The 109,286-nt window shown below is 38.5% G+C and overlaps 4 protein-coding genes across 12 annotated transcripts; 2 read left to right on the forward strand and 2 right to left on the reverse strand.

Moving 5' to 3' along the window:
• Window positions 1-5,279: 5,279 nt before the first annotated feature.
• lpar1 (lysophosphatidic acid receptor 1) lies at window positions 5,280-46,968 on the forward strand. Its single transcript, XM_004538390.5, has 3 exons — window positions 5,280-5,729; window positions 28,232-28,987; window positions 42,945-46,968. Exons 2-3 carry the CDS (start codon window positions 28,249-28,251, stop codon window positions 43,265-43,267), a joined length of 1,062 nt encoding a protein of 353 aa, XP_004538447.1. The 5' UTR covers window positions 5,280-5,729; window positions 28,232-28,248; the 3' UTR covers window positions 43,268-46,968.
• Window positions 46,969-53,295: 6,327 nt separating this feature from the next.
• On the reverse strand, window positions 53,296-83,866 carry musk (muscle, skeletal, receptor tyrosine kinase). 2 transcript variants are annotated; one of them, XM_014408924.4, is made up of 17 exons: window positions 83,632-83,866; window positions 77,889-78,015; window positions 77,581-77,732; window positions 77,302-77,429; window positions 76,857-76,998; window positions 76,651-76,775; window positions 73,210-73,369; window positions 72,652-72,658; window positions 70,663-70,926; window positions 67,360-67,553; window positions 65,810-65,833; window positions 65,566-65,654; window positions 61,405-61,579; window positions 61,006-61,192; window positions 60,715-60,909; window positions 58,514-58,662; window positions 53,296-54,994 (listed from the first exon to the last, which is right to left on the reverse strand). In XM_014408924.4, exons 1-17 carry the CDS (start codon window positions 83,744-83,746, stop codon window positions 54,288-54,290), a joined length of 2,940 nt encoding a protein of 979 aa, XP_014264410.1. In that variant the 5' UTR covers window positions 83,747-83,866; the 3' UTR covers window positions 53,296-54,287. The 2 variants fall into 2 exon arrangements, with proteins under 2 accessions (XP_014264410.1, XP_014264411.2); XM_014408925.4 differs by lacking the exons at window positions 73,210-73,369; window positions 76,651-76,775; window positions 76,857-76,998; ... (2 more) ...; window positions 77,889-78,015; window positions 83,632-83,866 and having other exon boundaries at window positions 61,006-61,189; window positions 72,652-73,181.
• A 2,501-nt stretch (window positions 83,867-86,367) lies between these two features.
• rassf6 (Ras association domain family member 6) lies at window positions 86,368-99,204 on the forward strand. 7 transcript variants are annotated; one of them, XM_004538387.2, is made up of 12 exons: window positions 86,368-86,525; window positions 91,156-91,282; window positions 92,025-92,096; window positions 92,275-92,353; window positions 94,564-94,724; window positions 95,163-95,254; window positions 95,508-95,707; window positions 95,792-95,893; window positions 97,559-97,610; window positions 97,700-97,818; window positions 97,962-98,059; window positions 98,452-99,204. In XM_004538387.2, the coding sequence occupies exons 3-12, from the start codon at window positions 92,038-92,040 to the stop codon at window positions 98,525-98,527; spliced, it is 1,038 nt and encodes a 345-aa protein (XP_004538444.1). In that variant the 5' UTR covers window positions 86,368-86,525; window positions 91,156-91,282; window positions 92,025-92,037; the 3' UTR covers window positions 98,528-99,204. The 7 variants fall into 7 exon arrangements, with proteins under 7 accessions (XP_004538444.1, XP_004538443.1, XP_014264962.1 ...); XM_004538386.2 differs by having other exon boundaries at window positions 86,369-86,525; window positions 92,022-92,096; XM_014409476.2 differs by lacking the exon at window positions 91,156-91,282 and having other exon boundaries at window positions 86,369-86,525; window positions 92,022-92,096.
• A 1,139-nt stretch (window positions 99,205-100,343) lies between these two features.
• On the reverse strand, window positions 100,344-107,160 carry LOC143419487 (cystatin). Of its 2 annotated transcripts, none has more exons than XM_076886355.1 (5): window positions 107,039-107,160; window positions 106,653-106,885; window positions 103,021-103,172; window positions 102,822-102,923; window positions 100,344-102,633 (listed from the first exon to the last, which is right to left on the reverse strand). In XM_076886355.1, exons 2-5 carry the CDS (start codon window positions 106,738-106,740, stop codon window positions 102,538-102,540), a joined length of 438 nt encoding a protein of 145 aa, XP_076742470.1. In that variant the 5' UTR covers window positions 106,741-106,885; window positions 107,039-107,160; the 3' UTR covers window positions 100,344-102,537. The 2 variants fall into 2 exon arrangements, with proteins under 2 accessions (XP_076742470.1, XP_076742471.1); XM_076886356.1 differs by having other exon boundaries at window positions 106,653-106,861; window positions 107,039-107,154.
• Between the last annotated feature and the right edge of the window lie 2,126 nt (window positions 107,161-109,286).

The raw sequence follows: 109,286 nt of genomic DNA on the forward strand, positions 1-109,286 counted from the left end.
GATCTGTCATTGCTGAAATGTTTGCCGTGGATACAGTCACCCCAGTCCAACCCTCTGACCTTGCCACTGAGAAAATAGATCCAAACCTCTTCGATTTTGGGGACTCCCCCATCCCAGAGGAGTGGAAAAGTAGACTTCGGCAGAAGTTAGCTGAGAGGAGAAATGTCTTCTCAATGCATGAGTGGGATGTTGGCTTGGCTAAAGGGGTTGAACACCACATTCGTCTACATGACCCTAGACCTTTCCGGGAGAGGTCAAGGAGACTAGCCCCAGCCGACATTGATGATGTGAGGCGACACATACAGCAGCTGTTGGCTGCTGGAATTATAACAGAGTCCTGTAGCCCCTATGCCTCCCCAATTATTGTTGGGCGGAACAAGAATGGGGCTATAAGAATCTGTATTGATTACAGAACACTGAACAACCGCACTACACCTGATCAGTATACAATGCCACGCATTGATGATGCCTTGGACTCCTTGTCAGGCAGCCGATGGTTCTCAGTCCTAGATCTGCGTAGTGGCTACTATCAGATAGAAATGGCTGAGGAGGACAAGGAAAAGACGGCATTTATTTGCCCCCTGGGCTTCTATCAATCGCTGTCCCGACAGTATGCCCAAGAGGAAGTTGCGCCACAGTGATCCCTTGTGGCGCATGCCACAAGGGATCACTGGAGCACCTGCAACATTCCAACGCTTAATGGAAAAGGCTGTTGGGGACATGCACCTTCTGGAGGCCCTTGTGTACTTGGACGATATCATTGTCTTTGGCAGAATGCTTGAAGAGCATGAGCAACGCCTCTTCAAGGTGTTGGACAGACTAGAGGAGATTGGTTTGAAAGTCTCCATTGACAAATGCCAATTCTGTCGTCCTCAAGTTAAGTATGTGGGTCACATTGTATCTACCAATGGAATAGCCACCGATCCAGAGAAGGTTGAGGTGGTGAAACACTGGAAAGTGCCCACTCACTTGAAACCTCTCAAGTCTTTCCTCGGATTTTGTAGTTACTATCGGAGGTTCATAGCTAACTACTCCGCCATTATCCGTCCTTTGTCAGAACTCACCAAGGGTTATGCACCTACTTGGAAAGACCCCAAAGCCAAGAAGAGTGTAGACCCAAACCACACCTATTTTAAAGCATCCGAGCCGTTTGCGGAACGATGGACTCCAGCCTGCCAGGCTGCTTTTGAACAGATCCGTGAATGTCTGATCAATGCTCCAGTATTGGCATTCGCTGACCCCACCAAGACATACATTTTGCATGTGGACGCCAGCATGAATGGTTTAGGTGCTGTCTTGAACCAAGAACACCCTGAGGGCCTAAGGCCGGTAGCTTTCACAAGTCGAAAGCTCAAAGACTCAGAACGTAACTATCCAGTTCATCAACTGGAATTCTTGGCATTAAAGTGGGCTGTTGTGGATAAATTTCACGACTACCTGTATGGTGCCAAATTCATTGTCAGGACTGACAATAACCCCTTAACGTATGTATTGACCTCGGCTAAGCTCAGTGCTGTAGGGCATCGCTGGCTCGCTGCCCTCACCACGTATGATTTCACCATACAGTAACGCCCTGGGCGCCACAACATTGATGCTGACTTGCTGTCCCGACAGTATGCCCAAGAGGAAGTTGGAGAATGGACTTCCATCCCGCCTGCTGGCATTAAAGCTCTCTGTAAACAAGCCTGCATCAGGGAAGGAGCAGTTGTACCTGACAGATTGGTGGATCAACTTGGTGCTCCTGCCTCTGCAGTACCAGAAGCCTATGCATTTCCTGTGAATCTCAGCGTAAACATCCTTGATCAGCTGAGTCCGAAAGACATTGAAACATCACAAGATATGGACCCTACCATTGGGCCATTGAAGAAAGCCATCAAGAGCAATAAAGGGTTTGCTTGCTCTAAAACTGACTCGCCAGAGACTGTGATGCTCCTCTGTGAAAGTCGCAAATTGGAGTTGAGTGATGGATTACTCTACAGAGTAAAAGAAAAAATGTGTGGAAAGCAAAGCCTGCAGCTTGTCTTGCCAGCAAGATACAGGTCTATGGTGTTAAGGTCTCTGCATGATGAGTGTGGGCACATGGGAGCAGAGCGAACAACAGAACTGATTAAAGAGAGGTTTTACTGGCCTCGTATGGCAGCTGAGATTGAGCAGTATATTCGCACTTGTGGAAGGTGTATCTCCAGGAAGACGCTCCATCAGCGTGCCTCGCCCTTGAATCAGATAACAAGTAATGGCCCTCTAGACTTGGTCTGCATTGATTTCTTACAGATAGAGCCTGATTCTAAGGGTGTTGCAAATGTGTTAGTTGTGACAGATCACTATACACGTTATGCACAGGCATTTCCTACCAAAGATCAAAGAGCCATTACCGTTGCAAGAGTCCTGTGGGAGAAGTACTTTGTGCACTACGGTCTACCTGCACGAATACACTCTGATCAGGGCAGAGACTTTGAGAGTCGACTGATCAAGGAGCTGTTGTCCATGTTGGGGATTCGGAAGTCACGAACGTCTCCCTACCACCCGCAAGGTGATGCGCAACCGGAAAGATTCAACAGAACCCTTCTAGCAATGCTCGGTACCATGGACACTGCAAAGAAACAGTGTTGGAGCCAGCATATCACCCACCTGGTACACACGTACAATTGTACAGGGAGTGATGCGACGGGGTACTCACCTTATTATCTCATGTTCGGGAGAGAAGCTAGACTGCCCATCGACGTCTGCTTTGGAATCTCGCCAAATGGTGAAAGTGAGTCCTCCTACCAACAGTATGTTTCACGGATGAGAAAAGAGTTGCAGGACGCATACAAACTTGCATCAGATGCAGCTACAAAAAATCATCTGAAGAACAAAGCACACTATGACCAACGCGTGAGAGATCTGCCTTTGGAGAAGGGAGACAGGGTTCTCATTCAGAATGTTGGAATAAAAGGCAAGCATAAACTGCAGGATCATTGGAAATCTACACAGTATGTTGTAGTGGAGAAGTTGCCTAACCTGCCTGTTTATAAGGTAAAACCAGAACATGGACCAGGTGTACTCAAAACTCTCCATCGAGACCACCTGTTGCCCATTGGTTATATGGTCAGGATGCCTAATCCATCGGATGACACAGGACACATTAAGAGACCCGTAACCAGAGCACATCGTGCCCAGAAAAGTCAAGCAGTTAAACCGCCTGATCCAGTTGAAGAAAGTGACACAGCATCATCAGATGAAATGTTTGAAGCTGTCCATAATCCTCAAAGTTTTGGCGTGCAAGAGGTCAGGAGACAACTGGCAACGCCACATCAGACTTCGGAAGAGGATGACACTTCTGAGGAGGAACATTTTGAAGCAGCAGAAAGTCAACCAGTAGAAGAAAGTGAAAGTGAAAACTCATCTGGAGATGATACACCTACTATGCTGGAATATGATGCTCAAGAGACAAATGAGTCTATGGGAGAGCAAGAAGAAGAACGGGAAACAAGTTCACCCTTTTCAAACAGAACCCGAAGTGACAGTTCTCATAGAAGTACAAGAAATGAGAGTGAGCAGTTCTCCACATCCCGAAAATCCCTGAGGAAACCAAAACCACCCTTGAGATTGACCTATGAAAAGCCAGGTCACCCATCTTGTGAGCCTGTTACCATCATGCACCATGGTATGGTCATTCAACTAAAATTAAACCCTCCAGACATCAGTGAACCAAAGGGACGTTCTAAGAAGTTCTTAGGAAGTGAGGAAGACCATCACCCTGTAAAGCTAAAGAAAAGTCAGAGGTGTGATGAGGACATCTACACGGTTAGAAGGGGGAGGGTGTAGTCCTGTTTGCAATTTTTCGGGCTTGCAGTGTAAAGAAAAAAGTCTACTGTTATAAAAAATGAGAGAGAGGTTTCTACCCGGATGGACCCTGTTGTTTTCTCACCCCTGGCTGTTTTCTCACCCCTGGCTGTTTTCTCACCCCTGACTGTCTTCACTACCGGTGAACTAACTGCCCGTTTCTGATTGCCCCACTAACAAACTCATTGGACTCGTGAGTACTAACTGGAACTAAAGTGCACGTATTTTGTTTTATGGCTCAGTTTGAATGAAGCGGCCATCAGTTTTAGGCCTCACCGCACCCGAACTTCGAATCAGGCCTGCAACAAGCACATGTAGTCTGGACAGGTTAAAATGTGTGTGTGTGTGGGCCCACTGTTACAAATTTGGTTTAAATTGAGTAAGTGTGTAGTTTTAATCAAAGTTATTATCAAAGGTTGAAATCCATCCATTTTAAAGGTGTGAGCTGTTGTAACTGAAATAACAGTTGGCACCTAAGAAAGAGGTATTTTGTGTTGATAATCTTTTATTTATAATCCATGTAGTCACATTTACAGTATTTTTGTTTATTTGAATTCAATTCATTTTATAAAAGTAACTGTTTATTTTATTCATTTCTTTTTGTCTAAATAAATACCCGGTGAGGGATAAATTTGTGTAAAATACAGTTGTGGTGATCCTTATTAGTTAAATTAGAGGGTATCAGGTATCATTACTAGCAGCACTACGAACCCAGGCCCAGTCTCATTGTACTATATACTCTAGCTTTACCATAGCTACGTGGGACCTGGGTTACAATAGCATAAGGGGGTCAAGGCCAATACACCACTATGCATGCAGTGCAAACTGAACAACTTGTTGATTTTCTAGTATAACTCATGAAGCCCTATTTCAAATGAAATGCAGTTATTCACAGGCAATTCAGACAAATAGACATACTTCTTTTCACTAGCTAATGAATATTCACTCTACTTGTTTAGCTTTCTGGCTCACTAAAGAGGAACAACTTGTGAGAGCATACGGGCGAAAGAGAGCTTTTTTATTTTTAACTAGGTGCTAGTTTGCAAAATATAAAATTCACTTTGATCTGTCGAGATCAAGACACAAAGAAAAAGCTCCGGTTATGGTACCTTTCGGTATATATTGTTTGCACTTGGATTATAGAGGGACATTTCAAGAAACTACTTAGTCTAAGCTGTGGGAATGGAGCAGACAGTGCTATGTGACGCTATGTGACGCACTCAGCTGTATTAAAGCTGCTTGTGTATTCTGTGCACTGTATTTCAGTGTGCAGCCATCACCGTGTTTGTAACTGTGTGTCATCCTGTTCTCTAAATAAAATTGCAATGTGCATGTAGTCCTGTCTTGATAAAAGATATGACATTTCTATCAGCGTGTCGGCTTGTGTGTGTGAGTGACGTCACATGCGGACAAAGGTCCCGTCCTGTGCAGTCTGTGTGGCAGTCTGTCGGCCAGAGAGACAGAGAGGGTGAGAGAGAGAGAGAGAAGGAGAGAGCCGCGCCAGCGCAGAGAGGCACGGAGACGAAGCAGAGAGCGCAAAGGCTTCGATATCTGGGGGGGAAATTAAAACAACTTGCATTTTTGAAAAAAAAAAACAGCCAAAAAACAACAAAGCCAAAAAACAAACAAAATCGGGACATAGCGGTGGGAAAATTTGACCGATCTTTCGCTTTTTTCCCCTGCACGGACATAAAATGAAAGGGTTACCTGGCTGCATGTTGGATTTTAAATCTTACATTACACCGCTGCGGCGTTGACTTCAGAGTTGCGCAGGCAGAGTCTGTATGAGTTGTCTGTTGGAGGAATTTTAGACACTCCGGATCAAACTTGAGTTGGACATCCAGGAACCAGTCAGGGAGTAAGCTAAACCACCTACCCACTGCTCTCACTGCATGCAGGACACTGTAAGTATTTGATATCTTATCCTCACTGTTGAGAGATTTCCCCACAATTTAACATTTGTTACATAGAGGGGGTACATGTATAGGTTTATGTGGACCGCTGTCTTACTATGCACATATGCCTAAGAGTGGGCATCTTTTCATAATCAAAAGTATACCTGCCACGTAGACGTGGCGATAGAGCAGTCAGTTCAGATAAAGGCTTTGATGGTATTAGCAGATGCCTGGAGCCCCTCAGCGCACCGTTATTTCAACGGGAGACGCGCAGTTGTGCGTCTATAGAGGATGTGAGAACAGGGACGCGGCTGGAATGAAGGACTTGTTGCGCCAGAACTGGGCTCTTTATCAAACTCTGGGATTGGAACAACACTTGTAAATGGGAGTGAGAGGAAAAAAATAAATGGGCGTTGGGTGTAGGAGTTTATAAAGGCTGACATCTGTTTAGATTTTCCACGCTGATCTCGTTATAGAGAATGTGTTCTTATGATCTTATTTTAGATTTCTTTATCGAATCTCTGCGTCTTCCTCCCCCAAATCAAATCTAAACTCATTCTAACCAGCATCGGTTATTCAAGAGAAAACACTTGTGCTGTCAGTGTGAGTATTACAGATGACCAAACCACCAGCAGCATGTTGAAGCATTTCTTGTAGTGCTGGCGTCTTTCCAAAGAAAACGCCTTGACTCTGTCTTCTGCCGGCAGGCGTCAATCCACCCTACTCAAGCCCTAAAAATCAACTGTAACTGTTACAATTTTAGCAGACTTTAGTAACACCTTCGGGAAACAAAGTGATTTAGTTATTTATCGAACACAAGATAGTTAAGTTTAACTGTATGAATTTAGGGTACACAGGCTTCACCTGTTATGGCAGAGATGGATAGCTCAGAGGTCCAACTTGTAGTCTAAAAGTCAAAAGGAGCAATAATTCCAACATCTTAAGACCAACTGGGATGGAATGCTTGGGTTTTTTTTTTTTCATCTGACAGGTTCTGATCAGATGCTGTGTTGTTTGTCGGTTAGTCATAATAAGTCATGCATAACAAACTGGAGATAAATATACATGAAACAGCTCTTGTGGGGACCTTGCTGACTGTTATCGGACAAAAGCACGTCTTAAAAGCTCTGTTTCTGTTATTGGCACTGTGAAACACTCTTAATGGAAAAATCTGAATCTCCCTTGAGACCCGTGGGACTTAATTTAGAACAGGTTTGCTCAAACTTTAACTTGCCCAACAATTAAGCTGAGTTAAGATGTTCTAGATGATATAGGGTGAAATGAAGCCATTGAGTTCTGTCCTTACTTGAGTTTTCTTAGTCAAAACTCCCCATGGCAAATTTCCATTTGAAGATGAACCATTTCACATCTATACAAGAGATAAAAAGGCATAACTGAGTACTTTTATGTTTCCTGAAAGAGCTCTTTTGAGCCACACACATCTGGTTTGTCATCAATCTCCACAGACCTCAGGGATGGATTTCTGTTACCTTAGCCTGGGTCATGCATTCAAATAAACACAGTTGGCTGTGTTCTTGCTTGGAAAGTGACAAAAGACTTCACAGCTGTGTTGCTGATGTGATGCGTTTTACTGGCTCCTTTTAGTTCCTGTTATTGGCAGTTTGCTCATTATATGCCTATTCCTTCTAAAGTATTATTATTGTTTTGAAGAATGTTATACACCCACCAAAAAACCTTGAAACTTGACCAGAAAAGTTTATTAAGTTCATGACCTTCCTTTTTTTTATCAAAGTTTCCACATGCACCCAAGATATGTGATAAGACCGCAGGGTTTCTGTGTCATCAAAGTAAATTTGAACTGATTGAGAAGGCCTGCTGTAAGGGAAAAAAGGTGCTTGATACATGCTGTCACTCCCTTTTGATGTTTCCTGATTAACACTAATTTGGGACTCAAATGGTGTCTCTGTGTCTGAGTGGGTGTGTTTATTTGTGTATTCACAAGAGAGAGTGAGACCACTGCTTACCTACCACCCGCTGTCACAGGTCTCAGGGGGTCTTTGATGCTAAAGAGAGTGATAGGACCATTAGCACTCCTGAAGAGAGATTTCAAATGACTTTGGCTGCATCCACACTAATGCGTTTTTGTTTGAAAACGCATAGTTTTCTCTCCGTTTTGGCCTCCCGTCCACACTGAGACGGCATTTTCCCCAAGGAAAACGCAGCGTTTTGAAAACGCTCTCGAAAACGAATACATTTCAAAACGGAGCTGTCCCTTCACAGTGTAGACACTCGAAAGCGCAGACTTTCTTAAACGATGATGCGTTTTAGTCATGTGACGCAGTCATGTGACCAATTAAACAAAGATAGCGGAGGGCATTGTACAGCAGTTGTTTTGATTGCTCTCAATTTTGACAGCCCTAAAAAAGATTACTATCAGTTTGTACATGCTCCAGATAGCTTTTCTTCAAATTCTTTAATTCTCACTCGCATTTGCGCATGCGCAGGACTGGAACGTAAGCGTTTTCAATGTGGACGCACAACTCTGTGAAAACGACTGAAAACGCTAGTGTGGACGCAGAGCGTTTTCAGACGAAAACGCCGTTTTCAAATCCATCCGGGCTAGTGTGGACGTAGCCTTTGAAGCGACTTTAATCATGGATTCGACATTCTCGACATTTCTTACAGCCTTAAGCAACCAGAATGAAAGATTTCTCTTTAATAGTTTGTTGAATATCGATTTAGTTTTATTTACTTATTTGATGGATAGTGTGGATAAGTTAGATTTTAATCTGATCATAAAAAAAACTAAGAAACAGGAGATCAATCCAACAAGCACAGTGGTTCAATTATTGTCATATATACAAAATCTCACATTTTTTGGACATTTCTTTTCTGGGAAATTCTTCAGTAGTGTAGTGAGCCACATAGTTCTTATTTACTGAACTAGGTCAATTTGTTCACTCTTGATATAGCTTATTTAAGTCATTCTCAAGTACTTATTTAAAAAACAACAACTGTATAAATCTGCTTTTTTTCATTTAGCATCATCTTATGGTAACAAAAATAACATTTTCAAGTAGCTGCAGCACTCTGTGACACACAAACCAAATTAATTTAGTGCAACATTTTACAACTTACACAGCTACTGTAGAGTGTTGTAAAATTAAGACATAACTCGGGAAGAGAGAAAGTGAGAGATGATAGTGTCATACAACAAGCAGGAAAAAAAAACAGATAAGTGTAAAAGACTTATGATGCCATTGTATTAAAAAACAGTTGATGATGATTTAAAGTGACAGTGTTTGAGTGCTTTTGTTGAATGATACTTTGTCTATATATAGATTTAGATATATATATAGGCCACAAACATTTTTATTTACTAGTCAAGTGCACTTAAAATATGGGTAAAGCAAAGAGGCTCAGAGAAGCACCTCGGGTTCTTAGCCCTTAAAGTTGTTGTTGATAGATTTGATGGGGTTACAGAAACATACTCATCTGAAAGTCATTCCAGAGAAGTTGATTCTTTTGACTTCTGACCTCTTTTATCAAACTAAACAGAACTCCCATTGCAAAGACTTACTGTCTCCCCTGAAGATGACTGCTTTATGTTTCCCGTCATGAGCTTTGACGTCCATCAAAAGCCTGGGTTCTTGAAACATCTGTGTTGTGATTACTGGAACCCTGATTTTTCCTCCCCCTATTCTAAGGAACTGCATTCCACCCATTCTTACTCCATAGGTCCAGATTGTTTCCACATTAATGCAGCAACCTGCATGAATGTGTGAGCAGTTGCTGCAGAAAAGAAATTTCTTCAAGGGCCATTTAAACAGGGAAGTAATTCAAAATAGGCTGTTCACAGCTATAAAAAATATACAAAAGATAGAACAAATAGTTATAAATGGTTTTAGAATCACTGATACTCTCTCTGAAGTTATCTTGACTTTTACTTACATACACATGCATTCTTATTAACATGAGTTACAGATATTATGCTCCTCAGTGTCTGCACAGTCTTTGAACATTACTGTGAAGTTAATTAATCAAAATTTAAAAAATGATGCAATAAGGACCTTAAATCTAAAATGAATACAGTAGTTGTGATATATTTTATTATCAGTTACTGTCAATAACATAAACAATATCTGAAAATATCTCTCAAACTTCAGCTTGTTCTTGGTTCTGGGATCAAGTAATTATAGCTGTATATCTCATCTTCTGAAAACATTACCTTTGGCTTTTAATAGATAGACTTTGATAGAATTTGCTCATAACTACTTATTTGGAAGCAGTCGTTTGTTTTTCTCAATGTATGTAGCCATTTCTTCTGTTTATCCACAGGGAGGTTTGTTGCCATCTTCTACCTTTACAATTCATTTTTTTACCTTAGATAAATGGAAAAAAGAAATTGTGGTTTTGACAGGAAACTGACAGCTGTCAGATTAACACTACTGTGGTTGCATGGCTACAGTGATACACAATGAATGTTGTTTTGGGAAGTAAATATATTTGATGTTAATGTAGTTACTGTATATTCCAAACGAACTTCAGATAACGTCATGGCATGCTGGAAACATTCATAAATATTTAAAGAAAGCAGATTTGCACAGTTTGGTAAATCTATACACAAACTGCTCACAACTATCAGTGTGTACATATTATTATGCTGTCATCATGTAAGGTATTGTTTTTTCAATCCACAGTTTAGCTGGTGCTAACAGAAAAGAAAATGGACCCAATATTTACCCAGAAAGATTACATGAATTAGGTTAGAATACACAATCACTTGCACAAAGGGTAGATGTGTATTTACTGCAAAGTGTTTTGGATGCATACAGTACATGTTTTGGCTCTCCAAAATATGGAACAGTCATATTATGTTACCACTTTACTTACAAGTTCTTCTTTATTGAGAGGCAGGCTTTAAGGGCTTAAAAGGATAATGGTCAGTGTGACCAAAAGCCAAGTGTTCATCCATGTGATGTTTACATTGTCAGGAGCTCAACCCACAATGGTGCAGTACTGTAGGCTCGTGCTGCCAGACACTGGACCACATCAGTTAGAGATAAACACATTTAGTGGCTCTAATGCTAACATGGTTCAAGACATAGACCCTGCACTTACCACTTATTTCTCTAATGACCACTCATTAACTTCCTTGTAACAGATCATGTGTGGCTTTGAGGCAGAAGACGGTTAAAATCATCTGAAAGGTGTCCGTCATGCATGAAAGAAAGAGGAACTGAGAAACACCATAATGAGGAAATAATTTTTCAACCCAGCACAAATCATGACTCTTTCTGGGGTTCTGTATTAGTATGATTATTTGGTTCTGTACTTCACCACGCTCTTTTTGAAGTGAAACAATGACACTAACCCTTTTTTCAGATGTTACATAGCATTTTAAAGTAGTATAATTCAATGCAGTCGAAGAGTGAAATGCTCTTTTAAAACAATGCAATGAGGTCTTTAGAATATGAGGAGCCCTGCTTATTCAAGACTTTGTATGTAATCAGAAGGAGTTTAAATTGAATTTTGAATTTAACAGGGGGCCAATGAAGAGAAGCTAACATATGAGAAATATTACCTGTCTTTTTTGTTCCTGGTAGTGATACTTTGTACAAAAACTTAATGTTTCATTGTATTTCAAAGGACATATTTTGATTGAAATGACTCCCACATTACTCATAGTGTTACTGGAAGTATCTAATCAGCCAAATAGATGGCAGCAAATCAAACATGCTGACATAGTCAAGATAACCTGCTAAAGTGAGCATCAAAATTGGGAAGAAAGGTCAATGAAGTGACTTTGACTGGTAAATGGCCTGTATCCACCAATTCACACACAGGTGATGGTAAGCTACATTGTAGTCACAGCCACCCGGTGGCGCACTGACATTGGCGAGGCTGCCGGACACTGGCGCCACCGGGCCCTCTGACCACCACCAGTAGGCAACGGGTGAAGTGTCTTGCCCAAGCCGGGGCTCGAACCGGCAACCTTCCGATTACAAGGCAAACTCCCAACTCTTGAGCCACGATCTCCCCACAACGAATGTGGTTGTTGATGTCAGATGAGTTGGTCTGAACATTTCCGAAATTGCTGATTTACTGGGATTTTCCCGCACAACCGTTTCTACTGTTTACAGAAAATGACCCAAGTAAAAGAATATATCCAGTGTGTGGTAGATGACTGAGTTGATAGGAAATGAACAGAAACTCCAATAACCCTTTGTTACAACTGAGATATGAAGATACTCATTTCTGAATGCATAACACATCAAACCTTAAAGGTACCATACCAAATGTCCATCCTGTGTGCTTATAATAGGAACCAGGCCTCCAATTCAAATAAGGCTTACCAAAATTGGACAATAGACGATTGTAAAAATGTTACCTAGTGTGATAAGTCTTAATTTCCCCTGGATCATTTCGATGGTAGGGCCAGACTTTTCTCTTAAAGCCTTTTATGACCATGGTTTACCAATCTTCCAGTAGGATAACACTCCATGCCACAAAGCTCAAATCATTTCAAACAGGTTTCTTGAACATGACAATGAGTTTACTGTACTCAAATAGTTTCCACAGTCACTGGATCTCAATCCAACAGAGCACTTTTGTGATGTGGTGGAATGGGATATTCCCATTATGGATGTGCAGCTGAAAAATCTGTACCAGTTGTGTGATGCTATCATGGTACTTTGGACCAAAATCTCTGAGGAATGTTTCCAGGACCTTGTTGAATCTCAGCCATGAAGGATTAAGGCAGCTTGGAAGACAAAATGGGATCTGGTATCCAATAAAAAAGGTATCCAATGAGCATACACAGATGAAGATACAGACATATGCATACATTTATGCATATGTAAATCTAGATATATACACAAATTAATCATCATTTCAAATTATGACCACATGCACACATTTGTTTTTATTCAGTGCAGTGCATTAATGGTTTTGACAGGCCAGGTTATTAAAGTGATGAATTTGAAGAACACTTTTGAGTCAAACCCTGAAATCTCTGCAGACGACACTGACGCAATCCCATATTGCATCTGAGCTCCGGTGATGTAATTTGTGGAATCTGGCTCTAATAGTGCAATTTCATTAGAGAACATGCCTGTTAATAAAATCCAGAAAAACAAAAAAACAAAAATAAAAACAAACTGATACATATGGTAGTGACTGTTTAGGTAAAAAAAAAATGTAATCCAGTCATTGTTAAATACTTCAGTTATTATAATAAAACCACTTGTTATAAATGGTTCTTAGACTGTTTTAAATGCATTCATACAACCGTCCATCAATTATTCATCTATTTTAAGCATCTTTTTCTTTCTTTTACAGTTTCTTTTTAAAATATATCTTAAACCACTGTAAGAAGGAGGATTTTTAATAGCAGATTCCCCTTTTTATGCCTTCTAGCATAAAGATTTGCTCTACCTAAACATGTGGGACAGATGAGAAAGATCTTAAAGTTAATAATCTGAGTTACATGACAGTTCCAAAATGAAAAGCTGCATTATATGCCACCACATAGATAATAACTAGTGAGTTGGATTTTGGTTGTCACTAGACTTTCCAAAGCTATGATCCCTGTGAGAATTTATAGCCAAATTAAAACAGCTTTTATATGTTATTTATGATTCTGCTCATTATTTAGAAATAACAAATTGCTGTCAGTGGCTTTGGAAAAACCGAAAGCCACTGTGAAACCGAGCCGCCTCTCTCTATGTAATTTAGAAGTTAACTCCTTCTCCTTGTGAAATGAAACATTATTTTGTCAGTGCATCCAGGAGTAACCGTTCCCAATGTGCTTCTGTTGGTGGTGTGATGAAACGCTGCTCCTTGAATTGCCTGAAATATGATTTTTCATCTTTTAAAATGCACTATTTGTTTATTTATTTTACTGCCATAATGTTTTGGTAGAAAATTCTGTTCAATATTATGTATAGTATACTCGATATATTTAGCCTATCACTGTTTAGTGTGGTTTTTGTCACTAAAGAATATTGTGTATGTTTGAAGCTCCTACATTTTCTAAATGCATTCATATCACTACCAGAGAGCTCTTTTTGAGATAAAAAAAAGCAACAATTAAAGCAAGCCAACAATGTTGGTTATGTATTTCACTACTGAATTGCATTCTTGTTTATTTATGCAATTGTGGTGCTTGATTACACTAATAGTCCTACAAAGGTGTAGTATTCTATTCTATTCTATTCTATTCTATTCCAGTATAATGACCATTTGGGGCCATGTGTGCTGTGATGGAAGTGGTTCGAAGGGTATCATCCTCTGATGAGCTGTGAATCAGCCGGTCACGCCTGCAGTCACTCATGACTCAACACAGGCTCTCAATCCAATCCTTGTTCCGAGTTCTGTCGGTACGCAGCAACTGTTTGAGTGTATGTGCAAGTGTGTGCGTGTGTATGTGGTTTGTAATGATAAAGATAAAGTTAGAGAATGAAAGCCTATGTGGCTGAGTGTTTGTGTGCATGCTAGCTTGTAGAAGCCCTGCGTCTCTGCTTTCTGGGGTGGGAGAGATGGAAACAATGGTCACATTGTGTGGAGAGTTGGCAAAGATGGGAGGAGGGAGCTGGAGGAAAAGACGCAGGCAACAGGAGAGGAAATCTGAGAAGAAAAAGATTGCAGAAGATGAGCACAAGGGCAAAGAGGAGAGGGGGACACAGAGGTGGAAAGAGAAAAGGAAAGAGATTTGGAGGTGAGGGATGGAAGAACCGTGGGAAGTTATGAGACTTTTTGGTTTCAGTTTCATGTTTGAGTTGAACATGGATTAAACACACATTTAAAATTCCCAATAATCAAGCTGCAATCAAATATTTCCTATAGATAATCTAAAATGCATTGAAATGTAGAAAAAAATACTTTTTGAACCCATTTGAAGTACATTTCCAAACATATGGGTAGCCTTGCATAGTGATTCATACCATATACCATGATACATAGTATGAAATAAAATTCCTCCATTTTAGTCATTTTTGATCAATATGTAGTTGTTACATCCTGTGAGGCTGTGGGAGTGTGTGGGGTGTTTGCCCGCTCTCCCCGCCTCTTCCTCTCTTGCCACTCCTACCCCCTCTGTCTCTCTCACTCTCCTCTCTCCCCAGGACACAGCTGCTTTTGATTAGCCTCGTTTGCCACCTGACTCCAGTCAGCAATCACCTCTGAGGCTATTTAAACTGGGGATGAGTGGTGAGCAGGGTGGTTTTTTTTTTCCCCCTCTGTGGTGCGACATGGTTTTTGTGCTAGGTTTTGGACAGACAGCCGCCTTCTGACTAGTGAGTAGATGGGCTTGTGGGCCCTGAGAGTGTCTCCCTGTGTTAAGGAGTAGGGTAGGAAGTGTGGGAAGTGCCTCCCATTTTTGTTTAGTAGTCTACTTGTCTTTTGTTGCTGCGAGTGTTTCCTTTGTTTCTTTGGCATTATTGGTAAAACGGTGTTGCCAGCTCTTTAAGTTAATGTCGTTTGTAATAAACCTATATCATTTGTAATAAAACTATATTAATACAGAACAACTCTGTCTGTTTTCCTTTTCATTCTGTTTCTGGACTCATTTGTTACTGGTCCCCTCACTCGCATGCCTAGATCCCTTCGGGGGGAACGTAACAATGTGGGGGCTCGTCCGGGATCTGAATGGAAGGAACAGCAATTGAGTTTTAGGGAGTTGTTTGCCGGTGGCCTGTTTAGTTGTATGGTATCTGCTGCGCTCTCTCTCCAGTTAGCAAAGGGGAGTGTCTAGCTGAGCGTAAGCTCCTCTTTCAGGCACTCATTTTTTATTTTGCCTTTATTATTTTCGGAGTAATCCCGGGTGGGGATTAGTTCCCTGTCGGGGGTAGGCTTGTCGGTGCTTTGTGCACTTGATGCTTAGCCTTTAAAGTTGCCTTGAGCCTGGTACACTCCAGAAGCTAACTAGGCTGAAATTTTAGTAGGTAGGTCTGGGGAGAGGGTCGGTGGTATTTTTATTTATTGGTTAACCTGCGGCCACACATTTCCCACCTGAGTTTTGGAGGTGGTGTTTCTTTGTTGTTATTGTTAGCCTCAGGTAGTTTTTGTTTTAGATTTAATGGCTACCTTTGATATTGCTGTGTTTAAGGAAAACCCCTCGCTTGGGATAGTGGCCTTGCCAGTGTCTGCCAGTCCACTTGAGCATGGTGTAGCATCTCAGCCTGTTCCGCAGGTGGCAGCTCAAGCTGTAGGTCCATTGGTGTCTACACCTGTTGCTCAGGGGCTGCCTGAGGACAAAGCCATGACATTGCCTCGCTTCGAACCTCTCTCCATTGAATCAAGTGTAGGCTGGAAGCAGGATGCTAAGCTCCGTGTACGCCTGGCTCGTCTCCAGTTGGAAAAGGAGGATCGTGAGAGGGAGTTCCAGCTAAAGGAGTTGGAGCTTAGGCGTTTAGACGCAGAGCTTGCCAGAGCCAGGGAGGTCGAATTGAAAAAGGTGGAGGTGGAGGCGGAGACAGCTGTTAAGTTGCGACAGCTGGAACTCCGGCAGGCTTCTCTTCCTCTGACTGCCTCCATTCGTCAGGCAGACACACCATTTGATGTAGGGAAAAATAGTCGTCTGGTTCCGGTGTTCCATGACACTGAGGTCGACAGCTACTTCGAGTCGTTTGAACGAATAGCCACGGCCTTGCACTGGCCACGGGATTCGTGGGCCATTTTGCTCCAATGTAAGCTGGTAGGTAAGGCTCAAGAAGTTTGTTCCTCATTGTCAGCTGAGGACAGCTTGGACTATGACAAGCTGAAAATTGCTATCCTGCTGGCTTATGAGCTGGTCCCAGAAGCCTATAGGCAGCGTTTCCGGGGGTTGAAAAGGGGACAGGGTCAGTCTTATCTTGATTTCGCCAGGGGAAAAAGGTGTTCTTTTTGATCGGTGGTGTGCCTGCAAAGCCACTGACCTGGCTTCGATCCGGGAACTAATGCTCATAGAGGAATTTAAGAACTGCATTGCTGAGCGCATCGCAGTATATATTAATGAACAGAAGGTTTCCTCGCTACAGCAGGCTGCGACGCTGGCTGATGAGTTCGCGCTCGTCCATAAAACCAGTGTCAGTAGGTATGACCGGCGCGATGCCACAGTGAAGGCTAGCAAGGTGCCAGTTGCACCGCACCCAAAGAGTGAGGTATTTGGGTTTCGTCCCAAGGCAGACCGAAAGTGTTTTTTCTGTTTTTAAGTCTGGCCACTTGATCGCAGATTGTGACGCTTATAAACGGAAACAGTCTCGACTTCACGTAAACCAAAAGGGGTCAGGCTGATTAAAACCATGCCTCCTGTCAGTAGGCCCCCCTCCCCTGAGACCCCGGATGAGTGTTTTAAGCCCTTCATTTTTAAGGGGACAGTTTCGCTTTCTGGTAAGACCGAGGATAAGCGTGAAGTGACCATTCTGCGTGATACTGGTGGTTCACAGTCCCTCATACTAGCTAGTGTGCTTGAATTTAATGAGAAGTCTGACTGTGACTCTAGCATCATCGTAAGAGGTGTTGGGATGAGTTTTGTGCCTGCTCCCCTCCATCGTATTTGGGTACAGAGTGAGCTGGTGAGTGGTTCCTTCTCAGTGGGTGTGCGGCCTTCTTTCCCAATTAATGGGGTGGATTTTATAATGGGAAATGGTATCGTGGGCACTTGTGAAGGCTCAGAAAGAAGACCCTTCATTAGTTAAGTGTTTTACCGCTGCAGCTCAGGATAAGGGTGGTGAGGGGAGCAAGAAGCAGACATTTTTCGTTTGGGAAGGTTTATTGATGCGCAAGTGGACCCCAAGGCCTGGAGAAGACTGGAGCGCAGTGCGGCAGATGGTGGTTCCGACAAGTCTGCGGCGGCATGTGCTACAGTTAGCACATGATCATGCATGGTCAGGTCATTTGGGTGTCACTAAAATGTATGACCGTATACTGCAGCATTTCTTTTGGCCGGCAATGAAAGCAGATGTAGTGCAGTTTTGTAACACCTGTCACACTTGCCAGCTTGTGGGTAAACCGAACCAGACGGTGCCCCCCGCCCCTCTACGTCCTATCCCTGCTGTCGGTGAACCATTTGAGCATATCCTGGTAGACTGTGTTGGCCCCTTTCCAAAGACGCGGGCAGGGAATCAGTTCTTGTTAACCATAATGTGTGTGTCCACTCGATTCCCCGAGGCAATTCCGCTGTGGAGAATCACTACAGCAAGCATTACCAAAGCACTAGTCAAATTCTTTACCACCTCTGGCCTCCCGAAAACTGTGCAGACAGATCAGGGTACCAATTTCATGTCCAGGGATTTTAAACAGACTTTACAGTCCTTTGGAGTTTCTCATTCTGTGTGTAGTGCTTATCACCGAGAGTCACAAGGTGCACTTGAGCGGTGGCATCAAACTCTTAAAGCAATGTTGAGTAAATATTGCCATGACACAGGAAAAAGCTGGGATGAAGGGGTCCCTTTTGTATTGTTCGCTATACGTGATGCGAAGCAGGAGTCTTTGGGGTTCAGCCCAGCTACCCTGGTGTTTGGACATGATGTGCGGGGTCCACTAAAGGTGCTGAAGGAGAGTTTTCTCAGCGGTTGTGTGCCTAAAACTAATGTGGTGGAGTTTATAAAAACATGCAAGGACAGGTGCCAACGGGCTACTTTGTTAGCAAAAGAGGCTCTCTGTGTATCCTAGGCAAACATGAAAAAAACTATTTGATCAAAAAGCAGTGGAAAGACAGTTCCAGCCTGGGGACAAAGTTCTTGTGTTGCTGCCTGTGCCTACTTCTGCCCTCATGGCTCGTTTCTCAGGCCCCTATGTGATAGTGAAAAAAGTGTCTGACACCAACTATATTCTCAACACCCCAGAACACAGAAGGAAGACTCGCCTATGCCATGTTAACATGTTGAAACCATACCATACCAGAGACACCAGCATGACAGAATCACCAGACACTGCTGGGACAGCTGTCCCTGGTTCAGTCCCTGTTACCCTGCCAAGTGTAGAAGTTAAGGGTGATGATGATCTGGGTACCCTTTCTGAGGGACAGCAATGTGGGCGGTTGTCAAATTCTGGTTTTTTTTTTTTGTTTTTTTTTTAGCTAAGGCCGAGGCCAACCTGTCTCACCTTCCTCAGTCCCAGTGTAAAGATGTACTTGACTTGTTGCACTCCTACCCGTCTCTCTTTAGTGACGTACCCTCACGTACCAATGTTTGTGAGCATGACAGTGATGTTGGAGACGCAGCCCCAATCAAGCAGCATGCATACCGTTGCCCCATCGCCAAACGTGAGGTGATGAAAAAGGAAGTTGAGTACTTAGTAGAAAACGGCTTGGCACAACCTAGTTGTAGCCCCTGGAGCTCCCCATGTCTACTAACGCCTAAGTCTGATGGCACACCCCGTTTCTGCACAGATTATCGGAAGGTAAACGCTGTAACGGTCTGACTCTTTTCCGCTTCCTCGTATGGAAGACTGCATCGACAGCATCGGCCCTGCCAAATTCATCACCAAACTTGATCTCCTTAAAGGCTACTGGCAGGTGCCTCTCACTTCCAGAGCTTCAGATATTTCTGCATTTGTCACCCCTGACCACTTCATGCAATACACAGTAATGGCCTTTGGCATGAAAAATGCCCCAGCTACCTTTCAACGTCTGATGCAGTTGGTGTTGGGAGATGTGCCCCAGTGCAATGTGTATCTAGATGATGTAGTGCTATACACAGACACGTGGGCAGATCATATGTCCCTTCTGAGGACAGTGTTTCAGCGGCTAGCCGAGGCCTCGTTGACCCTCAATCTCTCTAAGTGTGAGTTTGGTAAGGCGACTGTCACTTACCTAGGTAAGCAGGTGGGGTTTGGACAGGTCCGCCCAGTGGAGGCGAAGATTGCTGCAATCCTGGACTACCCGAGTCCAACCACCAGACAGGAACTAAGGCGTTTCCTAGGTATGACCGGATATTACCGGTGTTTCTGTAAGAACTTTTCTGTGGTCGTGACTCCGCTGACCAAACTGTGTAGCCCAAAGGTGCCTTTTGAATGGTCAGTGGAGTGCCAGCATGCCTTTGAGTCGGCAAAATCTCTCCTGTGCAGCACCCCTGTGTTGGCGGCTCCTAACTTCTCTTGACCCTTTATGCTAGAGGTCGATGCCAGTGCCGCCGGAGCAGTTCTACTGCAGGATGATGAGGAGGGTGTGTGCCATCCGGTCTGTTATTTCTCTGCGAAGTTCAAACACCATCAGCTGAACTACTCTACCATAGAGAAGGAAGCCTTAGCTCTGCTTCTAGCTCTGCAGCATTTCGAAGTGTATGTGGGCTCCAGTGCTTCCCCGGTGACCGTCTTCACAGATCACAATCCCCTGGTTTTTCTGAACTGGATGTACAACCACAACCAGCGACTGATGCGCTGGGCACTCCTGGCCCAGGATTATAATCTGGTGATCATACACAAGAAAGGTACTGACAATATAGTGGCTGATGCACTCTCACGCAGCTCGCGATAAGGTGTTGTTGTTGTTGTTTTGGTAGAGCTTTAATGTAAGGGAGGGGGGGGGAATGTTACATCCTGTGAGGCTGTGGGAGTGTGTGGGTGGAGTGTTTGCCCGCTCTCTCACTCTCCTCTCTCCCCAGGACACAGCTGCTTTTGATTAGCCTCGTTTGCCACCTGACTCCAGTCAGCAATCACCTCTGAGGCTATTTAAACTGGGGATGAGCTGTGAGCAGGGTGGTTTTTTCCCTCTGTGGCGCTACACGGTTTTTGTGCTAGGTTTTGAACAGACAGCCGCCTTTTGACTAGTGAGTAGATGGGCTTGTGGGCCCTGAGAGTGTCTCTCCGTGGTGAGGAGTAGAGTAGGAAGTGTGGGAAGTGCCTCCCATTTTTGTTTCTTGTCTTTTGTTGCTGCGAGTGTTTCCTTTGTTTCTTTGGCATTATTGGTAAAACGGCGTTGCCAGCTCTTTAAGTTAATGTCGTTTGTAATAAACCTATATCATTTGTAATAAAACCATATTAATACAGAACAACTCTGTCTGTTTTCCTTTTCATTCTGTTTCTGGACTCATTTGTTACTGGTCCCCTCACTCGCATGCCTAGACCCCTTCGGGGGGAACGTAACAGTAGTTTATAAAATGCAACCTACAAACTGTGGAAAACGGCTAGTTAGCTTAGCAGTAGAATAGGTGCAAAGTAAGGGTCAACAGCAACTCACTCAGACTATGTGAAGTCTCTTTATATTGCAAGTGTATATAATATTTTAATAGCTGACATTGTTAATGTTAGAAACTGGAAAAGAGGGAAGGTGTTCACTTACTACTGTGAGGTACGCATTAAATAAACATATAGAGAAGAGCCTTAGCTCATGAACCCCTTGCAAGCTTTCAAAGAAGACATTTTTTTTATCACTTTCATATGTTTCCTGTGTCTCATAAATCATTCACATCAAAGTACAATTTGAAAAATGCTCCACAGGATTCATTTTATGTACCAAAAATAGTTAGACATTTTTTTAATCATGATTTCACCCCAGCTGTGTGCTAAATGACTCCCTTTTCTCTTTCTGATAATTTAAGCTTCTCTGCAATCATTCTTACATGTTTCGTGACTTTTTATGAAAATCTTTTTCTCAAAGTTAAAAACCTCAGAGCCAGGAGCTCACTCTGGAGTACAACACTGATAAACTGCAGGGATCCTGTTTGGAACATTAGCTTTTTTTAGTGTGTGACCTCACATATAAACAAGCTTCAAATGGTCATATTTCTGTCTGAATTCCAAAGCTAGAAGATGTATCATTTTCTCCATAAAAAGAAAAGAGAAGTTTCACGGTGAAATGCTACATCAATGAGACTCATTCAAGAAAGAGACAATTTGTAGACTACAATACTTCATATACAGCCTTTTATTGCACATGTGAGTTATAGATCACTATGGGTTAAACAATGTATGATACATAAAAATTTTCTTCTCTTTCATGAGTTCCATGAAGGCTATATGTTGCTTAGCATGGAATCCCAGATCAGTGATTGGTCTCAACGTGTGTCTTTCTTAAAGGTATTTCTCTCAGGGGTGCATTTCAATAACAGCAGCCAGAAGGCTGGATGATGCATTTTCAATAGAGTGGGAACAGACTCTACTGTTAAGTGTTTAGTGGACTTCTTGTCTGGCAGTGACTGAAGTTGGTTTATCGCGGCACTTGTCAGAACAGTGGTTAAAAAAGTGCAAAATACATTCACAAGCAACATTTGTTTTGGAGCCAATTAAAAACAACAACAACAACAAAGCAAAAAAGAAAAACCCCAACAAAAAGTATCAAATTTGCTCAGCTGATGAGCATGAGGCAGTGATGCATAAGAACTCAACTTACAGTGGATAGCTCTTCACATAATCCAATCATAATATGCTCATCTATGAACTCGCAGCCACTTCAGTTCAATAATGATCAGCACAATAAACCAAGTATAACACAAACAAATGGGTAGTAAAAGGATGAGAAACAAGATGATTTTTGCATATTTGTTATTTGACAAGCTGATATATGCATAGGTTTCAGGCAAGTATTTCTCTCAGAAAATATCAGAGTGAACCACGTGTGGTCGGAGAGGACATGTAAAATTTCCATTTTCTGATACAAGAAAAAATTCTTACTTTAGAAAATGAGTAAGTTCTTCAGATGATGCAGCTCAGATGGAGTTTAGCATTAGGACTGCATTATTATTCTGCTGTATAAATCTCAAATCTGTGTGTCACAGGTGAAGACAGCACAAAGCAGCAATATTTAGAATCAGATCCTGACCAGTCTGCTGTTATTAAACTTAGAATTTTGTAAGTGGACGCTTTTTTCTGTGCGTGCTATGTGAAGTTTTTTATTAAAGTCAAAGGAAAGAATTTGACACAGCCAGCTGTTTGCAACAAGCTAGACTAGACACTAAAATAACAAGTATTGAGGAGCTCAGATATGGAGGATTGCATCTAAACATGAAGTGCAAAGTGCAAATGACTTTATGTATTTTTTTGGTAACAATGGTAACAACCTGATAACAACCTTCATTTAATTTACATTTTCCTGCAAATGTAAATATAAAAGGCCAGTAGAAAAATCGCTAAATTGACAAAATCTTCTCTTTTATCTTGACAGAAAAGAGCCGTGTTAGCACAAACTGTTAAAGAAAATCAACACCCAAGAATTATTTCTTTATAGTCCTCATGCTTAGTGTAGTTCAAAAGCAAAAGCAGAGGCCGAGCGCTTGATGTGTCTGCCAGGAAACTGTGGTTTGCTTCCTGTTTGGAAGCTTTGACTTTTTGAACTTTGTTTTGCTTGGTTTTCACTTGCTGATTTGTTTGATTTGAACTCACTTTTTTCACTTCAGACACTAAAAGCTACTTAGATTTAGTAAAAGATTGTGGTTTGAGCTCACAGCATTAAGTCAACACATTGAAATATGGCATTTGCCTAGTGTATCTGACAGATGTAACAGATCTGCGTGACTATTACCTAAACCTGGTCCACAGCCACTCGTGTGAAAAGACGCCCTGTGTGTAATTTGGAGAAAATGACAGATTTAATGTCCTTGCAATGAGAATGGGCTGGATAAACAATTTACTATGTAGCACATGCTGACATAGCAGTCCTGATTCAGTGCTTTTCTACTAATACCATAAAGTGTGTTAACAGATTTAAATGCCATGAGCCCGTTTCTATTACAGCTAACCTAAAGCAAAGTGTTGAAGATTTCCATAAATCTTTTAATAGTAATAAAAAAAGTCTATGGTCCTTTGTTTACCTCATTTCAAGCTATAGCTTCCATTGTATGTGGTACTGAATGCATATTCTAGGAACCGTGTAGTTTTGTGATTGAGCATTAGTATCTCAATTTTTCAAAGGTGAAAAATTATCTCACCCTGCAAGGCTGCATCATTTATTGTCAATTTAGCACTTTGTTGTAGCGTGAATAAGTAATGGTGAAGAACAACTAGCCCCTATGCATGTGTCAGTTAGGCGTACATTGACAATATACGGATGTAGCCTTGCTGTTGATCCTTGAGTAATGACCTCACATCTATGGATTCCAGGGTGGTCCTTTCATAGCCTGTTAGACACTTACACACACAAAACACACACTGAGTCTCTCACTCCGCACAGCCAGACTTTATCACACATTACTAACAAGCATGAAGAGTGTGTCGACACACACTTGGGCACAGTGAGCATTTTGTTCTCTTCTACACACTTCCCAAACGTTCCTCTCTTGCTCTCAAACACATTTAAATTCTTGAAAAATAAGTCACTGCACTGTTCTTTGTGTTGTTCAGGAACAAAAAACGAAATTCCCCTCATTCTATGTCCTTTTTCTTACACAGTCTTGTACAATATTCAGCTATCAACTGTTGTATGCAGATACATACACAATGACAGGATCTCCTTCCACAGGCTCCGAAGGTCTGATGAAAGTGAGAGGTCACTGACACTTCCTCCACTTTCTTTTGATAATGACTTGTCTCAGGCATCTAATGCCCTGTTGATTGCTCCCTCCAGACATTTAATGGCCATAAACTGCAGACGACGACATGGGCATCTGCTGTTGTCATTGTAAATGGAGACTCGATCCCTGTGACTTTCTTTTAAATTAGTGTTGCTGCTGTCATTTAGTTGTTCCTCATAATGCCTCTTCTTATTGCTGACTGACTGCCTTACATGAGCAATGATTAAAATCTTAATAATTAGATGCAGGAATGATACTGTCACTTCTTTAAGAAAAAAACCCAAAAAACTTCCACAGACACCAAAAGGAAATAACACACCCATTACAAACAGGAAAGGGGGGAGTATTGCAAATTTAGCAGTTTGCTTCAAAAACAGATGTGTTCTTTATTTTCACATGTCCTAATAACACTCTTTTGCAATGAGGCCATACAGCTTTCTATTTAACCCTCTGGGGTCCAGGGTAAAATTAGCTGTTTTTGACTACTTTTGATTTGACCTCTACATTTCACCTTTTAAAACTGTTTATCTTGCCTTGTTTGGTATCATTCTTTTCAGCACAACCTCACATATCTGAATTTGGAGTTATGGTTTCATTTTGACATAATGTATTAGCACAATTGATCTGAATTCAGACAAAAAACTTAAAATCAGAGTAGAAAAAAGTTATATTTCTTACTGTAAGAACCAAAAATATGTTTAACGAATCATTTTCAAAACTTGAAATGCAAATACAAATTGTACATTTTTTAAAATTGGTCATGTGATTTTGATGCCCTGGCGCATCCGTGGACCCCAGAGGGTTAAATGAATCCTGGTTTTAAAAAACTCAAACAATGCAGTTTCCTTACAGGGCTGGACACTGCACATTACTACACTGAAAATGATTTGCTCGCTGGCCTCAGTATACTATAAACCTCTGCAAGTCATCTTCTGTTGTCAGTCCTTTTAAAATGTTAGTCCTTGAATGATTTCCTTATATTATTTATTTTAAAATTTTTATATTTTAATTTTTGTATGGAAGAACTATGCAGGTTAATTAAAAAACCCTCTTTATTAACAATAATATATTTATTTAAAGAGTGCTTTCCATCATAGTCCTTTAGAAAGCACAGACCAGAGCTAACAGAGCTAACTACAACTTAATCTAAGCTGGCAGCAGTGAATGTAAAGAGTAGTAAAACTGGAAAACTTGTAATCTATACTGTCATTGTTGTGTATTTGGAACTCCCTAAATAAGCCATATGTAGTGCACTGACCAGGCTCTGTCCATGACTGCGCTGCAGCAAACAAGCACTGCACTATAGTAATCATGAATGAATGGCTCTACCTTGCTAAGGGGCAAAACAAATCCTGTTTTTTCTGGCTTTTTCGACTTTCAAGAAGAATGTTATGCAGATATAAAGTCTGCTCTTGCATAAATAGGAAGCCAATTAAGAGAGGCAAAGCGCAGAAGTATAATGATCATATTTAGATGAACCAGTAAGAATGCAAGCTGCTGCATTCTAAACCACGTTCAGACCTCTAACATACCTCTTCTTTGGGTATCCTAATAGTAAAGCAATACAATAATCCAAACTAGATGCACAAAGGCATAAAATAGAACCTCATCATATTTGAACAACAAAATATGTCTGATTTTAGCAAAACTTCTCAGGTGAAAGAAAGCCATTTGAATGAATAAAAAGGGTTTTCTTAAACAATAAATAAATAAAAATAAATAAATGCTTTCTGTCCATCCATGTTTTAGTTCAGTAATACTTAAATTTTAAAACCATCTTTTCACCAAAATTAACAGGCATATCAATTTCCTCCAGAAATTGGTGTAAATAATTGTAGATCATCAGCATAACAATGGAAGACAATCTCAAAGGACCTAGTGAGTTTACATATTGGTGGTTAATGTAGTGAAAACAGCTGTGAACCAAGGTCCAAGGGTTCCATAATTAATCAGTTGCCAAAGAGTTTCATAAGTCTCTCCACGAGTGTATTAAATGAGCTGTATTAACACAGGGAATGATCGTTGCTTACACATAGACAAAACCATTAAAAAAAGCAAAACAAAACATTGGTAAATAAGCATGTCTGAAAAAGGAGGCCCTACTTTCCAACGCTGTCTGGTTAGTGTTTGGAAATTAAGAAGCAGATACATCCCGTAGGCCTGGAACAGTCCAGTACTAGCTATAATCCAATACTGCTAATACAATGTACCACTGCTATTTTAGTAAACAAAATAACATTTTACTGGTGCTTCAGGCAAATATGGCTGCAGCTGGAGTTCTTTATTGGTCTTTAAGAAAATAAAGATAAATAAATAAAATGAAATCTAAATATCCAGAAAAGTATTTTCTTTAACTGGTTTCAACTTTAAGCAAACAGCTTTAAGTTGCCATTGGTGCACTGCAACGTCTAATACACACCTAAGCAATGTACGTATATCACACACTGCTCATTTTGCTGCCGTCATTCTGCTGTTTATACCAAACTTATACTTTAACGCATGAGTCACTATGGAACAATTGCACAGTCTTGAGAAAATTATTGGTTAGACCTGCAGGTTTTCGCTCTCCATTATATAACATTCAGAAAAGCAAATTACCAAGTTGAGTTGCAGAATTTGAACAAATAGCTTTGGCAAGCTTAAGTTTTCAATGCTTTCAACATTGCTTCATTTCCCAGGATGATTTTTGATTGTTCATGTGACTATTTTAGAGGTGAAGGTTGTAATAATTTTTTTTCTCCCAAAATTGCAAGTTAGCTAAGGAGGGGGGGGGGGGGGGGGGGGGCTTCATGTTTGCACTTTCATGAAGGGTTTCAAATAATTTGGATGATTACAGAAGAAGATGAAGAAAGGAAAATTTAAAAGAAAGACAAAAAAGAAAACACCGGCCTTTGACCCAAAACTTCCAATACTTGTTATTTCAGTCATTGTCCCCTCATTTTTCACCAGTCCTCCTTGTGTCTGTATCTCTAGGACACACACACAAACAGACTACTCATGCCCTGAGGTCCTGTTTCCGGTCTTAGGTGCATGAGAGACACTAGCCAGCATCCGTGTGGGACTTGAGCTTTATTACAAACACATATACTCATGTGAGTAGTGATTGTGTGTGTGTGTGTGTGTGTGTGTGTGTGTGTGTGTGTGTGTGTGTGTGTGTGTGTGTGTGTGTGTGTGTGGGAGAGAGAGAGAAAGAGAGAGAGATGATGCTGTTGTTTCTACTTATTTTCTCAGTAAATGGTAAAATGGTAAATGGCCTGTATTTGTATAGTGCTATACTTAGTCCCTAAGGACCCAAAGCGCTTTACACTACATTCAGTCATCCACCCATTCACACACACATTCACTCAGTCTCCTCCTCATGCATCTTTTAAGCATAAATACTAGTTAACCTCAACCAGATGAAAAAAAAAGGCAAGCCTGCAGGCACAAAAAACGCAGCACCTTTGTGTAATATTTCTGTAAACTCGTAAACTTCTGTGACTTGTAGGCAACACAAGCTTCATTTTACACATGGTTGTATATTGGACAGTGTATGTTTTCTATGAGATAATAGTGACTGCTATAGATGACAACTAACATGGAGCATGCTTATGATATAGATTAATATACTAGATTGCTTCACATCAAAATTGTAATGAATAGGCCCAGATTCTCACATTTAAAGCACACAAAGGCGTTTTGATCACACTGCATCTACTGTTTTGTAACAATTTCTAGCAAAACCTCTGTAAGTATCAGCCTGTCAAGATAAAATCTGAGAAAAGGATTCACGTTTCACTCACACAGCACTGCAATCAGATAATCAGATAAGCTGAAATACTCACATATGCTTTTGAACATTCAGTGGAAGTGTTTCTTTGTTTAGTTTAATGCTCCTTCTGTGATGATTTAACATCACAGGTGTGATTTACACGAGGTGATCAAGTAAAGGAAACAATAAAAAAGTTAAACAGCACTGACTTCATAATGCAGATTTTAATTTGAGGTGGTGCATGTTGTCTCAGTTCCATGGATCTGAAAAATAAACCTCCCTTTTGAAATTAAATCTATGGTATTCAAATATACATCAAAAGACTGTGTTCTATGAAAATTTTATGTATTCCATGTCTTTTCTCATTTTAGTAAACACCACTACAACCATGGATGAGGAACAATGCTACTATAATGAGAGCATCACCTTTTTCTACAACCGCAGCGACAAGCCTCTTGCTAACGACTGGGACACCTACAGCCGGTTGGTGATGGGCCTTGGCATCACTGTGTGCATTTTCATCATGCTCGCCAACCTTCTGGTAATGATCGCCATCTACGTCAACAGGAGATTCCACTTCCCCATTTACTACCTGATGGCCAACCTGGCAGCTGCTGACTTCTTTGCTGGATTGGCGTACTTCTACTTGATGTTCAACACGGGACCAAACACAAAGCGTCTGACTGTTTCGACATGGCTGCTGCGTCAGGGCTTGATTGACACCAGCCTTACTGCATCTGTAGCCAACCTGCTTGCCATCGCCATTGAACGCCACATCACCGTGTTCCGCATGCAGTTACACACACGCATGAGCAACCGGCGCGTGGTGGTTGTGATTGTCATTATCTGGACTATGTCCATAGTCATGGGGGCGATACCCAGCGTAGGTTGGAACTGTATCTGTAGCATTAAGTCTTGCTCCAACATGGCACCTCTCTACAGCAACTCTTACTTGGTCTTCTGGGCAGTGTTTAATCTTGTGACTTTTGTTGTCATGGTGACACTATATGCCCACATCTTTGTGTATGTGAGGCAGAGAACCATGAGGATGTCACGGCACAGCTCTGGACCACGACGCAACCGAGATACCATGATGTCTCTTCTGAAGACTGTGGTCATTGTGTTGGGTAAGAGCATTCACTTTCAGTCTACGTACTGTAGCTGTTGATCTCTTGATAGTCACTAACCTAGACTTTCTAGCAGGATGCCACTGCCTATATATGTATTTGTCTTTGTAGCAATGACCCAACATTTGAAGTCGCCAGCAGCAGCAAAACGATGCATGTGTTAATTAGTTTAACTATGAGGCTGTTACATTCAACACTGAATCCAAGCACAATGTCCTCCTAGCACTACTGCAGACCTCATATATAGTAAATCATATTGGTCAGTGGTGCTCCCCATGATCATTATTAAAAGGCTCAGGTTTTTAGTTATGAAGTCACCTTTAAACTTATGATTGCAAATAGCCAAATGAGTATGAAAATAATTAAATATATGCAAGCAAAAATATATAAACATAGTGGTTTGAATAATGTGGTTTTGTTGATTTAAAGTATAGTAAATTATGTCTCTTTTAGAAGATGCATATATCAAGTACCAAGGCCCATGTCCATGCAAGTGCCTTTAAGGCTTTACGCTTCACAATAATTGTGCACAAAACAAAAGAACTTTTCTGGTAGTCTGTAAACAACAGCATCTGTACTACCAACAGAATATGAGGAATTTAGATTAATCCCACATCCCATCTTTTATAGTTCTGAAGAAATTTTCTAGTGCTAGCATGTCCTGTTTTCTTGGTAAGAATTGTGAAATACCCTCAATTACTCTCCAGCTGTACTTTCATTTTCACCTATAAAGAACACTAACGGATGTCTGAGGTATATAGGCTGTGCATAAAAAAAAACAGATTACAGTTCTCACAGATACAGCTGGCCTCAGTCCAGCTTTCCAAACTAAAACTAAAAACACAGTTGCAATGAACAGCAGCAGTTTTTGGTTTTTTTTACTGTAGTGCTGCAGTGTGGTCAACTTTTTTGGTGTCTGTTTATACACTGCAGATGTAACTCTGCCTGTTTAACCTATCACCCAAGCTGCGTGTGAAGTCTTGACAGTTTTATGTGTGAGCATTAAGCAGAGATATGTTTCACACTTTGCAGGACTCTGTAATAATCAGACTCTACTCCTTCTTCTTCTTCTTTTTTCATTTAAAAGTAGAACAAATTAGCAGACCAGCTCAGTTATGTTTATAGTATGTTAAAAATTGTGGGGGAAAAGGCTTCTTAGTGCCTGGAAGCAGGATGTGTTGCATCCTAGACAAAACATACCACAGGATTGCAAGTGATCTCTCTCCTATGTGCTCTGCTATCTCATCCTGTTGTTGTCTTTACTCCAAACTTAACTCAAAGTAGTGGACAGGAGACTATGATCTGGAGCCTATAGTGGGATAAAGAGGCAGAGAATGAACATCTGCTGTGTAGAGATGTTTTGTTTATTTCTTTACTTCTTTGGTAACGTATGAGGTAAACAGTTCTGAAATTAATCTGCTAGCTTTGGTGTATGTTTCCTCATGGCCATGGGGTGGAAGCTATATACCATGGTATGAATTCAATCTAACTGTCATAGTTTTCTTTGCAGATAATGTGATTTTTCTAGGAGGAAGTAGGACTAAAAAAAAAAAAAGTCAAAACAAAAAAAAAACCTTAATCTGCTTTGTCTGATTCTTCCATTGCTATAAATTATATTACATGCGTAAGCACATTTTTGCAGTAAAATATCAGTAATGAATATACAACAAAAAAAACAACAACTTTTTTTTAACAATAGAAACCAGCATTATTGCTGTCTTTATCTATTGTCTAATGGATAAATAAAAATGTCAATTCTCTGGTGTCGTTACAACTATCCTACAGCTCCTTTTTTCTATTCAGGAATACAGGAAAAAATGAAAAGCTAAGTGGATGTAAGAACATTCGAATAACTGACTTCATATGAACTTTAATGATGTTAATGCAAGGTTGCATAGCTATTTGCAAAAGACTCACTCTATAAATCTAGGTAGAAAACAGGTTTTATAATCACATAACAATAGTAAGCATTAGGATTCAGGAATTAACATTAAGAAACAAAGTTACAGTCATTTAGCTTCATGTATTTCGGACTAGAGATGACTGTTCTTTACCAAAAATAGAAAAATAGCTTTATGTTTTTACAGTTTCTTTTCAGTTTAATCAGTAAATCATTAGCATCAATTTGAAATATTGTTTTAAAATTTTAGAACAAGCCACATTTATTCTTCTCCACTCAAGCCGACATGTTACTGAGAAAGTAAGTCTTTTGAGTGAGGGTGTGATCTGTTTTGGTTTAGTCTAAATGACGTCATTTTGAAGCACTATCAAGAACGCTCAATTCCATGCCCCAAACCAAGTCTCTCCCTTGTATTGCTTGCCTGTTTCATTGTACATGCACTGAAAACCTTTGGACTTCTCTTACTTTTCATTAAACAAAAAAACAAATAGAAACAAATTTGTTTTTTAGCTTCCGCTGATACAGATATCAGTATGTGCCAAAAAAAATGACTATAAAGGATTTTTCCATCTCCAGGAAAGAACATGTAAAATTCCAGTTGTTTTTAGTCGCAGCAACCAATTTTTAAAGCCCAATTCTTCAAAATTTAGTACCACACAAAAATCTCAAATCAGGAATATGTTTAGGCTGAGCAAGAAGTGAAGCTCGGGAGCAATCCTAACAAATACCAGCTGACATCATCTAGCGCAGCCAATATACTTCCATGCATCCAAATGGGAATCTACCATAAGGGAAAACTCTCTAAGCTATTTCAGTGTGTGTGTGTGTGTCAGTTGTTGGCAAATGCTGGAGTGTTCTGTGAATGATTTGATTATCTTAAAGCTTATGGTGTTGTATGAGGTCACATCGTCAGACAGCATGGAGTGCCAAGCAATACCATGCCCAAACAAATGCAGATGCCATATCACAGACTGGTACTTGTCTCCAAATTACAGTGTATAAGCAGTCAGTATTTACCCCGAAGACTTATTTCAGTATCTAGATTTCAAAGGAAGGACAGAAATGAATGATTGCACACTAACAAATGTGCCCTACTCATACACAGACGTTTCTGTAATTTTCTGCTATAATGCTGGTGTATTTTCTGGCTGAGCAGAACCAATCTGTAAAAACCGCAAGCCAAACGCTCCAATCTACTGTCAGCATGGAAACACAACTGGCATGCATCTCAAAGTGTCACCTGTTTTCTGTGTGTTTGAGTTTGTGTGCATCTGTGTACGTCACTTAATGCAAGAAATAATTGTAGACAATACAGTCTTTGTAATTGCTCCCTATGGCAGGATCTACGCCTTACAAATGTGATTTCAGCAGCATGGGTTGTTACTTTCAGGCAAACTTTAAACACTGCTTAACCCTTTTACATTTGAGGCCCTTTAAATTTGTATAATATTTGATAAGGCATTTTCTTTTTCAGTGCATTCCTCAAAAGTGAATTGTAGATTTTATTTGGACTTTTTCTGGGAAAAAAGTCACACTGAGTATGTAGAAGTCTCAGAAACTCACAAAAACGCATACCGTATATCCAATATGACACACTTGACTTAGAGTTAAACAGTTAAATATACAAGGTGTTATAAATTGCTTTTAGATTGTATTCAAAATAATATAGTTTCCTTATTCTTTCAAATTAATTTTTATTTATTTCCTTTTTTGTTAAAACATATACATCTTAAACACAAAACCTGCTGCTCATTTCAAACCGGTACCTTCGTTTCATTCCCGCCTTGATGTCTGTTGTCTTCTGTATGTGTTTCTATAATACAAGTTACAATATGTCTCCAAAAAACATCTGATCCCACAAAATTTGAAAAAGATTTTCATGCTGCATTTGTTAGAGTGTCTGCATCTTCAGTTACAAGGTTAAAGGGTACATCAGTTGTTTTAGAACTAAATGACGAGAGGCTAACCATCTTCACAAACCAAACTAAGTCCAGTTGCCTTCTTATCAAGCAGCTGAGAGAACCTAAGTAGACCTTTTGATGTTGATGTTTGATTTTCTTTTTTATTCCAAGTTTATTAAAAAATAACAGATTTTAAAAAGTCTCAGTGCATAGATGAGTCACTGCTGCCAAGCACCCATCTCTGCAGATAAACAGATAGGCTATTTTTGTGTAGGTCAAGCAGGAAAGAAATGCCATTATTTCAAGGAACTCACTGTGTTTCCGGTCAAAAGCTGGTTTCTCTAACCATTAGCTCACTGTGAAACCACTACAAGACTCCATCACTGTGTACACCACAAGCATCTTTGTGGACTCTGTGCTGTGGACTCTCAGCTATTGAATGTGAACTTTAATCTAATCTTCTGTGTGGAAGCACTGATGTGGGTAAGAGGGGAATGGGAAAAGAAATCCTTCTGTGGACAAACGGGAAACTAATGGGCCCTTTTAGAAATATATATAGGGATCATGGTCATGACCACAGATAATGATTGGGTTAGAGAGACAGTTGAGACAGAATGTGAGATACAAGTAAAAGATGAAGCAGGGGATGGCTGACAAGAATACAGGTTGCAGAAAGGAAAACATGACCACGATCAGAAAGAGACGTGCAATGAAAACAAATCCCAAAAAACCAAGATAGAAAGGAAGGATAAACTCAAGATTTTAAAATTCATAAAGGGATTTTTGAAAAACAATAGATTTTAAAAAGAAAAAGAAACTGAGGAGAGCAATAAAAAATGATACAAATAGATTAATGGTAGGAAAATGAGTGAGACTCCCAGAAGATGAAAACAATAATTCAATTTGGGGTGTTTTTAAGAGCCACAGAGAATTCACATTAGTGGAAACCTAAGCTGGCATAATGAGCCTTCCAAAATAATTGAGTAATGTAAATGTAAGACAGAAGAATAGGAAGCTGTTTCTTGAATGTAATATTTTAATGGGTGTTGAATATTGGATAACTAGCATAGACATAAAATTGTAATGCAAACATGCAAGTGTAATGTTTGCACAAAAACTTTTGTTTTCTAGTGTTAGCTTAGTCTTCCTACATTGGGAGTACTTATGAGTTTAGCTTTTGAACAAAAAAAAAGAAAAGAAAAGTAGCAGGGGCGTCGTTAGCGGTAGAGTTTGTTTTAAGTATGCGTGTTTCAGGCTTACTGTAAAAAAATATCAGCCCATAAGTGCTCACTTGAAAAGTAAACACATTTAACATCTAACAATGTAGCCATCTTCTTTTCTAATTTAGTCATTATGACCATTGTAAAGAAATCGAAGTAACTGAAAAATCAACCAACACTTTACTCACTTTCACCTAGCCAGCCTAACAGTTGTCTGATTGGCTAATGTAGTCGTATTAGTCTCGCCAGTCTTTCCCAAATAAGCATAATTATTAGGCAAGTTGTATTTTTGAGGAATAATTTTATTATTGAACAACAACCATGTTCTCAATGAACCCAAAAAACTCATTAATATCAAAGCTGAATGTTTTTGGAAGTAGTTTTTAGTTTGTTTTTAGTTTTAGCTATTTTAGGGGGATATCTGTGTGTGCAGGTGACTATTACTGTGCATAATTATTAGGCAACTTAACAAAAAACAAATATATACCCATTTCAATTATTTTTTTTTACCAGTGAAACCAATATAACATCTCCACATTCACAAATATACATTTCTGACATTCAAAAACAAAAGAAAAACAAATCAGCGACCAATATAGCCACCTTTCTTTGCAAGGACACTCAAAAGCCTGCCATCCATGGATTCTGTCAGTGTTTTGATCTGTTCACCATCAACATTGCGAGCAGCAGCAACCACAGCCTCCCAGACACTGTTCAGAGAGGTGTACTGTTTTCCCTCCTTGTAAATCTCACATTTGATGATGGACCACAGGTTCTCAATGGGGTCCAGATCAGGTGAACAAGGAGGCCATGTCATTAGTTTTTCTTCTTTTATACCCTTTCTTGCCAGCCACGCTGTGGAGTACTTGGACGCGTGTGATGGAGCATTGTCCTGCATGAAAATCATGTTTTTCTTGAAGGATGCAGACTTCTTCCTGTACCACTGCTTGAAGAAGGTGTCTTCCAGAAACTGGCAGTAGGACTGGGAGTTGAGCTTGACTCCATCCTCAACCCGAAAAGGCCCCACAAGCTCCTCTTTGATGATACCAGCCCAAACCAGTACTCCACCTCCACCTTGCTGGCGTCTGAGTCGGACTGGAGCTCTCTGCCCTTTACCAATCCAGCCACGGGCCCATCCATCTGGCCCATCAAGACTCACTCTCATTTCATCAGTCCATAAAACCTTAGAAAAATCAGTCTTGAGATATTTCTTGGCCCAGTCTTGACGTTTCAGCTTGTGTGTCTTGTTCAAGGATGGAATAAAGTTTTGTGATATTTTCAACATTGTCAAAATATTTAACCCATCTGTCTTTGTGCCATGTATAATTAAGTAAGTGAGTGTTTGCATGTGTTTGTGTCTGCACATGTGAGTGTTTATCTACCCTCAGTTCTGCATGTGTGTTTTGCGTGCATGTGTCTTTGTGGGAGTGCAGGGTTCACTGCCATAATCTGGCCTCTATTATTTCCTTATTTTTGTTCCCATAGACCAAAGATACTTAATTAGAATTTAAGGAGGTCTGGATAGAGAAAGTTTCCTCAAACAATAGTCCACAATATGCTAAAGTTCCTTATAGATTATAATTCAATGCAGTATATTACAAATAGCCTAACACTTGTCTGTAAACAGGCAACAACTGGCTGTGAAGCAAAAGAAAGAAATTACAATTCACCATTGTTGAATTAGTGTTTCCTATTTATTTTCAATGAACTGGACGGTACTTTCATAATAAAATGTTCTTTTTGCAAGTAAAGCAAGCAAGGTTTACATTCAAAATTTAAAAATAGCTTTTCAAGAAGTTGTCTTTAAATAAAGGGCTTATTTAAAGAAAAAAAACATGAAAAAGTGTAGTTTGAGTTTCCCCTTTTCTTCTATCTATCAGGATTAAAATAACCCTACCATAAATACGACAAAGGTTGCACAGAGTAAAATAGAAATGGTGTGATAAATATGTAGTATAGGTATGGGTGCATAAAGAAATGCATCTGTGGTCCACCTATTCGTTACCTAGGCCATAGACCCATGTTCTTTTTCTAATAAAAGATTATTTCTGTAAGGAAAAAAACAGAGGATAAAAGTTGTGGAAAATAATGGAAAAGTAAAAAACATGTACCATACTTACCATTCATGCCATTACATTGCCATGTGAGCATTAAGAAAAGTCTTAAGATAAGAAAGAGAGCATGGTGGTGGTTAAAAAACTGTTGCTGTATCTTACACTTGGATAAAGCAATACATATTAATATTAGCAGTTCATACTATAGGATAGGATAGTCCTAAGTAAACATTTATACAAATGCATCATGCAAAATTTCTTTTAAGTAACTAAATGATAATCTGAGAAACTGCATAGTTAGAGAGTGTACAGGAACAACCTCTCATACATAACTCTGTACTTTATTAGGCTCACCTAGGACGTACGAGGGTGGATTCCCTTTTCCCCTTAGTACCGAATTAATTGGTGGCATAGATTCAACAAGACGACTGAAGCATTCCTCAGAGATTTTGTTCTACATTCATGTGACAGCATCACACAGTTGCTGCTTATTTGTCAGCTTCACATCCATGAAGCATATCTCCCATTCCACCACATCCAAATGGTGCTCCTTTGGATTGGGGTCTGGTGATAGTGGAGCCCATTCGAACTGTCATGTTCAGGAAACCAGTGTGAGATAGTGAGAGATTGGTGACATGGTGTGTTATCTTGCTGGAAGCAGAAATCAGGAGATTTGGATATTGTGGTCACAAATGCATAGATAAGGTCAGCAAGAATACTGAGGTAGGCTGTGGTGCTTAGATAATGTCCATTTGGTCCTACTGGGTCCAAAATGTGCCAAGAAAACAGTCTCCACATTATAATATCACCAGCATCAGCCTGAAGTGTTGATATTACGCATAGATGGATGTTGTTTACTCCACATTCTGACCTCACTGTCTAAATGCCTTCAGAAATTGATACTATTAAATTCGGTTCTTTCGGATTCTTTATGGCCAAAAGGACAAGGCTCAAAGTAGTCTTTTTACTTTAAAAATGATCTTTAATTAACATATCCTGGATATGGAGACCTTTGCACACAACACACACCCCAAGGTCTGAAGCACAAACGGAAGCCTAGGTATTTATATACTTGCTCTCTAGTGTGCATCGAACAGCCTAATTGGTTTCACTTTCACTTGATTCTAGCTGCAAAAGCATGCAATTTCCTGTCAGGACTTTTGGCACAGAGTGTACTCAGAGTTAGGCCTTTCTTATATAAAGCAATGTAATCAGCATATAAACATTTGAGATGATAAATTTAAACCTCAACAATACTCATTGGACCAGGCAACGTTCTTCCAATCCTTTGGCGTCCAACTTTGGTGAATGTGTGTGAATTGTAGCATCAGTTTCCTCGTCTTAGTTGACAGGCTTCTAAGTTCGCCATGTTTTGCATCCTGAGGTGCTCTTCTGTATACCTGGGTTCTAATTAGAGATGGCACGATACCACTTTTTTATGTCCGATACCGATATCATAAATTTGGATATCTGCCGATACCGATATGAATCCGATATAGTGTTTTTTTTGGTTTTTTTTGCCTGTCCCGTTTGGCTCTTTTGCCATCAGAATTGTTGTCTAAAGGCAAAGAAAGATGCCCAACGGATTTACTTTACCAAATTGACCATCCCAGCCTTGCCGTAATGGTCCATTTGATTCACCTTTTATTGTTTATTTTATTTTCACTTACTGAATATGGGACAGACTTGACTGGGGGAAAGAAAGAGGGAAAGAGAAACAGCTGAGAAGAGGGACGGGGGAGAAGGGCAAAAACCAAAAACCAACAGAATGAGCAGAAAAAAAAAAGAAGAAAAAAAGAAAAAAAAATGCATATATCAATCACCTGGGTCACCTGCTGAGAAAGAAAAAAGAAAACAAGCAGAAGAGAATATATAGTGATATAGTGTTTTTTAATCAACAAAACTGTTTTTTTTTTAAATATCTTGCTGCATTTTGCAAGTTCATACTCAAGTGTAAAACAACAACTACACTAAAGCTATTCTGTTATACCTGTATGCAAAAAAAAAAAAAAATATTTCATAGTTCAGCAATACTGATCAATCTAATAAACTTAAACCTACACCATCCTCCCTATTCTGGTATTTTAAAGAGTACTTAGCGTAAATATTAAGCAACCTAACTAATAGGGTTCCAACTCCCAGCAACAACAAAAATAAATAAATAAAAAATAGGGAACCACCCCTCACGCTCCACCTCATGATGCTTAATCGACGTAATCAACCTTAATTTGATGCAGTATGAAAAAAAAAAATGCACAGAAATCAATTATTTTTCAAGAAATATTAAATAGATTCAACATCTTTCTTCAACAAAATTGCAGACTGCACAGATGGTACCTTCCCAAAGGAAAAAGTACTATAGCTTACTAGGGTATATATATTAGACTTAATAGTCACTATATACAGTAATTGACTTCTATTCATTTTACATCAAATTAAAACTTTGGGTGTAAGATTCGGATAATTATTTATTAAAAGCTAGACATTTTAAATGAGAATAAGAAAGAAAAGTATGTCTTTGTGCCCCCTTTTCCCTGTTAATGCCCTATCGGCCCCCCTGGCTAAACTTTGCTAGATCCGCCCCTGCACGGTTACCAGCCTCAGCTACGGAGAAAAAGATCCTCGAGTAGAAAGTAATATTAAATAAATTCTAACAACAGCTTAACAAGCTTAAACGTGCTGCTGCTGTTTATCTGCTGGTTTCCTCTTTCTGGTGCAAAGTGGGCCAAAAACAAACCAGAGAGACGGACTGGACAGAAAACCCGATCAGCTGAGCATTAAGCAGTTTCATGATTGAAGTAGCAGCAAGAAGAGGCAGTCGCTCCATATATTGCTTGTTAAGCTTAACGCAGGAATGCTTTACAAACATTCAGAGATGGACTTACACACTTGCTTTACTTCTCTCGGGGATAACTTTGTCGGAGATGAAATGCCGGGTTGCTAGCGAAGCTCCAAATGCTATCCAGACCACCGACAGGTCCCGCATGCCACAGCCGCTCTATCACGTGATGCATACTGCTCCGACGTGCTAACGTTCTGAGGTGAGTTACGGCGTGTTGCAAGTTTTGTGAGGTGCTTTCGTGATATTTAATGGATCGGATTACATTTTTTATTTTTCTCCGATATCCGATCCAGTAATTTAGGTCAGTATCGGACCGATACCGATACGTAATATTGGATCGGTCCATCTCTAGTTCTAATATGTGATTATTTTGCTCAAAGCAGTCTGGCCATTCTCTTCTGACCTCTGCCATCAGTGAAATATTTTTGCCCAGAGAACTGACACTCCATGGGTATTTTCTCTTTTTCAGACCATTCCCTATAAATCCTGAAGATGGTTGTGTGGGAAAGTCCCAGTAGAGCAGCAGTTTCATAAATACTCAGACCAGGCCAGTATTTCAGAAACTGTATTTATGGGAGTGCAGGCCCATCTGGCAACAACCATGTCATGTTCAAATTCTCTTAAATCACCTTTCTTTCTCAGTTTGAAGTTTAGCTAGTTCTCATGTCTGTATGTCTAAATGCCTTAAGACATTTGATTGGCTAATTAGATATTTGTGTTGAGAGTCAGTTGAAGTAAAATTGCAGATCAGTCTTTATAAACCCCTTGAAGCAATACATTTTTAATATGTTGTTCATGAGCAATGACACAGTTAATCCATTGTGCGCTGCTGTTTCTAATAATTGCTTTGAGTTACGTAAATCTTGAGAATCATTCCACAAACTAAAAATGTCTCCCCTAAAGCTCTTTATCAGGTTTGACAGCAAAACGATTCCTTTAAAGGTTTATTTACTGCATTCTAGTGACACATGAGCCATTAACAAACTAATAGGAAAATGTGTCATTTATGAAACTGTTGCAATAGTAGTTTGTCATTGCAATAGCCACACACATCTTAACACATTTCTATGTACTTACTTATTTTTATAAGACAATGAGCGTGCCAAAGTAGTTTTCCTACGTTTCCATACACTTTCCAGGCCTGCTTCAGAGCTGTGTTTATTTACCTTCTTCCAGTGACTTTCCATTCTCCAGCCTCTTTTCCCTCCATGTGGCATTTTTAAGTAGTGACAGGGCAAAAAAAAAGAAAGAAGAAAAAAGAATCACATGTTGCTTCCATAAACAAAACTCTGGTTTACCCTCTGTAAACCTGGCATGGTAGTAACACTGTACACTGTGGCTATGGTAAACCAGCCATATTCTTTTGGGGTAAAGAGGAAATTCTGCAATAAATATAAGTAATGAAGGTAATTATATACTCTAGGATTCAGGAAGGAAATTAAAGAATTTGAGGGTTAACCTCGAAGGCCATAAAATCACAAAACGGCATTCCTTTCTCATTTTGAGTGGAAATAAAACAAATTTCCTTTACATATATGCACATATAGTGTTTTATTATATATTTTTCACTGGACGTGATCAGATTTTTTCATTTATTATTGTGATGGATTTTGCCCTACTACGACAATAACATATTGTGGATTGTGGTTAAGATAGATTGGATGCATAATAAATGTTTACATCAACACTGACACAGTAAGACAGTAAAAACAGAAAATACAGTCGCAGTCATAATGTTAGAGTCAAGGTTTTTTTTTTCTCTTGTTTTTCAGACTGGAAATTCTAAATGCTTCCTCTGAGCATTTTTTGTGCTGAGTCTGGTCCTGCTCCGAGTAAGATGTTTCACTGAGAGACAAATAGTTGAAATAGTTTCTCTGCTGGGCAATGAACTGCTTGAGAAATTTATCCAACTCTGGAGAGTCCGCTTGCATAGTTAGGAAGTGAGGTCAAGCTCCGCTGCAGCTGCCGCCTGCACAACACTAACAGATAACAGACCTTCCTGTCAATACTCTCTCGCTTTTGCTCTCGCTCTCTCTCTGTCAACTCTGCTCATTTCTCATCAAGACTCTTTGTTTTACCAAGTGGAAAGTCCTATAGTTGTCGTATAGTTAGGACAAATATTGTCTGATGACTGAATTCACAGCACTTGACATGCACGAGTAATGTCAGTGACCCATTCCACTGCGCTAACATATTTCATCTACTCGGGGAAGTGTCCACTTTAATGAACAAAGTGCATAGCTGATTTATTATTTATATTTAATATTTATCACAGTCATTCAAATCCCTTAAATCTAAGTTATTTTTCATCAATTTTTAATGAGGTTTTTGACCTTATTAACCTTTCTTTACTTACATTTGGTCATAAAGAGATATTGGTACTTTGTTTTCTTGACTAATGGTGGTGTGCTTCATAAGTGATGCTAATGTGGTTGTAGAGTGATTGTTATTTGTTTCAACAGATACACAAAAAACATTTGAGAAAAAGGACAGGAAGGCTATCAGTGAGGGTTACGTGTGCTCATTATAGAGAGGCACTAAAACAACGCCATAGTGCAGTGTCTACCACTGTTGCCTCACATTAAGGAGGTATCTGGTTCAAACATCCTAGTGAGCTGGGGCCTCATTTGCTTGTGAGGGAGTGTACTGTGTTAGAGGACTATTATACTTCGCGAATGGCACTGTACAACAAAAACAGTGTCATAGGGTTGCGCACCTCTCAGTTTTTGTAACCTTCCATGCTCAGCCACTGCTGCTGCCAGTTTGTAGAGGGAAACGAATGTGTGACTGCGCTGGTTTTTACCACCATTGTATTGATATCAGTATAGAAGCCCTGAGGGAGATGTTACGACAGTATAAAAAAAACAAAACAGGACTTTGTGACAAAAGCTTCTTCTGCTATACCAGCACTAATGATTAGGGTTTGCATAAGTGGCAACACCTATAACTCTTGGAAATAATGTAGTTGATATCGCCACATTAACAGCAGAAATAGATGTGTGATGACCTCAGTGGTGGTCTAAAAGCAATCAATGCGTCAAATTTAATGGGGTCCCTGGCCCTGTGATTGGAAAAGGAAATATCTATCTGATTCAAACACAGGATGTTGCATTGTTAGTGGATTGATAGTGTTTTGTTAGAATTATGAGAGGTGGTAGGATGAATTCTAATGTAGCACCAAAAGGACCCATTTCCAAGTTGCCTGTATTGACTCGTTATTATTCAAGTGTAAGTTAGCAAAAGCCCAAACCAAGTAATCAGTTCCCAAATGTTGCTCATGAGTCACGACCGTTACTTACATGAATCTTGCATACTTCGATCAAAAACTGCTATGTGCTACAATTTTAAAATCCTAAAACAAACACAAATTACTTTGTAAATTCATGGTGTCATCATATGATGAATCTTAGTGTCATCATCTGTGGAACTAAACACTCAGTTGACGTGACCCACTTCCAGAAAATGGAAGAAGTCAGCTTGATTCATGTGAAGAGACGAGTAAATAAAATAAATAGTATTGAATTGTTCAGTCTAAGGCAAAAAGGTTTCTTTCATACATATCACAAAATTACACGTTAGCTCCAAGTATGTAAGTATTATACTTATGACAATTTTAAAATAGAAACAGTTATGATGTGGATTACTTTTAAGGTTTATATTCCATTATGAGGTGGCTGTTACTCCGGAGTTAGTGGGTGGTTCAATCCCTAGCTCCCCCAACCTTTATGTCGAAGTACCCTTGGGCAAAATACTGAACCCCAAGTATCCACTGATGCATCAAAGTGTGAGTGTATGAATTTTAATGTAAAAGTGAAATAGAAAGAAAGGACTTATATGAATGTGTGTTAATGAATGAATGAGGCTTATATAAAAAAGAGTGCTTTGAATACTCTGAGTAGAAAAGCATTATTAAAATTAAGAACAGTACCAGTCCAGTTACCATTTATGTAGCGCAGTGTATGAAAGGATGGAGTAGGCTTCGGTTTTCTGATGGGCGTGTCAATTACCTCAACTAATATGTACAATTTGTGTTTTTTTAGGTGCGTTCATCATTTGCTGGACCCCTGGTTTGGTCATCCTCCTCCTTGATGTTTTCTGCGCTAGCTGCAATGTCTTGACCTACGAAAAGTTCTTCCTGCTACTCGCCGAGTTCAACTCTGCCATGAATCCCATCATCTACTCCTACCGTGACAAGGAGATGAGCGCAACCTTCAGGCAGATCTTGTGCTGCCAGAGGCAGGAGAATGTGAATGGGACGGCAGCAGAGGGATCCGACCGATCTGCATCTTCCATCAATCACACGGTGCTGACTGGCAGCACCATGCACCACCATCACCACCACAATGAACATTCGGTGGTATAAAAAAAAAAAGAAAGAAAAAAAAGCCCAGTGTCTTGGATATGAATCCATCTTGAAGGGATTATTCTCTACAGGAGATACAGACTGAGAGAAGGTAAATGAGTGTATGTGAAGAAGAATATGGCAACTAGAATGAAAGCTGAAAAGACTCAAGCTTTCTGAAGACAGAGCTGAAGAGAACTCTGATAGGCTGTTATTATTTTGTTTGTTAATTTCCATTTGTGTTAAATGTGTTGTCACAGGTAAAGATGATATGAACTATTTAAAATCTGTGAAGTAGAGTATTGTCAGTATAGTCCATCCTCTTTATCCAATCTTCCTAACTTTATGCCTGGTAGGTTTGTACTATTACTCGTCTAGAGCCCCATCATTATGAAAAGTATCAAACTTAACACCCTACATTTATGTTATTGTTGGTTGCTGACTCACCTGATCCCAGATTTACAACATAGTGTTTTTGATTTTCATCTCCATTTGTCGGGCAGAAGCTTTAACTTTAAATGGATGTGGTGTAGGCTCAAAGCAGGATATTGTTACCAATGTTATATATATTTCAAAAGATGTCATCCAAAATGAAATCCTGCCTATATTCACTTGTTTTCCATGTTTTGCAATCTACCAAAACCCTGTGACACTGTTTCATCCATGAATTCAACACAGTATTTTAATAACCTCAAACATTATCATTTTCTGCTGTAGAGTTGTCATCTATTGTTTAGCAACAAGTAAGTTACAAAGTACAACCAGGTTTGTTTGTTTTTTTTTCATTCTATTCTACCTATCCTCTTTTATGAACACGCTCTTGTGAATCCATTAAATCAGGTTTTTGCTTCCATTCAGTTTAAATAAAGTAAGGATCCAATGTTTGCTACAAATCCTGGATTGTTTACTCCCTCTAAGGATTTAAAGGCAGGCTGTTCCAGGGAAAAGAGTAAGAGGAGGACAGTTATGTGAAGGCAGGATGAGAGTCATGTTTGGTGCACTTTCAGAGTCTCGGGAGGGAAAAGGGGGAATTGTGGAAGTGAATGTGAAAGTATCACCTGAGTTAGTACCAGATTGCTTTGTGGTACCTTGAGAATGGGTTATTTAACAGAACAACTTAAAATTAAAAAAGAAAATCAAACCTTTTGACTCAAAACCCTTCTCCCACTCTATTTTTACCAACTTTCATGAACTAACGATGATACGTGAGCATTTACCTACCTCACTTCTGGTGTAGCCATGCTAGCCACTGTGTCAGGCAGGGCTCTAGGCACAACAATGCTATGACTATGCTGTTGGGATGGCTAATGACTCACAACATAACCTTGATTAGCAGCAAACTGTGCAGTTTGTTGTGTCAAATTCTTCAAAGGTGTACACTTTTAAGGCAGTTTGTAAATTGTCAGTGGTACACAGTGAAAGTTAGCCAAAAGCAGTGCTCTTCAGTTTAGTTTAGTTTTTGTGTTTTTCACCTCCATTAGAAAAAACACATTTTTTAAACAAAAAAATAAAGAATTTGAATTAATTGTTTAGAGAATTCTTGAACTAAAACCCCACAGACACAGAAATGCATTAAGCCTTAGCAAATGTGCAGTTGTTTAACAAAATCTCAATGACCAGCATAGATGTTTACTTGCTGTAACACTGGTATCAGTGATATGAAGTAAGCAGATATCCAACCAAAACATGTTTTATTTTGTGTCTCTGTCAGAGAGATAGTTGACGCTTACATTTAAAGTATTATTGGTAGCTTATTTTGATTTTTATGACAGCAATGACAAATTAAAGTCTATTCTTATCTTCCCGCCTTAGGGTGCCTTTATAACTGACTCACTTATGAGTCAGTGCAGTTCGAATGGTGTAATATTTCCACAAGTGCTCTCATTAACTTGCAATTTTGTGCCAGCTGAAATCCAGCATGGCAATGCTATGATGCACATTGTTAAAAATTGCAAACTGAATGTTTTAAATCAAAACACATTTTGGCCAAAATACATAGACAAACCTCCCAAAAACTGACAGCAAAGTGAGAATCACTGCCAAAAGTACAGTCAAACGTTTTCCAGGAAACCAGATGTTTTTCAGGAATTTCAGCTGCAGAGCTAACATTAAGTCACCAGGTATCTTTGCCCAGATGTTTGGCCTATTAATCAGGCAATTTATGTTGTGATATACAGACAAAAAAAAATTTCACCATCACTCTGCAACACTTGCATACATTTTTGATGCATGTGTGAGATAAAGCACTGTGCCCTAGGGCACCTCAGTCATCACTTTTATTAGTCATTTCCTTCCTGTGCCAGTGCTTTTTTTAATCCCTAGCAGTACTTCTACTTGAGACAAAATGAGAGAAATATTCTAAGGAACCAATCCCCCATAGCAAACGTGTTGCATTAAATTTGTCCAGCTTTCATACTTTAATGTCATAAAAATCTTGACCAGATTTTGTCAATATATGGCTCTGGACCCAACACTCCATATTTGAAATTCACTGTAACATTTCTTTTAAGTATTAATTTAGGTTATTATATCAAACCAACTAAACATTCAGTGTCTTTGTTTACTAGTGTGTCAGTCTTTGTGTGTACAATATGTATATATAAAATATATTATGCAAAGTTAATCACCAAAGGGAAACATGTTTTGTGTCTGTAAATTTCACTGTGTTATACTCTGTCCAGATGTACTGTAGGGTTGTTTGTATGGTTTTTTTAAATGCCATTTGTATTGTGATCCTAAATAATGACTTTCCCATAAACACTATTACAGCAACATTAACTTGTTTGTGATGCAAAATTCAATATCTATGAGTGCAGTGCTTTTCAGTTCCTGTCCATAAAAAGTCAATTAACAGCAGAAAAGCAGTGATTCGCCCTCTTCTGGTTGAAAGTTTTAAGCTTAGAACATGTCCAATCATACCCAAATGTGTTTAGCCGCAACCACACCCATCAGTGCTGTCTGTATGCACTTGTACAACACTGCAGTAGTGAGAAGAGTAAAAAAAAAAAGAGCGGTGTTATGTTACTTTTCAAGCTTGCTAATACACCAGTCCTGCATATGTTTCAGAAGGACAGAGTGTAGGATTTAGTGGCATCTAGAGGTCAAGTCAAAGCATGCAGCTAACACAGCTTGTGGCTAACAACCTACCAAATTAAAAGTTGTTAGCCAATGTAGAAATGCAAGTATCAGTATGGATACAATGCCTGCCCTCTTTTATGCCAGTGTTTAGTTATATGTATGGAGAGAGAGAGAGGGAGAGAGAGCTACAGATGTCAACAACAGGCCTCCTGAAACTGCCCAGAAAATGGTGTGATGACTTTTATCTCCTTAGATTATAACGTCATGGCCATTTTACCCTGATTGCTTCTTATTTTGTCTGAATGATGTGTGCTGTGTTTGCTGTGGCCTTCAACTGATGCTGCTTGACACAAACACTGTGTAATGCAGTTCAGAAACATTCTGTAATACCAAAAAAAACTGATGTGTTTAATAAAAAACAAAACAAATAACAAAGCTGTAGATCTGAACATTTTGTTTTTCCAAAGTGAAACATAACATTAAAATGATGTTGAAGGTTTCCAGGCAAAGAAAAAAACAAAACATGCACCACATGTTTTATATTTTTAAGTAATGGTGAAAAAAATCTATGTGATTTCCATATTATCTGTACTTCAGAGTCCAATATTAATAAATGTCCAACCACCAGAGGTGGGACCAAGTCATTGTTTTGCAAGTCTCAAGTAAGTCTCAAGTCTTTATCCTCAAGTCTCAAGTCAAGTCTCAAGTAATGTCAGGCAAGTCAGAGTCGAGTCTCAAGTCACTGGTGTAAAAGTCCGAGTCAAGTCACAAGTCTGAAACTTTGAATTTCAAGTCCTTTCGAGTCTTTAAAAAAAAACAAACGAAAAAATAATGTTGCAGTTATGCTAAATGTAAATATTAGACCATGTAATTTTAAATCTGTGTTTTTCTCAACACATGACAAAAGTGAACGTAGAAAATATACACAAATTGTGAAATTGCACCTCTTTAAAATGCAGCTCAATTAAACCTAGCTCCAAGAATAATTTTCACCGACAGTTCTGAGATAAGCTGCATGTTATTCTTGGATGCGGTTGTAGGACCAGCTTTAAAATCGCATGACAAAAATATCATACACATTAAAAAAAACTGTATCACCAACGTAGCCTGGACAACATTTGCTAGTTAGATGAAGTCAGCTATCTCATCTTAGCATATTTATATGCATATTTATAATCATACGGTTCTTGGAGTGAGTGCATACACTCATGAAGTTTAGTAACTTCCGGTCACTGCAACAAGCCCAGGTACAGTTTACCGACGGATGGGTGCAGGACCTTGAAATGCACCGTGTAGAACGAAAGACCATCGTACGTATCATAAGTTTACCAGTCTCACAAATTGTCGTCATAAATACACATTCCTTAACCGTTTATTAATAGGACCTTTGAGCTCAACGGTAATTAATTAGCAGTGGAAATAATTTCTGGTAGCATCACAGAAATGTAGCAGTGACAATAATACTGTATGCTGTAATCGTACTGGGCAATTAGTGATACAAAAAACCTGTTTTATCCTGTGAATAAAAGTATATGTTTTTGTTAATGTACCATAATAACAGAAGCGAAACGCAATATTGTGTCAGGACAATTCACTATTTATGCACAATAAATAAAGGAGCATAGCGCGACAATTTCTGTTCAGCGCCAGACTTGCTTGTAACCTATATCACCAATTATGTTATGAAAATGACGCATTAACTACTAAAAAACACTGACCTTCGTGTAAATGCTTGGAGCAGACTAACCTGTGAGCTGGAGTGTTCTGGGACGTTATATTTGGTCTTAGAATGGCTGCAATCCAGTCGCGTCTTTGTTACTTCGGAAACATGGCTCGAACAATTTCTCTTCAACGACGTAATCCGATAACAACCGATCTCTTTACCCGTCGGCTTCCCGTGGCTGTCATGCGACCGGCTATTGCAGTTAATGATACAACAGCTTCTTGACATTTTTGTGTTTCTTTTTATCGCTGTGTAACTGATTTCAATTGAAAGCCTGCGTGCGCTAGTACCGCTTGCCACGAGTTCCCAGAATCCTTTGCGGTTCTACCCGTGAATGACGTCACATTTTCAATCTCTATATAATATGCATGTTAAATTTTATATTTGGGGTAAAATATCAAGTCTTTTCAAGTAAACCGGTTCAAGTCCAATTCAAGTCCCAAGTCATTGGTGTAAAAGTCCAAGTCAAGTCACAAGTCTTAGAACATTTTTTCAAGTCAAGTCTAAAGTCATAAAATTAATGACTCGAGTCTGACTCGAGTCCAAGTCATGTGACTCGAGTCCACACCTCTGCCAACCACAGTCATGGTGTTGATACAATAAAAACATCAGCCTGACTACAGGTGAAAGTGTGTGAAAGTTATCTATATGAAATGAAGGACCTATGTAAAAAACACACAAACAAAACAAAGACTCTGTCATGGTTGTTCTGTTTGATTTCATGCCAATATTTGTGCTTTTGTCCAAACAGAATGGGGAACACAGAAAGACACAGGCTTTTATTGTTGTTGTTGTTGTTGTTGTCATTTTTTTCCCAGGCCATTAAATAGTTTGTGGAAAATGAGCCTGCTAACATAGTTTGGGCAGCCTTAACTGTTACCAGAAATTTTTGTGCGACTGTGTATTTATTGTTGGAGGAGGAACACATTTCCTCTCAATGCTGTCTGTGTGCGACTGTTTTACATAGTGAGAAAATGCTGAATGAATAAGTTCCCGAACCTTACACAGTCTCCTGAGGCAGTGTTTCTGGACTTGGCTCATATTCGGCAGACAGTGTTGACAACAATTCATTAGACACATGTGATGCCATACTTGAAGTCATCTTAGATGATTTTGGAATGTAAAATGTGTATTAGACAGGCACATTTATTTATAGTATATGCGTATACATTAGGTTATATAATCATGAAAGATATATTTGGGACGAGCTGAATAGGGGAAGGGACTGATAAGCATATGCTTCCTCCTTCTGCTTTTTGAACAAGACATTTTTGGGGTAACATTTTACTTTTGCTTTTCTTTATTTCCTCATTAATAGGATGGCTTTCAGCGATTTCATGTTTATTTTTGTTATATGTATTTACAATCATTACTCATATTTTCAAAATAAAGATTTGATTGACTGATTGATAGATTGATTGATAAATGGAACAGGTTTTCTCATTTTTAATAATGTTATAACGATGTAGAACTACCATTAAACTCTTATGACTACTTTATGCTCTGTCTAGTCTATACTGGCCTTTGGTGTCTGTAGGCTGATTAATTTGGAATACAAAAGTTAGTGATTATCTGGTGAATATATGGAAAACAATTTATTTAATTTGTGACAAAATATTCGACTGACACAATGCCAATTCCCAGTCTAAAACCATCTCTTGTGTGTTTCCACCAAAAACCAATTTGCCTCAGTGGCTAGAAGATATGATATATGAGAAACTAACCAGATGTAGCCCACAGATTCTGTTCAGCATGATTTGCCACAACTTCTGAAAGAAAGACATCATTAAAGAACTAGCATTTTACCAGCACTGGTGCAGCGTTGGTGGAAAAGAGGTCAAATTTGCATCTTTAGTGTAGCACAATTAATGCACCATGTGCACGTGGTTACAGGTGCAAAGCAGAGACAACTGGAGCTGAACCACTAATATGGTATTTCTGTATGTTTACTTACACTGTAAGAGTGGTCAGGGTCTGTGTCATGTGTGACATAAAGTATGCAGCAGTCCTTGCAACAGCAAAGAGATGTTTCCATGGAAAACAACATTGTCTCCCCTTCTGTGTGTGTGTCTGTGTGTGAGAGTGCATTTGCTCTGTTATGTTTATTGTTCCACAGCTTTGGAGTGGTAGCCTCCAGTTGACTGATATACGTCTGTTCACGTCCTGTTGCTGCCCGAAAAGGCCAATCAGGGCCAGTGTGGCCACGCAGGAAGTTCTCTGTACAGTTGCTGAGTGAGGGGGGATGTAACATCTTAGTCACAAAGTCAATATAGACACTTTCCATAGTTCCTCCCATGGTTTGCTGAGTGAAAAATTAGTCCCATTAGTCAAATGTCCTACTGCCTGTTTGGATAATGACTTTAATGGATAGAGTTGAGCATCATGTTGCCAGCTACATTTATGAAAGATGGAAAAGTCAACAAGACATTAAAAATCTGCTGAACAGCTCACATCCAGAACATTTAGAAAATACCAGCTTCCTCTGTTACACTAACACAGAGTTTTGACAAAACAGGAAGTGATTCTTAGCTATAATAACATATGACTGCCAGACGTGAAGATCTGTTTTTCATGAGGCCACAAAAATAATTCTGTTTTACTAATTTACTGTGAATAAGTGTTACCTCCCAGTAAGGATCAGCTGATGGCTTTGCAGTACACTGAAAACAAAAACACTAACAAAACAAAGAAGATGGAGACAGGACAAGGAAATGACTGCAACGGCTGCAGATAAGAAACAAAACACCACAATCATGGATTCACTCTTGGAGGAAAATAGGAAGGAAATTAGGAAGTACATTCACATGGCTCTTTTGTATAGATTTCAACTTCAGTGAACTTTGACCTGTGAATACTTGTTCAAGAGTTCCAAACCATCCTGAAAGTGTTGACCTTTGACAGAATAGATAAACCTGCAGGATTAAGTGCCAGTGTTGTTTAACGAGTACATATCTTTTGCAGAGGCATTTTTATGGCTGATAGAGTTGCCTGTGAAATAATTTTAATCTGCATCCTTGGACAGCACACCAAAGAAGAGCAACAAAATGCTTTGCTTCTGTTTTTTTGATGTGGTTATACACACACACAAATGACACAAAGGACTGTTTAGCATTTTATAAAACAAACATTTCAATTCACTAACAAAACTGTTTAAGGATGACTAGGTGATTAGGATTAAAAAATAAAAATACAAAGAATGAGTAATGATTATGTATTCGGAAGTAGCATGTTCATAATGAATGTGATCACCTCATAATTTTCATGATAGCGCCACATGCGGTCTAAAACCTACTAACATACCATTGTATGATTCTCTCTGTATTGTATTCATTGGTGGAGAAGTGATGGAGATAGGATTGAAAGACTCTGAGCCAAAGTGTAGATCAAGAAAAAGACGGATGAAAGTGCAAGGCCAGACTCCATACAGTCTAATCTAAACAGTTTACACATAGGCATCCCCCACAACGCACACAGATGTCCTCCATTTAACTTGTATACACACACACTGTTGCACTGAGATGCAAACGCAGACATTTTGAAGAAGTTGTACAATTGCAAATAAACAGGGCTTATTGCAGTCACATAGAAATTCATGGTAAAAATGCTTTGTGTAGCACCATTTCTCTAATGCATCCTCTTGCACTGAGACATAATAAGATACTAAGGGCCTTGTATAAAGAGAGACATGCAATGAAATAAAATAAGATATAGTTTGGGCTCAGAGAGAGAAAACTCTACCAGTGATAATGTCAGTAGGAGCTCCTGAACCAGAGCAACACACCTTTGAAAGTGATTGTGGACATTTTTGGGTTTTCTTCTTTAGAGAGGTGTTTTGGGTTAAGTATGATGGCAAGTGTAAATATCCCTTTCTAACTGCCTGAATTCAGATGCATGCAGACCTTGTGAAAAAAGATCCATCGTACTCTTAAAAAAAAAAAAAGAAGTCACATTTAGTTCTGACGTACAAACTGTTCAATAATTATGTTTATTTGCAAGCAATACAAAGAAATATACTTAATGTGAATTATGTATGACAAACAAAAGGGAAAAAGCCCAAAACATTACTGATATAATGCAACAAATACAGCAAAAATGTAACAACATGGCAAATTTTGAAAGACAGTTAAGTCAGCCATTCTTAGACAAAATCAACATGTTTTTTTTTAGATATGAATATCTTAGCTTTTTTTATTCTATTAATGTAACCAAAATGGAATTTTTACCAAAGAAAAAAGGTTAAAGAGCACAAGCACTAAGTATGATCTCTAACCTAGCTGACCTAATAAGCTTCCATTCTAGATTTATATTTTCAAAATGAGGATGCAAAGACATGTGGGCAGTTTGTCACTTACAAGAGTCTATTTAAGTCAGTAGAACGAGTCCCATTAATAATTCTATTCATAATATGTGAGTTTTAGTGCTTCAGTAAGGAACTGTATGAGAAATGTAAATGAAAGTGAGGAGAATTAATGAACTTATGCCTACTGTAATTTGTTCATATGTTCAAGAAATATCAATAACAAGCTAAAACACATCTATAAAACAAAACTAAAACCAAAGAAACACAAATAAAAACAGAATGCCCCGTAGTGGAATACCAACTTGTCTACAAAACAATCATCAGTGATTTAAAGTGACTGTGTGCCACTGTGGAATAAGCAAGCTGACTTGAAGAGAAATGTTGTGTACAATCTTATAATAAATATTTCATCAATCCCTTTCTACGACACTGTTAAAGAAAAAACCTTTCAAGTGTAGATTCTCTCTTTCTGTCCAGTGAACTTTAGGGTCACATTGAGCCTATTCAGAGCATTTGCTAAATTTTCATCAACGTTTACAAAAAAAACTCTCAATGAGAAAAAGAAAAAAACAGATGAATGAGGTACAAGAGCAACTACTGCTAAAAATGACCATGGTATATCTGTATGGCTGGTTTCCAAGTATTTCAGAGACTTAGGGTCTGGGGTGAGTTAACTGATTCAGGTTTAACATTTTTCAAAATTAAAGTGAACCTGTCAGATGGACAGCTCCCGGTAAACAGTCAGAAACTGAAATCCTGAATTCTGAAGTAGCAACATACAAATGACTACAATGTGGCCATGTTCAGTCTCCTGAACAGACAAGCTGCAAAAAGAAAATGACTGCAATTACTTAACCAGCTGAGCATGCAAAGTACAGTGCTGCTGTGGACTGCCTTTTTATTTTAGTTTTCTCTCCTTATCTTATGTACGGAGGTCAGTTATTGCAATTTGGTTATTTTTTTTTTTTGCTTAGGTAAGTTTGATAAATATTTCAGATTGTTTCTTTTTGTTTGTTGTTTTGGTATAAAGGCCACCATGAAGTTACACTCAGCTCCTTATTAGTGTTCCATCCTAAAGAAATAACATATTGTTAAAAACATTTAAAAATCATTGTAAAATTGTACCAACTGTGTGATGTGGCTGCTTGAAGTCTGATTAGGATGGGTCACCTTTATGTTGTGGTCTGGCTGGATCACACCAGACATGTTAAATAAAAAAAAAATTAAAAAAAACTTAACTAGAACCTGTTTGACTAAATGAAATAGGCTATAAGTCTTTAAAATGAAATAATTCCTACCTTGATCTCAAGAAACCCAAGAATAAATGTGAACAAATTCACTGAAAAGAGTGGAAAGAGTTAAAAAGGGATTTCTAAGGCTTTGGGACTCCAGCAAATCACAGTTAAAGCCATTATCCACAAATAAAGAAAACTTGTCCTGACACTTACTAAGAGTGGCCAGCCCACTGAGAGCACATAGAACGAAGGTTTTGGAGTGGTATAGGATTGCCTTAGACTGCTCATACTAGAAAACCTTCCAGTAAATTAAGTTCTGCAAAGAAAAGTGGGCAAAAAATTCCTCCACAGTGTCGTACAAGTTCTTGCAGCCAAAGGTGGTGCAACCAGTTATTAGGTTTAGGGGGCAATTACTTTTTTACATAGGGCCATGCAGGTTTGGATAGCATTTTCTGCTTAATAAATTAAAGCATCATTTAAAAACTGCATGCTTTGGCTATTTCTATTTAAAATTAAAATGTGGTTGATCAAGTGAAATATGTAAGTATAACAAATATGCAAAAATGAAATTAAATAAAGTAAATAAAATAAAATAAGAAATCATGAAGGAGACAAATAATTTTTCCCCAGCACTGAGTGCTTGGGCCCAATGTAAGTATTCATTAAATCATTAAAAATCAATGCCTTTTGTACAGGGAAAACCAGTTAACAGTCAGCATCAGCTTCAGTGTGAGCATTCATGCTTAGTCTGTTTTGATGCATACGTTCTAGTATCCGATGTATGCTACTGAAGCCGGGCCTGTCTGATGGGTGTGTACTCCAACAGAGCCTCATCAGATTATAGAGCTCCAAAGGACAGTTCTCAGGACAGGAAAGGATGTGACCATCCCTCACATAGTAAATAACCTCCTCATGACCCATACCATAATATGGCTGCATCCCATGGGAGAAGATCTCCCATAACACCACACCATAGGCCCAGACATCTGACTCTGTAGTATAGCGATTGTAGAATATAGACTCTGGAGGCATCCAGCGAATGGGGATGGCATCATTTTCATTGGCTTTGTAGTAATCAGCTGAGTAGATGTTTCTGGAGAGGCCAAAGTCTGCAATCTTTACCACCATTTCCTCTCCAACCAGGCAGTTCCGTGTCGCCAGGTCACGATGGACAAACTTGCGCTCAGACAGGTATGCCATTCCTGCAGCAATCTGCTTGGAAATCAATAACTGCTCTGTACAAGAGAGAAGCCCGGTCTCCAGCTCAGAGGAGAAACTGCGACCCGACAAGCTAGCACGACTGAGGGTGCGCACTGACTGGGTTGGAGATCTGCGACGCAGGAACTCGTTGAGGTCACCATGGGCCATATACTCAAACATCAGACACATTGGTTTACCCACTGCACACACACCTGAGGAGAGAGCACACAGGAAACTATTTGATGGCCTATTATATAGATTAGCGCTTTTATTTTCCCACCACAGATGTTTTTAAAGAAGAAACACAAATATTTACCATAAACACATCAGTCCCATCACTGAAAACACTAAATTAACAGTTTTTCTTCTACAGTATCACATAATGAGTTCATTTACCTTAAAATGCCAAAAAAAACCAAAAAAAACTATTACCCAGACATAAACACAGATGGGCATGTACTCACAAATAAGTCATGCATAAGTTCTTACATCTACTTTAGTGGATCTTTGATATAAATATGATATATTTATTTTTGGCAAATTAAGTTTCTACTTTTTTTGGACTTTTTTTCCTGAGCTGGGTTTGGGGAAATGATGGCAAATGAAGGCAGATTATTAAATTGAGAGTGTAATGACTGAGGCTGCTCATGTTATAAATATCACTTGTGATTAATACAAGTTATTTGAAATGTTGTGTTTACATTTTTAACAGTAAGGGCTTCCACGGGCTTTGGATGTTTGATGAGGACAGCACAAACAGTGCTACAGTATCTTTAAAACGACATGGATTTATTTGTTAAATGCCAATTTATACTGAATATAGTGGGAATGCAACCTTTATTTGACAGAACTTCCATACTTATTGGATAAAAACTTAAACTGCAGGAGTGAGATGTCAACTTTAAAAAACAAAACAAAAATCAAGCATATGAATGAGGTCTTTGGTGAAACAGGATCTTGACAAAAGTGACAAAATTCATCCTACTTTATTTCCTCCTTATTTACTACAACTCTATAAAAGAGTGTCTGTCTGCTTGTTTGTTCTTCCATTCCTGTGAGTACTTGTTGCAGCTTGTGAGCACACACTGCCAAGACTAGCCCTCCGGTCTGCCATCCGTATGGTTCACAAAAAAGTTTCAGTTCTTTTGAGCACAAGTTAAAAAATATATTGCTAGATGAACAGAAATACACCACTTTCAAACAGTGCCTTCAGTTCACTCTTCTTTTCTTCTCACTTTAGTGCATGAATAGTGTAATTTATGCAGTTAGTGCATTGAAATGTACCAACTTATTATTGGCCGCAGTTATAATTTTGATTGACTGCATTTACTATTGCTTCTGTTTTTCAATGAAAGAAACTGGAAGCTCAATGGCCCATTGGTCATTTTAAATCAGTTTAAACATTGTTCAAACCCAGTAACATTTATTTCCCCTCCTTGTTGAGGTTCCAAAGCCACACAAATTATGAAATGTGTCATGCTGAATTCTGGGGAAATCAATGAAGGGCCTTATTTAGCTAGACGGAAAATCACTGCACAGGCAGCCCTTGGACTGCATTTGGCACTGCCCTCCAGGGATGTCCACTGCAAGTAAGGGAGTGCTCATATAGGTGCAGCTCAGTGGTGGAACACAGAGTTGGAACACTGTACTTCAGCGCACAGTTGGTCAGATGTAATCTTTTTTAAAATCTGATTGGATCAAAAATGTTGAAATAGATTCAAAATTTTCAAAATTGTGGAATGAGACAACCTTATGTAATCCACTCTTTTATCATTACTATTATTATTTCTCTGTTATTTTGAGCACACAGTTATTTCAGGAATTTAGGATTGAGAAAACTTGGATCCAGTTTTATTTTATGTAGCATCATTTATGAAACATCCATTAATCACATCGTTATAATTATAATGATACCATGAACTGAGACAATCCCAAGCACAGTTTCTCTTCCTTAGCAGATGAAAGTGCACTGAAGACATTTTCATCTGGTAAAGATAAAGAAAAAAATTGTTAAATGAAGAAATCTGAATCTTTTTTCTTTAATTGAGTGATGAACTTTTTTTATTTATACAAATAAAAAAAAATTAAAGTATTCACTCATTTGTTAAGATAATTGTACAGGCAGAAAAGTGGGACTGAATACCTGATCCTGGATCGTGAAATGTGAGATTTCTTAATCCAAATCCAAATTATTCTGATCTATATTAAACTTTCTGAACAACTGAAGCCAGAAGCTAAAGTATTTGTATTTAGTTGTAGTTCACTTTTTTTGCGATTGCAACATACTTCCAATGAACTTTAGGGGCGAGGAGGAGGTTGGAGGTCATGTTCACTTAATTCATATCCTGTGGGTCACTAGATAGAACAGCTCACCAGAGAACAATTATCGTGTGTGTGTGTTTGTGTGTGAAGGTGGCTGGGTGTATATGCTTCTGTGTACAGGGTGGGGGAAACAAGTTGTAATTTAGTGCCAGTGACCTTTGCTAAAGGACGGTAGCTGGATTAAAATGTTTCACTCATTGCTAAATATATAGAAGACAGAGGCCACACACGGCACAAGACACATGTAGACTTATGGTATATCTAATTCTGACGCATTCGTGTTTTGGATGATGCATATATTCCTGCACATGATTTACGGCTGTATTATTAGTCTAGAGGGTAATTAAAGGTTAAGGAAATAATCTAATCAACTCCAGTTTCATGCACACCAGAGTCTTTGCTCTTAGTGTATCACTCTCCAGATGAGTCATCTAAAATGCCACTCAGAAAATAACAAAAAATAGTGAGTGAGGGAGTGACTGAATGCTAATTTTGAAGAAATATATTGCACAACGACTGGAGCTGCAAAAGAAAACTTCTTTGAGCACAGCCAGTGATCAACAGCTCTGTTTACTCGCTGACTGCACCAACTATGCTGTATCTCCAAATGTCTTCCTGGAAATATATTTGGATGTGAGCTGTTTGTATTAGATTAGATAAGCTGCATTAGTGAAGATACGGAATTTTAATAGAGCACATTTGTTTTATATTGGCCAACAAAGGCACATTAGTTGTCAGTCAGCACTTGTTTACTGGCAAACAGCACTATGTGGATTATTCTCGGACTTTGATAGGTCCACAGCGGGAAACAAACAAAAAAAAGCATCTGAAGAGAGTGAATTCTTTCCGAAAAATTGCTGTTTGGAAAATCAGACTCAGGGAAATACTAAGAGGCAATCTTTTCTTTTTAATTTTATTATTTAGTTCTTTTTAATGAAAGCTCTACAGTTTTTTGAAAGTTTATTGTTAAATTGTTGCTTAACATAAGCAGGTGAAAACTAACAACTGAATAGAAATATTATTTTAAATGACCCAAAAGACTCTTCTATGAGTTGAAAAGCATTCTTTTCAAAAGCTCTTTGTTTGGTCCGGCTTCTTTTAAATAACTGATTTATTTTAGATACCTAAATGCACTTTCAGGCCATAAAACTCTGAAACCAAATAATAAATGTCGATTTCTATCAGTTTTTACATGTCCAATTCTGTCTTTTCAATCTTGTTTGAGTTTTTTTCTTCTTCCTCCATTTCCATGTTTCTGTTTTTCCACTTTACTTTACTTCTCCCTGAAGTAAACTCAGGGATTCGGCAATTATTCAATGTAAGCTCCATCTGTGACCGTTGTCTCTTTGGAAATCAGATTTTTCGTTGCACACTTTTTCTCTCTCGTTTGCACACAAGCACACACTAACCTAAGAGTCGAACTATGTTTGGATGGTCAAATGCGGCCATGAGTGCTGCCTCTCTCTGGAAGTCATTCTGCATGTCAGCTGAAGCTTCCTCCTTCAACATCTTCACAGCAACCATTGTGAAAGACTCCATGGGTAGCAGGCCTGGAGCTCTGAAACAGACACAAACAAAGATATTCATGAACTGAGCACGAAAATATTATATTATCAGTATTTCTATTGTATTGTTAATGTTTTTGTCACTAATGCATAAACCAGACTTTTGTTACCATATGTTTCAAATGTGTATTTTAGCTTTACCCAAAAGTGTCTAAGTAAACAACACAGCTATTTAAGCGTTAGAAATATGAATGAAACACATATATGAACACATATTTATGCTAATAGGTCTACAGAGAAATACTTCCTCTGTTGGCTCAGGCGCAAAATGATGTTTCCTAAAGTAGATATAGCTGGGACAATAATCTTGATAAAAACAATGATATCACACACATACTGTAGAGTCACACAAAAAACAGACTGAAGCGCTGATGTCAGAGAAGAAGTTATTTTTTTCCTCAGGTCTATTTAAGTAACTATCTTTCACGTGGCTCTGTGTGTGTGTGTGTGTGTGTGTGTGTGTGTGTGTGTGTGTGTGTGTGTGTGTGTGTCACAAATGATTAAGTGCACTCTATAGTCATGTATTTACTAAGTGAATGTGCACACAGGAAACAGCTTGTGTTTGCTTTTGATTTAGATTGAGATGCATACATTACATTGTACTAAAGAATGCACATACATACTGTGTACTTCATGTGCATATGAGTTTATTCCTGTGAAACTTCTGTTTTGGAGGTTTCATATCATAGTTGTATAATCATACAAGTGTGTGCGTTAGAGTATGTATTTGTGTTCATGTAAGTCAGTGTGCGCATTATGGTCCCAGAGGTGTCTATATACTGCATCTTTCTAGTTTTCAACGAGGGATTATCATCTAGCCTTAAGGACATCTCTCAGATTTGACTGACTATGCACTCAGGTGCTACTGTCATAATGCTGCATGCTATTATTGTACTGCTCTGTGATCAAGCTATCATATGATGTGATTTGTTGCCTCCGTTTATCTATTGCATTATATTTATGTGGCTTCTTAAATGTTGTCTATCGTGTGTTGCTTTGAGTTGACTTGTTATAATCATGTTACTTACAACACAATAAGAAATTCTATTTAAATTGAGATTCCTTTTTTCTTGTATTAATCAAATACTTTTTTTAGTTTTCAAAACAGGCAGTTGAGCATTGGGCTTTACATTCTTTATTTTGTAGCACAGTCATGGACGTCATATGGGTGACAAGGCTGTGTTGCATGAATAACAGGGAGTCTAACAAAGTTGAAAAACCTATATCGAGAAGATCTAAACTGATTTACTTCTGCTGTCCTGAATTCTTGGCTGTGACAGCAAACAATTATAGATAGCTGTGATTGTGAAATCCTGTATTCAGTAAACCTTGTAAAATACAACCAAAAAATAATTGGATTTGGGTTATTTTAGTAAACTACAAAAAACTGTCAAAGAGGCTTGATAGGTTCAGTGGCTCTGCTATATGTTTGCTTCATGGAGTCATGCCACTGTATGTCATCTGAATTTAAGCAGATTACACCAATATTACAACATTCTGACTGATAACGAGCGCTACAAACTTCTGACGACTGCTATCTATCAAGCCTAAAAAAATTAGATTCATGCTCATGACCGATTTATGACTTTTTAGAAATATGACCCAGCTCTGGTATTGAGTGTGATTAAAGAGATAGGTTTGCAACATTCATGTCATGCTGTAAACAGGCTCAGGGTGCAGTGAAAGTGACACCTGTAACAGCTTGCCTTGTGACTTTGTGAATGACGCAGCAGTTCTCAAAATGACTAGTGACCTTGTTTAGCCATGTCATCCTTCTCAATCCTGTCTCATTCCCTTGCCCTTTCCCTCTGCCTTAGACATATCAGCATCATCAGCTTAGTCCCTGGATGCGATTATGATTATGACATGGCAATATTAAATATTAGTGTGCAAAAGCAGTGCTGCGCTGGAAGAAAACATCCTTTTAGATCTCTAACCATTTGATGAGAAATACTCTTGCTTCCCCTTAATCTCTCTTTTTATCATATTTGTTCATCTCTTCTTTTGTCCATGCTGTATTTCCCCAGTTCTCTCTTCTTTCTCACCTGGCTTGGAAAACTCGTCCAAAGGCTCCTTCCCCGATATCTCGGACGTATTGAATATTATTTCGGGGATACTCAAGGGCCAACAGTTTTGAGTTCAGCAGCAGAGGAACGCGCTGGTACATGGGGTTAGGGTGGAGTCGATCGAGCAATAGCTCTGATGGAAGGGCGTTCAACATCGGGGTCTCTATTACTCTTCTAATAAAAATAAATAAATATAAGCGTGAGCATTACAAGGATAAAAACAGACACTAGATAAAGAAACATATTCCATCTTTATCATCTTTCTTTTACCTCTTCCGATTCCTCAGTTGCTTCTTCCATCTGCGGCAGCCAAGAATGATAATGGCAAGAAATACTGCAGTTGCAAGAGCAGTCAGGATAACGACGATGACAGACATTGAGTAAGCTGGAGATGACGTTGTGGTCACGGGAGGGAAACGAGGGGTCTGGAGAGGGTCTCTAGACTCTGGCTTCACTACTTAAAAGCACAGATATAGGAAAAGTCACTAAACTTGGAAAAATGACAAATCTAGAACTCTGTTGTCTAAAATCCAGATTGTGCAGTCAAAGTTTTGGCTACTGGGTAGCTTTTAGTCTACTGTAGGTGAAGTGTTGGTTTCAAGTGTAAAGAAAACAGGAACTGTAAACAGGTGAAGTGGGGAAAAAAGTTCTGAATGCAGAGGGCAGTACCTGACGCTATGCTTGTTTCCCCACACTGTGGAACAGCACAGTACTCCCAGCGTATGTTCGGATTTAAGGTATAACACCAGGGCTTGTCACTGATTCCTCCTGGGTTCCTGCAGTGATTGCCTGAATTCTTCAACTCTGGAATGACATCCACTGATAAATGGTGCTGGTGGGGAACCTGCAGGATAAAGCACAGTAGTAAGGATCAAAAAAAGAGAAACACTTTCTCAGGCCTTTCCCACTAAGAGGAATAAAATAGAAAAAGAAAAATCACCAACATACATACTGCAACAAGGACGGTTAAGTATATTAATTGGTGAATAAACGTGGTTTGCAACCTGTGAGTACAGGGCTGGAGTCTGTGTAATGCATGATCTCTTTTCTGTTCTGTTGCTGACCCTGTATTCCGAGGGGGTAAAGAGGAAATCTACCTTTGCTGAGGGATCAGTTCTAGTGAGTTTTCTGTGAAAGAAAGAATTGATTTGGATGGATAGTTTTTAAAACTGGTGAGTCTCAAATCAAAAGTGAAGCTAAGATGACCTTCCAAATATTTCTTCCAGGTTCTGTTCTGTGTAGTAAGGTTACAGCTCCATAACCATGGGCTATTGTGAGGGACATTAGGGGTTGCATGACTGTTCCTGGAATCTAGACTGCCAACTTAAATATGGAACATCTGGTGGGCTTGTATGTCATGAGCTTTAATCATAAAAAGAGCAATGGCCAACTCCATCCCAAGAGACATGAAGACATGAACTGAAAATGTTGGGTTCAACACATGTTGCTGTAGCTGAACGTGTGAAGTCAACAGCATGGGGTTGATTCCTAACTGGTGCCAGGAATGCTTAAAACAACAGGTCTTCGCACTAGAATGACAAGTTAGGCCATTTGTCATCGCCTTTCAAGATAATACACTGACATTTGGCAGGAAATGGGATGCAAGCCTCCATTGTCAAAGTGTAACACTTCATACAACCAACCATCCTCCCCAATCTTCTTCCTGCAGGCATTTTGCAACACTATTCTGCAACACTCTAGATCCATAGAGAGAGAGGATTTCTAGCAGAAAAGGGGGTTTTGGAGCATAAACAAATGATCTCTGCTGGTAAGTAATCCCCAGCAGTGGATCAAGTTGCATTTCCTGCAGAGAACTCGACCCTTTTTAATGTTTAATTAGTGGCCACTGTGTTATTATTTTATGGATGATTCTTACGCCGAGTCATATATATACCATGAGAATGACAGTGTTGTATAGTATGTTTAGTTCGTTAGCAATGTTTTCCCCTGCAATAAAGTTGTGAATCATCGTCTGCAGTATTTCTATGACTCAGCACAAAATGGCACCAAAGTTACTCCATTCATGTATCATGTACATTTACAGTTTACATGTTTGTGCTGAACGGAAATGTGATTTTTATGAGACAGAAGTCATTCTAAGCAGAATAGCATATGTTGTGGAGCATTACAGTGTTCTGCTCATTTCCTATAAAACTCAAAGAGCTGATTAGGGATCATTTGTATTATGAAAATATTTATGTAAAGCATATGCTCTCTGATGTGTGGAAGATAGAAGACAAAGCAAAGGGGTGGGGCTAAAGGCTAAAGCCCCAATTTTGGGGGCAATGAAAGCTACTGATTAAAAAAATAATTCACAACATTTTTTTAATTTTTTATTTTATTTTGAAGGATGGACTTTGGCATATGTACCTCAGTGGTTTGGTCAGTTGCCTACCATTCTTACTTTCCAATCTTTAAACAAAGGATGTGTCAGACCATACATACTGTTGTAACCAGACTATATTTTTTTATTAACTCCTTACTCTGCGTCTTGTACTTCAGTGTGGCTGTCATTTTGTTATGGGACAGCTACTTTGCCCTATAATGTATCACACTTTGGGTGTGACTCTTAGTTTAACACCCTCTGATTTCACTCTGATGTTTATATTTAACACAAATCTTGTCTGATTTTCTATAATAAAATGACAATGAGATGCAAGTAAATTTATGAACTTGTAAAGTACACATCCCCAAGCACCAAGGTCTATCTGAAAACATCTACTGAAAAAAAATGGTTGTTGAGTTCAAAATTGTGCAATCACATTAACATTGCCTTGGGAGAATTGTTACAAGAGACATTACCCCAATAATGGTGGTATATGCTGCTTACAAGGAGGAAATGAAAGCTTTGGTGCTGGCCAGGAACTTCAGCTTAATCATCAAAATGATTCCATCATGTTTAACAGCTCACCTTCTGACTTATGTTCAGCCAGGACATTATATCAGAAAGTAACAGTCTTTTCCTGGAAGCAGCATGGACTAAAGCCTAACTTCCTGATGTCACTCTGTCTTCTTTATAGCTTCAATCCTATTGTCCTAGTGCAGACAACACACAGCACTGGTTTGCTAAGCCCTGCTCCCTTTAGTGCTTCTGCACTTACCACTTACCAAGCCCTCTGTTTTCCGGTAACACTTACGAAGTTTATGATGTCAATTCAGACCTGCCTCTCAAATGTATGAGTAATTTGATGAGTCTGTGGTCACAATTCAAGATTAGAACATTCTAATTGAAAGGACGGTGTGCATTGTTATTGTCACTATGCTATAACAGTGCAAAGTGAGCTAATTTTAATTCAAATTAGCAGATAGGATGCAAACTAAAGGGTATTTGTAAAGTCTTACAGTTCAAATAAAAAAATAAAACAGTCAATGCCACCTTTTTACTTTCAGTATTCAACATTCAATTCCACGGGATTGTCTGCATTTTCCCCCCACAAATGATCACCCTTCATACAGTGCAGGTAATCTTATTATTCCTACATAACTCTCACCAAGCTCAGGCGTGATTCTGTTTTTGACATACATTGAAATTTACCACGAAAGAAGATGAGCTCATATTACAAGTTGACACTTGTTTGTTGAATGTTTTATGAAATGAGCCCTTTACCACAATAGGATTCTGGAGAAGGATTTTTTTTCTTTTTTTGGTAATTTTTCCAGTGCCTGCCTTTAATTAAAATACATTTCAATTTTGCAGAGAAAGGGTGTTAACATTCTGAAGCTAAAATAACTGCACATTTAGTGGTATAGTGGTACTAGTCTTGACTTTCCCATAAATACATGTAATATACAGTGACTATATTTCTGCACAAACCAATCCATGCACACAGACACACAAGCATCTCTGGCCAATGTCATCCAGTATTGAGAACAGTAAACATGTCACTGGTTTTAAGAGTGAAGATGGTTGAACTGAATATAATTCTTGTAGAATACAAAACCGAACCTATGTGTTTATGTTTACTTGTTTACATCAGACACGGTTAAATGTGGTATTCATATGTTTTCTTCATGTGGTCTTATGCACACATAGTTTGGGGTGTTTACGAAGAATAAAACAACAACAGTTCAGTAGTAAACATAAGTGTAAGTACTAACATTTGAGAACTGCATTAGAAAGCAAGCTTTTTCGCAGTTAGCAGATAGTAGAGTATATGTGCGTGAGCAAATCCAATATGCTGAAGTGGGAGTGGGTGTGTGTGTGCGTGTGTTTTAGTGACGGAGCATGTGGAACATATGCGTGTGAGAGCTAATTGCTTCCAGAGGCAGGATGTGACATAATGAGTCCCTCCCTCTCTGCTGACCTGGCACACACACACACACACACACACACACACACACACACACACACACACACACACACACACACACACACACTGCACGGGAGAGTAGTAACAGTTCACCCAAACAGACCCTCTCACTGAGCAAAGCCATAAAAACATAAAGGGGCTTTTGGGCTACAGGAAGAGTGCGTGCGTGTGTGGGTGTGTGTGTGTGTGTGTGTGTGATTAACACATTTGTGTGATGCTGTATTTGCTGTTGTTTGCACATGTAAGCATTTTTGTATGCTTTTCTGCTTCTGAGTAAGGGAAAGGAATGTTTTAATATAAAACTGAACATACATAAAACCTAAAACACACACACACTCAAAATATCAGTGAAGCATCTTTTCTTGGTTAAAATCAGCTGAAAACACTCAAGTGTGTCCTGTTTTTTGATTACATGTGGTTATTTCATACTTTTGCTGGTTTTATACTTTAGTTATAAAATATCTAAGTAGTTTTGTAGCTCTAGGAACGTTTACGCAAATGTACCCAAAGACAACAATACCTGTTGGTTCCATGGTTGACATGGTGTCCCAGACCTGGTTACATTCACACTACCCTGGTAGAAATAACCTCGGTCATTGTAACATGTTCCTGTTGATGTCAAACAGAACAGTTTACCGTAAGATAACAATGTTAACTGTAGCAATTACTTTTTAAAATAATAGAGTAATTCATTTTTGCATTGGACTAATTATGGCAGCTAGAAACAAATTCATTGTGATGTACTGAAAAAATTTTGTACTTACTTGTAATTAGATCTTTCTTGATGTCTGAATGTAGAAAAGATTAAGAAAAATTAATCTAAATATTGAGAAGAAGAGGAACTATGAAGTAGGGCTGCCACAAACGATCATTTTGATAGTCAAGTTGTCACCGATTATTTTTGCGATTAGTCAACTAATCAGATCATGCAGCCGTTGGACGTAAAACGTACAGCTTATTGCACCAGCAGCATCTGCTCTTATATAACTATCATTAGCTTACAGCTTTAAGTGTTTAAGGTATGTGCTAACTAAAAATAAAGACAAGATGATAGTTTATTAAATTTTAATGAAATCTGCAGATTGTTTCGGTGAAGTTTAATAAACTCCTTGCTATCTAAAATATAACAGGACACCGGAGTATATTCTCAAGCATCTCACACTTCTGATAATCAGTTGTCTGCTCAGCTGTGTAAAAACGATAACTTTAATCTCAGCCAAACCGATTTACTCAGGAACAAATAAAATACTAAAAAAAGCCAAACAATAACATGTTTAAGTTATCTAAGTGACTTATATATATTTAACCTGAGTAGCGAAAGACGGCAGTGGGTTTGAAAACGTTTTGCCGGGAGTCCGGTGTTCTCACCAGCTCTAGTGAGCCTTGACCCCCGGCTAGCTATCGAGCTAGTGGGTAACAGACGTCTCCAAAAACGTCAGAGTGCTTTTGAAAATATGTGGTTTCTTGATAAACCAAGCAGATATTTGAAGTTTACACAACTACATTCTCGCCTGGAAATATGTTAAACGTTTATTTTGTGACCCAGAAAGAATAATAAGAGTAATATTAAACCTAACTAGCTGTCGCCATTGTTGGAAACTGAGCTGGGCTGCGCTATGAATTCTGGGACACAGCTACTTCTTCTTCTTCGGGGTTTAACGGCAGCTGGCATCCTTGTACATGCAGTGCTGCCATTTTCTGTTTCAGTCCGTTATTACACTCTTAAATCCTACTACTTATTCCTGCGTCTTTTGGGATCTTACAAAGCTTCAAACGACGCGTCGACTATTAAATCAGTCGTCGACGATTTTGATAGTCGATGTAATCGTGACTAGTCGACTAATTGTGGCAGCCCTACTATGAAGTCATTTGAACCAGAAGATCAGTACTGATTCACTGAAACACACAAACACAGAGATACACACACCTGCAGCTATATATTTTGGCTCAATTCAGACAAACCCTCTTAATGACCTCATCAGTATCAATGACCTGCAGTGTAGCAGACCATGCTTTATTTGGCCCTTAGCACACACAGCTGTACCCAGCCAACTTTCTTTTACATAATGCTTCACTTACTTTTCATAGCTACTTTTTTTTTTTTTAGTTTAATGAAAGCAGAAGTCAATGTTCTTTTTAAAAAACAAAAACAAAAAAATCTTTAATTTAACAGACTTGTGCAAGAGAACACAAGGTCAGTTTGCTCTTAAATACGTTAGTCTTTGCCCAACTTATTTTACAACTACCAAACTAACAATTTTTACAACTAAAGTGGTTCAACAAACTAATTAAACTTCACTTCAGGTTGTCTTACCTGCAAAAGGAACATATGTACAACCATCAGGGTCTGTGTAAAGACTTGGTAAGGTCTGACATTTTGGCAGCAGTGAAACGGGAGCCTGGGACCCGGTGAGAGAGCTGAAGAGTCCAGACTGGACTGAACTGCTGCCTTCTAATATCAGCCACGCCTTATGGCAGTACAGCTCCTTCACTGCCAGGCAGTGTTCTCTGTTTATGAAGAAAAGGTGTATCAAATTCAGTGATTCTTTCTTTTGTTTAATAAATCTGAATGGGTCCAAATCTGTGGAGGGCCAAAAGTGCCAAACTGAAATAAATAAATACTTATACTAATAATACTAATTAATTATGCATCATTAAGTAATGAGAATTTGAAATAAGTAAACTGATTTTTTTAAAAGTGATTGAGAACTGTACAGCAGTATATTAAATTAAATTAAATATTACTGTTTAATCAACAGACTGTTAAGCAGCTCTTTCTTAAAACCATCATGCATGTATGTATAACTCTTACTGAAAAAAAGATGTATATCACTTGTTAATGTTAGTTTATTAATTTATTTATTTTTACTCTAGCAGGCTTTTCCAAAACTTTCAAAACAGACAGCTCATGTTCGGAATTTAGTTGATTAAATATTAAATATAGAAAAATTTATCATTTCTGGAGCTCGCTTGAGATCAGTCACCGTTATGCTAGTCCAGATCCTGGTGAAAATGCTTGTGTCCTCATATTAAAATTTTTATTTTAAATTAAAAATAAGTTGTTCCAACTCATCTGAACATCTTGAAATAAAGATGAGATAATGAGATAATGAGTATTCAAAATATACTGAAAATGAGACATTACAACTACAACCGCCTACAACTGCAAAGCTCTCCAGCGAGTAGTGCGGTGCTCTGAACGGATAATTGGAGGTGAGCTTCCCTCCCTCCAAGACATCTACAGGAAGCGGTGCCTGAGGAAAGCGGGGAGGATCATCAAGGACTCCAGTCACCCCAGCCATAAACTGTTCAGACTACTTCCATCAGGAAGGAGGTTCTGCAGCATCCGGTCCCATACCAGCAGACTGAGAGACAGCTTCTTCCACCAGGCCATCAGACTGCTGAACACGTCATAGACACCTCACCTTCACTACTGGAACTTTAACATTATGCACTCCATACTGTACAGTAATGCCACTGTTTTGCACATGTCTCACTCTGTATATTTTTATATATTTTATTTATTGTTTACTCTATTTAATTTGTAAAATATGTGTACACACACACACACACACACACACACACACGTGTAGAAAAATATTTAGTATACACATCCAGAAATGCATATACTATTATATATTGTACATATATTTATTAGTTTCAGATGTAGCCAATTCTTGTATTTTGCTTGTTTACATTATTGTATTTTGCACAACTCTGTTGCTTGTGAAGCTCGCACACAAGAATTTCACTCACATGTGCTGTACCAATGTACCTGCACATGTGATGTGACAATAAAAGTGATTTGATTTGATTTAAAGTTCACTAAAACTATAAAGTTATGAAGCTTAATTTTAATGTTAGCCTAACCAATTTGCTTTAAAATAAATAAAACACCAATTTAAACCAAAAACAAGACAAGCATTGTTAGACTTTAGAAGTGAATTATGCTACCCGTTAGTGACGTGTCGGTCGCGAACGAAATGGCTCTTAGAGCCGGGTCTTTGACGTGAACCACACGATCCGGCTCCTTATAGCAAGCCGTGGGTTTTTTTTTCTTTCTCTCACCCTCTCCCTCTCTCTCGCCCTTTTTTTCTGCTTCACTCTGCACGCGAGCCTTGTACTTTGTGCTAGGCAGAGGGGGGAGGGGCGGTAGTTACACTCAGTAGCACAGGAACAGAACGGGAGGGACAGAGAGAGAAAGAGAGCCAGGGACCACAATGTCACATTAGAAAGGTATAGTAATCATCCACAGCTATTTTCAGTTGCAGATGATAAAGGATTCAGAAAGTCAGTCATGCAGGCCCATATGACAGAGAATATGCATCTTGTTTTTGTTTTCATATTTGAATTTATATTTAATTGTGTTGTGGTTTGCAGTGTTTTGTGTTGTTTCACTTTAAATTTGTTTAAAAGGAAAAAGCTGAAAATTTAAATAGTTTAAAGTTGAACTGTGACTAGTTGGTTTTTGTATTATATGATTTATTTATTACATTTTATGTGGAGTGAATAAATAAAAGTATATTTACAGTGGCCCCTAAAGACAAAGCACGTACTAACTCCAAAACACGTAAAAACTCAGAAGCACGTAAAAACTCCAAAACACGTATAAAAGACAACAGAAGTGCTCCAGGATGCTAGGCGCAGTGTTGAGCTTTTGTTACCTAGTGGCTACACAAGCCAGCAAGTACCAACGACCGGATTTGGTGTGTGGTAATAACAGGTAAATGAACTTTTTTTTTTTATTATTTGAATATATATGAGTGCTTGTATATAAATACACAAACAATACACATATGCTTTCAATTGTGTAATTTAAGTGATCTAGGTAGCTTTGTTTTGGAAGTTCAGTTAATGCTAGAAATGTGTTTTGGAATTTGTACGTGCTTTTTGGAGTTTGTACTTGCTTTGTCTCTAGGGGCCACCATATACATTTATATAAATAAAACCACTTTTTTTTTTACATTAGTAATTCCTTTTGTGCATAATTTTATATTATTGTTAATAATAAATTAATTAAAGCAACAAAACAACCTGAAGAGGCGGTTCGGAGCCGAAAGAGCCGGCTCTTTTTAGTGAGCCGAGCCGAAAGAGCCGGTTCTCTAAAAAGAGCCGGAAATCCCATCACTACTACCCTTCACTCAGAGGGTCAGTGGAGGTTGAAAACATTGGAGCATTTTCAGAGATAGTCTCTATTTTTTCCAAAAACAAATCAAGCTAACTACTTCCTAACTAATATTATCACCATTATCTGGGATCAGTCTGTCTAGATTCATTTTCTATGGTAACCCACCAAATATTAGGGCCTATGGTTGAGCTTCAGTGACAGTTACAGATAAGATACACTGCAACACAGGAACCATAAAATAATTAAATATGTTGTCAACAATTGATGACATATTTACATAATTAAATTTGATTTTTTTATGTATACATGTATTTCCAATTTTAATTAATTAATGAGACATTTAATCAAATATTTATTTATGTTTTTCTTTCAGCACTCCTGGCCTTCTATACAACCATATGTTGTGCACAACTTATATCAACCCATTCAGTTTTATTTCTACACTGTGCAAAAACAAAGAGAAAGGTAGACCTCGGAGAACAATACTACCTGCAGACAGGTTTTGGTGCAGGTCCTAGCCCTGATGGGTTGCAGTCAGGAAAGGAAGCGTGGCAGAGTAATGAGCGTAATGCAGGACTGCACACCCCACTGAGCCCTTCTACCTCTGCCCACCAGCTCTGAAGAAAGTACTCCTGCGTGTCCTCGGGGTTTGAGAAGGACGAGTTAAAGAAAACCAGCAAATCGTCGTGCAATATTGTGCGGCAAACATCTCCACGATATGCACTGCAGTAGCCTGCGATCCCCTTATAAAGTCTGTTTAAAGGAGACACACATACAAACATTTGGCAAATTAAAGGCAAAATCACAACAAAATAGTTCTAATGCTTTTTTTTTATTTCTATACAGCTCCACTGTAGGCGTGTTATCTAACACATCTCTACCATACTAATTCCTGGGGAGTAAATTTTTTTGGGGCGTTTTTTTTTTTGCTTTTTTCAAATCTCCTACATATCTAAGATACCCCTTCTCTCCTAGCAGTATGTGATGAAAAGGTTTATAACACATGAGATCACTCCCAAATCACCATTTTTCAACATCTACCGTTATGGGGAGTGACGATAACCATGATCCTTTACTAATCATCGAATACCACATCATCAAACAGATTTAAGAGCCTAAACCTAACTAAGAACAGGGACTTGCGAAAGTAACTTTAGTGCCTAATTCATTAATATGTATTTGGGATGGCATATTATTTCTAATAGAAAAGATGCCTTGTGTGATTCAGTCATGAAGCAAAAACTGGAGTTTGACCATATTCCATACCGTTTTCTAGTAATATTTCTTTGTGTAATTTATGTATTTGTTATTTGCATATTTTAATTTAACAAAATCATTGAAAAGAAAACCAGTAAGAGTTGCAGACTAAAAGTACAGAGAGTGGTCTGTTTTTACTGTCTTGGCTTATAGCAAGTGTCCACTAAAAAGTAAAAAGAAATCATCTTTCACTTGAAATATCTTCTTTAACATCATCCAGATGTTGATCATGAAACAGGTTGGAGAAAGTTTAAGTGAGATTGCATCCTGTCTGTTCAACTTCCTTGCTGGAGCTCAGTCATACCTATTTTGCATAAACATGAATGTTTGTGGGACAAAGTCCCTGTATTCCTCTTTCACCCTGTTTGCCTCCTTTTCTTAATGCTTTCTCATCTGTTAGTCCTCAAGCATTGCTATGATCCACATTTATCTCTGTCTGCTCCACACTGCTGTGTTTCTGACAGCATGTACTCTGATAACCTTCACTCCAGCATCACTGCGGCCTGTCTGCATTCTCTTACAGACTCCAGATGTTCCCTCTTGGGGAGGTTGGTGCTTCAGCAGAGTTCAAGCCAAACTATCAAACTCAAAGGTGCCCTGTAAATCTATCAATTCACTCTTTTCTTTCTTTCTTTTTTCTCTTTCTTCCTCACCAGATCTCTGTGCATCTAGTCCAGATGTGGTCACAAGTGATCAAGATAAATGCAGCCATTAAACCTGCCTTTCTGTGACCTACAGCCCTCTATCCTTAATGTACTTCATTTTTCATCAAGGACCCTGAGGCCAACATTTTATTTTCCTTATTTTATTTCTATTTTAGTCTCGTTCTTTCTGCTTCCTTCTATGTGCATCTTGTCTCCCTCTTTCTCTCCATCTTCACAGTTACATAGTCCAGATGTGGCAACAGCAGCTGTGTTAAGGTTCAGAACAGTTCAAATTCAACTCACACCATATGGGTGATTGAGAGACCCACTCTCTTCTTGGCATACGGGCATGTTCAGGAAAATGAATAGAAGCAGCAACACAGAGACCTTTATGGTGCTTACTTTAAAAAAAATAGTGGCAGGCAATGTACTGTGAAATTATTCTGATTCAACATGGGTCAAATGAGCTGAAACATTTTCTATAATCAATTCAAATGTAATATATACAAAAAGAAGTAACAAAAGAAACAAAGCTTAGACAACTTCACACAAATCTGGCACATATCTTTTCTCTTACCTCCACTCTACTGGGAAGTGGCAGTATCCAGAGTACACGGGATGAATAGGAGCAAGTAGAAGAAGAGGGAAAAAGATGAGAGACAGAGTGATGAGAAATGGTTGATAGATGAAAAATAGTCCTAGCAGGATGAGAAAAACAACCATGATGTTACTCTCTGCAAGTCATCACTAACTGTGGAGAGACTGAGGGGCAACCAGGTGGAAGGGCAGTGTGTTCTGTTGGGGAACAGGTGTGTGTGTGTGTGTGTGTGTGTGTGTGTGTGTGTGTGTGTGTGTGTGTGTGTGTGTGTGTGTGTGTGTGTGTGTGTGTGTGAAGGAGTGGCTTTGTTTGAGGAGTAGTAACCAAATGGGGTAGGCAACAAACAGCTGAAACCACACAAAGCACAACCAATATAACTGGCAGCTAGCATAACAGCAGGTAGTACTGACAGTAACAATAAACACAGAGATAGAAGCTAAATAGAAAGCAGACATTTTTTCTCTAATATAGCAGCAGGCTGCAGCAAATTTGAAACATGTAACACCATAGTATAAGCTGGAAATCAAAACTTGCCACCTGCAACAGTGACTTTTGCAGTTGCTTTGACAGTGTTGGCTCCAGCATTGTGTCTGTTGGAAGCCAGGCACGTATATAGGGCTGGCTTAGTCACCGTCACCTTAAGAACAGAGAGTATCACCTCTCCCACTAATGTCTCCTCTACTGAGGCTCCGGAGATCTGGAGGAAAATGAAATTGAGACAAAAAGATCAAAGTTGTAAAAATCAGTCATATACATGCAATGAGCAATTTGCATATAACAGTGCAGAGATGCATGAAGACTTTCTGTGAGAGCATCCTAAGCTTAAATGACAGAGCTGGAAAAAATAACTGCACTACCTGGAATGGCCACTTGAGGCTGAATTGAGTCCTCTGCTGAATTAAACATAAATATCAGGTTTTGCTTTGTCTGCCTAGCTTTCCTGTTCATAACTGCTGCATGGGAGGTGAATTTTAACAATAATTTATATAATACAGGGTGCTGCATGACAGTTTATTTATATATAATATTACATATTTTATTAAACATTTATATAAAATATTGATAAATACTGAAACTTATATATCTTAAATTAGAATCTAGACTTTATATAAAACTACTAATAATAAGAGTAATAACAGATTACTACAAGATGTTTTTCTTATTGACACTTTGGTCATTTGATATTTGATAGTGGTCTGAGTAAAACTGGTTAGTTAAAAAAAATAATTGTGTGTAAACTCCTCATACGCTGATCATTATAGCCTTTGTGTTAAGCTCATAAAATGAAATGCATTCAGTACGTGTCTGGCACCGATATAACCACTTGTATTATTTTAACAGATTTGAAATTCCCAAAGTGTTCACACATTGTAAATCTAGCCAGATAAAATGTATCTGTTGTTTTTAGATGATTCATGTATGTACTTATATATTTATAAATGATATGTGAGGACCTCTAAAGTGTGAGCATGTGAGTGTATGTGAGAGGTGCTATTAAGCGGCTATGTCTATATTTGAAACTGCGTCTGACACCGCCTGCTTTTAGGACAAGCTCCATCCATCCATCCACTGAAATTAATGACCATACCAAGCTGCCAGAAAAACAACTCTCACAGTCATTTTAATCAGCACATGCCCACACATAGTATTTACAGGCATTAAGAGCATGTAATCACTTTGTAGCTAGCACCCAAGACTATTAAATACCCAGACATTATGTGGTATATGTCGACCGCAACAGCATGTTTAAGAAATGTCTGCTGCCTGATGAAAAAAAGCCCTGTTTTAAAGGTGGTCACATACACGTTCAAGTTTGCATTGTTCCAATTTGAATTTCATGCATTTTAAGGTTCCGACCCCTTAAAAACCTTAAAAAACAACCCCATCTTTCAATACCCCTCTCACACTAAAAAAAAACAAAACAATTAACACTAATAAATTCAAATTCAAATTTTTTATTTGTCACGTACACAGTCATACACAGTACGATATGTAGTGAAATGCTTGGACAACTGCTCGTGACCTAAAGAAAACAAAAAAGGAAAAGGCTATGAATAAGATAGGAAATAAATATGAAAAATTAAATTAACAGAGTGTATTATAAGCTAAATGCAAGATCATCTCTTCAATCCTCTGTCACCATGATGATAATTCCTTTGCTGTGATCTCAAAGCCATTAAATGTCTGTGTGTGTGTGTGTGTGTGTGCGTGTGCGTGTGCGTGCGTGCGTGAAAGAGACAGATAAAGTCAGCAAAGGTTAAATGTGTAATTTTACATATATATGCATACAATCTCAGGTAAGGTCTGGTTTGTATATTTGCTAATGCTCACTCTGCTTCATGACTAATTATTTTGTTGCTACATGTACAAAGATTGCACAAATAAATTTTTCCCTGTATGAGTAGGTCTCGGGCAAAGCTCAAAGAAAAGGTGGAAGCTACTTTAGTATATGTTCAAAAATTGTAAGTTAAATGTTAATTTTTTACTTTGCACAGTCTCTAACTGATTTCATTTCTGATAAAGAAAAAACAACAACCCAAAAACAAGGAGGAATCCTTATGTTCACTCAAACTGTATAATGGACAGTTGCTTTTATAACCATAGAATATTGCGTATGACAGCCAAGACAAAAATATTCAGACCTGCGGGTACCCTTAGGTACCCACATTTAGTGTTGATCTTTAAAGTATAGCTTGTGTTCAGTTTCTTACTAAATCATTCGTTGTTTTATGTACAGGAGTAGCAGAAGTAGCTGCTTAATATAGCAGTACCATGTTTTTTTAGCTTTCCAGTGTAAGGGGGTTTTTTTGTTTGGTTTTGGGATTGTTGTTTTTTTTGCTAGTGTAGTGATAATAAGGCCCAGCTGCAAACTTTAAACAGTACTCCTTTTACTTTTGTGTCATTTACTCAGTCATTAGCAGATGGACATATATCAATAAAACCGCTTCTATTTTGCAGAGCTACACACAAGCAAGCTTGTCTAAAAAGAGAAAAAAGATGGCCTGTATTTATATAGCGCTTTACTAGTCCCTAAGGACCCCAAAGCGCTTTACACATCCAGTCATCCACCCATTCACACATACATTCACACACTGGTGATGGCAAGCTACATTGTAGCCACAGCCACCCTGGGGCGCACTGACAGCGAGGCTGCCGGACACTGGCGCCACCGGGCCCTCTGACCACCACCAGTAGGCAACGGGTGAAGTGTCTTGCCCAAGGACACAACGACCAAGACTGTCCAAGCCAGGGCTCGAACCAGCAACCTTCCGATTACAAGGCGAACTCCCAACTCTTGAGCCACGATCGCCCCATAATATTATAGTATTAAAATGTATTATAGTATCCAAGTGGCAAGCCCACTTGGATACTATAATTCTTACTGGAGAACTGAAACCAATGGACGGATTTGTTTCCAAGAGTGCCTTGTAAGCATTTGCATTTACCCAGTGAACTGTCATCTCTTTAGCTATAGTCAAAAAAGTGGGTAATGATAATGTGTTGGATTTAGACAATAAGTATTTGTGTAGTTCTATATCTATGCCTACAGCAGAAAATAAACTATTAATTTGCTTTTGATATGGGGTTATAATGAATACAAATTGTAATCATAACATCACTCTCTCTTACATGACAGCTTGGACATTTAATCAATTATTGTTGCCGCTTTCCCATTATGTACAGCTATGCAGCTGACAATGTGTCACTATTTTAGCTACGTGCTAGAATTTCTCTTATGTTGGCAGTGTGTGACTGACATTTGAGCCAAATTCAACCACTGTTGCAACCACTGTGGGGGAGACAAGCATATTCCTGGTAGGATCACACAGAGGCCAAGGAATGGATATGTATAGCTGGCTGGATATTTTGATTAAATTCTATTTTTTTTTGTTAAAAAATCAGTATATATTATAAAAATATCAGCATCAGCAGCTGTACAGGTACCCACAAACACACACACACAAGTTGAGTACTCACAGTATTCCCGTTTTCCAGCCAGGTAATGGTTGGGACTGGATTTCCAGTGGCATTACATTCTAGGGAAATCTGGCTGCCATACGCCACCCTTTTGTCCTTTGGAACCCGCAAGATTCGTGCTGGAGCTGAGGGCACACACAAACAACAATAGCGTAGAAAACACACATGGTTTTACTGCAAGCTACAGCTTACATTAAAATACATACCTTGTACTTCTATGGTGACAGGCTTTGAAAAGGCCAAACCAAAGCTATTCCTGGCCACACAGCGGTACTGTCCTGCATCCTCTTTCTGTATGTTATGAATTTTCAATGCCCCATAGTCGAGAATAGTAACACGGTCATTGACCTGGAAGAGTTATTGTTTGTTTTAAAAATAGAAATGATATATTAGCATTATTTATTACCAACTATTTGTCAACACAGGCTATGAGACGCAAGAAAGCAAACTGAAAAACAGGATAACTTTCCTTTTCAAGTAATGTCTTGCAGTTTTGAAAACCTGAAAACTATCCAGCTATTTGCAGTTCTGGTCAAATAGTGAAAAAAAATGAATTACTCATGAGTATATGGTACTCTCAGACAGTTATTATTAACTCCATAAGTCAGTGAACTGCATGTATTTTACCTAGAAAACTTGCAGCAACTGTACCTTGATAAGCTCATCATCTTTGAGCCACGTGACATCTGGTTTAGGGTTGCCAAGGGTAACACAGGGCAACACTGCTTTGGATTCTACCAGTAGTGTTAGATTGGTGGGATGCCTTTTGATCTGTGGCTCTGATGACGAAACCAACAAGACATAGAACAGTGGCTTGGAATGTGTTCTTTTAATGATGCCTTGGTATTAGTTATTTTTTTCAAAAATGTGAACTAATGATCAGATTCGCTCAAACTCCAGTCATACATCCTTGGAAAAAAGTAAACATACTCATCTTTAGCTGAAGCGCTCCACAGCTCTTGGCAGGTTCTCCAATGCCATTACTGGCAAGGCAACAATACTCCCCATTGTCTGACTCTCTTACATGTGGGATGATTAACATCTGACCCTTTTCCTTGGTAAGGTACCGTGTGTCATAGTACCTAATGGGACAAAAAGGACAGTGCAAAGCAAAGAAGTGATCACTGGATATGTGTTCTATATGTAATACTCCTGGGTTAGACTACAGCCCCAACCTAACTCTAAACTGGATCAAAATTAAGTTCACTGTTGTAGTTTAAATAAAGCTGTAAACTTACATAATTTGGTGATTATTTTTGGTCCAGGTGATCTCAGCAGGGGGGTGTGACTCCACCTCACAGATGAAGGTGGCATTGTGATCCAGTAGAACGTCCACTGTCTCTAATAATGTGATGATACGAGGTGCTACGAAAAAAAGATCCAAAGGAAAAAAATCAAGATTTTTCTTTATATATGTAAGTTATTTATTGTTGTAGTTGCAGCAGTTTGTGTTTGAGTTAATACATAAACATAGTGCGCTGAATTATGTTTTATGCTACATAATACACTGTTAAATGTTTATTGGTTATATGTTATTACCCTTAAAGCCTCAATGAAGAACTGTAAGGATAGTAGGGCTGCCACAAACGATTATTTTGATAGTCGACTAGTCACCGATTATTTATGCGATTAGTCGACTAATCAGATCATCATCCACTGGACATAAAACTACAGCTTATTGCACCAGCAGCATCTGCTCTTATATAACTATCATTAGCTTACAGCTTTAAGCTTTTAAGGTGCTAACTAAAAATAAAGACAAGATGATAGTTTATTCAATTTTAATGAAATTTGCAGATTGTTTCGGTAAAGTTTAATAAACTCCTTGCTATCTAAAATATAACAGGACACCGGAGTATATTCTCCAGCATCTCACACTTCTGATAATCAGCTGTCTGCTTGACGTTTATTCAGCTGTGTAAAAACTATAACTTTAATCTCAGCCAAACCGATTTACTCAGGAACAAATAAAATACAAAAAAAAAAAAAAAGCCAAACAATAACATTTTTAATTTATCTAAGTGACTCATATATATTTAACCTGAGTCGCGAAAGACGGCGGTGGGTTTGAAAACAATTTGCCGGGAGTCCGGTGTTCTCACGGCGCTAGTGACCTAGCCCCCGGCTAGCTATCGAGCTAGTGGGTAACAGACGTCTCCGAAAACGTCAGAGCGCTTTTGAAAATATGTGGTGTCCTGATAAACTGAGCCGATATTTGAGGTTTACACAGCTACATTCTCGCCTGAAAATATGTTAAACGTTTATTTTGTGACCCAGAAAGAATAATAAGAGTAATATTAAAACTAACTAGCTACCGCCATTGTTGGAAACTAAGCTGGGCCGCGCTATGAATTCTGGGACACAGCTGCTTCTTCTTCTTCGGGGTTTAACGGCAGCTGGCATCCTTGTACATGCTGTGCTGCCATCTTCTGTTTCAGTCCGTTATTACACTCTTAAATCCTGCTATTATTCCTGCGTCTTTTGCGATCTTACAAAGCTTCAAACGACAAGTCGACTATTAAATCAGTCGTCGACGATTTTGATAGTCGACGTAATCGTGACTAGTCGACAAATCGTGGCAGCCCTAAAGGATAGTACATTGTATTTGCTGTGATTTTGGGTGCAGAAGCTACAAAACTTGAATTAATTATTTTTTCATTTATAGGTGACTGCAATTTTAGAATTATATTGGCAGTTATTAGTTAGTCATTAGATACCGTATAAGTAAACTATGTCTAGAAATCTAAAATACTATTACAAAAGCTTTCATATTTTATAAGGAGCCCTGTTGATAGACAAAAATAGATATTGGACATTTCACAGTCTGTACACTTTTCTTTTCTTTTTTTACATTTATTTCAGCATGCAATATAATGATTCAAGCACATTATAATAAGTGATAAGGAGGTCTCAACAGCTGCATCTTTTTAGCTAAATTATTTGACATTCTTGGCATTCTTCTGTTGGACTGAGTCATCTGTTTTAGTCAGTGAGGATCCAGCTAACACTGCTGACTAATGAGACAGGGTCAGAGGTTTTGTGCTTTGTCACAGTTTTGACCTGAGTAAGCAGAAGAATTTGACCTTGAGATAACGAAAGAAAAAGAAGAAGCATGTTTATTGTCAGAATTAACATTTAGGATTTGGTTAGTTTTGGAGGATTAAGACGAGGAAGGGAGGATAGCACAAAAGGAGAGACCAGTATAGAAGCTGAACTTTATCTAGTGTTTAGAGGGTTGCTGTTAGTCGGGTGAGGTTAAAGCAAAGACAACAGAGAAATTTAACATTCAAGGAAAGCCTTTATCCCCACAGCACCCAATGTTCTCCACTATCTGATTTCAGCACATGGTCTTTGTCAAAACTAGGGTGAATAAGTCACCAATTGTGTGTACAAACACTATGCAAAATATTACACATCTCTTGTGATGTAAATCCATCCAGACTAAAGATGTGATCAATATTTATTTGGCTACTCCGTCTTAATAACGGACAGGGAGTTGCAGGAATTTTGAGCTTGTATTTTCAACATTGTTTTGTTGCTCTAGGTTATTATATTGAGAAGTAGAGAGTTAGTAGTGGGTTTAAAAGAAAGATACAAAAAGCACACTTTTAAAAGACAAAGAGAAGTAAGGAGATGGAAACACAGGATTTAGATCAGAGAGTTAGGTTGCTTTAAACTTTGCACGAACTAAGAAGAGAAAGAGGAAAAATATAAACCAGCGGAGGGATGAAAGGAGAGAGCAGAGGAAGGGTGAGAGCATGGAAAGAGAAGAAGAAGAAGAAGCAATGATAGGATTAGGGCTTACAGGGCATTGTGCTTGTTTTGTCTTTGGTGAAACCAAGATTTCACAATAACATAGCTGGGAGAAGCAGCCACATCCCCACCCTCAATTCAAGGTCACTGCTGCTGTGACTTCCTACTGACTGATGAAAACAAAACCTATTATAAAGCATACTCATGTACTGAAAAAGTCTTGGTCTTTAGAAAAATGATATATTTGTAGCTAAAGTCAAAGTAAGATGGAGGTCTATGAACTCAGTATCAATGAACTATTCTATGTATTGTCTTGTCAATTTGTGTGGAGATTCATTGTCCCAAGAGAACAAATCCTAATTAATTCTGTGGTGAAATAACTTTCCATCTCATTAAAGGAAATTAACCACATGTTGAACTGCTGTTACCCTTGTTGTGGATTAAGGACTAGGCTGAATATCAGGAAACACTTCCTCTTAAGAACTTTAATTTTTTTTTTCCAAGTATTATGTTGTATTAAAGTTGCAGCAAATTTGGAGAAGACTGTTTGTTTCTGTCTGCAATGTCTTTCCATTGCCAATATTATGTCTGAACAGATGGGTAACATCTGAAGACTGAAGCCAAATGACTCACCACTTAAAGCAAACGAGAACCTCTGCGGATCTGACCCCGGCAGAGGATTTTGTTTTTCCAAAATCTCTGAATGTTTTTTGGACACCAGAAATGACTCAAGGCCGTCAAGGCCTGCAATAGAGAAGGCCACTTACAGTGATCACTTCTGGCCTTTGCTATAGGCATTACAAACCCTTACAAACTAACAGCAAGTTCCTTTATTATTTTTAGTGTTGCTGTGTTAATGCTGATCTTGATTGGCTGAAGAAGTAGCAACCAGCTTGTTTATGCTAGTGTGCAGCACTTTAGAAATGTGTGTGTAATTCAAGAAATGTCCTGATAAAATGTATCTTTTCCTAATCTTTATCCCATAAAATGTGCTTTTTTCATACAGCCTGTAACTCATAACCTTTGGTTCCTTTGGAGTTTGCCTTGAATAAAAGTTTAGCCTCCAGGTTTTTTCCATGCTCAGAGATAAATTGTAAATACTATCCTCTTTCTCTCACACGCACACACACACACCACACACACACACAACCAGGCATACTTCAATGCTGTTGTGCAGACCAGATAGAAGCTTTTGACTTTTACTTTGGACAAATGAGAACAAAACAAAAAAAAATAGCATTGTTCTCATGGTGTATCTGGTGCTCAGATGTCTGCAAAGGATTCTTCCATTGTTTATTCTAGTTCAGTTACACAGGCATGTTGAGCAACATTAAAAAGCATCTTTAACTAATCAGGCTGCTTTTGAATCAATAAGTGATCTTGATTCTGAGAATAGACAGTTAATTACTTAACAATTATACATTGAGTCTGAAGGTGTACATATTGAAAGTCTAATTTTGTTAACTTGACAGATGCAGATTGAAACCATAATCCAATGTGTAGATTTCTGCTACTAAAAAGCCTGGACTGGCTACCTGTGCAACCACCAACTATCAAGTCTACTTTTCGACTGTCAGTAACAGACACAACATATAAACTCCATGTAGAAAGGCCCCAGCTGACCAGGAGACTCAAACCAGTTACCTTCTACTGTGAGGCAATGCTGCAATGTGTCACCACAGTTGGTTCGCAGTCATTTCAAATTAAACCAAACACAGGAAAATAAAGACAGATCACCCGTAGCATGACATGAAAGTCAATATTTCTGTGCCAGCCATATTGGCTTTGGTCAATTAATCAGTGCCTGAAAAAACACAAAATAAAACAACCAATAGTAATAAGATAATAACACTTTTATAGCACTTGTCTGTCCAAAGTTGCTAAATATTCATTTACATATTCATCACAGTTTGTTATACTGTGGTCAAGCCAAACTCGTCACTTGATCTTAAAAAGTGCACCCATGATCATTTAATTTTCACAGATGTTTAAACTCAAATATTGTACGCTTTTGTGCAAAAGTCTTGAGTCACCCTTTATTTCTTTATATTTAGCTTTATATTTAGGAAATAGGTTCAGTGATCTATTGAAATATATACAAACATCCCAGAAATACAGTATATAAGAGAAAATAGAAGCCAGTGTCCAAAGAGAAAATTTGAAAGACCTTCAGAAAGCTTGGAGAACTTGTTTTAGACCGCTTTAAAACGTACAAGAAAGTCTCGGTCCTTGGAAGCAAAAGAAAAAAATGAGGAGTGACTCAAGACTTATTGTAAATCCAGTGGAATAGTTTAAGATGTTAATGTGTTGTAGATATTGTTTAAATCAAATCTTCAAGAAATACTTTTCTTTTCTTATTTGACTGTAGTTGATCTGCAATGACGTGGAAGAAGCTATGCACATCAATTCAACCTTCTGATCAATGACTTCCACAGGAAAAACCTACAGTCAAACCTAACCCTACACCATGTCAGTCCACCGTGTAGCTTGACTGTTACAATAGCCAACCAGGCAAAGAGAAACTGCATCTGCACCACCTGTTTCTATGAGACGATTTGTAGCATGTATAGCTTTATGTGTGTAGTCTTTAAATAATTTCCAATGTGTAGTAGTGTATTATCGATGACTTCATCTACATCTTGCATCTCATGACCCTGAAGCTGACCTTATTGGTTCAACAACAAGCTCAGGTTTGCTGTTTCCTCCCAATGTGGCTCAGCAGGAGGTGTCTCAATCAGGCTGAGATGTGGTGAAGAAGAAGCAGGAATAGCTAGTTCCCCACCACCCCTACCATATGCTTCAGAGAGGATATCCCAAAGTGTAGGAAGGATGTAGATTTAATCACATTTACACTATGTTGACCTATAAACACCTTCTCCTTTTCCCTGCAGGATGTGCAGTGGGAAACAGGTGATTACATGTGCCAGGAAAAACTCAGACTGCTTTCTCTTTGTCTTCTGCACATTATATTCACTTACACATGTGCACCCATCCAAAGGCACGGTCTTAAAAGGTTTATCCTTTTTTTTTCGTTTTGTTCTTCTGTTTACATTTCGTGACATTTATTAGGATTGCTGTTGTAACTTGGCAAGCACATTGCAGCTTTCATGCATAATTAATTCAAACTTCATGTTCTTCTAATTATTCACCACGTCAGTGTAATAAGACACTTTAGAAAACTTTAAAAAGACATGCTTGAAGGACCTCTGGTGTAGGAGTCTCACTTACCTGTCTGCATGTTGTAACATGAAGGGATCAAAATCAGCAGAAAGACCAAAATGTGTTCCACAGTCGTCATCCTTGCTCTAGAATTATTGGTCAGACCATTATCTAGCAGATACATAATGAGACTATGGTGAGATTCCCCCAGTACATATAGAGATGTTCTTGTTGTGTTTCTCTCCTATGTGCATCTGCGTGTGTCTTAGCCAGGGACAGCCATGAGCTCTGCGCTCAGCAAGAACCAGCTCAATCACTCTGCGTATGTATCTGTGTGTGCGCGCGTGTGTCTTTTAACTTTGTAACTGACGGCGGCAGCTGCTTGCTGTCCTCATGTACAGTCACTCAGGTTGTGTAGTTCTGCTCTAAGCTCCACAGGCTCCAGTGCTGGTGTGTTAACTACATTTAAAGTCATCAACAAACAGTGTTTATTTATCATATTCATATAAGACACTAGGTACAGGTTTTGGTCAGTATGGGCATACATAAAGACACAGAAATTCTGAAACTTCTACATTTTTTATATGCAGTGCAAATTACTTTATATTGGCATACTACCCTTTTTCTCATGCACCAATGGCTCCATGTAAATCTGGTCAGAGGTGTGATCCTTAAATACACAAGTAAAATAACCAAAAAGCCACTAAAGTCAGCTCATGTCAACCATCAAAAGAAAAATAAGGTATATTTTATCTGCAGATGTATCCTCTTTTAATATTAATACTAAGTCATTAATATTAATATATAAAGAAATTTACAAATACGTATTTTTAAAAATATATAGACAGGCTTATTTTAGCACATTACTTAACATGCATTTACTGTTATATATTGACACACACACACACACTCCAGAAGGAAGCCTTTGTGCCCACCTGTTGCCTGCCAGCCTGTACGTCCTGTTTTATTTTGGGAAAGGAATGGCATTTCAGTTTATTTGCTCCTTATCCATTCTGCTTCAGATACACTCTACTATTGTACTCCATCAGCACACACAGTTAGCTTCAGTCTGTCATCTGTGTAGGTTTAACTGTTGACCTAACGGATGTCACAGGGAGGTTTGTTTCAAAAAATTAATAAATAAAGCGGATTAAATTAAACGTAAAATACAAAGGATTGCTTGTTTGTGACCTTCTTGTTTTGTTTTGTTTTATCATTCTGTTCTTATGGGCTTTTTGGCTAATTAGCAAAAGCCTATAATATGAGAATTCTTTAACTTACAGTCCATGTAAACGTTGCGTCTGATGAAATAATTCACATCTGTTGATTGTCTAGCTCCATTCACCCTTTGCTATTTCAAAGAGTACATTAGCCTATTATATAGTAAACAGTATACAGTAAATGTTATATAAACTGCTGCTCTGCCAAAGCACAGGATTTTATTAGTTTACACTGCTGCTTGACAGAACTGGGCTGTATGTAGTGTAATGAGTCCAGTTTTTTTTAATCAGTTTTATTGTTTCATGAAAGTGTTACAACACCAAAGTAACCCAAACACATCAAAGAGATCAGGTTTTAACCTGGTATCAAACCAGGATAAAACTGAAAAAGATAACAAGATCCCTCTGAGACTGATAGGCCTGGAATCTCTGACTCAGTATTACCAGATGTCTCTGTTAAATATTTGCACTAATACTCTGCCTCCCTCTGCTGACAGAATCGCAGTAGTGGCTCCAATTTGCATCAGACTGAGGTTTGCAAACATACTTTAAAGACGTCCATTGTTTTGACAACCGTAAACTTTTTAACTTTTTTTTCTCTCCATAGGCTGTACTACCAGGTTTCTGCCCTACATTTTGTATTCATATGTATGTATTTGTTTTAATGTGTTTGTTGGTGCTCACATGCATGTGTATTTGACACAAATTGCTTATTTGAAAAGATCATTGCTAAGGCTTTTGAGATTATGACAGTTGAACAAAACGTCTGTTTTCTTTTGAGAGAACATAAAAAAATTACATTAAACTCCAAAGTCACATTTTTCAGTTCAGGTCAATTCAATTTTATTTATATAATGGCAAATCACAACAACAGTTACCTCAAGGTGTACTATAAGGTAAAGAGCATACATTAATACAGCAAAAACCAAACAATCAGATGACCCCCTATGAGCAAGCACTTGGAGAAAGTGGGCAGGAAAAACTCAGTTTTAACTGGAAGAAACCTCCAGTAGGAGCATGCTCAGGGAGGGGCAGTCATCTGCTCAGGACACTCAGGGCATCGTGGGAACCCCCCAGTAGCCCAGGCCTACTGTGCATAACTAAAAGAGGTTCAGAGTCACCTGATCCAGCCCTAACTATAACCTAATAAAAAGAAGGAGTCAAGTTCTATTTTAAAAGCAAACATACTGAATGTTGACTAGTAGGATTTTGTGGTGTTACATGCTGTAACCTGAACATCAACAAAGTAGATGTTTGATCCTGGCAGTGTAAGACACCTGGTCTAAACTTTTAAAAGGACAAATGTGCAGGATGTGAATAAACTCTGTATTTAGAATGTTGAAGACTTTCTAGATGGTTCAGTCCAAATGGTACAAACATCAACAGTGTTCCAATCCCACTACAATCTCAGTTGATTTGTAATTTGTAAAATTGCCCAGCAGGCAAATGCAATGTGTTATGCATAACCCCCACTCTCACTCTCTCCGGGCATGCATGCACAAACGTACAGTTAAGTCGAGTCATATCTGGTGTCAGTCAGCCACTCCCTATGAACACTGTCTCAACATGTTCTGTAATAATTAACCAGCTGCTGTGGGGTGCTACACACGCTCACCTCCTGCCACATGCACCGTACTCTGGACCTCCTACCACAAACACACATGTACATTATGCACACATGAGAGCTCGAATATGGAGTGAACTTGCTTCATTCGATAGAAGATTAAAAGATACACTAGTCAGGTAAGAGGAAATTTACTTTTGGTACATCTTCACTTTATACTTTGGTTTGTTAAGGTGTTCTTTGCAGCTGTAAAAGAACCAAAGAGTGTCTGGCTTAACAAAATGGAAATGAAATGCGTTACACCTCTTGCTGAGCAACACTTGCCAGTCACATTAAGAAAATAAAAGACTGTAATAGTTGAATTCTTTATATTATTTGTATGAAAAGCATACTCATTCTATGTTAGCCACATGGGGTGGACACCAATGTCACAGACTAGAGCTCATGTGACTCGAGTCATACAGTAGCCTGATACAGCACAGTTTATCTGTAGGCTGGAGTAGAACAAAGCTTTGTCACAATGTTTGTCAAGTTTTGCAGCCCAGGTGCAAGAAACAACCAGAAGGTATATTAAAATGACATAATCAGGTCAAATCTAGGGAGAAACAAAGAGCAAGGGCTATGTATGAAGACAGTCAGATACAGAAAGGAGTGGCAAAATGGGGAGGAGCAAAAAGTAAAGTAAAGGAAGTAAAACAAATACATGGATGTGTGTTTGTTTTCTTTGGCCTCATTCCGTTTTTATAGAACCACAGCTGACAATCTGAAAAAGGCTTTTAGTGCATACACACACAAAATCATCTGTTCAACCTCCAGATAACATCGTACTAAAAGTAAAGTGAAGCAGTCAACTGTGGCACTGAATTGTGTGAAGTGTATATGCCAAAGAGTTGTAAAAGTTTCCGAGTGATTATCGCATGCTATCAGAACATATGCCCTCTCAAAATATAAATAAATAAATAAATCTATTTCCTGATGGCTTGTTTAGCGGATTAGCAGAGAGAGGGCTGTAAAGTGTTCACCTACAGTGGGATTTTTACTCACCACTAGCCTCTTGAGAGAACATAAATATATGCCATGGTTCTATTCAAACGTCACATTTGATGCTGGCGATTTCTTTCTTCTTTTTTTTCTTTTTTTTTTTCTGCAAGCAAGATTTACAACTTTAAAGGTCACTTGTCTTCCAGTGGATGTCCACCCTCAAAGCATGCTTTGTATAGACTTTAAGAGTCAACTTTTGATTATAATATGCAAAATATTTTTAAATGAAGAATTAATTCTAAAAATCTATAACTACATTGTAACAAAATGCAAAAAACAAAATTATTTAAAATAATTACATGTTTGTGAATACACTATAATACTGTGAATGTGGATGCTGTGTGAAATGGTGATAAATTGCTGTGCATTCTTTATATTCTTCAGTATATATACAGTAGTTGTTTCCTTTATATTACAAAGGCTTATAAGAGGTCAGTGAAAGAGCTCACATTATTATATGCTAGAGCTTAAATTCTCTGCAGCTTACTGCCACGTATCACGTTTTTATGACTAGAAATTGTTCTTGTCGATCACATTAGTGCTGTGATTTCTTAAAGCAAATACCATTGGAATGATTTAACCTTTGCATACTGTTCAGGACAAATTTGGACCATTTCAAGATTAAATATAAAAATAAAATACTTCAAAATGTCTAAATGTCATTCTTTTAGCCTGAAGAGTGGCTTGAGAAGTATTGCCATGGCACAGATACAAGGTCTGAAATATAGTTGGATTATGGAGGTCCAAAACCCAGTTAGGCCTTTCTGTGTGGAGTTTGCATGTTTGACCAATTCCAGAGCACTTGGGTTATTCTGGCTTCCTCTCACAGTCCAAACACATACCTGTTAGTTTAATTGATAATTCTAAATTGGGCTTTTGTATGAGATATTGCTTGAGCTGCACTAAAGTGATATATATATATTAATTTTAAATGGTTAAAACAAAACTTGTAGCTAAAAGTGATTTGAGTGGTCACAAAGAACAGAAAGGTTATATATAAATGAAAGTACATCCTGTGCTTGTTTGTGCTGTGTAACTACAAGCACAAATATCCTCAATGCGAGGAAAAAATCTAAAAATAAACAAATAAGAATATTTTTATACCGCGCAAACTGAGATTAAACTAACTGAGAGCTAAGATTAAAACAGAGCTCATAAGTGGGGTGGTGGGATGATAAGATTAGAAAGGCACGTGACTTACCAATGCTTTGAATGCACAGACTAGTTTGCAATAGGCAAGTTTTTGTTTTTTTGTTTTTTGCTTTAAGATTTAATTATAAATGTTTTTTTGTGAAACAAGTGAAGACAATGATTAATGCTTATAATAGTTCAACACGGTTATATTTGTTCTTGCGATTTTCACTCTCAGTAAAAAATAAATTACTATGCTTGTAATGGCTAAATCTCTTAGGTGAGATGATGTTCTCAAAAATGAGCGTTATTAGATTTAAAAAATGAAACACGTATTAATCTTAATAGGCAATTTATACATTCTAAAAAGAGTTGCTGATTAAAATTTGTTGGAAACCCTAAACTCTGCATGTTTAAGAGGGAAAACATACAAACTGCTGGAGTTAACTCAAACTCGTAAGCTGGAGTCAGCATGATGAGCGTGATAATACTTTTTTTAAAAACAATTTCAGCAAACATTATTATAAAAGTACATTTGCTCTGTGCCATGTACTTTAGTACTTCATTCACAAAAACATGCCCACCTGGGAGTTGTTACATAGACCCTGGATTTTCAAATGAACTCTAACTCCAAGCTTCTATCACTATGATAACCATTATTATTGTAATTAGTAGTAGGAGGAGTTGTAGTAGTAGTAGCACACGGTTATAAACAACCTACTTAACATCACAAAGACAAAGGAACTGATTATGGACTTTAGGAAGCAGGCTCCTCCTCCTAACCCTGTCACCATCAGAGGGGCTGATGTGGAGATAGTTGAGGACTACCGGTACCTGGGGGTACACTTGGATTGTAAACTGGACTGGACCAAGAACACCAATGCTATCTTCAAAAAAGGGCAGAGTCGGCTTTTCCTACTGAGGCAACTCAGGTCCTTCAATGTTGGTAGGAAAATGCTGACCATGTTCTACCACTCGGTGTTGGAGAGCGTCGTGTTCTTTGCAGCTGTGTGCTGGGGAAGTGGGGTGAAGACAGCTGATGCCAACAGGCTGAACAAACTGATTAGAAAGGCTGGTTCTGTCCTGGGTGTCAGACTTGAGAACCTGGAGGAGGTGTCTGAAAGGAGAATGCTAAAAAAGCTTGTTTCTATCATGGACAACCCCTCCCACCCCTGAACGCCCCCATGATGGACCATCGGAGCAAACGCAGCAAAAGACTCATTGCCCCGAAATGCAGAACTGACCGCCATAGTATTGCCCCTTTGTACCGGGGCAATAAGAATAACTCTTCCTCACTCTGTAGGTGATTTTCCTGAGACGATTACCAATGTTATTCTGTTCTCTTCCAGACCGTGCAATATTACCCAACAGTACCTTATTGAATATTTGTTTCATCCCCCCATCATACGCTGCTACTCCCTTTATTCTATTGCACAATACTGTCACTTTCTAGAATCGCCAGCATTGATAGTTAAGTTATTTATTCACCAGGATATAGTTTTGTTTTTTTGGTTTTTTTGCCTGTCCCGTTTGGCTCTTTTGCCATCAGAATTGTTGTCTAAAGGCAAAGAAAGATGCCCGACGGATTTACTTTACCAAATTGACCATCCCAGCCTTGCCATAATGGTCCATTTGATTCACCTTTTATTGTTTATTTTATTTTCACTTGCTGAATACGGGGACAGACTTGACTGGAGGAAAGAAGGGGAGAAAGAAAGAGGGAAAGAGAAACAGCTGAGAAGAGGGATGGGGGAGAAGGGCAAAAAACAAAAAACAACAGAACGGGCAGAAAAAAAAAGAAAAAGAAAATGCATCTATCGATCACCTGGATCACCTGTTGAGAAAGAAAAAAGAAAACAAGCAGAAGAGAACAAGAGTAATAGAATAAACAACATCACAATGATATATGAGAATATGACAGTAAATACTAAATATTAAACATTATTGTGCAGCACATAAGATCAACAGAACACAGTGTGCTTTGAGGTAGGAGCATAAAAGGGTGTAGTTTGTGGGTGTGATCACCCGTGTGTACACCTGTGAGCATGGACGCGCTTGTTTTTTGTTTTTTAAAAGGTTCCTTCATGTAATGATCTGCTAGAGGGTGTGGGGGGGCCACAGCCCCGTCCTCCAGGGCATGAAGCAGGTATGGAGGAGATCAAAACTCCAGACATCCAGAGGCCCTCAGAACACAAGGATATAGTTATATATATTACTTGTTAGAGTTATCTGATACTATGTCTTGCACTATCCTACTGTATATTACTGTACACTACTATTCTTATTGTATATATTGTATATCTCATGTCTTATTCATCTGTTCCTCTGTCTCTCCTGCTGCTTTGAGCATATACATGACAAAAGAATTTCCCTCGGGATAAATAAAGTTATTCTTCTTATTATTATTATTCTTAAACATAGTGTTTTCTATCAGAAAAGAGTAAAAAAGAGTCTTTACTGATTCTTTGATATATTAGGGATTGTACATTGTGCTTTACTGTTACAGTGCCTAAATGCAGTTTTACATTAAAGTTTGTTGCCAGATTCAGTCAAATCTTCATGTGCACATGAGATACAAATACCAACGTTTTCTGTAGAAACTGCGTGCTTAAAGTTTTGTTATTGTTATTGTTGTAGCTGGCACGTCTCCCTGTGCAAGAGGAAACAGTCAGTCAGAAAGAGGAGTGCCGTGGCTTCTGGTATGACAGCTGCTGAATAACTGAGATATTACTTACCAGCAAACAGGCTGAGGCAGAGAAAACCGGTAAGAATGAAAGAAATAGGCATATATGACTGCTGTTTTCAGACTGCTGGGAGTTTTTGCAGGATTCCAGAAAATAACAGGAGAAAGAAGTTTTTGCTTTTTTGTTTTTTAAATGAGGCAACATGAATATTCCAGCAGTCCTCTTTGTCGGTCACAGACTTCGGCGTCTCTGACCAAAGAATAAACAAATGGTTAGGTCTACACTGTCATCACGGGTTGCTGGGTGGAGTGCTGCTATAAAATCTCTTAGAGACGAGCACAAAAAAGAAAGTAAAAGAGTGAAGGCATGTTAGAGAGAGAGAGAGAGCAAGAGAAAGAGAGAGGGATAAATATAACACATCAGAGAGAGAGACAGAGAGACTGGAAAGAGATATTTAAAGCACAGAAGGAAGAAAGAGGCAGACACAAAGACAGTGAGAAGAGAGGATAGCTCTGACTCACCATGTTAGAGGAGGTAAGACTCGTTTTATTTAATTTGTTCTTAGAAACACTGACAGCTGGTTGAGGATTGTAGAAGTGCACTGTAGCTCCCAGTGTCTTTCCTTGCTCAAGTTGCTCATAATGCTGGTTAACTATTTTTATGGAGCCATATGCACTACTACGCAATACTGTTCAACAAGTTGGCAGCATCTGGTGTTAGTCACCTGATTTTACACGCAAGCTTACACGTATATGTTTGAGGGGTTTTTTTTTATAAAGTTTTCATTAACTTTATAAAATTGTTTGTTTGTTTTCACAGCAGTAGATGACCAGACATGAATGAAGCAGCTCTCCTCCCAGTCATCAAGGCAGGGAATGGGCGAACACTGTCCAGGTGAGTTACTTTGTATACTAAATGTCATTTATGCATTCTGTATTTCATGTTCCCTTAAGTGGTTCCAAATAATCTGACAAAGAATGCAACATATAAAATAATAAACTAATAAATATGACCTGAACATTGTCGGGCTGTGCTGTGCAAAACCTTGCATTTAGTTTTTTATTAATTTTAGAGCGGAGTTTCTCTCCCTGTTTAATACCTACAACTGCTTCCTGAAGGACCAGACTCAACTTCGCCTCACTTACGCTCAGGTATGATTTAATAAGAATTTGAAATAGGTTTCCCTTTTGTTTCCCAATTCTTGGGATATTCACATTGCTAGTTAGTTAATTAATAGGTAATATACAAAAGCACCATGATTCAATGGTTAGTGCTTTGGCTTCCTGGGGTCAAATGCACCTGCCTGTTTAGGCCTGTCTGTGTGGAGTTTGCATGTGTGTGGGTTCTCTCACACTACTCTGACAGAAAAAGATTGTTTGTCCTTGTCTGTGGTAGCCAATAGACTGCAGACCCGAGGCCTGTACTTCAGTGTTAATCCTGGGTTTTTAGTACTGTGAAGGTGGATCACTTCTTACAGGTGTAGATTGTAGCTTACACTGCTAGCCTAACCTGCTCAGGAGCAGGTTATGTTCCACATCATAGATCAACAGGTATTTAACCACCACCTACTAGCCAGTTTTTCCTGAAAATAGCGTCACCATTCCTGGAAGATCTCCCAGACTTCTTTGCACAGAAAGCAGGTGGGCCTAAAGTTCAAGTAGTTTCTCCGTGTTTCCCCATTGAGCATCAGTATTAAATATAGATTCCTATGCACAAATTTATTCCTTGGTTTTCTGTTTTCCTGTTCACAGTGAACAAATTTAAAACAGTGTTATTATTCTATAAACTTTAATTTATAGACCTAAAACAAAGCACCCATTTGTACTTGCTGCTCTTACTGCGTATTGCATTTGCTTGTAGAATAAGCCTATTTTTTATATTTATTTATTATTTGCTTGTTTGTTTCATAGATCATTAAATAATAACCAATTATAATCCATTAGATTCCCCCATGACATAATGATAGAGCTGTAATTTTGATAATTCTGTTGTCTCATGCAGTCTCCAACTTTATAGCTATATGCAGTCCCGATCAAAAGTTTAAGACCATTTGAAAAATGGCATAGTTGAAAAATTTTGCATAGTTGGATCTTAACTAGGTTTCAAGGTTCCCACTGAAAAAGGCTGTTTTAGAGTTGATCAAAAGTTTAGGACCAAACCTCCCCAAAACAAACCTGTAAACCCCACCAAAACAGAAATCAAAGTTTCAAACATGAACTCAGTATCGAATAGCTCCACCGTTATTGTTGATCACTTCAAAAAATTGTTGTGGCATGCTTGATGCAAGCATTTCCTTGAGGTGAGTGGGAACATTTCTCCAAGTGGTGAAGACAGCTGCATGAAGGGCATCTATTGTCTGGAACTGCTGTCCAATTTTATAAACTTCCCTTGCCATCCATCCCCAAAGGTTCTCAACTGGATTTAGATCAGGGAAACACACAGGATGGTCCAAAGAGTGATGTTATTCTCCTGGAAGAAGTCCTTGTCCTGTGGGTGTTGTGTACTGTAGCGTTGTCCAGTCGTTACCACGCAGACGAGGGCCATGAGGGATGCTCTCTGCAGCATCTGGATATGGTCAGCAGCCGTTTGACACCCCTGCATCTCCTGAAGCTCCATTGTTCCACTGAAGGAAAAAGCACTCCAGACGTTACGATGCCCCTTCCACTATGGCGTATAGAAAAACATCTCAGGTGGGATCTGCTTGTCATGCCACTAATGTTGGAAACCATCAAGACCATCAAGGTTACACTTTTTCTCATCAGAGAATAAAACTTTCTTCGACCTTTCAATGTCCCATGTTTGGTGCTCTTTTGCAAAGTCCAAACAGTCAGTTCTGTGGCTTTCAAGGAGACAAGACCTTTGAAGACCTTTTCTGTTTGTGAAGCCCTTCAGTTTCAGATGCCATCTGATGGTTATCGGGCTGCAGTCGGCACCTGTAATGGCCTTAATTTGGGTCAAGGATCGTCCAGTGTCTTGACGGACAGCCAATTGAATTCTCCAACTCCGTGCTGGTGAAATTTTGGGGTCTTCCACTTGAGTTTTTTGTTCCATAACCCTCAGGATCACTTAGGAAATTCCAAATGACTGTCTTACTGCGTCCCAACTCGGCAGTGATGGCACGCTGCAAGAGACCCTGCTTATGCAGTTCAACAACCCGACCATGTTCAAAAAGGGAAAGTTTTTTTTCCTTTGCCATCAGAACAACATGACAGTGTGACTACCTGACAGAAAATCCACATTTTTGTACAGATTTGGCCTTTTAAAGGCATGTGGTCTTAAACTTTTGATTGGGACTGTATCTAGCCATATAGCTAATAGTGAAGCTTGTTTTAACATGTCTGTGTATGTGTTTCTGTAACAGGAAGCAGATGGCACGGTGGTGGTGGAAGGCATGCTGAATATCTGCTGGGGAGTACGGAGACCAATCAGGCTGAAAATACAGGATGACAAGCAAATGTTTCCATTTGTTCCTAAGACCTCTCCAGATCCCACCAGTCCAGTCAGCCCACTGGAAAGCAAGAGGTTAAAATCAAATTTTGTACAATATTTTTAGTACTGGTGGGAAACAGTGGCTCTGTGGTTGCCACCATTGCCTCACAGCAAGAAGATCCTGAGTTTGCCTCCACCATCTGACCGCGGGCTTTGCATGAGCTCCCTGCGTCTGCATGGGTTCTCCCGAGGTACTCCAGCTTCTTCCACAGTCCAAAGACATGCAATTGGTGTGGTCAAGTTAATTGGTGACTCTAAATTGGCCATAGGTGTGAAAGTGAGTGCGACTGGTTGTCTGTCTCTCTCTGTTATCTCTGCTTAAGATTGGCAACCTGTCCAAGGTGTACCCTGCATCTCAACCAGTGGTAGCTGGACTAGGCTTCAGCTCACACGCGACCCTACTGCATGACTACAGTAGTTATATAGCTAAAGTGTTTCAGGTTTTGTTTTCATAGTCAATCTTTCTTTCAGAGGAATGTCACGATGGGGAGAATATGTTGACCTTCACCAGATAGATGAGATGGTTGAGACACCACAGGAAACAATCAAAAACCCTTTACCAGGTGAACGCTTTTTTCTCTTCACTATCTCTGTCATTTCTCAAAAATGCTATCTTAACCATTAAATTAGAGTATATTATAGATATTGTTGGACATAAAATCTTGGCTTATGGATTATCATCAAATCTTATTGTTAGCTTTAGTTGAATGTTATGTCTACTTGTTTACACACATTTAAAACTGTCTTGTTTATTGTAGTTACACCATATGTTGAATGTGAACCTTTTTTCTCTGGGGGTGTTTGCACAATCTAAAGGACCACCTGTTTATGAGACCTCAACCCTGCGCCCTCCAAAGCAGAAGAATCCAGAACAGGAAGCAGAGTCCAACCTGTTCCGCTGTATGAGTGATGCCTCGCTGGTTAAAAGAAGGAGGAGCACAGGAAAGTCAGCAGCTCAAAGAGAAAAAGAAAGGCAGCATCGCTTTTCAATCAATGGCCACTTCTACAATTACAAAGTGGGTTTCTGCTTAAAACTGCCCTCAGGGCTTGTTTTCTTCATCATGAGTTTAAGGTCAGTGTTGTTTCACTCTGTTCCACAGACCTCGATCTTCACTCCGTGCTTTGGTACACCAACTAAAGTTCGTATCTCTAGCAGAATGACCACAAACCAAGTCATTGAACAGCTGCTGCACAAGTTCAAGGTAAGTTTGGTGCCAGAGGGCTGGTACAAAAAATTGTTGTAATTTATTTTGTGTACATGCAAGTGCTGTGAAAAAAAGGATTTTCACCTTCTTGAGTTTTTAAAGGTACAGTAAGTCTATGAGGTTTTTAATAGACAAAACCCCAATTTTGAACACACACACACACACACACACACACACATATATATATATATATATATATATGTGTGTGTGTGTGTGTGTGTATATATATATATATATATATATCTTGATTAGTGTGTAATTAAATCTTTTAAGAAGCTGATTAAACGTAGAAATAATGCATTAAAAAGACTTTGTTGTGAGCACCATTTGTGGATGTTGCGATGTTGCGGCTATCTTGAATACAGTGTCCAACATGGGTATCACCAGTCCATCCTTTTATGCATGTGACTAGAGACCAGGCACACATATAATGCACCTCATAACTTTTCATTCAAAGGTCACAAATAACTTACACACTGTACCTTTAAATACAAAATGCAGTTTTTAAATGATGATTTCATTTATTCAGGAGGGAAAAAACAGCAACCCAAACATATCTCTGCATCGTCCCCTCTTGTTAAATCATTAATTTTTTATTTATTTTTTTTGAATGCTCATGTTCATTTTCAGCAGCCACACCCAGGCCTCATTACTGTCAGACATGTTGAATCAGGTAATCGCTTAAATAGAACCTGTCTGAGAAAATTTAAACGGGCTAAAGGAGCTCGGAAAGCGACACACATTGCCTAAACCTAACTTACTTGAGAACAGATAGGAAACAAAGTCAGTGACATCTCAGTATGGAAAGGGTTACAAAGCCATTTCTAAGGCTTTGGGATTCCAGTGAAACAAGGTGATAGCCATTATCCACAAAGGGAGAAAACTTGGAACACTGGGGAAACTTCCCAGGACTGGCCGCCCTACAAAACTTACAACATGAACTCATTCGGGGCATAACAAAAGAACCAGCTTTATATCCTGTTACATCAAAAAAGAACATTATACCAACAGACAATGGTGATAGTGCGATGCTCTGTAGTTACTCACAGAGCAACTACAGAGCACAGAGCAACAGAGCAACTCCAGGTCCTTGCTGCTCTAGGACCTGGATTACTTCTTGTAATTAATGGAATCATGAATTCCTGAAGGAGAGGTTTGGATAGCTTTTGTCCCTTAAAAAAATGAAATCATGATCTAAAAATTGTAGTTTATATTTGCTCAGGTTACCCTTAAATGAAAATTATGAACACAAATGAATATTAAAATTTGCTTGATGATCTGAAATAAATGAGTGTGACAAATATGCAAAAATCCAAGAAATTAGGAAGGAGTCAAAAAAAAGAAATCACAGCACTGTTTAGGGAGGGAGGTACACTATATTGGCAAATGTATTTAGTCACCCATATCAATCACTGAATCCAGGTGGTCCAATCACTTCCAGGGCCTCTGGTGGGTAAAATCCAGTCACTAGGCACATAGAGTTCTTCTACAAACATTTGTGAAATAATGGGTTGCTCTCAGGGTTGCAAATATCTTATTATACCTCATGGATTAAGCATGGGATGTAAATAATGTATAGTCAGAATTCCTCAAACCATAATAACTTCATCCAAAAAAAAATATGTATATATTTATATATTTCTTTGGCTGTATGTTCATCAGATACAGAACGATCCCCAGGAATTTGCTCTCTACTGTCTTCATCAAAGTGGAGGTGGGTTCATCTTTTCCACAAGAAATGCAATAATTAGACATAGCACAAGAAAATGCTGCACCAATGTGGCACTTGTGTGCTTTGTCCAGAAAAAAGGAAGCTGAGTAACACAGACCAGCCGTTATGGGAGCGCACACTGCAGGGACCCTCTGATGACATCATGAAGATTTTTTTGATGGATGCAGATGAAGAGGAAGTTAGTGATGATGTGAGTGTAGTAGCCATGCCTTAACTTATGGTAACATAATGTTACCCTTTAAGTGTTTTAAGGTACCTTCATTTACTTCTAATAAGGAGTTTTCTGCTTTTTTATTTGTTGCAAACTATATGGTAACATATTTTTCTTTGCAGGTAGCTCAATATCTGAACTTAGAGCTTCCAATCCTTGAAAAAGTTTTACAGAAACTCAAAGACGAGGAGAACAGAGAGATACAAACGATTGAGAACAAGTTAGTATACAATTTTATTTGCTTAAACGCTCTTGAAATGCTTTCTCACGAGTGCAATTAAGTTTTGAAAATAGAGAATATAAATAAAGAGCCTAACGGTGCGTGTTTTACCACTTATGCATGACTACATCTTCCTTTACACCAGTCAAAAAGATGTGCATAACCAACATTCACCAGTATAAAAACTGTAGTAACGTTTGAGGTCAGGTGGTGGCGCCAATATTTAAACTTTCTCATTTATTTTTTGCTTATGGTGTCTGTATCTCTCTCCTAATCTATCTATCTATCTATCTATCTATCTATCTATCTATCTATCTATCTATCTATCTATCTATCTGTCTGCGTGTGTGTGTGTGTGTGTGTGTGTGTGTGTGTGTGTGTGTGGGTGCCAGGTACAAACACCAAAAGAGAGTCCTGTCCAATATGTTAAACTGTAAGATGTCACGTCCCATTGAGACCAGTGTCTAACAACTCACCTGATTTCCTAAAACAAGATTCAACATTCAGTACAGCACCATTTCCATGTTCAACGATGAAAGATCTACAGAAATATGAGGAATTCTTTTCCCTTGTTTTTTTTTTCTTCACGCACTCTTTAATGTTATAATTCTGAATCTCTGATACATAATAAAGATGAACAATTTGGGATATGAAGCACGAGGCTGGTGTATATCCCATACAAAAATATATCATCCTTCCAGTCTTATGTGTCTTTTTCTATTTTAAACTGTAAAATAAATTAAAGATGCAAATGTAAGTTGCTGCCAGAAATTGTAGTTCACTGTGTCTGTGAATAAATATGGGACCAGCATGGCCACTTCTGTTTGTGCTTTCTGTTTGCTATGTTTGAGTTATGTGTGCCACTGGAGCTTTTCAAGGGTTAATTGGACTCTGCTCAAGGTTTCTATTTTTTATCAATGATCAATGTATGTGTATATAGACTTTTGATAAAACTATATTGATTGTTAATCGTACCTGTGCATGTGCAATGACAATAAAGTTGAATTCTATTCTATTCTATTCTATTTACTCTTTTTTCTTGTACTTTGTTATTTTATATGTGGTTGAGTTGGATGGATTTTATTGCTGATTTCTGGTATTTATTTTCCTGGTTTGTAATAAAGTGTTGATTGGCTCAATGGAAATAGTTCTTGTGTGTGGTGTTCGTCAAATTTTAATCCAGACAAAACTTTCCTTGAGGCTTAGCATTTGCACGTTCCTCAGACTCCTGCATTTTCCTCTCTACGTAGTTTTCCCAGTGTGTTTCTATCTCTTCCATGAGAGTCTGCATAATACTTTGTACTTACTGTAGGCCCCTGTTATTTTGTTTCTCTGCCTCCACCCTTTTTTTTATTTGTTTGCCTTCATCTGAACCTCTCAAAGTGGCTGGTGGTTAATTTGTCACTTAGTCACTCTGTGCAGCCAAACATCGTTCCAAAGATGCCACACATGACAGGTTGAAAGTGGGGGAAATATGTCTAAGATGAATCATAAAATGATGAAAATGCCACTTTAATTAAATATAGCAATCATCAACAATGGTACAAACAAGATGACAAAGAGTGAATGCAATAATATGCTACTTTAGGGGACAGATAATAGGAAAACTGGATGACAGGAGATAAAACCAGTAAATAAAAGTCCTCTCTCATTTTGCTTCTCTGTGTCTGTGTGTGAAAGATGGGAAAATGCTTACAGATGGAAAACTTTGTCTTAATAGTTAAATAATGAATGTGAAATGAGGTGAGCACTGCAGTTTAGAGGCAAAGACTTTGTAATGGCTTGCCAGCCCACCAGACAGCCTTATATTACTAAGCAATTTTCCTCCGCCATGATGAATGACTAAATGAGAATAAACAGATGTTTTATTGTAGGATAGGGTTTCCATGTGCACCAGTTTCCAAATGGTAGACTTTTAAGAAATGGAAAATGAGTGTTCCCAGTGGCACAGTTTTGCTGTTCCATCATGAAGGAGATCCATAGATGTTAGCTGTGCAAGCCCCAGAAGAGGTTTTACATTTCTGTTTTTGAAAATTGGGTTTTACTCAAGAGGAAGAATGTATTCTTATCCACTAAATGCAACTTTTCATTTAGTTCATTCATTTAATTTTCTTTTTTATTTAAAAGAAAATCATACAAGTTTGTAGTTTTAACTGAGATGATATTGTACATGCAGAGCAAATATGTGATCTATGTAAGTGTCTGACAACTCTGGGTGTAAGCCACAAGTTTAAAGAGTGAGAGAGAGAGAGAGAGAGAGAGAGAGAGAGAGAGAGAGAGAGCATTTGATTATTAGTTGGGTTTATTAGCTCATTTAACTGCCCATTAACAAACATGCACAAATGTCTAACCAGCCATTCACATGATAGCAAGGTCAAACTGGTTCATCAGAATTGAGAAGAAAAGTAATGGTTTCTCATTCCAGATAGATGTACACCAATGATTACAGACACACACGTGTGTGTGTGTGTGTGTGTGTGTGTGTGTGTGTATTTGGAGACATGGGCCTCTTCTTTCTTCTTAGACTGATCTTGTAGTAAGTAAACACGACATGAATCTTAGTTTGTATTAAAAAGCTAGTAAGATGGGACAATAAAAATGAAAACAAAAAAATGAAATTCTTCAATATTCATGTTTTATTTTACTGCTTAAGATTCATTTGTGTCTCTGGAGGTGCGTCCACAAAAGAAAGGTGATTGAATATTCTTATCATGGGTCTTTAACTCATTTTATGACTCCATGCTTCTTCATGGTGGATAACTGAATCATTTAATTTTAGACGTGAAGTTTGAGGACACTCAACATTTAGGCTTAATGTCTAAAATTCTGGCAGCAAACAAAGGTAATCTTTATTTATTCAAAACAAAATGTTTCAGCTGCATCCTTAACTGCCCATACCATGCCTGTGGGCAGTGGCTTACAACCTACAGTGTTATTTTGCATTAAAAGTTAATTATTATACATATTGGCTGCTCAGATGAGATTTATTTCAACTTGTTTGAGGTTAATGATTCCTCCCTTTATGGATTCAGATTTATCTTGAATCTAAGGAAGAAAAGGTTGCTAGTAGTTTCATTTATAAATCGAATTTCAGAACAATACCTAGAAAGTCTGACCATCCCATTATATTACATTTGGTTAAAAACTGATACAAAGGTCACAGAGATCTTGGACTGAAAACAGGACTGTCTCCAAAAATACCTCTGAGACAAAACAAGCTCATATCTCTGAAATGAACAATGATAACTGTTTCTGTTCTTTGTTCAATACAGAATGCATTCAACTTGCATAAACGGGATACTGCCAACTTACACACTATATGACTGCTCCTCTGTGATGTATCATAACTGTTTCCAGAAAAGTAGCAAAATGGTTTTGCTATTCTTTTTTTTTTTTTTTTTTTTAAGAAGTACCTCTGTTTATGAGTGTAATGGTAGCTTGCCTAGCTGCTAACTGTTACATTATTTTCTACGTGGCAAGTTTCTGACTTCATCTCTTTGCATGTTGGTGTTGGGTGTGTATAGCGCTGTGGTAGCAGCATCTGAATCACATTACTCTTTAGCAGGAGAAAAATTTAATATACACTGAATTTTGGTTTATTCCTAGTTGTTGATGAATTTTAAGTGATGAAGTCATTTCTTAGGAATGACTTTGCATGAGTGCCTGGAGAAGAAACCATTACTGCCATTCCCGATCATTCTGTGCCAATAGGACAAACAGACAAAATGTCTAAGATTGATATAGAAAGGATCAATAAGTTGTACAAATGCAGTGAGTACAAAAGGCATGGAAGAGACAACCCACTGTTTCCTAAAATGTATAATGAAATGTGTTTCTCATTCCTCATGTATTTTTTCATTGGAAGATATTTCTACAGAAACAGGTGTAGGAGATGTTATTTCTGAATGTCAAATCATTCTAATGACTCAATTCCTATCCTTCTTTTCAGACATTTGACAGAGCATGAAGAGAGATTGACTTGTGAAAAACTTCATGACAAAATGTCTAATCAGCTGATTTAGCTATAAAACAACAACAACAACAACAACAAAAACCATCAGTTAGATAAACATGAATAAATCATGAACATTTTGACTCTTACCTGCATGCATATGATTGAGTCTATTCTAAATAGCCCACAGTAATAACTAAATAACTGAATCAAGTTGACATTTTGCACAAATGGCACACACATATTTTTTTTAAGCTAAAGTAAAATAGAAAAAGAAGGCATTTCAACCCATGAACCACAACCATGGTAAACCAAATTATAATTGCATTCTGGCAAACCTTTTTAATCTTTATTTCAAATTTATGATTTGTTCATTTTGAACAATCCTCCACATCCACCATGTTTAATGTGCTGCATTACATAGTATTGAAAATATATCTAAATTACAGAGACAGGAAATAAGAACACATAAATTTGCCATGGCAATAAGCCTACAAAAGCAATTCAAATTAAAGCTGTTCAAAGTTTAAACATTGTCTTTAACTTTCCTGCACTTTTGTTTCTGCAGCTCGTGTTTGTTGTTGCGGGGGTTGTACGTCACCACAAAGCGGCACTTCAGATGCTGTGAAAGAGGAAACAACAATGAGCATTACATGAGAATCAAAAGGGAGCATTTCTCTAGATTTCTGTTTTTAACTTAATATTTATTAATATTCAGCTTTTCACTTTTTTTGCTTTGGAAAAAAATATTGTTGAGAGACTTTACAAACTTTACAGACTTTTACAAATGCAGACAGAGAAAACATTCACCTTTTTCACAGCACTGCAGCCCTTCAAGTCTTGGTTTTCAGACTTGGGACACTTGGTTTTTCCCATGACTGCATCGATCTTATAGTCGATTGCATTGGTCACCTACAAACATCAGCATACATAAATGTATATTTTACGCTGTAGTGGGATTGCAATAGTAAAACGCTGATTCATTTTGTTTGTGAAAGCTGATTCTAACCTGACTCTGAGCATCAGTCACTTCAATCAATTTGAACATTTTCTTGCCCTTGGGCTTTTCATTGAACATCTTCACAGCATGTTGAGCTGCCTCCTGAACCTCGGCTGAATCTGGATTCCTTTTAACCCAGCCACCCAGAAGAGGCTTGTTTTCTTTGATGAAATTAAACACACGAAAACACACAAACATTTAATTTACACAATTTCATCAAGATATCACATCAATGATTAAAAAAATGATGAATGGATATTATTATGAGGATGCATTTCCTTATTGCACTAAACCGTGTGCCACTTAATGCATCTGCCAATTTAGGAAATTATTAAAAGTGCTTACCTTAGTAATCCTCTTATATCCTAATATTAACTTGGATCTGCTTTCATTTGCAAAGTCATACACTATGCCGAACTCCATATTTTAGTCCAGAAACCACAAAACCCTGCACTGAGCTGGTCTTATACTGCCAAACTACACTGACTTCTAGGCCAAACCAAGCATTGCTCATCAGAATCTGCTGTAAAGCCCTACATGGCTCCTGCCTACATATATATCAGCGCGACTGAGGTATTATATGCAGATGCAGCCGACTTCTCATCTTTTCACTGCTCCACCCTCTTACTTTAAATAAGAAGTGAGCTTCTGATGTTGTGGAGATTAAACTTTGGAATATTCTTCTTTGGCCTGTCAGATCAGCTGAATCAGTGTTTTGTTTCAAATCACTCCTGAAACTAATTTCTCGAGGCTGACTTTCTTTTAATCCTTCCCCCATTATTTTTCCCCTTAACGTACATCTATTTGAGTACTCGGTGAGTAAAACAATGGTTTTCATCTTAACAGATTTAGCAAGGAGTTGCCCTTAAAACACAAGTTAAAGTTATACGCAAGGAAAAATGCAATTTTGTCAGATGTATGTCTGAAAACAAACACTCCAAAGTTATGAAAATGATAAATCACATTGCATTCCAAATTCTGCGTAAATTGCATCCATGCTGCAGATTTTACTGGACTATATATAATCTTCCTTACATACTAAGTACTGGTACTGAGTTTTCCTGATGGATTACTCGTTTATTATTTTTATTCCTTAACACTCTGCAGCTACAACTCCACCATGCCAAATTAAACAGCACTTGAACAAGAACATCTGTATCTGTGTTCTCTTTTTTTTTTTTTTTTTTTTTTTTTGTGTCCCGTTTGGATCTTTAGCCATCAGAATTGTTGTCTTAAGGCCAAGAAAGATGCCAAGCGGATTTATTTTACCAAGTGGATCATCATGGCCTTGCCATATTGGTCCATTTGATTGACCTTTATTATAATTATGAATTTATTTTATTTTCAGTTGCTACAAACGGGACAGACATGACTGGGGGACAGGACAGGGAGAAAGAATGAAAGAAAGAGAGGGAGAGAAAGAAAACCAAAGGGGAGAAGAGACGGTGAGAAGGGGGGGGAAGAAGAAAAAAAAAAAAAAAAAAAGCTCCGCCGGCAGCCAGCTGTGCCTGAGTGACCGAGCCCCAGGCCGAGAGGCCGGGGGCACCCCACCTCCGAAGTGGCCCGAGCGAGCCCCAGGCTCCAGGCCCCGATAAGCGGCCGTATCTGTGTTCTCACTAAGATAAACATGACTCACTGTAGCCAACCAGACTGCAGTACAGAGTCATCAAATATGGCGCCATTTTGGTGCCGTTTTGACATTCAAAGACTTACTAAGAGGCAAAATGTAAGCTCCCTGACTGTATGAATGGTTTTAAACAATGTTATTTATTACCATCCAAACTATTCTGACCATATTATGCCATGCTGAGAAATCTGTAATGCAAGAACTGACACAGAGACACTGAAGCTTCAGCTGTCACTACAACTGCTATTTTATTCAGCATTTGCACACATTCTAACACTTTGTTAGCCCAGTGCATAACTTCACTCGTGGTGCAACATCTCATTTCCACAACAACAACTGTAAGCCATTAAAGAACACAGTAGCATTGGAAGAAACAAGCGTATAACAGCTACGCTACCATAATAGCAAACACAATTCCCTTAAACTCCAACAAACACGACATCCAAGGGGCACAACAGAAGATCACATCTAGCCTCTCTCATCATGCCACAAAAAATATTTAATGACCATCATATCTTTTTCACTATTAGCATTCGTATTTTTCTGTATTTTGTCTTGTTATTACCCTGGGTTGGTATCTGCATTTTGTTATTGTATTTTTTCTTCATCATTTGTATAAAAAAATACAGATGTGTATATGCACATTTCATCTCATCCTTTCTTTAATGCTGCGATAGTAGGCAATTTACTAATACATGTTTTTCATTGTGGCTAAATGTCATATGAATACACAAAGTCAAAGTAGCTGAATTGCAAATGTTTTGTCTGACTCATTTCTAGACTGTTAGTCATGGTTCTGACACAGATGTCTACGCTCCAGTGCAGTCATTGTTATATACCTCCATTGTACTTTATAAGAATGGCTCCCATTTCAAGCCCAATGTTGTTTCTACTTTACTGTCACCACATGTTGAGGTACTAATCAGAATCCAAGAGACAGATTCTGTCGACCCATTTAAACTAATTTGTTGAAATAGATGGATGCCTCTCATAATGTATTTAGATGAAGTTTAAATTAACATAATAATATACTGGTGGCTGTTTTTATCCATGTAGGATTTGCATCTAAAGAGCAAGACTAATTCAGTTCTGTTCAACTGAGTTTTATTTATATAGCCCCAAATCACAACAACCAGCCAACACTGCATGCATGATCTGTTGGGTCTAAATGGGCACTGAATTGGGATCAGACAGGGAAAAGAAAAACAACTTTTTCTAGGATCAAGTGCATTTAAAATGGACTTGAAAGGAAATGTGTCCTATGGTTGGAAATCATGGACAGTATATCTTTATTGGGTTGCTTGATTGTACATGCTGACACTATGTACGCTGGGCAACACAAACTGGTTTTGGAGCAACATGATGCTGCCAACCAGACAAGATTTTGTTTTTCAACTAATCACTGCATGATTTACAACAGCATAACTAACTGTGTAATAAAACAGTCCTGTTGCTAAACTGGCCAGAACCCATTGTTACTCAGGACAAATGACATCCATCATCTGACAAAAATAGACAAACATGATTTCAACAAAATTCCAGCTGATCTCATACAGTTTTGTTAAAAGGACAGATGTTACAACATAGGGTTAAACATCTGCAGATCCCAGCTCTTTCACAAAGCATGTTGCTGGTGTTGGTTTTAAAATCAGTGCATACTTTAAGGAAACAATGAAATATTTTTTAACTAGATATTTATGTGATCTGCAAATATTTCACATATTAATTTTACACAGCTTCTTAACATTTTTGCAAATGTCCCTGTTGGAAAGTGATATTTTTTCATGAATTTATATATCCAGTGTAAGGCTCTTTTGAAGCACATTAATAAATACAGCCACTTCAGTTGTCATGAAACTTCACATTTAAAAAGAAATAATGTGCGTGTATTAGATAGTATTTCTGCAGTATTGCCCCCAAAATTTCAGAAGCTATTTTTTCTGGCTCGCTTGCCTGTGACATTACTCCACATTTTCTTTTGCTTCTTATATTTCTTATCGATATAATTACTTACCGGCTATGACGACTTTCTCCACAAGCTGATCTCCCAAGCCCAGCTGGATAACTGATAGGCATATCAGCAGTGACAATGGAAGAGACATCTTTATACACCAAACTCTGCTGTGCTCCTCACAAGAGAAAGACTGGTTTCCAGAAAAACACTTCAGATGAGCAGAATAATTTACTTGTCAACCAACTTGCAGATGTCCCACTCGATTTGGTCTGTCCAAGTCCACAAAGAGAGCACTTAAATGAGGACAGAGATAAAGAGGATTTACTCTAGAAATGAAACTTTAAATAATATAGCTGAAAGGAAAAAAGTACAAAGTACTATATATAATCCATATAGATTATCCATCCGTATAGTTTATGCTACAAAGAAAGTGGAAATATAAATACCTTTTTGTTAAAGAAGTTGAATACTGGTGAGTGCTGGAGCAACAGAGGGTGAAACAGAGAAATGTGAGGCAGGAGAGTGAAAGAGGGAGAGGGTGGCGTCAGTGAATGCCTGTGACTATTCAGCCTTTCAGCTGTGGCCTGTATAACAAGCCAGTGAAGACCACACCCAGCTAATACCACATATGACTGCATGCATAGATTTAACCTAGGGTGTGAATGCCAGAAAAGAAATATTCAAGTGGAAGAGTCAGTTCAGATAAGTGTCTGACGGGCATTGTTGTGTGTATGTGCGCGCTCTGTTGTTTCTCTTTGAATGCATCATGTGGGTGTGTAGTCTGTGTCTATTTAGATTTGCACATTTCCATCTTCTCATCTTGTTTTAAAGCACTGGATAAGCCACTTTGTGGAGATCCAACACAAGCCAGATGATGACATCAGTCGGCATACAGTGAGTAACAGTGAAAACCATGGCACACAGCAAAACCACAGCAGGTCCAAAATATCTCTTATCATGGAACAAACTGTTCTGAAAGTTTTGAATAGATTTGCCAATATAAGCAAGTGGAATATGCTAAGATTACTCACTTAGTGAGCAACACCAAGTAAAAAAAAAAAAGTAAAAGAAAGAAGGAAAGAGTGACATCTTGTTTTGTTGTTCAAGACGATTATAAACAATATCCAGTGATTTTCATTGGATATCAAATAGTGTTGCTTTTACCAGCCTCAGGTCAGACATTAGAGAAAATTCAGAAAGTGCATTAAATTTTAATTATACAAATGGGAAATCACAGTATTTATAATCCTCATCACTTATGGGAGGCTCAGTTTGACAAAAACCTTGACCCAGGCTGAAATATTAACAAATATTTAAGATGGTTCAATCAAACAACTCACAACTTTAAATGATTTATTGCAACAATAGAATAATTACAGTTCTGAGCTCATCACTCTGACAGCGTGTTATATATAAACATGTAGTATGATGAGTAAATAAACCCTTAGAGAAAACTGGAAGGGTGTGTGTGGAGCCCCTATGGTATATTGCATCTGTGCTAAGGGATTGTCTTGCTTTTCCTTTTGCACCACCACCAGGTTAAAATGCCTAAAAGCATAGGGTGTACTGACAGTAATCTTGCGATTACTTTTGGTAGTGGTATGCACAAGTTACAACTGTGCACTGGTGGTAGAGCTCAAAAACACAATGAGGTAAAGACTTGGTTGTAAAATATGTGTTGCTAAAATCTAATAACTGGCTGCATATGAACTGAGGTTTAATGTAATCTTACTGAGAGACAGCGAGCAGGTCAGCACTGGTGGATTTACACTGGCTTGCTTGAGTATTTGTGTTAAAGTGTGGTAAACTGTGGTATACAAAATGTGGATGATGTACACAGTCTATAGGACTGATCCTGTTCTTATTTTAAACTTATTGAACTCTGTAATGAGTTAAAAGGCCCAGCAGAGGGAAGCAATACCACAGAACATAAAGCAACAAGTGGTTGACTTTTTTTTTTATATAACTGTAGAGAAATAAGGTAAAGTTTTCTTTCTTTAACATTCACTTCATTGAGATGCTCTAGTGCTATCTCACATTATGAGTCCTGAGTGCTTAACTGTAAGCTCTATGTAAGAATTTGAGTTTGAGAAACTGAATATAGATTATTGGTCGTCGTCAACAAATAATAGCCTGCATAATAGATTTAAAGTCTACACTTACTTTAAAGTTTGTATTACAAGGTGCATTACTGTAACAAAATTAAAGAGAAGACACTAGTATAATTTCAATCTAAATTTGAATATGTTTATCATAGAAACAGATATTTAATTGCTAACTTGAAGCCTAGTTTTTGGATGCATGAAAATACAGAAGTGTCACAACAGATGGCTAAATGAGCTACAGAAAAAAGACCCAGATGAAGGACGGACACATACAAACCAATGAGACAAAAGATAAGGCAGATGGGAACAGAGTGACAGGTACATTTCGTCCAGCAGTAGTAAGACAGATGCCAGGCAAGATAATAGACTGGAAGATACAAACCACACAGATGGATAGGTCAGCAGAAGGCAAAGGTAGTACACTCCAACAATGCCACAAACTGCTCTTTCAAAAGTATGAAAGATTTTAATTAACAAACACAATTTAAACAAGCAAACAAACAGTGAATGCTCATTTTCAGGAAAGCGGTATTTTTGTAAAGCTTGTAGTGATGGAGAATTCACTCCACAAGTGTTCTAGGACAGCGGT

Source organism: Maylandia zebra, linkage group LG7 (genome assembly GCF_041146795.1).
Source record: "Maylandia zebra isolate NMK-2024a linkage group LG7, Mzebra_GT3a, whole genome shotgun sequence".
Lineage (NCBI taxonomy): Eukaryota > Metazoa > Chordata > Actinopteri > Cichliformes > Cichlidae > Maylandia > Maylandia zebra.

Coding starts and splice junctions, on each gene's coding strand:
- lpar1 (XM_004538390.5), top strand. CDS start 28,249: ATGGATGAGGAACAATGCTACTATAATGAGAGCATCACCTTTTTCTAC. Junction 28,988..42,944: donor GACTGTGGTCATTGTGTTGG/GTAAGAGCATTC, acceptor GTGTTTTTTTAG/GTGCGTTCATCATTTGCTGG.
- musk (XM_014408924.4), bottom strand. CDS start 83,746: ATGTATCTGCTAGATAATGGTCTGACCAATAATTCTAGAGCAAGGATG. Junction 77,733..77,888: donor AAAAATAATCACCAAATTAT/GTAAGTTTACAG, acceptor TTGTCCCATTAG/GTACTATGACACACGGTACC. Junction 65,834..67,359: donor TACATATGTTCCTTTTGCAG/GTAAGACAACCT, acceptor TTCTACATTCAG/ACATCAAGAAAGATCTAATT.
- rassf6 (XM_004538387.2), top strand. CDS start 92,038: ATGAATGAAGCAGCTCTCCTCCCAGTCATCAAGGCAGGGAATGGGCGA. Junction 95,708..95,791: donor GCCACTTCTACAATTACAAA/GTGGGTTTCTGC, acceptor TCTGTTCCACAG/ACCTCGATCTTCACTCCGTG. Junction 97,611..97,699: donor CTGTCTTCATCAAAGTGGAG/GTGGGTTCATCT, acceptor TGCTTTGTCCAG/AAAAAAGGAAGCTGAGTAAC.
- LOC143419487 (XM_076886355.1), bottom strand. CDS start 106,740: ATGTCTCTTCCATTGTCACTGCTGATATGCCTATCAGTTATCCAGCTG. Junction 103,173..106,652: donor GGAGAAAGTCGTCATAGCCG/GTAAGTAATTAT, acceptor ATTTCATCAAAG/AAAACAAGCCTCTTCTGGGT. Junction 102,634..102,821: donor GCTGCAGTGCTGTGAAAAAG/GTGAATGTTTTC, acceptor CCTCTTTCACAG/CATCTGAAGTGCCGCTTTGT.